The 121,896-nt window shown below is 43.4% G+C and overlaps 1 protein-coding gene, 1 long non-coding RNA gene and 2 pseudogenes across 2 annotated transcripts in view; 3 read left to right on the top strand and 1 right to left on the bottom strand.

The window, feature by feature from the left end:
• Nucleotides 1–2,062: 2,062 nt before the first annotated feature.
• JUP (junction plakoglobin) lies at nt 2,063–65,727 on the top strand. Its single transcript, XM_083147302.1, has 15 exons — nt 2,063–2,218; nt 32,200–32,414; nt 37,563–37,816; nt 39,121–39,359; nt 43,531–43,732; nt 45,647–45,791; nt 49,147–49,250; nt 50,606–50,944; nt 51,044–51,199; nt 52,297–52,416; nt 61,081–61,231; nt 62,014–62,135; nt 62,643–62,682; nt 62,873–63,024; nt 63,493–65,727. Exons 2-14 carry the CDS (start codon nt 32,207–32,209, stop codon nt 63,007–63,009), a joined length of 2,217 nt encoding a protein of 738 aa, XP_083003428.1. The 5' UTR covers nt 2,063–2,218; nt 32,200–32,206; the 3' UTR covers nt 63,010–63,024; nt 63,493–65,727.
• Nucleotides 56,930–57,049, bottom strand: LOC146011729 (5S ribosomal RNA; annotated as a pseudogene).
• On the top strand, nt 58,386–58,505 carry LOC146011726 (5S ribosomal RNA; annotated as a pseudogene).
• Nucleotides 65,728–97,543: 31,816 nt separating the features above from the next.
• Nucleotides 97,544–121,896, top strand: part of LOC146008226 (uncharacterized) — a 79,597-nt gene continuing 55,244 nt past the window's right edge. Inside the window, exons 1-2 of the long non-coding RNA XR_014444482.1 lie at nt 97,544–97,732; nt 116,058–116,307. This is a non-coding gene — a long non-coding RNA (uncharacterized LOC146008226). The remainder of the gene's footprint in view (nt 97,733–116,057; nt 116,308–121,896) is intronic.

Raw genomic sequence — 121,896 nt, 5'->3', positions numbered from 1 at the left:
GTGTGGTTAGGTTGACAAAGAGTCACACCTGTTAATAGGAAGGGTAAATCTGACCCAATATCCTAAGGTGTAGGCTTCTTAATCAGATTAAACGGCAAATATTATCAGATAGTAAATATGTATAAATACCGCATAACTGAAATGACGAATGTAGCCCAAATCAATAAACAATATCAGAATATTTGCAGGTATAAAGATAAATTGGTAATGGGCTGGACAAGAAGGAAAGGGGAGAACAGTGTTTAATTGCAGGGTTTAATTACCGCCGACCCGTCATCTATGAGCGGACGGGGGGTGATAGAAATGAAGCCGGCACACTGTAAAAAAAAGATAAGGAGCGGTGTGCGGGGACAGACGCTGTATGCAGCGTTAGGTCTGCCCTGATACCAAAGTAGAGCAGGACCGAGATGCGCCGCCAGCGTGTCCGTCGCACCCTAAGAAGGAAGCGGGGAGAGGGAGGATACCTGAGATACCAGCGGGTAACTGGAGCGATGTCAGACCTAGGGCCTTACTTTGGTTCATTCTTTCTGTCAAAATCCTTCTTAGATGGACAAAACCATGTGCACTGCAGGGGGGGCAGATGTAACATGTGCAGAGAGAATTAGATTTGGGTGAGTAATTTTGTTTCTGTGCAGGGAAAATACTGACTGCTTTATTTTTACACTGCAATATAGATCTCACTTTGAAGTAAAACCCCACCCAAATCTAATTCTCTCTGCACATGTTACATCTGCCCCACCTGCAGTGCACATGGTTTTGCCCATCTAAGAAGGATTTTGTCTGAAAGAATGAACCAAAATAAGGCCCCTAGTGACATTATCCCATAGCAAGTTAGGAATAGCCAGGGACTTACTTGGGGGCTGTGATGAATACAGGCATATCCGGCCTGGAGCTGACGTCACATACTCTCCCCTAAAATGATTGGAAACATTTGCGTTTTCCTAGGCACACACCTATAATTTTTTCGGGTGCCGGACGGCTCCCCGACAGTAGGGCATACCTCCCAACTGTCACGCTTACCGCGGGAACGTCCCGATATTCGGGGACATTCCCGCGTCCCGCCCGGGGCCGCCATTGTCCCGCGGTGGGGGGGACAGTTGGGAGCCCCCCCAGCTTGCCGAGAATAGACGCTGTGCGCATGCGCACAGCGTCTATTCAGCGCCGACGAGCGGCGAAAACGGGGCGTGGCCGGAGTTCGCGTCACATCCTGTGAGGCCACGCCCCCTTTTCTCAAGGCTGCGCCCCCTTTTCGGGAGCGCGCGCGGCTTTGCCGCGCAAACGTCCCGACCTCCCAACTTCAAAAGTTGGGAGGTATGGTAGGGATTCCGACAGTCATTACTCCGACGTCGGAATCCTGACTGCTCCTTTGTGGGGGTCCACGACCCCCATGTGCCCGCAGTGTGGCGAGCGCAGCGAGGGGCTTCATTGCGCTATATCTTGCCTCCGGGCAACTGTGACGAACTTACGCCACTGGCTGTGACAATGACATCCTTTGCCTTAAATTTTATTCCGTCATAATTTACACATCTAGTCCTGATTTCCCCACACTTTTTATAAGTGCAATAAAAAAAATTCACCCTAAGTGATTAAAAATGAGCACTGTAGTTTGTTTACACAAAAACATGGCCATGATTTTCCTGACTTGTCTTTCTGTATGGCAAGTGATCCCCCCTCCTGTGCTCACAAAGCAGCCTGGCTGGGCAGGGGGTGACTAATACTTGGCTCACACTCTCACTATTCTTACTCACCTGCCCAGGTGAAGACGAATACGTCATTCTAGGGCGTTGCCAGTCGGGAAAACACCCGTGGGCATCAGACGGCCCGCTATTGGCTGAGCGTTATATGACTGACATCAGTAGCTACAATCGCATTTAACTTTTGTGAACTTATGGCCAATGCTGGAGAAGCGTAGGATTCGACTCCGACGAGGGAACAGATTGACATGCGCCTCAGCCAATCACTTAGCGTCATGCGGAAGAGAGGCCGTGACTCCGTGAGACGCGGCCCTATGACGGATGGATGTAACGTCCAATAGCAAATGAAGGTTATGCGGGAGGCGGGCGGTGTTTGAGTAGGGGCGACTCGTCATTGGCTGGGTGGGGGGTGTCGCTGTCAGCTAGCTCGGTGTTGGGGTTAGTAGTCGAAGTGCCGAGGTCTGGGAGAGTACTGAGCAGAGTCTGGGGATAGATCCGCCGCTTCCAGCGACACACACCGCGGGGTAAGCAGCTTCGTGTATAGCAGCCACCTCCCCCGCCTCTCCTACTTTGTTCTTATCACGCGTATGTGCTGTGCAGCGAGGACTCGCTCCTGTACAACATACCTGTGCGGGGAAGGGAGGGGGCGCGATGCTCATTACTCATCTATCATGTAACGCTAACATTACTTATTTATGTGCCCCCCCCCCCCCCCCCTTTCTGTACAGCAGTGTACACATAAGTGGTATGTGGCTGTCCCCTGTGTCTCTGTTCTAACTTCTACGCGGCTCGTCTGCCTTGCACTACTATACAGCAATACACACAGCTGTGACATGTAAGGGTTGGGTGTTCCCATGTCATTGTGCTCCCTTAGGGCCAGATTTACTAAGCTTGAAAATTGATCAAATGGAGACTGATAAAGTACCAGCCATTCAGCCCCTAACTGTCATGTAACAGGCTGTTTGGATAATGACAGTTGTGAGCTGGTTGGTGGATTGTCACTCCATGTTATCACTTCGAGGCTTATTACATCTTACCTGTCTTTTCAGCTTGGGAGGGGGGGGGGGGGGGTGTTCATTTTGTCATCAACCTGCATAATAATTTTAAAGTGAAAACAATGTGGAATACAGGCTGTATTCCACATTGTTTTCGCTTTAAAAATCATATGCGACATGTTTGATTCCTCATGGAGAAAATATGTGGTTGACTGAACTATTTTTTTCAACTTTGTCAGTATGCATTTATTATTATATACTTATTGTCAGTATGTTTGGTAAATAGTGTATCCTATATGAGCTCTGCTTTGTTGAACTTTGTACATCATATTCAGATAGGGCCTCCGCCCACATCCACACTGCCATTAATTGGACTATTCTCTAAACTAAAAAAGGTTTTATTTGCTGATTGAGCAGGACAATGACTGCTTGTGTGGGTGCTATTCTGCCTTTGTCATCAGAAAGCGCATGATCTAGGTTGCTGCATGGCTTTGGGCAGTGTTTTGTTTGTGTGTGATGGAAATGTTTTATGCACATGGCAGGCTGTTTTTTGTAGGAAAATATACCCAAGAGTTGCTAAGCTTTAAGTTGAGCAACATGTGCGTTATGGCCTCCGTGTATGCTGCTTTCTGTTTTTAGGAGTTCCAATTTTTTTGACCATTGCTGTCAAAACAATCAATATGTCAGATTTTCTCTAATGTGAACATTTTCATGTAAGCAACCTTTCCCAAACCAGACTTCTAATATGCTAAACAAATATAGACTTCTCAGGAGTAGTTCAATAATTGATTCCCATAAAAGGATCCTCGACTGTTCTAACCCTTATATAAGTAGTGCCAAGCCCTAATTGTTAGGAAAACGTCACATGACTAACCACGGCATATCGTTCAACAATGATAACTTTATGGAATTACAAGGGTGTTGATCGGATGGGTTGTTTCTTCTTGCAGATGGGTTGAACACCTGAATGCATTGGTGCTCAGATTTCATTGTCTACATTTGTTATTTTGTTTTCTGTTTATCGTGGTCTTCAAAAGCTTATTTCAGATCTGGAAATTCCTGATTTGTGTTTGCAAATGAGGGACAAATCTTGCACTGATTAAGAAAGTGAAGTCATTAGTTCTGTAATTCATTTTTCTCTTCCTATAATGTGGAAATAATGATTACTACTGTAAAGATAATGAATGTGGGATTTAATAAACCAGTGTAAGGGTATTCATAAAAGGGCAAAGCTTTGCCTTCCTTTGTTTGGATTTTAATCTATTGGCATTGCGAGAGTTAACACTATACGCTTTTCCATATCTCATCCATGTGAGAAACTTCTGGTTTACTCCCTAGTTTAGTCATGGGAAGGTTTCGGACTACAAAGAGTACTCAGACAAGGGCAGGGCCTGGGGTGAGGCAGAGACGCTACCAGGTTATAGCAGCGCTGTAGGAAGCTGAAGGCATCTGGGCGTTGGTGGCTTCAAGAAGGCTGGTCCTGAATGACACTCCTGTAATCTCACAGTGCTTTTACCTGAAAGGAAAAGACATGAGTAAACATTTTTGACAAGTGTTTCTACTGCCATACGTCATTGCATTGGGAATCTAGTCCCTCTTTATATTGCTTCGATCGATATCCTGTCTTGGTGGAATTAATTATAATTTTTCCACATTCAATATGCCTTATGTTTAATCGAATATAAGCAGCTAAGTTTGTAGCTTTTAACTTGAGTCCATTAGATCTCACACTTCTTAAGTTTCTTTTGATTTCATAGTGATTTTCTGTAGAGAGGGAATGCTGCAATCTGCTATTTTACGAACATATTGTCACTGGTCCTAGGGGCTTATTTAGGAAGCATTGGAATAAAACCTGGCATTTCTGATTGTTTATGGCTTCATAGTTAAAAGAGAAACGCTTTGTGTTACATTTTCTTAGTAAAAGCATTGCCTTTTTAAATATTGGGCATGAATGCCTACAGAAGATCTGTTTTTCAATCTGATGCTTTGTAAAAAAAAATCGGTACTTGTGAGTTATCTGGACGCCCGATTTTTTGATTGTATGCCTTAAGTTAAGGCATACAATCAGATGCGATGCGATATCGCATCGCATGCGACCATCGAATGCGATGACCCGATTTTTCCATAGGAATAAATGTTAAAATGATTCCTATGGAAAAAGGGGTCCTTTTCATACCCCTACTATCCAAGTGGGCATGGAGTTGGATATAAACCTGTGGCGAGCGTAGCGAGCCACCGAGCCCGAAGCGTGGCGAGCGGACGGTATTCCGTGTCCCCTCGCGGGGCTCGCTACGCTCGCCACGCTTCGGGCTCGGTGGCTCGCTACGCTCGCCACAGGTTTATATCCAACTCCATGCCCACTTGGATAGTAGGGGTATGAAAAGGACCCCTTTTTCCCATTGAATTCCATGTTAAAATGGACTCAGTCCATTTTAACATTGATTCCTATGGAAAAATCGGGTCATCGCATCGCATCCGATGGTCGCATGCGATGCGATGCGATGTGCCCGATCCGACCCGATTTTGAAATCGGGCGTCCGGATAACTCACAAGTACCAAAAAATCCCCTAAAATGCATCATACCAATCCATATATAAGAAATGTCTATTCATAGATGCGCTGCAAACTACTCTGCACAGTTTAACATCTTTGTTAACTCGAATCCAAATGATCATTCTACATGGTTGACCGTGGGGCGAGGGAGGGGATTCAAGTGTGTTGCATGCTGGCAGACACTAGATGGCACCCAATCGAGCAGTTGTGTGTGTGTGTGTGTGTGTGTGTATATATATGTATGTGTGTGTGTGTGTGTATATATATATATATATATATATATATGTGTCTCTGTTTAGGCGCACACAGCAGTTGGCACTGATATTACTGCTCAGTCATTTTGGTGGGCTGGCAACTAACTTAAAAAGTACAGTTAATGTGTATTTATCAAATTAATCCCCATACTGGGCATATACTCTAGAAATCTATACCACTCTTTCTGTTTTCTTTGCTTATATCTTTTAGGTGTGCCCAATCAAAAGGAGATTTTTGCGGGAGCGGCGTTGTATTTAATTGCAGTCGGTTAATGTGTTTGTCGATAAATGGAGATGAATTTTTCCCAGTTGCGCATCTGTAGTGAATGGCTTCTTGTGCGCCGTTGGATGCATGATGGATTCCTCCAGATCAGAGCAAAGAGTGGTTATCCAGTTTGGCAAGTCCTTGATGCTTTTGCATCTCTCCTCATAACGCTGACACCACCGGAATATGGTGCACCGTGCAAGACCCTGCTCTCCGTACACATTCTTCATCCATTTCTGAGGCATACTCGCCATCTGCTCAAAGAAAATGGGTGATCGCTCTTTGCGCTGATCTGGAGGAATCCATTGTGCATCTGGCCGTGCAAAACAACTTTCCAGGAATGAAGAAAATGAGGTGAAACCGTTCACTAAACATGCGCAACTGGGGAAAATGCCACGCCATCTATCGGCAAACACATTAACCCACCGCGATTAGATACATCACTATAGCAAAAGTCTCCTTTTCATTTGGGCACACCATATAATAGTGTATGTGATTTTGCATAACTAAACTATGTGTTTTAGGTTAACCCTTTCACTAGTTATGATAGAAAGCAAGCACAACTCTCTCTCTTCATGATTAGTTGCACATTTTTGAGGAACCTGTACAATTCAGGCAATATTTGAGATACACATGGTGTAAAACCATATTGCAGTTTGTTTGTTTTGCTGTTACCCAGCCTGCTGTATACTTACAAGCTCCAGGTTTGGCAGATGTTGCTTCCCAAGGCAGTCTCGGAGTATTTGTGCTGGCTATTTTTGGCATCTCTATCCTGCCAGTTGGAATCTTTTTGTTTTGCTTTTCAAACAAATGGAAAATCTTTTCCTGGCAGCTTTTGCTTTGACTGAAATCTAATTTCATTGTGTTCAGCTTTATGGGCTTCCTGTGTAATTTTGATTTTTTTTTTTTATATATATATATTTATCTCTGCAAGGTTTTGCCTTGGAATGCCAATTTGTAGCTGGCCTTATTGGTCAGAGATCGCGAAAACCCCAAAAATTATGGGTCCCTGGGACCCTTCACTTACAAAATACGGGGTCCAACTTGACCTTTTTTGGGTCCCAACGGAATAAAGCCTCCTCTCCCCTTCCCCAGCATGGCACATACAGAAGCCTCCTCCTCTCTTCCATATGGCATTTACCCTGTTTTCTAAGTGATCTGTCCAGATTGATTAGAAATCGAGCACAAATCGCTCCGTGTGTACATGCAATGGTGATGCGCAGTCCCGGCCCTGGGAGATTGGATGATTGGTCTTCTGACGTGCTGCACGTAAAATCAATTGGGATTGGGGGCATATTGCATGTGTTTTTGAGCACATGCAATCTGCCTTTAGATGGCTCAACCAGAGTCATGTGACCACTCCCTCCCTGACTAACGGCGAAGAGAGGTGCAGCTTCCGGGTGGCCCGTGGCAGTGAAGATGCTGGGAGCAGCAGAAGTATCCAAGAGTCAGACAGGCGGGCGGCTGAAGAGAGCGGTGGACATCCTTTTGCACAATTCTGTCACTACTCTGAAAACAGTTTTCAGAGGATTGCTGCATTCGGGCTATTTAATCATGTCATAACACAGCAGATAGGTAGTTGCTGGCAACCTGTAGATTAAAAATAAAAATGGATATTTGGTACTCCTATCCTTTTGATCCTAGTAGGCCAGCCCCCTATTGAAATGAAGCTTCAATCATGCAGCAGATGGATTGTATGACAGATTGTGTGTCAAAAAACCACCAAGGACTGCCAGGGAGTTTAAGGGAAATTGGACACAATCATGAGCGCAATCTATCTTAAGATTGATCTTTCTGATGTATGGCCACCTTAAAACTTATACTTGTAAAATACATAGAATTTTACTCTGACGAAACAGAACACCTTTGCAGCTATTTGTTACCGGTCACCACATTCATAATGTTTCTATGGTTACAGAATTGTGTTCACTTTTGACCATACAATTTTTAGTAGGTGTAGTCACATAAAGCAAATTCACATTGATCTCACTTATTACTTCTTTACATGGCCACTTATTGTTCTCAGCAGCTTTAACGCCTTAAAACTTCCTTCCAGGGAGTCCCAAGTTCCGTAGACTTTCAGAATATCTGCCCTGTTTTGATTGCTGTTCAAGGTCATGGGAATTCATGACTTTGCATGTGTGAAAAATGCCTTCTCTCTAGTGTTTGACTTTCTCATCTATACACATGCCAATCTCAAATCATTTGTACATAAAATAATTAGTAGATGTATGTAATGTTTTACTTTGTAAAAGGAATGTATCCTCCATTAAATTGGCCAAAACTTGAAATTTTTTTGTAGCTTTCTTTTAATGTTAATTTTATTTATTTTATTAACAGGTTCTCAAGGGGACTACACACGGGGAGATTTGATGAGCGATCAGTCTGGGCCAGTGATCTCCGGTTAGAACACTGACCCTAACACCGGCGATTAAGTAGACTTATCCAGCATCCTGGATATTAACCCGTTCCCGACGAGGCCTTTTTTGTTAATTTTTTTTTTTTTTTCCTCGCGTTCAAATAAGCGTAACTTTTTTTAATTTTCCGGCTATATAGACACATGAGGGCTTTTTTTTTGCGGGACAAGTTGTACTTTTTAATGGTACCATTTACTATACCGTATAATATTCTGGGGAATCAGGAAATAATTCAATGTGGGGTAAAAAAGAAAAAAAACGCAATTCCACAATTTTGCGCTGGTTACGGTTTTTTTGGAGTTCATAGTTCGTTTAAAATGATTGGTTATCTTTATTCTATGGAAAAGAAAAAGGTTTCAGAGGCAGCGCTGATTCAATTAATCATTTAAAATTTATTATGGAACAATAAATACAATTATGTATTCAGATACCGGCCGGTACTTCAAATATATAAAAAATACACATATAAATCACAGAATAAAAAGAAATAATAGCAATATTACGCAATACAGTTAGTTAGTGGCTTGCTGCAATGAATAATAAAAATCCACTCTTTTTCACTCCAGTTTTAGTAGATGTAATTTGTTAGTGAATAATGAACAGCTCTCACAGCTTAGTCCAGATTAGTAAGTTATGGCATGCATGCTTTTATGGTTAGAATGGGTTAGATGGTAAGAAAACATGAAGGGAATGAATGGTGCTCAATTGAGCTATAACCTGCTCTCCTCCGATTCGGTCACTCAGTCAGTCTGTGGGGGGATTTTTGTATCCAGCTGTTGATTCCTTGCAGTAAATGCAAAACAGCTTCCAATATTGGGTCCACAGATGGGGGTGCGATAGCGGAGGTAGGGAATATGCAGGAAGGCACAATGCAGAAAGGCACAATGAAGTAGCGGTCAGCGTCTGGTCTCCTTAACGCGTTTCTCGGCCTGTCACGCTCGGCCGCTTCATCAGAAGGACGTTCATCCTTCTGATGAAGCGGCCGAGCGTGACAGGCCGAGAAACGCGTTAAGGAGACCAGACGCTGACCGCTACTTCATTGTGCCTTTCTGCATTGTGCCTTCCTGCATATTCCCTACCTCCGCTATCGCACCCCCATCTGTGGACCCAATATTGGAAGCTGTTTTGCATTTACTGCAAGGAATCAACAGCTGGATACAAAAATCCCCCCACAGACTGACTGAGTGACCGAATCGGAGGAGAGCAGGTTATAGCTCAATTGAGCACCATTCATTCCCTTCATGTTTTCTTACCATCTAACCCATTCTAACCATAAAAGCATGCATGCCATAACTTACTAATCTGGACTAAGCTGTGAGAGAGCTGTTCATTATTCACTAACAAATTACATCTACTAAAACTGGAGTGAAAAAGAGTGGATTTTTATTATTCATTGCAGCAAGCCACTAACTAACTGTATTGCGTAATATTGCTATTATTTCTTTTTATTCTGTGATTTATATGTGTATTTTTTTATATATTTGAAGTACCGGCCGGTATCTGAATACATAATTGTATTTATTGTTCCATAATAAATTTTAAATGATTAATTGAATCAGCGCTGCCTCTGAAACCTTTTTCTTTTCTGTACCTGTGTCTAAGGGGCTGGGGTGTCCCCTTATCAGAGACAGCAGCAGATTCAATTATATATAGATTAGCGCTCTGCCATTCCCCCTTTTCTTTATTCTATGGGTCGTTATGATTCCGGTGATACCAAACTTATATAGTTTTCGTTATGTTTTACCACTAAAAAAAAAAATAGAAACTTTTACGGTTTTTCTAATTTGCGTCGCGTCGCCATGTTCTGCGGCTTATAACTTTTTTATTTTTCCACCTACGGACCTGGGTGAGGGCTCATTTTTTGCGGGCTGAAGTGTACTTTTTAATTAATACCATTATGGGATATGGGCGACTTTCTGATCTCTTTTAGTTATTTTTTTTTGGGTAGGCGATGCGACCAAAAAACGTAGTTTTGGCGTTGGGAATTATTTTCCGTTTACGCCTTTAACCGTGCGGGATAACTAATGTTATATTTTAATAGATCGGACTTTTAGGAACGCGGCGATACCAAATATGTTTATTTTTTTTATTTATTTTTATTTGTGAAATGGGGAAAGGGGGGTGATTTGAACTTTTAATATTTTTTTATTTTTAAACTTTATTTTTTTTTTTTTACTTTTACTACAAGGCCCCCTAGTGTACTTGACCACTAGGGGGCGCGATCGCCTGTACTAGGTTCAGCCATAGAGCTCTATGGCTGAACATAGTGATTTTCAGCACTTCCTATTACATCCTGCCTCAGGCAGGATGTAATAGGAATGCTGACACGGCCAGCACAGGGGTCTACATTAGACCCCTGGCTGCCATGGCAACCGATCGGCACCCTCCGATCTCGCCGCGGGGGGCCCCGATCGGTGCCGGAGGGGGGCGCCCCCCCTCCGATCAGCTATTTAAGCACTGCGGGCGCTTTGCCCGCGGTGCTTAAAGGGTTAAACGGCCACGATCGGCGAACTCGTGGCCGTGAGAGCAGGTGCCTGGCTGTAATATACAGCCATTACCTGCTCTCTTTCAAGCCAGCTCACTCCGTGAGCTGGCTTGATTCCCCCGCAACCGACACATGACGTATATATACGTCATGTGTCGGGAAGGGGTTAATCAGTTCCATTATGCTTTACAAATGGAAACAGTGTTAACAACAAACTGGGTAGTTAGACAATCAAAACTGTAGAAAGGCCCTGCTCGCAAGCTTACGATCTATAGGGAAAATAAGCATGCGTGCTTGGCTATCTATTCGGAGAGTGGGGAGAGATTTACTTAAACAAATTTTTTTTCCATCCGTGTTTGTTAGTAAAATATATGCTTCTAGACATCTGTTAAATATCATTGAGGGATATTGTACCAGTTATTTCCAGCGCACTGTCAATTACTGCTGTAAGATGCTCCTGGAAAATGTAGCTTTGTGCAAATGAATGGTATCTTACCACTACCTGTCGCACAGTATAATTGCACTGTTAATCAGCATTTTGTTGCTTCTGATTTCTTTGTATGTTATATCTCAGGATTGCCTGCAAAACCTAAATCTCAGAGAAATGCATTTCCATGATTGGAGGCAATTGCAAATCACTCATGAAAATGTAGCCATGTTCTCCTTTGCAAAACACCTGTGTCAGTGAAAAGTACATGGCAAGAGAAGAAAATATTTGGACTAATCAATTGTGCTTTTCTACTTAATAACCGATATTAGAAAGTCTTCCACTGCCTTTGTTCTGGGAGTCCAGTGTATAATTGAAGAAGTAGCTGTGCAGGCGAGTGAGGAGTAAATGGGCCTACTACAATTGAAAAGCAAAAAATGATACTCTATACCAGTGGTGTCAAACTCATGGCCCTCCCAGCTGTTGTGGAACTACACATCCCAGCATGCCCTGCCACAGATTGTATATAATGTATTGCTAAAACTCTGGCAGGGCATGCTGGAATGTGTAGTTCCACAACAGCTGGAGGGCCATGAGTTTGACACCACTTCTCTATACTGTCCAGAAGGGAGAGTACCCAAGCATCCCCAGGTCTGTCAAGTGGGATAATCCTACTTGCAGAATATATTGCAGCAGTCTTCTAGAAGTTGGTTAAATCTTCTTCACACCCCCAGCACCAAGAGTCAAACACTTCCCTTAGTTCTGGGAGTGCTGTGTTCTTACAGCCCATGCTGGATTTGATTATGGTTGGTCATTGGTCCTTCTACAGACTTATTAGTTCCCACACCAGGGCACCATTGAAAGTTGAACAAAATTTTGGTGCCAGTTCCATATTTTGTGTGGAAGTGACCAGGGATTTGGATAGGGGTGGAACATGTTACCAATGCTTTCCCTGAGTTTAATGCACTCCAATGGCTATGGACAACAAAATGGCTTCCTCCACAATGTGATGATGGTGGATATATGTTAACAGCTGCAACTAAACATGGTACAAAAAAGACATACGGTATACCTATCTGTTATTGTAGCTTTAAATTAACTGTTGTGGGTTTTTTTTTTTAAATGTATAAATGGTGTGTGCGCTTGTAAAGGACTCCTAGCCCTTGCAGCTTGATAACTACACACCATTTGCTTACTTTGTTTTCTTGTGACTTGAAGTTCAAAAAAGGCAGTAATTCTCCCACATCAACCTGCTCTCTAGCTTTATTCACATTCTTTGCATTCTAGCAGCATGAGTTAGACCTCCCTTTACCCTCCAGTGTCCACGAGAAAATGTGCCTAGCCCAACCCGGACTGGAGTCTACTTGTTTCCAGCTAATTGTATAGTATTGTAGTACTTTTGTTTTTAAACTAAGCAGCAGTGGTAGGACAGTTTATTCTCTTCATCCTGAATATGCATTAACCATGCCCTAACTAGTGTACATATTAAGCTGTGTAGCGCATAATGTTACTCCAGGTATCCTAAAACTGTACATTGCTGTTACATTTATTTTTATCATTCCATTTGTCTCCACATGCAGTGCACATGATTTTGCGCATTTTGAGAACAAGTTTGCCCTGCAATTAAGTCTGAATCTGGCCCCATAGGTGAAAATTGGTTTGGTGCAGAATAACTAATTAAATTTTAATTTTCTAGACTACATTAGGAAAGACTGTTTAGTTGCAGCTGTTAACCTAAATCTACCACCATCACATTGTGGAGGAAGCCATTTTGTTGTCCATAGCCATTGGCGTGAATTAAACTCAGGGAAAGCATTGGTAACATGTTCCTTAAGGTGCCCACAGACGCATCAATTATCGAATGCGTTTTGTACTTTTTAAGCACAAATTGCATCTTATGTACAATTATTGAATGGTGTTTATGTTCCCGGGAGCCCGATATTGTATGTCTAAAAAAGTACGTGCTGCACGTACTTTTTAGACTACATCTGAAATTTAAAATTACAAACATGGGTTCATCACATGCATCCAAGTGCACATCTCATAGCAAGCTGGAAGAAAAATTGTATAGAACCATTGTACAGTCAAAAACGCATAGCACAGTACAATTGTAGCGTCTGTGGGCACCTTAATTACTTTGTGAAGGGCATCATTGATTCCTGTTACATGCTACATTTTGTGTAGGTGATAGACTTAATTTAGGCTTCCTATACTGTGGATTTTTTTTGTGGTTTTAGTGGAGTTATCCAAATGTTATTTTCTGACCCAACAGCTATCAGATTTTTGATCGTCTGTACCTGGAAGTTCTCAATAGCTTCCCACACAGCAGGATTTTGGGATGTGTCAGGTTTGCAGTTTATATTGGAGATTGCATATTCATCAAAATACCAGTTTTTAAACATGTCTAACCAGAGCGATCACGTGTCAAGGCTTGTTAGTTCATGTGTGATTGTCAAGCTGGGTGCATCTAAAGATTGTGTGTATTATTTATTCATGTAGACGTTCTAGAACTACACTAGCACAACATAATGAGGACCACCAATGTGACCTCTATTTCGAAGTAATCCACACTTGGCATATAGACTGATGCCATTTTTGCAGTCTGCAATATATTTTAATTCCAAAACAGGAACGGTTCGCTTTAGTTACCCCCTCCTCACACAAACAGAAAAGCTATAATTGCTGCTGCCCTGTTTACTGCTTTCCATGACTTGTTTGTTTGGGGGAAGTGCTACTAGGGTTAACATTACATTACATAATGCATTTGCTTCTACTACATAAGCAGTTGTCAGATACATTGTTTGTTAATGGATTGGAGATGGTATAAAGGTCTCAATCTCCAAGAGTAAAAAGCCCAACTCCAGTGTCCAATTAAATAGTCTTTCATACTGAAGTCTGTAATTCTTAGGATTTGCAAAGCAATTATTCAAATGTATGTGATTTTTTTTTTTTATTTATTTTTTATTATTTTCTTCCCACAATGTTTGCTTTGCCAAGGGGAGGGAGGGAGTTCCAACATGCTTGTTTTTGGTGTTTTAGTGTTCAGCTGGTTCATATCTTTTTACTTCTACATTTCTTTCTGATCTAAATACTCCAGGATGTGTACCTTCAGTTTAAAAGTATCTGTCAGCTGAAGTGGTATTTATTACCACTAGAGCATACCTCCCAACATGACCCATTCCATGACGGACACAACGCTCTGTTTCTGGACTATCTTCTTATTGCCATTACCTGTTCTAAACGGGTTCATTGGTAAGAAAGGTGTCTCCACACTGGTGATGGGAATCATAAATTAAGAAGGAAAGGCAGGAACAGAGCAGTGTCCCTCCTGGAGAGGGTCATGTTGGGAGGTATGCTATAGCAGTTAGTGTCGTTGGGCGATCCCTGGACAAGTGCAGTCATATATTACTTGTGATAATGGCACAGGTGGGAAAGGGTCCCATTGTATGTTGCAAATTAGAATATTTTACATTGTAAATTAAGTTGTAATAGTCAGGTTTTTCTATTTAATCTAAAAAGAATGCATAACAATACAGGGGAAAAAAGCATAGAGGTATAATTTCCTTTATATCATTTGCATATGTCAAATCTGGTCTTCCCATCTGCTTGACCACACTGCCCCATCTAAAGCTGTCATACACCAATCAAAGGAATCCATGGGATTGTCCACTGTTGCCTAATCAAACATGTCTGGCTTTGATTGTCAGGAACCACTGCACATCTCTAGGTACAAACACCAAATTTAGAATTTTGTCTATATTGAAACATCTGCAGCGTACCTGTATTATCTGTACTTCAATACCCTAATCCCCTTCAGGAGAGGAGATTGAACAATGGCTGCTGTTTATGGGTTATTCAGCTTTACAAGAACAGTGCAGAATACACCCGTTTTATAAGAATTCTCCCCAAATTCTACTTTGCAGAAGGCGAAAACCTTTCTAAAAATTGGCGCACACGAAAAATGTAACGTTGACTGTAGCAACTGGATTGTAATAATTTGGTAACTACTGCTGCTTTCCCACTGCAGACCAGTTTAAAGTACTGGTAATCTTAAATGGTATTTAAAACGGTATTCGCATTCCCACTGCAGCAGATTACCGTTTTAAATACCATTTAAGTACCATTCCCATTGCAGTGAACCGTGTAAAATGTAGAGTGCCTAACCACCCCTCCCCCAAGTGTAAAGAGTGCCTAACCCCTGTACCTGCCCTGTGCCCCCACCTCCCCTTCCCTTGTACTTACCTGCACAGGGATGCAGGGCAGTGGGGAGGCAGCGGGGGTCCATGCAGGGTACAGGCAGTCCCAGTGCCTGATGAGAACTAGTAGTTCTCACTTTGCGCATATGTAAAGAGTGCACGTGCATAATAATGAGCCGCTCATTACATATGCGCATATGTAATGATCGGCTCTTTATTATGCACGTGCACTCATTACACATGCACAAAGTGAGAACTACTAGGTCTCATCGGGCACTGGGATTGCCTGGAAGCTAAATAACGTTTAAGAGGCATTCCCACTGCCTCTTAAACGTTATTTTAACGTGTAGGACTCTGCTTTAAAAACGTGTTGAAATACCATTTGGAACGGTATTTCAACTCTGGCACTTTCCCACTGCAGCCTTAAAACGGTAAATTGCGCTGAAAATCTGCAATTTACTGTTTTTTAGCTGCAGTGGGAAAGGGCATACATTTAACAAATTTGTGTGGCTTATTATTATTATTATTATTATTATTATTATTATTATTATTATTATTATTATTATTATTATTATTATTTTCAATATTGACATTTATCCCAGAGATGCCATGCTTTATTAGTAGGTCACTAAAATGACTTCGATCTATATTCCAAAGCTGTAGTGGAGGACAGGAAGGACGCAAAGAAGAATTAGAGCTAGACAATTTGAAAGATTGTACTGTAGCCTGCGTAAGTGTTATGCTTGTCGAAACCATGGAAAAGCAGTTTCATTCTAGGTGGGGCTTTTTTATTTTATTTAAATCCTATAATTACAGTACAACTATGATCCTGTGACACATGACCTATAACACCTCTTAATCCCAAGTCACCCAATTTTTGAATTACTGCTACTAAAAAGGTTTGGCAAATAACAAAGATAATTTTCAACTGTGAATTCCAGCATTCCTTGGTAGACATAGGCTAGCAGGTCTCATTGATCCTTGTAGTTCAACGCCAAGTGTAAAGTCTGTAGGCAAAAGCTCTTTATAGATTGATATGGAGTGACATATCGCGGCAAAAATAGCCCTTTTCTAGTAATACAAATAAAATGCATTAAGTCTAGCTGGGCTGCATAGGTTTCATATACTACTGCTTTGGCTTGAAAAGGAACAAGAATAAGTAGATGACTAAAAAACCTTTAGGCAAAAATCAGCCCCAATTCTCTAGCATTCAAGCGGAGCATTACAATGCATATGTGCAGTTGGTTTTGTGCTTCATGTACACTGCCTTATCTGAAGGATACAGGAGAATTGTGTGCACATTCTGTCATCCTGTTAGAATTCCGCTTTCCTTGTTGTCTTAGGACATGGAAAAAAAACTACTAAACTCCTGATTTAACAGAACCTCTGCTGCACATACAAAGCAGCCCTACACACTGACCCGTGCCTTCCCCTCTGCTTGTTATAGCCAGTTAATTGCTCAGATAGCTGACTTCTAAGCAGTAACTGGGGCTTGAGCATGTAAGAACACAAGTAAACCCAGAGGACATGTCTGCAAAGCAGGTGATGAGCAGCCATTTTATAGGCAAAATTGTGGTATGACTTTGTGCTCAAATTAACCTTTGACAGCTGCATTCAGTTTAGGGAAAACTCTTTTTTTTTTTTTTTTCAATTATCTTTAAACTGAACTACAGCCTAGTAAAGGGTTAATAAGATGCCCCTTCCCCCTAAAAGGAGCTTGTTTTTATTAATTATTATTATTTTTGGTACTCTTTACCTAGAAGGGCGCCCATCACGGGCATCGCATGTTTATTATAATGGCATGCGATGCGACCGATGCGATGCCCACGATTTTACATAGAAATACATGTTAAAATGTAAATCGCGTCGGTCGCATCGCATGCAACCAAAAAATCGCATGCGATGCGACCGACGCGATTACCGTGATTTCCTATAGGGAACAATGTTAAATGGCCCAATTGACCCGATTTTCCATAGGGAACAATGTTAAATGGCCCACAGAGGCCAAATAGGCACCCTGAAGTGTGAAATGGCCCCCCCCAATTGTTAACGCCACCCCACGGTCAACGTGAACCCGAAGCGTGGCGAGCGGCAGCGGTACGCGTCCTACGACCTTTTCATACCCCCACTATCCACGTCGGCGTGGAGTTGAGAATAGAAAGTGTGGCGAGCGCAGCGAGCCACCGGGCCCGAAGCGTGGCGAGCCCCGCGAGGGGACGCGGATACCTTCACAGGTGGTCCGCGTCCCCTCGCGGGCTTCACAGGTCTCCGCGTCCCCTCGCGGTGCTCGCCACGCTTCGGGCTCGGTGGCTCGCTGCGCTCGCCACACTTTCTATTCTCAACTCCACGCCGACGTGGATAGTGGGGGTATGAAAAGGTCGTAGGACGCGTACCGCCGCCCCACGCCGGCTCGCTGCGCTCGCCACGCTTCGGGTTCACGTTGATCGTGGGGTGGTGTTAACAATTAGGGGGGTCATTTCACACTTCAGGGTGCCTATTTGGCCTCTGTGGGCCATTTAACATTGTTCCCTATGGAAAATCGGGTCAATTGGGACATTTAACATTGCTCCCTATGGGAAATCGCGGTAATCGCGTCGCTCACATCGCATGCGATGCGACCAACACGATTTTTTACCTTGCGATGCCCAAGATCAAAATCGTGGGCGCCCTTCTAGGTAAAGAGTACCTTATTTTTTTTATAAGCCCCGTTACAATTCATGTGTAGTTTAAACCACTGGTCAGCTAGGGTTGGTATGTTTGTTCTGTATTAGTGGGTGACCTAAATATAATATACAGTAGGTGGTAATGTAGCTTTAAGGGACCTTTGGTTCTATTGCTTTATCCAGTGTTGAAATGTTGGCCTCCCTTTTATTTGGTGTGCCTAGATTTGTATATTTGCTTAACGGTCTGTCTGCCAAGCACATATTAGGGTGGACAAAATAGTCTACATAAACTTCCGTGTATATGGAATATACATTTTTTTTTTTTTTTTTAGCCTATACATTAGAGACCTTTTAAGTTTCCACACGTCCAGATGATCACCTTTTTTTTTTTTTTTTTTTTTTTTTTAATTATAAAGCTTAACTGGTAATGACATGCATGATACCATTTTAAAGCTATAGCTAGTCTAGAATAGGCTACCAGTGACTCCTGATCTGGAACTTCAGATTACAGCATACTGGAAATCCACTAGTTTGCCCAATCTAGTGCAAAAAGCAGCAGATTTTGCTTGTCAACTCACTAGTAAAAATACTTGTCCGGGTCATTTAAGTGATTTCGCCTCATTTCCTTCCTGTCATTATTGAAGAGTGTCTTTTTTTTTTTTTTTTTTATCCCTCCTTGCAGTGCATTGTGCACGGTTTTGAACTTTACGCAGTGTGACCTAAAAAAGGTCTCCGGTCTTGCGGATAACTATATGGCAATTGGCTGTTTTGTTGGTCAGGGTACCCTATGTACAGGACCAGTGCGAGTTAAATTATGGACTGAGGTTATATTGTATTTGTCATATATATATATATATATATATATATATATATATATATATATATATATATATATATATATATATATATATATATATATATATATATATATATATATAATTTTTTTTTTTTTAAATCTGCTCAGGAATGTGGTATATTTCTTAGGACCTTTGTGGCCTTTTATGCACAATGTACTTGGAGGAAAGTTTTTGTGTGTGGTAATCTGTATAATCCATATTAGCAAAATGATCTCACGTTTTGTCTGTAGCTAAAGGGAAGTATGTTATATATCCTAGTCCACAAAATTGCTTGGTTCAAAAGTGTGCAGTTGGAAAGTTGCTTAATGTGTTTAGGATGAGGTTCCGACAGTCAAGATTCCAACTATCTTTACACAGACATCATAATCCTGAAGATATAAAGAAGCAGATGTGATAAAAACAAACTATAAATTTCTTCATTCTGCAAAGACAGCCATTTTATGTGCTATATCCATGGCAGTGCACCTCTGTGATGTTTAGTGTGGACGTGGAAGCTCCCAAATGCGGTCCTATGGTCTAGGCTTTAAGTATATCCATGGCTCAGCACAAATGGTTAAATCAATTTGAAGTACTAATTGTCACCTGTGGTCAAACATGCATTTTAAAACCTGGACGTTGGAGTTCCTTGAGGACCTCGTTTGTCAGTCTCCTAGTAAATGGATAGGTGACTCTATGGGCTTGCTTCAGTTCAGAGTGATATGAAGAGGGCTGTGAAGGAGGTCCCAGAGCTGTTAAATTGAATGTTGACGCCCTTATGAAGGTCTGAGCAGAAATCCGACTAAACCAGTGCCACAATACTGTACTGCCTTTAACGCTGCACAATGGTGTCAGTGTATGTACTTCATTGGGAGAATGCTGGTTACCTTGACTAAATACCCAGTCTAAGGCAAAGATTAAGTACAGTAGTGCAGTTCACTCAATTGGGGTAAATTGAAGCACTCCTGGACCACTATCTTGCGCTATTCATAGCGTGCTGAATTTACTTGAGCCCTTTATTTCCTATTTTTTTTCTGGCTAAAAAATTGTGGTCTGCATAATGAAAAGTGTGTTATCTGTGCCTCCATTTACTGATGGAAGGTGTTACTTGATTATACTAGCACTAAAATGGTTTCTTCAATATACATGGCTCCTAAAATCAGGATTGCCTAAATCAGTATCACTTAACAGTAGTATTTTAATGAGAACTCCTTGATGTTACAAGAAAAAAAATCTCTGGATTTAAAGCCCCAAGATGTGACCGGACAGCTAGGTTTGCATTTTAACAAAGTGTAAGCTGCCAAACAATGTCACTTCCTGTCTTTCTCAGGAAAGATCACTTCTTTCCATCTGGCTCTCCACAGGAACCTTTATCCTATTTTAATGCCAACCATTCCTTAACAGATAAACCATCTCTCTACAAATCTAAAAAAAAGTACTGGCCTATAGTTGTTCATGTGCAGAGCATGTGTTTATCCAAGAACTCGCATTGTAGTTTCTTAACTGTAATCTGGTTTTGATACACAATTAGATGTCTACATTTAGATTATTATTTTTATTATTTTATAACTGTTTAAACCACTCTTCACAAGTCTGACTAATGCCCCTTTCAGACCGTACTTTTTACCCAGCATTTTGCCGTTTTTTTACAGTTTCAAAACTGTAATTTGTGCAGAGTGAATTAACTGGTATTTCGGTACTTTATATTAGTTGGGCGCCCACTAAGCTATTTGCTTAGTTTCCTGCATCCCCTCGCGGGGCTCGCCATGCTTCGGCCTCGCCACACTATATAAAAGCAACTCCATGCCGACATGGAAAGTGGGGGTATGAGTGTACTAACATAGTGGGCACCCAACTAACATAAGTACCGGTATTTCTTAACGGTAATAAAGCAGGGTCCTAACCATTTCAGAAACTTTTTTTTACTCCACTATTTTCTATGGGTTTAAATGGGTTCAGTGTTGTAAAGGGACAAAAACTGCATTGAAATACCATTTAAAGATAAGCGGTGTGCAAGGGGTTTTAGCTGGCAAACCCGTTTTTAGAAACATTTTAAAATACCTGGTCAAAGCCAGTTTTGCAGTCTGAAAGCAGCATAATATAATCTGTCCATGCAAATGCAGCTAGATTGCCATTACTGTTAAACCATATCATCCAGCAGATATGTAAGATGCCTGTAGTGTTAGTATAGGTTACTGTGTGTTACAGACCAGTAATGAAATAATTTGATGTGATATTTTTGCTTCAAGCTAAAGATTTTTTTATTTTATTTTTTAATTTCTTATTCATTTTGTTATTGATTTCATTTCCATAGGCTTTTTAACGCGTACTGGATTCTGGTGTCTGATTTCCCACTGCAGAAAGGCAAATTTTGTCTCTATTAAAGAGATAATTGTAGCATTTCAGCAGAGGCAGTCAGGGCCTGATAACCAGACCTCTTTTGAGGTTTGCAGAATTACAAGCCAGTCACCATTATTGAAGTTGTCAGTAGTACTCTGTACCTTATCTGTAGTGTTGGTAACTCCTCAATTGCTGAGGTGCAGTTGTGAAATGTGTAGTGGGTTGTTTACTATGTCCGTGGTCTCCAAACTGAGGTTGCTGTGGCAATGAACCATGTTGCATCACTTCTGGTTCTGTCTACAGAGTAATCAGTGTCTCCTTGTGCTTTTGCCCGACCAGCAATCCACTGGGAGCTGCCCTCAGACATCAACGTTCGTATGCTGATACAGGTGGAGGAAGCAGCGACATTAATCCTACAGGCATTAGCGGGAACCCCAGAGACCGTACACAGCCAATGGCCACAGGGGTACTCAATTCCTGACCACACACTACTCAATATAAGGGCATGCCTAATGCTCACTTCCTCTCCACTTGTAACTACCAAGGAATATGGGAGAGAGAAAGTTGTTAACCACTGTCCTATATATTAAAAGGCCAACCCTGCATCTGCATCTTCAACTGTTGTGAGCAGCAGGGCCTCTAGATTGCGTCTGACACCAATTTGTGTTGCTCCATTCAAGTGCTTACATTACTGCTATGCTGTTCTGTCACTTTGAACGAGTTTCCAGCCCATCATGTATACCCTAGCTATGGAATTACTTTTGCTGAAATTGTTTCATGGCATTACACTGTGATTTTGTTGGTTTGTTTCCTATCTGTTAATTGCATTCCAGTTTTGCAAGCCTTAACATTGTTCACCTATTCCATTGTTTACTTAAACACACAGTAAGTACTTGGGCAAAGCTTACTCTGGTGGCATGTAGGCATCTGTTGCTTAACCTCCATAATATAGAGTTTGCGTGAGGATTTTCTCTCTGGGTATCCTCATGTGTTGACCTTTATAACCTCTTAGGTTTTTCTTACTTCGGTTTGCCCCTCTTGTTTTAGAAGACATAAGCTTTTCACATTTTGAAGTCTAAAGCATGTTGTCCAAGCACTGCTTAAAGGATAAGTTATGGCTCATGATTTTGTTAAATTTCCCAGTGTTGATTGTAAAAGGCCAGTCAAGTGCTGAATCTATGTAGCTACATTTGGATTCAAAAGCGGATGTAGTTGGCATTCTGGTGGATGAGATGCCAGTGGTCAGAAGACCAGCGCAAGAATCCTGAATGGAAGTATGCCAGGAAGCATAACAGTTAGGCTGTGGTATGGTAGGGTAAATTGCTCATAACGGTCTGGATTTTCGCAGTTGAGATGCCAGTGTCTGTATTCTGATCTAATCCCATATCCAAACTTCCAGAAGGATGTGGTGTGGTTTAATATTTTTTATTAAAAATGGAAATTGTCTTGCATGTTTAAAGATGAGTGTTCTGCGGAGTACTGCGGCAACCTGTATGGAGAATGATTAATCTGAATTTCATAGCACTGTATGTATTGTCATATCTGCATACATAATGTACATTTGCACTCAAACTCACACAAGGCCTAAGTAGGCTCTTTGCTTTATATAGCTATAGTGTTAACTTTAGGCTGTTTGAGGTCAGCCATGTCTGTCTTAGGGGGTGGGGCCATACTTAACAGTGACGACTGTGGTGCGGATAGGCCCACATTAATGACTATGATGTGCCCAGCCCTGCTGCATTCAAAGTGCCCCTTTCACTCTGCCCTCCAGTGATACTGGAGGAATCACTAGTAAAAGTTCTGGCTCCCAGTTAATAGGGAAAATGTAAAGTCACAAAATGGCTGCCTCCATGGGGTGAGTCCTGTTGGAGAAAGAAAGCTCTATATAATTTTTTTTTATTATTATTATTCACTTAACATGTAGTATACTTGGATGTCCACAGAATGAATTGCCTTTTGGGAGTAGTCATTATTCTTTGTCTACCTAATGATCATGGGTCAGCTGTGTGTCATTTGCTCTTTCCAGAGATCAATACCATTAAACGGGTCTATCATCCCCTCCTGGGATGACTACCACCATTTATATGACCACTTTCACTCAGGAATGGAATGGGAACATTAGTTTTTTCAGTCCAAAATAAACAATGCATAAAATCTGTACTGAAATTGCAGCTGTTTCAAGTGTAACCAGAAGCTACATCTATTGGAGTTATTCTGTATGGTGGAGAAACCATGTTAGAGGTAAATGCTATAGCCTGCAAACTGTATGCATCAGCGGGTTCCATTTGCATCTGCCCAGTATTTTAAAATAGCAATCGTTAAGACAAACCTAGATTGGCTTTGTCTGTCTTTTAATGATTGCTACTTACATTTATACAGACTCTCACGGAACCTGCTGATCACTGGCATATTTATAATTGGTGCAGGGTGTGCAGTTCACACAGGCCCGTGTTTCCAAATGGGCTCAAACACCCTGCACCAATTTAATTATACTCCACTCACTGAGAACATTTTCACATGTACATTAGATGTGTCCTATGGAATAAGGCAAAAGTGCCATGTTACCTGTAGACCTGTGCAGTTGCTGTGTCTGCAGCACCGCTACAGAGAAGGGGGCCCAGTCAGAGCATACACTTGGGCTCCCTCCTCTCTGCTGCTGATGCAGTTTGTAGCCTATTGCAATTATCACTTATCCTTTTTATTCGCTAGGAAAATCACAATGTCTGCCGGTAACTTGTGCACTTCATAGTTCATAGTTTGCAGATTAATGTTCGAACCATCCTACTTCAGCTGTCACCCTTCTCCAGATCTGTTGCAGAGCAATTGTTTGTTAGAGGGTATTACGTTTTATAATGCGACATCTAAACATCATTCAGTGGGGCGTGCGGCGGTGATCAGAAGCCGGACAGTCATTTGACTTGTTATTTTAAAGATGTAATAGCCGCCGCTGCCCGCCCGCTGCACAGTGACAGCATGCTGAATCTGATTATCACCGCCGCCCGCCCCACTGTCACCGGCACCCCCCCGCTGGGCACTCATTTCAGAGACGCTGCTGCCCGCTGCGGGAGGTTGGACGTCATCCTTACATGCTGAACGTCCGACCTCCTGATGCTGTCTGATGCGCATGGGACAGCGCGTCGGAACGGATCAAATTTCACACGCATGCAGTGTTGGGACGATTTCACGAGATTCCATCAAATCGCATGGAATCGGCCCAAAATCGCATAGTAAATGTATGTTAACCATTGGTGTCAAACTCACGGCCCTCCAGTTGTTGTGGAACTACACATCCCAGGATGCCCTGCCACAATTTTAGCAATCCATTATATAAGATATGTGGCAGGGAAGGTGGGATGTGTAGTTCCACAACAGCTGAAGGGCCATGAGTTTGACACAGTCAAGTTAGACAATAGTGATTGGACACTGACAGGGAATAGGGCAGCAAGATTGTATTGCTGTCAGTACTTTGTATGTCCATAATATGCAGTGATTACAGCAAGCTGTCCACAAGTTCCTGGACGACAGCAGTTGCTATCTTTGCCATTCCTTAATTACAGTGACCAGCTGAGACCTGAAGAAGGTAGTAGTCTGCCTAGAACACACCCATCGCTGCAATTTGTCCCAGAGGTACTCAGAAGGACTACAGTCCAGATTACCCCCACTGTGTTGCAGAATTTTCTTTAAAACCGCACCACAGCGTAACGCTACCTCCTCCATGCTTTACTGTACACTCTGGCATTAGATGTTCTCCTGGCAATTGCCAAACGTGTCTATGTAATCTGAAAAGTTTTTTTATACCTTCACGAACCAGTGTCTGCTGCCAGTGCACGCCATTTCACTTATATGGGGGTCGCTATCCAATGATTGGTCTGTTATTTATATATTAAACGATTCTTATATAGCGCACACATTCTGCAGCGCTTTATCACTCCATTTTATCACTTTTCAATGTTTAGTACATATAGCCCTGCAACTTATGTAGGCAAAGGTGTGGCCAGGGCATTTCTGGCATGTCTGGCTTGATGAAGTATGTCCTTGTGTTAACAAATGGCCTTCTCCCCATTTCTTATTTACTCCCCTTGATCAGCCTCGTTATTTTTCTTAATGAATCCTGCCATGCACTGCTGATTTTTTGGGATGCACATAATTATGCAATACAGGATCAATGTTACTACAGCATACTGTACTGTATGTTCATATGTAACTTCTTCCCTTTAACTGACACAGAGCCCTGCGCACAAGCTTCCCTTTTCCTGCTTTGCCTGTGAATCCCTTGGATGGTAAGTGAATGTGTCGGTGCATTATTTAGCACAGCGGAAGAGCATGCCTGGCAGTGCAGGATAATGTGCATGACAGGCAGCTCCGCTCTCCATGGCTATGAGAGACTTCAAAGCCCTATACGCTTTTGTGGACTGACAGCACAGGAACACATCTAAATGTTGCCGAGTGCTCTTGAAATATACAAAAAAGATAGAATTACAGTAAAACGAACTGGGCGCTCTTCAAATATAGTTAGACCTTTCCCCAGACAGTGGGTGATAAACCTGTTATGTATTCATGTAAATTGGCGTCTGCTTCTTCAGAAGTCGCACATACCATAATACCATAATGATTTGGGGAATATTGTTATAATACTTCTGTCAGTGAACTGGGCCTTGTGAGTTTCTAGCTTGCAGTCTTTTTCTTCACTGTTATCTAAAGAGGAATGCATGATTGATAAGAGATCTGTATGAACCTGTTATTTCTTTCACACCCCCCTATCATTGGATAGTGCTACATTCCTGGCTTGTGTGTAATGTAGAGGTTGGGGGAAGGGAATTGATAGTAAAATATGTCCACTGCCCCACCACACACACACACACACACACACACACACACACACACACACACACACACACACACACACACACACACACACACACACACACACACACACACACACACACACACACACACACTGGTGGCTGCTGTGCTGTAGGTTTCAGTATTGTTTGAGTTTCTGTTTGTGCATATATTGCTGATCTACAGTGTGTATGTGACTTTGAAGTTATTTCAGCTACCTGTGTTTTTGGAGTAATATTTTTGCTGCTTTGGTACTTTGCTATACCTATATTAGCATAAAATTGGTGTTTTTGTTTAGAGGAAACTATACATTATAGTAAGTGTTTTGTTCTGCTTGGTATGTATTGGTTCCACAACTGGTAGCTGTTCTTTGTTAGGACCAGCCTTAAGGTGCCCATACACACACCGATTTTGTGTGCTGTGCGTTTTGTACTTCAAGCTGCCATGCGATTTTGCCACTTGAGGTGGATGCGATGTACTGTACTTTGCGGATGAGATGCGATCTTAGGCTTTTTTTTATTATTATTTTTTAAAAGTTAATAGGTACTAATGGACATCGCATCGCATGTACTGATGCGATGCAATGAAGCACAAAAAGTACTGCCTGCAGACACTTTTTGTGCTTTACAATATTGTACCTGCGGGGATGCGCATCGCATCCCCGCAGGTACACGGTGCGATTATCACACATGCGATGCATTTTGTACTTTAATGGTACAAAACGCATGCGATAATCACAGCGTGTATGGGCACCTCTTACACAGTGGACAGTTTACAGATCGATATTCTGAAAAAACGAACTACTGTACATATGTATAGAAAAGCTGACCGAATATTTTTCTTATGCCGCTTTAGATGGAAGTCTGGAAATAGTGGGGTTATTTCTCTGCTGATAAGCATCTTGTTTGGTCTGAACTAAGGATGTCACTTTAGCCTTCTAGGAATTTTAACATCACTTGCCATTTTGTTTTTGTTTTTTAAATTGAGACTAAAAACGTACTATCCATGTTTTAATTAGCAGTGAAGTCACCTCAGAATATAAGAATATTTGCTTGTGATTAATAATATCTCCCACATTAGTAAGCTGTGTATACCCACTTAGTTACTTGTTCTTACAGGTCATTGCCTCTACATTGTCTCCAGGTTGCCATCATGATTGAAATGTGTATATTATGGTGTCCCTTGAATTTTTAGGATCAAATTTGTTACTTATTGATGTCTTGGCAGAGTATCTGATTGCGACACACACCCTCCCAGCCACTCACAAATACACTTCATTGTGTGACCTTTTCGGCCATGAAATTGTTTTGTTTTTGTTTACAGTCCCCATGTTTAGGCATAGAGGTAAGAAAACCATATAAATACATTCTCCATCTTATCCCTTTCCTGCTTCTCCGTTTCTAGGTAAACCAGCTTGGTAGCTTACTAGCGTCTCATAAACGCCAGAGGAATCCATTAGCAGTCACGGTGACAAGCTGACATTCCAGATCAGGGTGTGTCGGACCTTTGGAGGAGCAGCTGGCTTTGTCTCTGCTTGTTTATGGTCTCATGTATTTTTTATTTATTTTTCCCTCCTCCTAACCTTAGTTCGTTTTGGACAATATTTTGTAAGCAGAATATCTTGATTATCCTTCATTCTCATTTGAGACCTACAACCTTTATTTGATTTCCAGAAGTTAACTTTTTTTCTTGAAATATACAATAGATATATCAGGGTGGATTTTACTATATTGGGGTGATTTGAACTGCAGCAGAAATGACTCCCTCATCACCTTAACCTCATTCTCATAGCATGATCTTGCTGCAGTCTTCCAGGGATTATTACATTTTTGGGCTGTTAATAAAAAATCTCACTTGAAACTACTGTAAGTGCAGCAATGTACGTATGCCTGCACTTACTGGAAATGGTGAGCCACCTTGTGGCTAACTGAATGGATCCCTAGAGGTATAATTTATACTTTTCCTTTGTTGTATTCACTTACCATCAATTCAGTAGGAACACTAGCTGCATGTACACTAGCTGAGTAAATTGTCAGTTTCAGGGCACATTATTGAATATTGATCTATCAAATAATTTGAAGTAACTATCTTGGGTCCTTAGAGAATTGGTGGACTGCTTTCTCATGAATATTTTATTTGGGTTACAGAGTTATCACCTCTAGTGTGCATGCCATGGCATCTCCTTTTTCTATAATGAAACCTAGAGTTTCCATCCCGTTCATTGTAATTTTTATTTTCTTTTTTGGTCACAATTTTCTACATGTGTTTCAATTGCACCGACCCATCCATTGGTCAGAATTACGCTTGATCTCGGTCTGATGTATGACCCACATGAGATACAGTAGGAGAGCTATCCTCCCTTCTGTACTTGGTGTGTAGTAATAATAATAGTGATCTTTATTGTCCTCAAATGTCCACATTGGATATAAACAATTAACGAAATTCCAGTGTAAACAGCAGCATAGACAGAAACAAACATGAATAAGACAACATCCGGATATAGAACTGTACTTCATTACCACCAGTAATCTCACTAATTATTTAAATTGCGGGTTGTCACTGGGAAGAAACTCTTCTCAACTGTTGACCATTTAAAGCATGGGTCCTCAAACTGCGGCCCTCCAGATGCTGGGATTTGTAAACACTCCCTTATAGCAAAACTGTGGCAAGGCATGCTGGGATTTGTAGTTTCACAACATCTGGAGGGCCGCAGTTTGAGGACCCATGATTTAAAGAGTCGGGATTCCGATGTACTGACTATTGGATTCCCAACTGTTGGGCAGTCATTCGGCACCAGTGTAAACAAAAGGTGCTCAATGTGTGGCTCTCCAGCTGTTTTGTAACTATACATCCCAGCTGCCTTGATCGAGTTATATATTTTTTTCCTATTCGTAAACCTTTGGCAAGGCATACATGTAGTATCATAACTTTATTATTTTTATGATAGCAATACAATATCAAATTAAGTGGTTCCTTAATCCATTGCTAGGCTGAACACCCAAACCTTTAGGACTAATCTCGGATGGTGTTCTTGGGAGCAGTTATGAGGTCAAACACAGCAACCTAATTTATTCATCCCCCACTCCCACAGTTTGCAGTGTCCCTCCCATGGGGCTGTGCCCTATTATCATATTTCCTTTGAGTGGCTAAGTCTCCAAGAAGGCTGTATGAGATGTGTGGGTACACCCTGCCAAAGTTGCAAAAAGGTGCCATGGAGTCTGCCTGCTCTCTTCATGTAATCATGACTAATATTCATTAATGTGAGTGGGGAGGCCATACATCTGAACAACCTGATTGTATATAGGTCGTAAGTGCCATCCTATGTGCTTTAAAAGAATGTACAATTTGCTTACCACTGTAATGAAAGCTGACCGTCCATGCGTGAGGGCAGACCTCTCCACCAGCGGGACTACGCACCATACAGACATTTCTCAGGATGTGCACACCATCCATCGCACGACCGCCGATTTGTTCATTTGGGCCTGCTTTTGTTCAGTTGTATGGGCAGCTTAACTTATCTGGTCCTATACCACAGAATAGATACTAGCAAAACTTCTTGAAAGTTAATTGCTGTGTATATCTGCATTCTGACTTCTGTCCATTGCCACATGTACCTGTAATAGACACATGCCCATCAGAAGGTTTCCTGGTTATGAATCATGTTATATTTTACATCATGAGGATGGCCAAGTGCATGTACATCATTTTATCTGGGGAATAGATGACACCAGTGTTCACTGAAGAAGGCATGTAATTAGAGGTTGTGTGATGTCCTGGCATTAATGTGGATGTTGCTTTTACATGTTCCACATCAGTAAACCTTGTCGTAGACAGAGGTACACGCCTTCCTGGCAACAATATTCCTTTTCATAATGATGGACCCTGCCAAACTGCAGTTATTATTCAGGATTGGCTTGAAGAACATGACCGTTCAAGCTGTTGACATGGTCTCCAAACTTGCCTGACCTCAATCCGATTGAGCCTCTTTGGGATGTGCTGTAAAAACAAGAGCAAGTTATGGAGACCTCTGCCTTACAACATGTAGGCTTTAAAGCATATTTATTTATTTATTTGCAGTTTCTTATATAGCGCAGCAGATTCCGTTGCGCTTTACAATAGTAGACAGTGATAAAACAAACTGGGTGACAGACTTGGTGGTTAGAGGGCCCTGCTGCAAGCTTACAATCTATTAGGTAGATGACACCATATACAACGGCACTTTCAGAGGCCCTGTGGAGTGCAGTCCTGGATGGAAGCTGTCTTGTTGGCACAATGTGGACGTACACAGTGTTGGGCATGTGTTATAGCAGAGGATATGTAATTGCAGGATGGCACAGCTGAGATGATGGGCAAGTGAGGCACAGTTTGATTGGGTGCATTAGAGAGCCTAAAGGTGCCCATACACATCCCGATGCATGCGTTTTGAGCTTAAATAGCACGCATCGCAGCATTGGGACGTGTATGGGCACCTTAAGAGAAGTATAATAAGATCTGATAAAGAAATGGAATTTCAGAGAGTATTTGAAGACTGTGGAGGTAAATAAGCACACTTCATTAAGGTATCCCATGAGTGTATATTGGTCGGATGTGGTATAGGGGTCCGACGTCAGAATCCCGACTGCCGGTATTCCCACAGTGTAGCGAGTGCAAAGAAACCCCTTGCGGGCTCACAGCACTCGCCACCGGTTATATTCTCCCTCTATGGGGGCATGGACCTCAATGAAGGGGAATAGCCCATGTAAGTCAGGATTCCGACTGTCAGGCCATCCGGCACATAGCGGCACGCATGAACTTTGTTTGCATAAATGATGATAGATCTACTTCTGACCTGGGTCTCTCCTCTGGTAACCACCTTAGAGGGAGAATAAGTTGAGATGTGTTTAGGGGACGATTTAATGGCTGCTGTTGGTAATGTTGAGTACATTTGGAATAGTGCAGGGATTGCTACAGTGGTACAGCAGTTGTGAAACAATAAGAGGATTGGTCTTTCTGCAACACTTTAGGCGAGTGACCTAAAATGTTGTAGAATGACCAATCCTCTTATTTCACAACGCTGTACCATGGAAGCAATCCCTGCACTATTCAAGAATCAAAAGTTGTGACAGGTGGTTGGTACCCCTTTTTACATTGCAGCTTAAATCCAAGTTATTAAAGCACCAAACCAAATAAACTCTGTTTACCAACCCAGCAATTTGACTTGTGTTATAAGTTTAGACCCGGGTTGCCCTGTATATAATGGGCAGCCCGGGTTTAGTGTGAGAGGATCAGCCCATCCCCCCCAACCCCAAGAAAAGGTGTACAGAGAGAAAAGTAGTCAATGTTATAGCAACAAATATATCAGCGGGCTTACCAAGCTTGAAATTAGTTTGAACCTACTTGTATGTAGTCTTCAGACATTGTGGAGCCCAGCCTGTGAGTGTCTAGCAAGGTTTTTTCCAGACACCCTGCTACTTCCCCAGATATAACATTATTTAAAATTTTTGCAGTTGGGCATTATTTTAGATCAGGGATGGGGAACCTTTATTCATAGAAGGGCCATTCGTAATGTATGACATCCGTCCGGGGGCTGGACCAACATTATCACCTTTTTAAAAGTATCTCCTTTCTGGCTGCTGATCAATAACTGCGCCCTGCTGCTGCTGCAGTGCTGCTGGACGCCTTTCGTGTGATCGCACACCCGCCTGTGTCACTTACCACCTCACCTGAGACTCCCAGTGCCTTCCTTATCTCCGGTACAGACGATCGGGAGGGTGGGCCTCCCATATTTGGCTACCAGGTTCCCCACCCCTGTTTTATGTCATCCACTCTTTACTGAAAATTACGAATTATCACCCAATTAATTTTATTTATTTTGAAAAAAAAAACACGTGTTATGTTGAATGAATTTGTTATTCCTTATGTGAATATTGAATTTGACACACAGCACCAATTAGAATATGAATAGTGTATATTTAGCAAAAACCCTATCTTTGACCTACTGTTTTTTTACCAATAACTCTTTTTTTGCAGTTGTAGAATGAAAATAAACCACATTTCTATGTCAGTGTGTATTATAGACAGTCTGTTAACCTTGGCTGCCTGGTTTTCCCTCCAGCCTATGCCTGCATTCAGTGAAATTGTAGTTATTTTAGCAGACACAGAAGAGTTTTTATTCCTTGTGTGGAAGTGACCATAATGTGTTTCATATGTGGATTATTGCAGTTATCTGATACGGTCTGTCTTTATCTCTTCACAGAAGTAAAATGGAGTTGATCGATGTAGCAGATCGACCTATTAAGGTCACAGAGTGGCAAAAAACTTACACCTATGACTCTGGCGTAAACTCTGGAGTAAATACCTCTGCGCCTTCTCTGAATGGCAAGAATCTAATGATGGAGGATGATGATATGGGCTATTCGAAGCAGTACACAACAGTGAAAACCACCACCTACACACAGCAACAAGCCCCAGGTATGTTGAGTTGGAGTAAATGGCACAATGGATAGTTTTCTGTTCTTCCAAAATCCATGTGAGACTGGTCAGTTTATTTACTAAAGGTCAATTTTCATCTCTTTTTTTATTGACTTAAAATTGATCTATACTGATGAGATTCAGGGGCTGAAACGCCTTTTCTAAAACGTGAAAATTCATGTGAAGTAAAGTCTATTAAATGTTTTGGCCCTGAAACGCAACATTGATTTAGTTGGGTGTCTGGTTTTAAAAGTGACAATCTCTGGAAAATGCTCTTTAGTGACCAAGCACAAAGGTTGTTTTGGATGATTTAATGATTTTAATTTTGACTTTATGTGCTAACGCTAAAATAGACTGTTCTGGTCTAGGCTCTAAATCTGGTAAATGACTTCCAAAACCCTCGGCTTAAACTGGTTTGTTTTCATGCATAGTTTCTCAATGCATATTTCAGAACAAACCTGTGTTGTGGACGTGTTTCAGCACAAAATAACAAATGTTAAAGATAAGGCTTGGAGGTCACCTTGCCTTTGTCTAATGCTACTCTACATAGATATAAACCAGAATATGTTCCCCTTTATCAGCTCAATGAAGCTTTTGTTTTCTTTAATGCAGACATGTGATCCTCTCTCACCGCTGCCTAATCAACTGTTGCTACAAATTGCTTCACCACCACTATCTGTATATGAATACAAGGGCTTGTTAGACTTTAACACCTCTTCATGGGCCAAATGCACTAAGCTAAAAGAGTGATAGTGGAGAGAGATCAGGTACTAGCCTATAAGCTCTGAACAGTTATGATATAAACAGTTTTTTTTTTATTTTTAAATGGCATTTGGGGATTGGTAATTTGTCTCCGCTCTCACTTTTTGAGGGTTAGTGCATATAGGGGCACCCAAATTCACAATATGCAACACAGCAGCGGGTAACGGAGAGGCAGACAGTGACAGGGCCAGCAGTGGGTCCCTTGGTCCTCAGGGGCCATGGTGCACTGCACCTGCTGCGCCAATGGTAGATCTGCCTCTGGGCTTGTGTACATTGCGCCTGTAATTTTTCCTGTAATGCGTGGTTCTCTTGCCACTCCCACATATGTCCATACCACAGGTGACTTCTATTGCCTGCTTTGTAGCTTTTGTGAAGGTGTGTTTGCCCCCTATATGAAGGGGGAAGCAATTGCCTTACAATAATACAGAAGATAAGTGATTTTTGTGCGCTGGCACTGTTCCAGAAAACCCCGTGAGATAGAGATTTGGTGAGAAATAATGGTAAGAGAAATAATACTCTCCTTATTACTGAATTTCTTAGCCTCTCAAGAGGCTCTCCAATATTTGATATGGTGGAGATATGTGGAAGATACAAGGATGTTTGTTTAATATACACCCTGTTTCAGCCATGTGACTTTCCAGGGGAACTGTAAAATGTCTTCCTTTTACTGCAGCTGGCACCAGCAGTGCTTGTGGCAGGGATTCTGACCTTGGGCAGCTAAACAGAGACTTTTTGTTACTCTGCTCTTGTCTGTAGCATATTTAAATAAGCTCTTAGATGTTTGGGTCTTCCTGGCATATTCCCATGATAGCGGGTGTGACTGTGTGTAGCCCTGAACAGAATTGTAACCCAATTGTATTGGCACCCTTGTCAGGGTATTGATGGCATCTATAGTTTGTATGTAGAAATGGGTGTCAGCTTTTTCTCCTAATGAGGGTGACTTTGATGCAAATGTTTAGAAATCACAGAAACTTTCGCCCCATGTTTGCTTAGAGACATTAACAAATCCATAGGTTTTTTTTGCTTTGCAGGCATAGCGCTGCAATGAGAATGTTAATCAGCTTGTTCTGAAGACTCTTTATTTGTCTTGTTAGCCATTTTCTTTGTTTTCCCTGTTAATTAACTCAATGTGTAACCGTTCAGGATAATTAGCTAGCTTCACTGTAAATAGGCTGCTGGGATATGGTTGGAAATGGCTGCTTTGACAGTGCCAAGAGGCTTTCCTTCTTTTGCATGGCTGAGTACCGCAGGCTCATCCAATGACGGTTATATAGTATGTTTCTGGAAAATAAGAATTATAAGGGTCTACCGGACTGCTTGCCATCGATGTAGGGAAACCATCTGGTTCTCCTACATTGATGGCAGAAGTATTCGACATCGGCCATAAACAATAATTTCAAATTGTCGATTACCATCCCTAAGTAAAGGCCACCATACACCTGAAAGACTGTACCCAATCATACAATCTCGAGGGAATGTGTGATGGATTGTATGTGGATTGTGTGCACACATTCATGCAATGTTTGGAGGATTGGTCCTCTGATCTGAAGTGTTTCACGTCTAATCAGTTGGGGTTGGGAGCAGATCGCATGGGCTTTTAAGCACATTCAATCTGTCATTAGATGGCTCATACAACCGGGGTCATGTGACACACAATGTACTCAGTCATACAATCCAGCGGCTGCATGATTGTACGATTGAAGCTTCAATTAAATAGTGGGCTTGGCCTACTAGGATCAAAAGCATGGCAGTACCAAAAATCTTGTGGGGTTTTTTTTTTTTATATAGGTTGCCAGCAACTACCAATTGGAGGGACCCATTGGTAGTTGCTGGCAACCTATAAATTAAAAAATATATTAAAAAAAACAGGATTTTTGGTACTGCCATGCTTTTGATCCTAGTAGGCCAAGCCCACTATTTAATTGAAGCTTCAATAATCCAGCAGCTGGATTGTATGACTGAGTACATTGTCTGTCCAAAAACCACCAAGGACTTTCGGGCAGTTGAAGGGAAAGCTGGAACTCTAGTGATCACTGGTGGTATTTCACCTCAGAGGTGAGGCCTATTTAGCCATGTGTCCGTAGTTCCCAAACTTTTTTGAACTCTTTCTGGGTATCATTTTTTTCACGGCACAAGATTTTTTCATTGATAAAATAAGATAAAAATATGAAGTAAACGGTGTTGATCTCATCATAATGGTCCATAGTAATGTACAGGATTCCCTTCTGTTTGTTCACAATTTGCCTATTATATTTGTCATAAATTTGAATTGATCATGAACCACCAATCCAGGGTGCCACTGCTGTGTATTTTTGATATCCATCCTGGATAAGTGGGAGACCTCTATTACAGGAACTAATTGCGAGGTCCTGGCATTTATTGCACAAAAAAAAAGATTATTTTTAGGAATAATCATCTCTCTATAATTGAGACTCTTGATATTGGGAGTTTTTGTGAGAATAGAGAGGTTTATTAACCTCTCCAAAGACTGACTTTTAGAATCTCTGCAACTGGTTTAGTCAAGGTTTTGTATTTATACAATATGGGTTGGGAGTGGCACTGGAGAAGAGATACCTTTATTGACGATAACGTACATAGAATTGGACATCGGAAGAGGGGCCTTTGACATCCACCGATCTGTTCCTAAACACTCATTTTTCTGTGACTCTCATTTGTTCCGGTACACCTAATTCCCCCTACAATGCTAAATAACAACATGCCAAAAACAACCATGGTTTTACTGGTCAAAAAGCAGAAGCACACCAAGGGTTCCTACTAAGGACATTGTGGTACTCTCATCCTCGGTATAATACGGCCATACATCACTGGTCCGCCTGAACCCCATCCCGCACTCAGAAGCTAAGCAGGGAATGGTCTGGTTAGTACCTGTGTGGGAGACCAACTGGGAATACCAGTAGCTGTAAACAAACCAGGACTGCAGATACACCCGCCTGGCTGCGGGAGCACTCTATCTTTATATGAGACATACATGAACCACCGGGACCAATACCATACTTGGCAGGGGACAAGTGTCAAGCGTCCTTGATCTCCATGCTCCAATAATTAAGACATTATTTATATCAAAACGGATGCCAATTAATACCGATGTTTTTTAACTGTGGAGCATGTCTTTATTCAGATTATTTTGCACATATTATTGTGATAGCCTTTCGATTTTTGTGATTTTTTAAAAATAATTTTTTCCCCTCATTGATTTCTCTTGTTTTCATTTCGCAATTTATGCAAATATGCGTACCAACCTTTTAGCATAAATTACACAATAAGTTATGTTTTAAATCTTTCAACTATCATTTGTAAAGTGTGCCCCAAAAAAACTTTATTTGTTCTTCCTCTGTCACTATGTGACGTTTTTGTTTATAGTCAAGGTTTTGACAAGTCTCTACTTCTCATCAGTAATGTCAGAAGGGACACTGAAACCAAGCAAGGCCTATAAGTGAAACCTCTTTAAGTGAGACTTGAGGGACGACTTCAGCCCATTTTGTCGCCCCTTTAACATGCAATCCTTTGAGAACCCACTTAACCAGGTTTGACACTGTATGGCATGCTGGGCTGTGACTATTCAAAGCTGGCGATCGCTACATTAATTTGATTAGGAATTAATGGAGAGATTCCAAACTGCAAATAGTAATAGCGTATCCTACATACATGCATGCCTTTGTCAAGTAATGCACACTGTGTATGGTTCTTGTTATGGGTGCTTGCTTTTAATGAACATTATAGCATTCCTGTATTGCTATTAAAAAAAAAAAAAACATCATCAAATTGCAAGGGAAAATGTGTTCTCAGTTGAACAACGTCTGCAAAAATTAATCTGTCACATATCAAAGTGCAACATACAAATGAAGCTTAGATACTTTTCAAACATGGAGACCATGCTTCTCATGTCAGTAGCAGCATTTGGCTGGTTGGCCCTATATACAGATGGAGCTGCTCTAGTTGTTGCTGGCACGCACACTCACGCGTCCATTGCCTGGAGGGGGACATGCGAGTGTGGCATGGTGTGGCGCTTACCGCGGATGCTCTGATGAGAGCGACTCCCATCTGTATGTAGTTTATGACAAACCAATTCTTTCTAGAGAAGTCTAGTGCTTGAGTGTTTGCTTTTCTGCCTAATAACTTCTAAGGCAATTTAATTTTCATCCCAGAGCATATTGTGTGAGGAATAAAAGCATGCAAGGTGCTGGCTTTCGATTTTCCCTTGCACTTTGCAGTCATTGCTTCTTGTTGTATTGCATCCCTAGAGCATTTTGCCGGGATTTAGTCCAGGGAGTAGGATGAAACTGGTTGGTCCACACTTTATATACGATCTAAACTTAAGAATATTACTTTTATAATAGCTTTTTTTGTTTTGTTATCCCTTTGCAGAGGCAGAGTCTCAGCTTGCCATGACAAGAGCCCAGCGTGTCCGTGCAGCTATGTATCCAGAGACTGTTGAAGACCACTCTTCCTATCTGATAGCCACACAGATTGATGGGCAACAGACCAATGTGCAGAAACTGGCAGAGCCATCGCAGATGTTGAAATCTGCCATTGTCCATCTTATCAACTACCAGGATGATGCTGAATTGGCCATCCGTGCTATCCCTGAGTTAACCAAACTACTGAATGATGAGGATCCGGTATGGCTACCTTGTAATTTGAGACTGTGTATTTCTTTAGATTCTTAAGAGCTTGCATACAGATGTGGGTGTGGTAGTGCCATAGTTGTGCTAATGGCTACATGTGCGGTGTAGTATATTTTGTTAACATGCTCATAATGTTGAAATTGACCAAGTCATCATTCGTTAGGTCAACACTGATAGAATGTTTACATGACTGGAATGATCGCAAAAATGGTCCCTATATTATTGACGACTTTACCTTGTACCGTGGGTCCAGCGGCTCCAGCTAGGTCTTCCGGGTACCACTGTCCAATATATTCCCCCCCTTACACACACACACACACACACACACACACACACACACACACACACACACACACACACACACACACACACACACACACACAGTGCCTTAACCTCCCCTCCTGCAGCTTACAGCTTTTCCATAAAACTGCAGAATTTCAAAGTTTCACATGTCCACATTGTGAGTGACCTTTTGTAATTGGCAATATGTTAAATTTTGATGTTGTGGCAGACATTTTGATTACATTCCCTACATGTGCTGTGCTGCATGCCATATTGTCTATTGTATCTATCTACATTTAATACAGGACCTGTTAAGTGATCTTCCTTGAAAAGTACTCTATTGTATATTGTACTTGCAAGTTTGTGAAGGCTGAAGCCCCATACACACTAGGTGATTAATGTGAATAATATTACTCAGAAGGAGCCTAGTTCAGTGATAGCTAACCTTGACACTCCAGCTGTTGAACTACGCCTCCCAGCATGCCCTGCAGCAGTTTTGCCATGGCCAAATAGCAAAACTGTAGCAGGGCATGCTGGGATGTGTAGTTCAACAGCTGGAGTGTTAAGGTTAACCATCACTGGCCTAGTTTGTACGCTCCATACCCTTAACAATGCGCGCTCCCGCACATCACTAATGACCCACCCTTTTTTTTTTTTCCCCTGCATGCTCAGATGAGGGCAGATCTAGTTAACTATGGTTATGCTGCAGCAAACAAAGTCAATTGAAGAGTTCCATGCATCCAATGTTAATGCCGTATAGATTTTTTTTTGTTTGTTTAATCACAAACCTATATTTTACAAATCGTATATTTTATAAGCGAATACCCAGCTTACAGTCATTGTTTGTATTTGGAGGCCGAGATAAGTAAAGTTTTCAATAGGTTTGACAGCACTATGAAAATGTACAGTAAATGTGACCGGTAGGAAGGTGCTACTTTTCAAATACGAGGTAGAAGACTTTGTAGGTAATGTGGCAAGACATTGAGTGGTTTAACTAATTACATTTGTTCCATCAGGTGGTGGTAAACAAGGCTTCTATGATTGTGAACCAGCTCTCCAAAAAAGAAGCATCCCGCAGAGCACTGATGCAATCCCCTCAGATTGTGGCAGCAGTGGTGAGGACCATGCAGAACACAAGTGACATGGAAACTGCCCGTTGTACCACCAGCATCTTGCACAACCTGTCCCATCACCGTGAGGGACTTTTGTCCATTTTCAAGTCTGGAGGAATTCCCGCCCTTGTTCGTATGCTTAGGTAATCTCATGTGCCGAGTGATTTTCCCATAAAGTACTGTAGTTTAGGTGTCCTCACTCTATGATCCATAAATTTAAGGGGGCTCAAGTCTCAGAAATAAGTATCTGTTTATTGCTGTTCCATTAAATCAGGGGTCCTCAAACTATTTTGCTCTGGGACCCTATCAGTTACTGCAGAAGGCCATCACATCACATGTGTTGTCAGTAGACATGGCAGCATTGTGGAGGCACAAAATGATGGGAGGAGTCTAAAATAACAGACAATTCTCCAGATTTTTCCGACTCCTTCAATCACTGAGAGTAGAAAAGTCATCAGCCTGATGGTCCGTGACATGGAGTTGCGACCCCCATGCTGAGAAGGTCGGGACCCACCGTTTGAGAACCGCTGCATTAAATTAATCTAAATACTTTTTTGGGTACTTGTGAGTTATCCGGGCGCCCGATGTGGTCATCGCATGCCATTATAATAAGGCATACGATGCGATGCGATGCAACGCGTTTTACCATCGCGTCGCATGGCGTCTTATCGTATGCTTATTGTATGGTATGCGATGCGACGCGACGCGATGTTTACAGTTCCCGCCCATTTTTAAACCCGCCCTCTGGCACATCTGGCAGAAATTCAGTGTGAGGTAGTTTCCAGAGGAGAGAGCAAGTGATATTCAGAGAGAGAAAGTGTTGTACAGCGTTGGAGTATATTTGTGAGGTGAATTTGTGGACATTTGCCCTAATATTGCCCCATTTGGTCCCTTACACCTGCCCCATTTTGGCCCTTACCCCATTAGTCCCAAAATGGCTTTGGTTGATGGCATTTTCAGCCTCCCAAAAACCGAGGAAGAGACAGTCGTCTTCCTGCAGGAGAAAGGGCTGCTCCCATCGACTGCCACATGCCCAAATGGCCACCCTATGCGCCTGTCCCTGATAGAGCGCAAATGGCGCTGCTACATTAAAAGCTGCAGCAAAAAACAGAGTCTACGGGCCTCCCTATTCTATCCTGGGTGCAGGCTCCCCTTCATGACTATCCTGCGCTTCATCTGGTGCTGGTGCGATGAACTAACGTCAATCGAGTTCTGCGCTAAGAATTTGAAGCTCTGTAACAAAAGCACCATTTTCTATAACGCCTTGATGCGGGAGGCATGCCAATGTGACTTGCTGGCACAGCCTCAACGGCAGATTGGAGGCCCAGGGCAAATGGTGGAGGTCGATGAAACACTATTTGTGAAGCGGAAAGCCAATGTTGGCAGAATCCTCCCACAGCAGTGGGTGTTCGGAGGAGTGTGCCGGGAGACAGGGGACTGTTTCATGGTCGCGGTTGCCCAGCGAGATGCACCCACTCTCCTCGGTGCAATTGTGGAACACGTGGCACCTGGCAGCACCATCGTCAGTGATTGCTGGCGCGCCTACCAAACGACTGAACTGGAGCGGGCTGGGTACAGCCACTTGCGGGTGAATCACCGGTACAATTTTGTAGACCCGGACACGGGTGCACACACCCAGAACATTGAGAGACTGTGGGGTTGTGCAAAATGGCGCAACAAACGCCAGCGGGGCACAGCCCGCCATCACCTGGATTCATACATGCAGGAGTTCGTCTGGCGAAAGTGCCTGGCGGGAGACAGTGCATTTGAGCGCATTCTGCATGCGCTGACATTACTTGATAAATAATGATGTTGATTGATTATTGTGTGCTTTCTGATTGTTTGTTATTCTAATTTATTCCCTTAATATGTTAATTACACAGTTATTCCCTTTAATTCAGTTGTCCTTAATGTGTCAGATATGAATGATATTGATGAATGATATTGGATGCTCACAGCCACTCCACTATCAACGTGAACCCGAAGCGTGGCGAGCGCAGCGAGCCCGCGAGGGGCGGCGGTACGCGTCCTACGACCTTTTCATGCCCCCACTATCCACGTCGGCGTGGAGTTGAGAATAGAATAGTGTGGCGAGCCACCGAGCCCGAAGCGTGGCGAGCGCAGCGAGCCCCGCGAGGGGACACGGATACCTTCACAGGTAAGCGCGTCCCTTCGCGGGCTTCCCAGGTGTCCATGGCGACGTGGACACCTGGGAAGCCCGCGAAGGGACGCGCTTACCTGTGAAGGTATCCGTGTCCCCTCGCGGGGCTCGCTGCGCTCGCCACGCTTCGGGCTCGGTGGCTCGCTGCGCTCGCCACACTATTCTATTCTCAACTCCACGCCGACGTGGATAGTGGGGGCATGAAAAGGTCGTAGGACGCGTACCGCCGCCCCTCGCGGGCTCGCTGCGCTCGCCACGCTTCGGGTTCACGTTGATAGTGGAGTGGCGTTCACAATGGGGGTGGGACTGACATTGTGTCACTTTTTGTGACACTTTCTGGGGGTTTTGCACTGCTAAAATCGGGTGCGATCGCATCGCATGCCATGTGGTTAACATGCGATGCGACGTGATCACTTTACATGGTACCCGATGTAAAATCGGGTTCGGGTGGTCATCTCGTCGCGTCGCATCGCATGCCATTTGGTTAACATACGATGCGACGCGATGCGAAATCGGGTTCGGGTGGTCATCTCGTTGCGTCGCATCGCATGCCATTTGGTTAACATACGATGCCATGCGATGCGACGCGTATACGACCAAAAATCGGGCGCCCGGATAACTCACAAGTACCCTTTTTTGTTCTTTGTCTCTAAAATCTCTACTGAATGTTTCTCACACATTCATGTTTGTAATTATCACATAGTGGAACATGAGTTTTGTGCATCCAATATCAATGATGGCTCAATTTCATAATGAACTAGTCGCATGGGTCTTCAAACTGTGGCCCTCCAGATGTGAAACTACAAATCCCAGCATGCCTTGCCACAGTTTTAACACTCCCTTATAGCAAAACTGTGGCAAGGCATGCTGGCATTTGTAGTTTCACAACATCTGGTGGGCCACAGTTTGAAGACCCATGAACTAGTGGACCATTTTCTAAATATTTGTATAATTCTAGGTACACACCAGAATGATCATGATCGTGAGATGACCATACGATGGTCGAATGATCTGCTGGAGCACAAACTCTGCATCTGATCCGATTCCGATCTGTACCCAGTTGAAAGGCTCATTTTCTAATCCTGACTGCAGCATGTAGGATCTGCAAAATGACCAGCGGGGACGTGCATTGGATCGGAGTCAGATCTAAAACATGCCCAATTTACATACAATCGGTCAAGATTGTATTGAAATTGGGGGGGGATTGACTCCAAATCGTTCTGGTGTGTACCCAGCATTAGGGCCCCCATACATTAGTCCGACACACGATTTGGCACTTGATGTGCCAAGTTTTGCAAATGCTACATCGCATGCGATGTATCAGATGCAACTCCAAGGGAGCTGCAGGGGGGCGGGGGACATCGAGGTGGCGGCTGGGGGGGACGCTGCTAGTAGTGCAGAGGCAGCGGACGCTGCGGGGGACAGTGACAAAGAGGTGGCAGTAACATAGAGCCGGGCAGGGAGAGCCGGGAGCTGTCAGTACTGAAAAAAAAAGCCCATACAATGAATTGGGCAGCCTGTGATTGGCTGAGAGAGCGCTCAGCCAATCACAGGCTGCCCATTCATTGTATGGGCTTTCTTTTCCAGCGCTGACAGCTCCCAGCTCTGCCTGCCCCCCTCTACGTTACTGCCACCTCTGTGTCCCCCGCAGCGTCCGCTGCCTCTGCACTACTAGCAGTGTACCCCGCCCCCCTGCTCCCTCCACCTTCCCGGAGCTTGACAGCTCCCGTCTCCCTCGCCAGCGTCCGCCGCCTCTGTGTCCCCTGCCCGGCTGCACAGAAGATTTAGCAAATTTTCTGTGCAGCCGGTCCGACCTCCCGACTCTGACCCGAAGCACACGGGACTGCGCATTGGTCGGACCCGGTGTCTAAACCTGCAATTTGGCCCGATTTCACTGCCTGATCCATCTGAATCGGGTGAAATCGGGACCAAATCGCATAGTGTATGGGGGCCTTTAGACTCAATATGTCCTTTTCTGCTATGTGACAGGGACTGTTACACTTGAATGCTACGTTGCTTTCATTGTGAGTTGGGTTTAAAAAAAATTCAATTTACACTGGCCATCATATTTGAGGTCATTTACTTGAGAAATAGCTAACCTGTTAATGACCGTTTTAATGATCACTGACTCTTGACTCCTCCCATGTTCATAGTTCTCCTGTGGAATCGGTGCTATTTTATGCAATTACCACTTTGCACAATCTCCTTCTGTACCAAGAAGGTGCCAAGATGGCTGTGCGTCTAGCTGATGGCCTACAGAAAATGGTTCCCCTGCTCAACAAGAACAACCCCAAGTTCTTAGCCATTACAACAGATTGTCTGCAGCTTCTGGCATATGGAAATCAGGAGAGCAAGGTAAATTTTGAAGTTTCTAATAGCTTTCACTAGCCATCTTTTCATGCATATTTCCAAATTTCGAATTCAGAGTTGGAAGTCTTAAATAATAATGCACATTGAGACCTATTATAAGCAACATCTAGGGGTTGATTAACTAGAGTGATGAAAACAAGTTTGTGTTGCCCTTAGCAACCAATGAGATTCTTTCATTTTCTATTATACGGCAGAGGAATGATGGCTAGAATCTTATTGCTGTGGGCAATGTTATCGCTTAAGTTAATCTACTGCCTGTTGTCTGAATCATTAATTTGTATGCGTCTAAAAAGGCCACCCAACATTTATATTTGTAGAGTACTTGGTAATTATCTGTTTAATTTTTCTACCCTATTGAGAAAATGGTGTAAATTTTAGTTTTGTTTTTGTATTCTCGCTGGTGTCCTTTTGCAATTGAACTTGTATCCACATGAGACCTATTCATTAGTAATTTTGTTTATAAAGAGAAATGCAGACCTTTTAGGTGATAGAAATGTCAGCAAGACCAATCCTTCAATATAAAGAAGAACTTGGTGAACAGACTTGCTTATATAAAATGTGCAGTTTATGCCCCTTTCAGACCACACTTTTTACCCGTTATTTTGCCTTTTTTTTACGGTTTTTAAAACGGTAAGTAATTTGTGCAGTCTGAAAGGCGCAAAGTGAATTTACCAGTTCTATTGAACTAGTATTTCTAAACAGTAATAAAGCAGGGTCCTACCTGTTTCAGACCCATTTTTTTCATCCACTGTTTTCTATGGGTTAAAACGGGTTCAGTGTTGTGAAGGAACAAAAACTGCACTGAAATACTGTTTAAAGACATGCGGTGTGAAAGGGGTTTTAGCTGGCAGACCCGTTTTTAGAAACGGTTTAAAATACCTGGTCAAAGCCAGTTTTGCGGTCTGAAAGCAGCATTAGTAGTGGACACATTGTTTTATATTTTGCATCACTGATTGAAGGCTGATATTACAGGTTGAGTATCCTGTATCCGGGCATCCATTATCCGAATTATTCCAAAAACCGTGGTTTTTGGAATCATTCGAATATATATATTTTTTTTCCCTAAACCTCTTTTCATACTTACCAAGTCCCAGGGCGTCCACAGCAGGCCTCCGGCATCTTCTCCAGGGTCTCCAGCGGTCCCAGGAATGCATTGCGCGAGTGTGCGCGCGCGCCGGTGACGTCACCGGTGCGCGCGCACACCCCCGCAATGCATTCCTGGGACCGCTGGAGACCCAGAGAAGATGCCGGAGGCCTGCTGTGGACGCCGAGGGACCACCGGACACCATCAGGGGACAGGTAAGTATGGCAAAAAAAATGTATTCCAAAAAACGAAAAATCCCCCTATCCGGAATGCTCGTGGTCCCGAGCATTTTCGGATAGGGGATACTCAACCTGTATTATAATTTTTTTTTATTTTATTAAAGTTTGCGTTATCCTTTAGTGCAATAAACATGCATTGGGTATCTTGGTCATTATAACAAGCTACCATCCAATCCATGTCTGCTGTATAGGATGCCTAATAAAGTTTGAAAGGTTTTGAAATTAGTTTTATAGTTATTCCTTTGCCATTGTACCAGCCTTCACCAAACTACAGTGGAAAAATCCTTTTGTGGCTTCTCTAGAATTCCAGCGTTCTTCAGTGTATGCATGGACATAATGCCTAATGTCTGCCCTTAGCCTTTAACTTGCAATTGCAGAATCAGGAATGGCTGCAATCAAACTTTAAAGGGGCATACACACAGGGCGATTTCAGCCCCATTTATAAGCGGTCTGACTAGATCGACTGCCATCTATCTATGCTCTTATAAAAATAAACTTTTGGTTGTGACATGGGCCATTGAATAAAACTCTCATTGTAGAGAACAGTGGAATAAAACTTATGCTGCTTTTCTATAGCTCATTATCTTGGCCAATGGAGGACCACAGGGTCTTGTGCAAATCATGAGGACATACAACTATGAAAAGCTCTTATGGACCACAAGCAGAGTGCTGAAAGTGTTGTCTGTTTGCCCCAGCAATAAGCCAGCCATTGTTGAAGCAGGTAAGTAAATTCTGATAACCTATATGACTTGCTTCCTCCTGTGCAGGGCTTGACATTTTTTTTTAAATCTAGTAGCCAGGATGAAAATGTAGGAGCCAGACAAGCTAAAGGTGCGCACTGTGCGTTTTTTTTTTTATTTAGATCGCATCGCATTTAGTTCAAAATGTATGCCATGTGATACAGCAGTGTGCGTTATGAACTAGATTCGATGCGCTCTAGTTCAAAAACTACGTGCTACGCATACTTTTTGTACTGTGCGATGCGCAGGAGCGTGCATCGCCACGCATGGTATAAAACATACCATGTATGGGGGGGTTTGGTTACAGGTTCTGCGGTGCTAAAAGGGGTTAAGGCGACAGAACAGAGTAACTGGGTGAGGTGATGGGTGGGAGAAAGAGGTTGGGCTGAGGTGAGATGGGGTCACTTGACAGGAGGAGAGGTGATGGGGGTAAGGCGACAGGAGAGGTTACGGGAGGAGGTGAGATGAAAGGGTCTTGTGATATGTGGCAGGATGAGGGGCGACATGGAATGAGGTGGAAGAGGAGAGGGTGGGAGAGGACGTCCTGCGGGCCTCCTGCTCACTGGTGGAGAGTTCTCCCTCTCGCCAGGGTCGGCCACCGCTGCTTTGATCTCTCTAGCGCCGCCCGCCACTGCTCCCTAGCACAGGCCACCACTTCCCCTTGCTGGTGCCATTGGGTTGGATTTCACCTTGTTCATGCGGCTGCTGCTGCTAACGGGGGAAGAGTCCTCAAACTGAGCAAGGAGAGGGGTGGCTGTGCTGACTTCCAGCAGGAGGGGGGATCGGCTCCCGCTGCCCGCGCTGACTTCCAGCAGGAGGGGGGATTGGGTCCCGCTGCTGGCACTGACTTCCAATGGGAGGGGGAGAGGGGGTCGGGCACCACTGCCCGTGGTGACTTCCAGCAGAATGGCGAGATGGGGGGTGGGGTGGTTGGTGTCGGGGAAACGCTGCTGCTGGCCCTCCCTGCAAAAAAATCTGGTCGCCAGGAAGCAGAATCTGGTCGCCATGGCGACCTGGCCCCCGATATTTGTGGAGCCCTGCTCATGTGGATAGTAAAGCTTTGTTTTGGGATGACCGTTTAGTACTACAGATGATTGTTATGTCAGCGGTATGTACTATGTAGATATTGCTGCAGAAGAAATCTCCTGGATTTCTTATTTATGTCTGTTATAATTCTTCAGTTTAAACCTGCCTTGTTTATATCTAGATGACTTAAAAAGCCTTGTTTTTGCTAGTCCTGTAGAGATGAAATATATCCTTTAAAAAAAAAAATGATTTTACATAATACATACGCTTATGGCATCAGAGGTGAATAGGCAAGTGTTCCAACTTATTACAGACAAAGTAGCGATCACTATTGGTTTATTGTAACTGAATTCATTATCTTCTGAATTCCTCCAGAGGATGGGATATATGTTTTTTTCTTCCTATCTTAATCCCTCTACCACTAATTCTGCTGATTTCTACTGAGTCAGCTGCTAGTCTTTCTGTTGTAAGGGGACAGGCAGCTCTTTGTGATGTTCGCTGGCAAAGCTTAAAAGCACTGTGCGAGAAAGCTGCTTCGTAACCTGTCACATATGTCTGCGTGCAGTCCTGGCACACAAGGGAATCTTAGCCTTGTACTGCCTTTCCTCAAGACTGGAGATCGTTGCAGTGGTGTGGAAGTAATTGCCTGCCTTACCCAATCTGGCCTTGTTCAGGTTACCAGAGTTCCTCTCTCGTCTGCGAAAGTGGTACAGAATTCATTCTTCCAGACACTTTTTAGATTGTTTTAAATATGTTAAACTAAATAGTCAACTTACCTAAATGAAACTTAACCTTGCTATAAGTTTAATTATGGTACTATCCACAGACAAAGCTAAACATTAGAATAATAATAATAATCCTAGCTTACCTGCATTCTGCATTTGCAGTTTTTGAGCACCTATGTGACTTAGAATACGGGCAGCCCAATCTTTACTTGTGTCCTGAGTCCTGTTGGAGAAAGTGCGCTATATAAATTAAACTTACGAACTTACTTTTATGGAGACCTACGCCTCAGCAGAAACCTGTTTTTTTTTTTTTTTCTCCATTGCCCTTAAGCTGGCAGTACAGGCTGATTCTGCCAAGAGACTGCATTAGTTTCTAATCTGGCAAATATTTAGGGTGCCATATTAACCAGCTCCAGTACCTCAGCTTATACCCCTTTCACACCAGCCTAAATTCCCGGGTTGAGTCCAGGAACAACCCGGTACTAACGCTGGTGTGAAAGGTTCCCGGGACAGATTACCGGGCTAATTTGCCGGCAATCCAACCCTGCTAGGTAGCAGGGTTGTTCCCGGGTTCAACCCGGGGACCTGGCTGGTGTGAATGGGGTAGGGTATATTTATATTTATTTGGTCCTCCATGTCCTGTCCGGCCGGGAATCCACACAGGCGTCGGGCGCAAATGACGGGACAGCCGGTGGAGGATGATGCAGCTCTCCGGCGGCAGTGAGGGGTCTGTCCTGTCATTTGCGCCGCCGCCTGTGTGGATCCCCCGGCCTGCACAGAGGACAAGCAACCAGGGTGAGTATTCTCACCACCTCCGCCGCCGACTGCCCAGCTGCTGCCAGCCCCCTTCACACACCAGAAAATGCAGGGACTTTTCTGGTGTAAAAGGGTCCCAACCAGGGAATGTCCCTTCTTGTCTTTGTCTCTGCATTTCTGGTGTGAAAGGGGTATTCGTGTCACTAGGTCCTGGAAGATGACCATATACACATGCAGTTAGTGGTCACATGATAAACCTATTTTCGTATGTCGTTATGACTCCCAAAAATGGTCTGACAATTGGCTTCTATAATTTTTCAAGCATAGATTGTATAATGTAAGGAAGAAGCGGATTAGCTAGAACTTTCTATGTTAGAATTTTATCTCTCCAAGATTTATGAATAACCCCCAACTTAGGTAAGTTGCCATATGTATGACCAGCATTGGACAATGGGAGATTATAGTTCAGTAGAATTTAATGCACAGACCTGATCTGTGGAAAGACCTTTTTTTTTTTTTTTTTTAAATCTCTGCTATGGTTAACACCCTAAGGGCTGCTGTATGCTTTGGCCCTGGCTCAACATGAAAGGTTCAATTGAAATTTTTGCTGTGGAATGCTAATAGCAGCACCTTACTTATTACAGTGCCCAAAGGACTCTCTGTATGTTGAGTGCTTTTATTTATTGATAAATAATTGATCTGTAACCAGGCACATGTCATGTTATTACATGTGCTTTATTATTACCCCAGGACATGTAATCATCCCCATCATTCCCAGCCATCCCTCCATGCCACACAACTTCAAATTTTGAATTCTTCTAAATTTCAGGAGGAATGCAGGCTCTGGGGAAGCATCTCTCCAGCACCAGCCCTAGACTTGTACAGAACTGTTTGTGGACTCTACGGAATCTGTCTGATGTGGCCACTAAACAGGTGAGACTTGGTGGACGTTGCCGTGTTACTAATTCTAGTTGTTTATATCCTGCATACATTTACTAGGTGCAGTGTAGGTGTGCACACTTGTATTAAAAGCATACTTTATTATCTTAATATACTTTTTATATACACTATTGTTTACTTTATTATCTAAAGGAGATAAAGCATACACCAGATTTTTGAAAAGATCAGAACTTTTGCAGACAATTTTACAATTTTGTGTGTATACATGCATCCATCCCTAGTTACATAATTAGAGGAGACAATTGGCCAGTGAACTGTGCTCATGAGCATGTATTCTGTAATATTGGTAACAAAGAGCTATGGATCTCAGACACTTTATGCAGTAAATGATCTCGCTGGTCCAAAAGACGTATTTGTTCAGCCCACATATTGCATGTGCTGTACCTGTTCACAGACCAGCGCTTTTGATATAATTAAATGCTATTCTCTGAATATGTGGGTAAACAGGATTTTCTTTTTGAGATGCCCAGAATGTAGCATTGGGAGCAATCCACCTTTCACCTGCAACAGTTGGTACCACCCTGTTGTGTTAAAACTTACTTCACTTGTCTGGCAGGCTGACTGACAATATTATGCAACGCAATTAAACCAAACATGGGTGTGTACCCTTCAGAGATACTGCCCACACCTTGCATCTACTGGTCTATGAAGCACAGCAGAGGATTGTGGTTTTCCAATGAGCCACACCTCAGCATGTGTAAGAATACTTGGCCTTGTGTTTATCTCTTTATTACCACTTAATTTTTATTACTCTCTGCATAATCCGGAAGAGAGGATTTGCAGTGCTGACATTATTCATGATTCGAAAAAGAGAAATTTCTTAACTAGTGTAGACCGATACTTTCCATTTATTGCAGTGGCCACTCTTACCAATTCTTTATCCTCTTGTCCCACTTTTCAGAGGGCTCTTTTTTTTTCTCCATATTGGTAAAGTTTTGAGATATCCATTACCTTAATTTAAATAGAAAAAAATGCCCAATTTGGTACAATATCACACTTTTTTTAAGTGCCCAGTCTATGAAGAAAATAGGTGTGCGGTCTCCCCCAGGGCAATGTTAGAGCCACAGTATTGTGCATATGACAATTTAGAACGATGTTATAAAGAATTAAAAGCAACACTTTATTGTCACACATTCGAATTAAGAAGATAACTTTTAATGCTATTCTTATGCAAATGAATTCTACATGACATCAGTATGTTTATTGTGGTCTAAAGATCTGCTAACGAATCAAAATGTAGTTCACTTGGAGCTGCATAGTTTATTTTCTGTATGTTGCCAAATTGTTTTCACTAGAATGTTGTTAGAACAAATTGCTTTGAATTGTAGGAGGGCCTGGACAACGTGCTGAAAATCCTGGTCAACCAGTTGAGCTCAGATGATGTCAATGTTCTTACTTGTGCCACCGGTACCCTGTCCAACTTGACATGTAACAACAGCCGCAACAAAACCTTGGTGACCCAAAGCAATGGAGTTGAATCGCTGATCCATACTATCTTGCGAGCAAGTGATAAAGATGACATTGCCGAGCCTGCTGTCTGTGCTTTGCGCCATCTCACCAGTCGCCACCCAGATGCAGAAGTGGCACAGAATTCTGTACGACTTCACTATGGAATCCCAGCCATTGTCAAATTGATCAACCCACCTTACCAGTGGCCACTGGTCAAGGTATGTAAATTGTTGTAGGAGGCACCATGCCTATGCTTTACTATTGCATGTGTTACTAATGTAAATAGATGGTACTAAAGTCTATTTCTAAATGAACAGGCAACCATTGGCTTGATTAGAAACCTGGCTCTATGCCCTGCCAATCATGCTCCACTTCATGATGCTGGCGTCATCCCCCGTCTGGTTCAGCTGTTGGTTAAGGCGCATCAGGATGCACAAAGACATGCAGCATCAGGAACCCAGCAACCATACACGGTGAGATAGTTTAGGTGCAATAACTTTGATGTAACAGTTTGATTATTGTGGTTTTTTATTATTTAAGCTTTTACTCGGTCTGTAATAAACTGACTTCTTTTTTCAGATTTGAGAAGATTTAAAATATATTTGCAGAACTCATTCTCCCGCAGCTATCTGCTGTGGCTGTGGGGCCCTATTCAATGCCGTCTTCCCCTTCAGCATTGAACAGGGGATCTCTGCAGAACGAGCCCGGCTTTACAAGCAGTCAGGCTCGTTCTGCCGGGAATTGAGTTCCCGGCCGCAGCTCACGGCCACGCCCCCTTCACGTCCCGCTGCAGGCATTGAATGCCGCCTGCAAATTCTACGTCGAGCAGACCAAGAACGGGACAGGGTCACGACTGTCGGACCAGCTCAACAGCCGTGACCCAAGATTGAATACCTCCCTAAGTGTAGGGTTTTTAATACTATACAATGAAATTATAGTAGGTCTGAATCCACTAAAGTCACTCTTGGTACGGTAAACATGAAAGCTGTAAACTTAATGTTCAGAGGTTTGAGCATGCTGGCCTGCAATATCTTGTTGACAGTGCTGTGCTGGAAATAGAAAGATATTGTATGCAATCCAGTGCAGTGTGATGAAAGACAATAAGGGATCGCTGTTCTTTACATCGTCGTGGTGGGTACCACTGATAAAATGTCTACCAGTATATCAACCAGAGTGCACATCGTTTTCATGTGTACCCACCCTAAGGCAGCCTGTTGCTTTCCAGCTACAATGGAACCATATGTCCTAGCAATCTGACTGCTGCAAAGACATAGGGAGCCTGCCTCTAGTGGACATGAGTATGCATAATTAAACGTTTAAACAAAATAAAGTCCATAAGGATTAGGCAGTTTGTATTTTAAGTGTCTATATTCCCTCTAACAATGCCGTTTTACTGCTTTCGGTCACTGTTCCATAGATGTGACTATATATTTTTCATACCAAAACTGTTCTTCTTGGTTCAGACTGCTCTGTATCTTACTAAACCTAAAGTTCTGTGTGCTAAATAGTGGAAACCAGGCATGCTTAGATGGGCAAACTGGAACTCATCTGTCAAACTCTATTTCTCTAGGATGGTGTCAGAATGGAGGAAATAGTGGAAGGCTGCACTGGAGCCCTTCACATCCTGGCTAGAGAGCCCATGAACCGAATGGAAATCTACAGGCTCAACACAATCCCCTTGTTTGTACAGGTGAGTTTTAGTAGTTCACTGGAGACTGGATAATGCAGTGTATGTAGAGGAAGTATTTCTAGATTTTTCTGTGGGTGGAAGGGGAAGCTAAAGACAACAGGAAGCGAGAATTCTCATCTGCCTTTTAAACAAACCTGCTTTTTTTTTTTTTTCCTGTCGGAATTTACATTGTGCATTCTAACTTTATTATAACCCCAAAAAATTCTGCACAATTGCCCTTATTCTGGTTCAATTGCAAATACCAATTCCTTCTCAAATGGACAAAATCATGTGCACTGCAGGGGGAGTCAGATGTAACCTGTGCAGCCACTTTGTAATTTGTGAAGCCACCATTACTGTAGCAGTGATCCCTCAATACTATAGTTTCCTGCATCAAAACTACTATTCTCTGGTTTGTTTTGTTGAATTTAGGGGTCAGGCCACTCCTAGGCACAACATTTAGTCAACCCAATCGCGTCACTGACCCCCTTCATTTTGGGGTCAGTCTCATCGCCCCCAGACTGTCAAAGCAGCCCCAATTTCAAGCCCTCGCAAACTCCCACACCACAAATTTTCTGGTGATTGTATTCGACCAGAGCAAAGATTGAATCTAAACCGTCTGCGCCACAAGACTGCAGCACTGTAAACACCAGGGATTACCAGTCCCAAAAATACAAAGTCCCAATACAAAAGCGATGTGTACACTCGCGCTGTCTTGATATAAAGGAAGTCAATATTTTCACAGCCAGAAAGCAGAGTAACTTCATTCAATCATATGGAAACAGAGACAAGGCAGAACTGGTCAGTTTTTTGCTAATATATAACTAGCAACGAAAGGGGTTTTAAATCCTGCAACTGACCTGTCTGTCAAGCCCTATAGGCATATCAAGGTATCTTTAACAGAAATGTCAAGTTTCTTCACTCTAATTAGATCAGAGCTCACCTCATATGAATTCCCTATGTTCCTTAAAAGGTTTCTTTAATACCGATCTGTAGGGGGATGTCCCAATCACAGTAGTATACTCTGGATTATTGCTCATTGTACTCTGGAGCCTGCAGATGAGGTCATCTGTAAGCACCCTAAACAGCCAATTGGGTATTAGTGCAACCCTGGTTTAAAAACCTATTTTGCACCATTCACATTAAAAGCAACTAACCTGGAATTGGGTCTTTTCAAACACGCGGACCAAGCCGCAACAAATTGCATTATCCTAGGTCAACAGGCTATGGGGGTTATTGATTATTTGCTGATATCTACAAAAGTGGATTTTTGCCAAGTTTGTGTTCAATCCTGGCCAGGACTCTCCATACCAGCCAGGCATCATCTACTACAGACTCTCCTTCCTGTGGAAGCAAGTCTGTATTGTCGGAAAAGGCCATGGATTTTCCAATCCGCAGCCGTTTCACAACAAAACAGTGCAGTTTCTGTTGTTCAACGCAATTTCTGACACTAGACAGTCACAACATTTGAATACCGGCTGTCGATTATGTCGGGAGCGGATAACAATATCCGGGATTCCAACTGTCAGGATGTTCCGACAGTCGCAATTCAGGATTGAATGCCCCCCCCCGATATCTGAAAGTGTAATAAACCGTCTTTGTAAATATGGGGGAACAGACAACATTTATAAAAGGAGTAGGCAGTAGGAATATGCATGCCTAAATAGTAGGTACAATTTATTCAAAGTATATACATATCCTCTATATATTTGTCTAGTGTCTGTGAGTCTCCAAAACACTGCCATCTGCTGGCAGAGAGTGAAACTACATCTTCCTCACACATGGACAAACACAGAAGTTAGCAGACTAGCTTTTGTTTTGAGCGGTGTTACTAATATATAAAAAAAAAGTATCATTTTTTTTTTTTTTTTTTTTTAATTCAATTATAAATTTTGCATTGTACTTAATGTAGTGTGCTCTACTACTTGACCATAAGCTCTATGTTGTAATGTATAGCCGGGGCTATGTAACAAAATGCTTTCACACTGAATCACTTTAAACATTGTTTTAGTCAGCAGAATAACCTCAATGACTGACCTTTATGTAACCTTGACTATTAACCCATCATGAAGGTTTAACAGAAGACATGTTGTCTGTAATAAATGCTGACAAATGTAGTGTTGGGTGGATGCGGTCCCTGGATATTCCAGATCTATGCAAGGCACACCATAATTGATTGGAATGGAAGTACTGAGCTGAAAACACACCACCTCATTAATTAGTAATTTGTGTTGCTAATTGCTCCTTTTATGTGAGCCATATTTCCGGCACATGGATGGACACGGTGCTCTATTTAAAGCAAATGCTTTCTCAATAAAAGAAGGTAAATTAGATTAGTATATGGGGTATAGCTCCATATTATGTTTGTGTGCATGTAGCTCCGTTTCCTGTGCGTGTGGATTTGCGTCCTGTGCGTGCACACAGATTTTTAAACTGCAAAAATAAAATATTTTTTAATGATCATTTTTAACCCTTTAGAATGCCAACTTTGCTGTGAGATCCTCAAAATTTCTGCTAAAAATGCCAGCGCCGCTCACAGCAACTGTTCTTTTTTGGGTGCTATATTTAACTAAACTTCAATTCATTGACTGTATTTGTATTTTATTGCTACTAAAATAACATTCGCTGTAAGAAACGCTGGCATTTTTAGCGGCTATTTTGGGGATCTCTCACAGCAACGTTGGCACTCAAAGGGTTAAAGGAAGAGTTAATTTATTTAAGAAATCTAAATTGTGTAATACCGGTGGCGCGTAATCCAGGTCAGGGCCGGCGCTACCCACTCAGCAGCTCCTGCAAAGCAGGGAGGCGCCATGCTGAAAAGGCGCTGTCTCCCTCCCTGCTCTGCTAAAGCTGCCTCAGCCCTCACTGTCAGTGCCTCATTGCACGCCGCCCGCAGCGCCTGTCTGGCAGTGCGCAGGCTACAGTATAAAGAGCTGCTCCCTGCACCGCGAGTGCACACAGCCTGCACGCCGCCCACAGTGCCTGTCTGACAGCGGGCGGCAGTATGGAGAGGCTGAGCAGCTCCCTGCACAGTGCACACACTGTCCTCCTCCTGCGATCTGCCCCCTCTTCCTCACGGACACTGGCGCTGAGGTATGTAGCACTGTCTGTGAATGCCTGGATGACATGTCATGTCCGGATCCGCCCCCTACCAATTGCTCCCTGTGCCTGTCAGCTGTCAATCAAATGATGAACAGGCAGCAGCGCCACCTCCCCTTCCTTCCCTCTTCTCAGTGTGCTGTGCCAGTGCCACTGCCAGTCCTCAACACTCTGCCCCCTCTTCTTCCATCTCCTCCTTCTCTCCCTCAGTCACGAGAGGGGTGTAATGGCGTCCTCAGCCTCCTGAATATGCAGATAGAAGAGGAGGGACTGCACAAGAGTTAAACAGCATAATAATAATAATTGTAGATTTTTTTTATATTAATTTAGACACTTTTGAAATAATGTGCTGCACATACTTTTTGTACTGCTTTCGGATCGCATCGCACACACATTGCATGCATGCCGTGAGATGCGATCTAGCCCATAACGTATGCGATTCTCGCAGCGTGTATTGGCACCTTTTTGCCTGCAACATTTTACGGACACAGCACTGAGATGGTGTATGCATACATGTACATGCACCCGAGATCCTCCATAGGATCGCATGTTGCATACGCTCCCACAATCAGGCTGCAGCTTGTTGCAATGGCAATTTGAAAGGGCGCAAAATTTATGGTTTGCAGGAGGGCGCCGGACACCCTAGCACCGGCCCTGATCCAGGTGCTGGATGTGATAACCATGTCTGCTTCTGATGTGAGTACATCTCACAATCTGTACATCTCTATATATGGACTGAAATATGAAATCTGTCCATGAGCTTTTCTCATTTCTAGTAATTTACATGTATTTTACCAACATCTCTGCATCTGCCTCAGACCTTCATTTCCCATACATTTAAACTTCAGGTGAAGCCATTTTATAGCCTATATTTGTGTTTCTGTAACTGTTTACTTTAAAATTAATAGGTTCCTAAATCCTGGCTTTTATATTAGAATTATAGGCCTTATAATTCTGATATACATAAAAAGGAGTGTGGGTTTTTGTTTGCTCAAGGGAGGGCAAACGTAAGACAGAAAAAGAGCTTTGTGGGCGCACTCTTGTATTTTGTAGATATGGAATTAATTTAAAACTTAACTTTTATTACGATCTTTTTAATATATATTGACCAAGGTTAGCAATAGTAAGAGAGAGAGTATAAGGGGTTAGAAAAGGGTATCAATAGTATGACAATTATGAAAGATATAATAAAAATGTAGTGTGATGGCACCTTTCACTTTTCACACTTTACTCTCCATTCAGCGCACTACGTCCTTATCATCATTGACATATGGACAATGTGATTATGGGCGAAAATGAATGGTTTTTGTCACCTACAGGTTCAGCTCACCTGTAGGGGTATAGATTACCCCAGCAACAGTATGTTGGTATTATCACGGCTTGTATTGCTCATGCAGTAGGCGTGTCCAGTGCAATTATCTTAGGGATACCTCTATTTATACCACACCAGATGTTCTTCAGGGGTCCCCCACAAGAGTACTTTTCTGGCCCGTCACTGCTTTGCTTCCAAGTTCGGAACGTATTTGGGCATTTCCAGTGAGGTATGGTGGTATTTACTGAGGTTTTTATTTCCCAGAATAGAGATTGCCTGGTTAACTGCGGATTAGAGCATTGATAGCTGACTGGATACCGAAATTGTGTGGTCACAAATGGATTAGCAGCTAAATATGTATCTCTTCAATAAGTGCTGCAAAAATGACATTACAAGGGGAGAAAAAGAAACATACGGAGGGGAGGGAATGGGGGGAGAGAGATGGGAAGGGAGAGGTGGGGAGGGGAAGTAGTAGCAATTAGTGATACAAGAGGCAAAATTGCCTTATTTGGTATGGATGTTAATTATATTAAATTAAATTGTAGCTGCTATTCAAGTCTGCGGCGTTCAGGGGGTTAAATACCTAAGTACCAGGTATAGCCTGCCTGCTAATTTCTAGTGGTCAAATCCTCTTAACAAGAAAGGGAGTTTGTCCAGTGTCCACAGTTGTATATTACAATATTGCCGATCCCGGCGAAACACGTGTCTAATTGACACCCCAGCGACAGCAGCAGCGGCGTTACCCATACGGAGACCCTCCACTCTGCGACCCCCAACCAGCCGTACCTCAGACCTGCCCGGACACCAAGCGCTGACGCCCGGCGGCGTCCCAGGTACCAGTGTCCTCCAACTGCGTCTGGCAGAGGAGTGACACTTCTGTTCATTCAAAGGAACTGCTACAATTATACGTGTATACATAGTAACCAGTGTATAATCTAATACTGTTAGCCGGTTCCTGCAGTGGCCAGCATCGGAGCTGAGCTACCAGTGGGGCAGCATTGTAGTAATATTTGACTGTGGATACAGGATAACACAATTTCAGTGAATTACAATTGACCATCAATATATAAGCGGACAGGCTATATCTGGCACTGAGGTATTTAACCCTTTGTCGGAGCTGAAATACTTTGTGGGACAGCAATATTGTAATATACAACTGTGGACACTGGACAAACTCCCTTTCTTGTTAAGAGGATTTGACCACTAGAAATTAGCAGGCAGGCTATACCTGGTACTTAGGTATTTAACCCCCTGAACGCCGCAGACTTGAATAGCAGCTACAATTTAATTTAATATAATTAACATCCATACCAAATAAGGCAATTTTGCCTCTTGTATCACTAATTGCTACTACTTCCCCTCCCCACCTCTCCCTTCCCATCTCTCTCCCCCCATTCCCTCCCCTCCGTATGTTTCTTTTTCTCCCCTTGTAATGTCATTTTTGCAGCACTTATTGAAGAGATACATATTTAGCTGCTAATCCATTTGTGACCACACAATTTCAGTATCCAGTCAGCTATCAATGCTCTAATCCGCAGTTAACCAGGCAATCTCTATTCTGGGAAATAAAAACCTCAGTAAATACCACCATACCTCACTGGAAATGCCCAAATACGTTCCGAACTTGGAAGCAAAGCAGTGACGGGCCAGAAAAGTACTCTTGTGGGGGACCCCTGAAGAACATCTGGTGTGGTATAAATAGAGGTATCCCTAAGATAATTGCACTGGACACGCCTACTGCATGAGCAATACAAGCCGTGATAATACCAACATACTGTTGCTGGGGTAATCTATACCCCTACAGGTGAGCTGAACCTGTAGGTGACAAAAACCATTCATTTTCGCCCATAATCACATTGTCCATATGTCAATGATGATAAGGACGTAGTGCGCTGAATGGAGAGTAAAGTGTGAAAAGTGAAAGGTGCCATCACACTACATTTTTATTATATCTTTCATAATTGTCATACTATTGATACCCTTTTCTAACCCCTTATACTCTCTCTCTTACTATTGCTAACCTTGGTCAATATATATTAAAAAGATCGTAATAAAAGTTAAGTTTTAAATTAATTCCATATCTACAAAATACAAGAGTGCGCCCACAAAGCTCTTTTTCTGTCTTACGTTTGCCCTCCCTTGAGCAAACAAAAACCCACACTCAGTTGTTATACTGAAATCGTGGGCGCACCACCAATCTATGACTATCAAAATTTAATTAAAATAGTCCTCATGTTGGTCAACAAAATGAAATAATAATCAACTAATCCACGTCAGTGCGGCTCCAAACCCTACCCCACATACATAAAAAGGAATAAATGCATATTTACGCTAACACTATTAGCTTTGTATAAGTCACTAGTCTGGACCATATACAGTGGGAAAGGGTCACCAGTTCTGAAATGAAACTGTGTTTTTAGCATGATCATAGTATGGGGTTCTTAACTAGAACCTAAGGAATTCCTTAACATATAAGTGGTGGCAAGTTTATAAAGCGTTTCACCCAAAAGTGGGTATTTCAGGGAGTGGCTTATTGTACAATTTGTGAAATGTTAAGAGATAAATGATCTGAACATATTGTATGGAACTCTTGATATAATAATATATTGACTGTGAAGATTCAAGTACACGCACTATGCTTCCCATCACTTTCCTGAACAGGACATAGCCTACTTAATGCACAATTCTTTGGTCAAAAGGCAAAATTCAGTAGCAATGTTGCGGCTACCATATGTAGTGATATGAGCCGCTGACTACCGCAAAGATGTCAAGCGTCACATTACCTGTAATTGCATTAGCCGCTATATGGTCTGCACAAAGGAATTGCACTCATTCTACAAAATAAAAAAATCTTCCTCTTAAATTGATCTTTGTTGGCCTTCTCCACTTAACGACTTTCAAAATTTGCTGACTTTCTATATAAGATAAAATAATACGGTACTCTTTACCTAGAACGGCGCCCGTGATTGGCATCGCGGGCGTCGGGGGTAAAAAATCGTGGCCATCGCATGCACATAAAAAACGGGTGCGACGCGATGCCCGCGATTTTCCCATAGGGATCAATGTTAAAAGTGAGATTGGACGCGATTTTAGTGTTAAATGCCTCAATGCCCGCGATTTTTAGGAAACAATGTTAAATGGGCCACAGAGCCCTAATAGTCCCCCTGAAGTCTTAAATGGCCCCCACAATTTTTAACGCCACCCCAAGATCAACGTGAACCCAAAGCGTGGCGAGCGAGCCCGCGAGGGGCGGCGGTACGCGTCCTCCGACCTTTTCATACCCCCACTATCCACGTCGGCGTGGAGTTGAGAATAGAATAGTGTGGCGAGCCCGAAGCGTGGCGAGCGCAGCGGATACCTGTGAAGCCCGCGAAGGGACGCGTTTACCTGTGAAGGTATCCGCGTCCCCTCGCGGGGCTCGCCACGCTTCGGGCTCGGTGGCTCGCCACACTATTCTATTCTCAACTCCACGCCGACGTGGATAGTGGGGGTATGAAAAGGTCGGAGGACGCGTACCGCCGCCCCTCGCGGGCTCGCCACGATTCGGGTTGACGTTGATCGTGGGGTGGCGTTAACAATTGTGGGGGCCATTTCAGACTTTAGGGTGACTATTTGGGCTCTGTGGCCCATTTAACATTGTTTCTTATGGAAAAATCGCGGGCATTGAGGCATTGAACACTAAAATCGCGTCCAATCTCACTTTTAACATTGATCCCTATGGGAAATCGCGGGCATCGCATCGCACCCGTTTTTTAGTGCATTCGATGGTTGCCGTTCTTGGTAAAGAGTACCAATAATACAATGCAAAATTTTATAAAGTGAGTACTACTACTTCACTATAAGCTGTATGTGTTAATGTATAGCAGGAGCTATGTAACAAAATGCTTGCACACTGAATTGTTTTAAACCTTGTTTTAGTCAGAATAATCTCGATAACTGGCCTGTATCTAACCTTAACTATTAACCAGCATCCCATTTCCTATTCTTAAATTAGCTCCTATATAGTCTGCACAAAGGATTTGCACTCTTTTACGCTACAAATAAATTTTACTTTTTAATGTACTCTTTGGTTGTCTTCTCCGCTTTAGTTACGCTTTGCATACATTGAGGGGTACAGCTTTACCTTTTTTGAGAACTAAATCTGGGGTATGTTTTTACTTTTGGTATTTGCATGGTACTGTCTTATTATTAAATCCACATTACTAGACCTCTTCTGTTCTCACAAATTAATTTCAGCAAGGTTATTAACTGTATACTTTCCTGTCCTTTTACAGCTCCTGTACTCTCCTGTAGAGAACATACAGAGAGTTGCAGCTGGAGTGCTCTGTGAGCTTGCTCAGGACAAAGAGGCAGCTGACACCATTGATGCGGAGGGTGCATCTGCTCCACTTATGGAACTATTGCATTCCCGTAATGAGGGCACAGGTGAGCTGGAACACACTACTCGTATTATAAATGACCAATGCCTTGTACATGGAGGTGAGCGCTGTTTGGTATACACATTTAAATTTATTTTTTACGCGTTTGCACTGATGAGGTGCCAATAAACTAGTCTGATTTGGGCAGATTTTCATCCGATCCCGGTGGCTGGGGTTGAGAAATTGTCCCAAAACGGAGCACTCAGGTCCTGCGCATCGTTCCTGAGCCAGTGGTCGGACTTGCTGCCCGTCTGACCTCCTAGCGGGGGAGAATGTATACATACTCTTTCAGTGGTTCTTGCAGCTGGAACGGTATACTTAGTTTGTGCAATCCTGGAGAGCACCTGGTAAGATAAGACTATGAGGTCTTATGTATTAAGCTGTGGAAAGGTATAAGATGCCAACCCATCATTTCTGAAACACCCCCTGTAACATGGCAGTTAGGCTTGGCTGGTACTTTTATCTAACTGCCATGTTACAGGCTGTTTAAAAAATGACGGGTTGGTACTTTATATCGCTTCACATTTGGTATACAGCTCCCTATATTTATAAACACATACATTTTTCACTGCAGTATCCATACATACAAGTACAGCTCACATTGCAAAGTGAATAAATGTATTTATTATTTTTAATGCACAGTAATTTAGCACACCAGACTTGGTACAGTATTTTCAAAATCCATTGCCATCCATGTCCAGCTTATGGACCAGAACTGTAGTTAACTTTTACCTATATTAGATCCTGTATTCCTCTCTATATAATCTCTAATCCCATTTTATCACCCAGCCACCTATGCTGCTGCTGTCCTGTTCCGCATTTCTGAGGACAAGAACCCAGACTACAGAAAGAGGGTGTCAGTGGAGCTTACTAATGCCATTTTCCGCCAGGACCCTGCAGCCTGGGAAGCAGTAAGTGATCCAGTTTTAATGTGTGTAGAAGGATATACTATTTATTTTATTTAGATCTCCTCCTTTAGTGTTTAAAGATCAGTTTACTTAGTGTGCTTAGACTCAGGGGCGGATTTAGGGATGAGGATGCCCCTAGGCACAACAATAATGTTCGCAACCCCCTCCCTCCTAATTGTAGTATTTTTATTGATTACTTATAAGCCCTCATTTGATAATAGCCAATATAATGGATTTATAAAAAAAAAACACTAAATGTGACATGTTATTTTATTACGGAAACATATTTACGAAGTAGGACAGTTTACAGGGGCAGTATCTGCATGTCCTATCCATTTACACTCTATTTAAGATGGAATATAGTACAGTGGATATTTTGCAGTTATTGGTACATTTTGGGCTGACAGCACTATCACAGGCATCGAAGTGCCGCCCCTAGGCACATGCCTAATGGGATATTGGGCTCTGCTTAGACTGCCTAGTGAATATCTACTTTTCTTCATTTTCTAGGCACAGAGCATGATTCCCATCGGTGACCCTTATCCAGATGGTAAGTAAAATGAACTCCTTTTCACTGCACATACTCTTCATTCAGCTTACTCCTCAATATGCCTTTCCGTTATGTATTATCTTTGGTTGCTTTCTGCCATTATTGATACAAGGTTTTTTGATTAGCATTACTGTCAAATATTCTGATTTAAAATGCTTGTGTGCTAAATGTGCATTTTCTTGCTTTGCAGAAATTGAAAATTATCGTTCTATGTACCCAGAGGACATTCCCTTAGATCATATGGGCGATCTTGAGCCAGACTACGGAATGGAGGCTTACAGTGATCATGGAGGAAGAATAGGATACACCGATAACATGATGGCCTAATTCCACATGCACAAGGTAGTTTTCATCGATACATGCCCATAATCCAGTCATTCCCAGGCCGATTTTATAAAGTTTTAGTTCTAGGTACTAAACATCTACAGTCATTTTTCTTTGTAACATGGTGTTTGACATTCCTTTTAATATTTAAAAAAAATAATTGTACTATCCTATAGCTTTTCAGCGCTTACCAAAGGTGCTCATACCCTGTACAATTGCCGGGTGTGATAAGATGTGCACACATCCCATCGCACAGCTCAAAGTATGTGCTGCATATACTTTTTGTACTAGATTGCATTGCATCTCATTGCATTGCAAAATGTATGCAATGCGATCTAGTCTAAAATTGTATACAATAATTGTACCGGGTATGGGCACCTTAAGCCATGCGCACACATTGTATACTGCTCAGGCAAAGGTTTTGTCTTGCTAGTGAACAGATTTACACTTTGGTTCAGCTCAATTTATATGTTTTTATTTCTCCAGCCCATTACTGTGGAAGAGCATAATCAAGACAGAAGTGCCTACCAAGAACTTGTTCCTGCATCACCTTTACCCAACTTCTCCATTTAAAAAAAAAAAAAAAAGCAAGCTTTTATTTGATGGACTTTTGCATGGGGTCAATTTCTTATATATAACCTCTGCTCAGCCTGAGGGGTACTGCTTTTAGAATGCTGCATATTGGCCTCTCTTCTGGGCATTGAGGCTAATAACCATTCTTCTCCATGCCTCTTAAAATATACATTTTTATGCATTAGCCTTTTTTTTTTATTCTATAGATTTATAAATAGATATAAATGTATTTTTTTTTTTAATATATATAATTTTAACATGCAAAAGGCTTCTACTCAACTTTATTTTTACAAAGATGTGTTTTGTTTTTTTGTTTTTTTTAAGAGATTTCTTAAATGTTTAAAGTGTTTGGTTACCCAGTACTAAAGTGCTCTATTGCCTTGACAATGCCACATTTTAAAGACTTTACCTTTTACTCCTCCTTTGTTATATCTGCAATTCCACAGTAAATTTTCTTGTGACTGGGGTGAATCTCTGTTCAGTGGTAATCATTTTGTGAATAAATGCATTAATTCTTATTTTTGAAATGGTTTTGCAACAGTGTCAGATACATCCATTTCCTGTGCACAGTGGAGTAGTCAAACATATGTAGAAGAATCCAGACTTTCAAATGGCTACCTTCTTTGCATCTGTGATGGCTGTTCTCTGATGCTTATAGCAGTGACCTCATTGTTTTCTTATTGTTGTGCAGAAGAATACCAAAACATTTTACCATGTAGCAAGAGAATTCAACTGGGACATCAGTTTTTAGTTTAATAGATTGTTATTTTTACATTAGTTTTGTCTTAAATCCTGTTGGTTTTTTTTTTGTATGGTTAGGGATCCTATATTAAATACGATAATTACCTGAAATGTTAATGCAGTGTGATTTTCCTGTAGATAGTGGTATCCATATGTGTATGAAGCAGAACTCAAAAATAGTCAACATTTTAGGGTTGTTAGGATAGTCGTGTGTGTGTGTGTGTGGTTTGGTTTTTTCATATTTACCAAAATTTGTTGAGTTTGTTGTTGGTTCATGGTGAGCCTCTGAAACCAGTCACCTAGAGACATCTAAAAAAAATAAAAATGTACACCTTGCGATTTAATCTTTTATTCAGGTTCTTCCCAATTAATGTGGTTCTTTCATAGATGTTTTCTATATCTAGTGATGTCTACATGGTTTTTCTATAACTTTTAGGAGGTCACTGCATATACTACAATATCATTATAATTTTAATGTGGTTTTTTTTTTTTTTTTTTTATCCCTAATGTTTCTTTTAAATGGTTACCACTAAACCACAAGTGAAATGCTTTTTTTGTAGGGACGGGGTATATCTTTGTGCAAGTGCTACTGCTTTCATCCACATTGCTGGATTTTGAAAAATGTATATCAAATTCAGGTTGTTTTTTATAGCCTTGGTTTGTTTTCTTTGTTTTTCCATGCTCTGCCAACTTATTTTTCATAAAGGTTTTTTTTTCTCTTTAATTAAACCAAAGTATATATAAGCATTTAAATGTGCAAGTAATATTAATTCCCATGTTCTTAAGTTTTGGGAGGTTTTTTTTTTTAATAGAATTTAAGTTTTTTGTAAACAAAGTACAGTTAAATCTAATCATGCACGCACTAGACTGAGTGAAGACAGTGGACACAGCCATATTGTTCATTATCTCACTGTGTAGGCAAAATGTGCACTTTACAATATATTTTTTAAGAAATTTCAGGACTTTAAGATGTTAAAATCATCGTACAGAAGTGTTGAGCTGTTGGGGCATATTATAAAGTGGAGTTTTTTTTCTCCCCACTGCTGATATTTGATACGGTTGGGTGTCTATTCTGTGGCTGCTTTGGTTTAAAAACAAAAGAAAAAAACATTCCTCTTACATGAATATTCTAGTGGTAAAATTACTGAATACTTGTCATGTCTTGTATGTATATATATATTTTCCCTTTCCAGTTTCATATAAATCTGTTTTGGCAATAAATCTAACCTGCTTTGTGTTCAACTTTTATTTTGGTTTATTTTATTCCTTAACTTTTTTTCCATTCATATTTAAGAATGACTGAGACTTGGATTAAAACTTACCTTTTTTACTGTAAAATTTGTATACACACAAAGCAGCCAATAAAACAAATAAAACATTTTTTTTCTTCCTGCTAAATTTGTTACACTTTCGATTTTCATGTCGGATTCTTTCCTGAGTGCTACTAATTTTATATTTGTTTGATATACAGCCATTTTGTGGGTGGAAAGAAAAAAGCGTTCTCCTGCAGCAGTTTCAGCATGGTTCCATGACTATAATATGCAAAAAAGTTTCCAGGACACTTTCAAATTTGTTGGTGCCTGACGACAATTTAAAACATTTTCACTGTTGAGCTGCATATGTAAATTATTATACAGTGACTAGCCTGCACACTGGATTTCAGCAATCTTGGATTGTGAACTATAAAATTTATTTTTCTTTAGTTTCAACTCTACTGGAGTTGCCTATCCACCACCCAAATTAGAAACCTGCAAGATAAAAATATTTTATACACTTTAACCACTAATAAACTTGACTAAATCATGTACAGAGGGAGGATAAAAGAGGTTGAAAAATAGAACCTTGGGGGAAACCACTGTTAATGCAAGTAGTAGTAGTAGTAGTAGTAGCAGCAGAAGGAGAGGAAACAAAACCATTAAAATTTTATGTATGGTAAGACTGATTCTACAGAATATCATGTAAAACATAGTATCCTGTATTGAAGCAGGAATAGGAACTTGACATTAGAGTGGTTTTCTATGGTAACAAGGACACCTGAAATGGCCAATAAATTTTATATTTTTCTTCCTACATCTGGGGGGACACTTTATACATGGGATTAGAGTGATGTTAAGGAATTGGTACTTAATGAACTACACTTTTAGCTCAATGAATTCTACTACCCTCTACACCCCAAACAGCCCCTCTGTTTTTGATTAAGTGCTTGGTCTGTATTTTGTTAGGGGGAAGGAGTTTTTTTAGATTTCTCCTCTTGTCATGTGTGGATTTTATTTTGAGCTGCTCTCTATTCTCCCTTACTGCTGAACACTGTGCTTATGGTAGAAAATAGAGGGCATCTCCTTACTTTGGGGCATTTCTAGGTAGGCTGGGATGTGACCGGTAGAGCTGGACAGCTTATCCTCATCCACCATGACAAAATGTTTGAAGATTTTCAACTTGCTGTGACCAAGAAGACCGCGGTGATCCCATCACAGGATCAGCCACATTGATGTATGCGCTTCCCAATAACCAGCATAGCTTTTCCACATCTACCTATGGAACAGAAAAAAACTGCCACTCTTGTTACTTTTCAATCATCTCTCATAGCTTCACTCACCTGTTTACACGTCACACCTCTAGGCGTCGCCTGGTAAATAAAAAGGGGAACTTGCTGCACAGATAAGCGAGGGCAGGGGGGCTAGGCTGCTGTTCCGCTCCCAACAAGTGGTTCTTATAGGCACCTGCCTAGTGGTAAATCCACCACTCACTATTAGAAACTATCTTGTACTCCTGGTATAGTAGGGCAACATCCCAAACTGCTGGAAGAGACCACATCATCGCTCAAGTGCTGCAATGTGAAGTCCTGGTATCCTTCAGCATCAGAGGCAGAGTTTCCACAAAGAAACCTAGGCACCGGCATAGGGCCCAGGGGGTCTTAATGGGCCCCATAAAGATATCCTTGCCATCCAAAAAAAACATTCCCAGAAGAGCATTGCATAACTACCAGGCGACATTATATCACATGGATCTGCCCACACAAGTCCCTTTTTGATAGGACAAAAAAAAATGCATGGACACACAAAATGGTTTCATCCACAGTATGTGGGCAGTCAGTTTACTTTAAATGTGACAGTTATTAGGCCTACTTCCAAAAGCTCTAAAGTCTGATACAGCATATTTGTATCAGATGCACATTTATCGATACGGTGTACGTGCCAAAAAATGATGCGTGCTGGCTGAAAAAGTATATTGCAAAGGATTGTTGGAGAGGGGTGGGCCCCAAACCGGTCTGTTGATGAGGCGCCATGATGTCTAAGTTGGCACTGGATGCTGATCAATCTGTATAAGAGAAAATTAGAGTAAAGGGAGTAGTATGGTTTCTATATACATGCAACTAGCTTGATGATGATGTTTGTATGATTAGAATTTGTAGGATGTTAAAAACTGCTACTACTGTTGGTGAAAAGTCAATACATCCTAAACAGAACTGGTCTTTGTGCATTTAATGTACCATTATTTGTATTTAACAATTTAGAAAACGCATTTAAACCTGAAATAACCACCTTATTTAAAAGTTCAATGCAATCATGAGTTGCATATTACCGATAAATCCCTTTCTACGATGGTACAGGGGACACTGGAGTTAAAGATAGTGGTGTATAGATAGGTGGATGAGTGTAGCCCCTTTAATTTGTGTATGACTGGCTCCTCCTCCCCCTAGTTTTAGAACTAAGCCTGAAAGATGGCAGGCTAGAACAATTAGGAATACCACCAGAATAGAAATATATGAACCTTAAACATGTACGCAGTAAAGCAATACACAAGGCGGGAAAAGAAACCAGTGCTGGGTGGGAGAATGCACCTGCAAAACAGTACGGCCAAACTGAGTTTCTTAAGCTACAATGGTATGAAACTGGTAAAAATAAACAAAGGTGTTCTGGCCTGACCAAGTGGCTGGGTAACCAAAGCCCCCCTGGCAGCAGCCTAGAAAGAACCAGCTGAAAATGTGAAATGGAAAGTGCTGGAGGATGAGATTTAGCCAGTTAAGCATGCCTGTTTATCATTCTTTTCCAGCGCAGCATCATAAAGGACAAACAGAGCATCAGATTTTTGACACAAATTAGTTTGGTACACATAGATCTTCAGAACCCTACAACATACAAACAATGGGAGGATAAATCCGTCAAGGGAACAAGAACCACAATAGGTTGGTTTGTGTCAAATACCGAATGCACCTTCAGAAGAAAACAGACCTAGTGTGTGATTCTGCTCTGTCTTCATGAAACACTATATAAGGAAAATGGCAGGCTAAAGGCCCTTATTCATATCTGATCACAGTACAAATTTGTTCTCAAAATGGCCAAAACCATGTGCACTACAGGTGGGGCAGATGTAACAGGTATAGAGGGAGTTATTTTGTTTCTGTGCAGGGTAAATACTTGCTGCATTACGCTGCAATTTAAATTTCAGTTTCAACACACCCCACCAAATTTAACTCTCTCTGCACATGTTACATCTGCCCCACCTGCAGTGCACATGGTTTTGTCCATTTTAAGAATACATTTGTACTGCTATCAGATCTAAATAAGGGCCAAACTCCAAAACCTTCCATGCCAAGGCCATGTATAATTATTATTATTATTTTTTATTAAGAAAAAGTATTCCCAATTCGGGGCACTCACTGGACTAATATTTGTGTCATTTATCCTTTAGAGCAGGGCTGGGCAACACCGGCCCTCCAGATGTTGATGAACTACATATCCCAGCATGCCTTGCATCAGTTTCAGCATGGCCACATAGCAAAACGAATGCAAAGCATCCTGGGATGTGTAATTTATTAACATCTGGAGGGCCGGTGTTGCCCAGCCCTGCTTTAGAGTGTCCACCGCCAAATATGTCATTTAAAATGTAACTGATTAATATTGCCTTTAAAATTGCTAAGAGACGAGTATGCCATAGCCAGAAGAAGGACTGTCTTCCATATTAGAAATGTCATCCTTGTCTGATGATGTGGGAAACTGTTTTTGAGGGGAAACATTCTGAAGAAATGTGGGATACTAAAAAATGTACTCAAATCATTAACTATTAAATACATTCCTAAAGTCAAGAAGGGTAAATTCAATTAAAAAAAAGCCACCATAGTTGGACAAAAAAGTTAGGTCAGCAATCAACAATAAAACAAGCATTTAAATTCTTAAAAAAATAACTTAAATGAGGAGGTGTTCACCAATTACAAAGAATCAAACAAAATTTGCAAAGGGGCAATCAAAGTAGCTAAAAGGGATTATGAAGAGTGCATAGCCACTAACCCCAAGAAGTTTTTCAAATACATAAATAGTAAACTTATAATTAAGGACAACATAGGCCCAGTAACTGATATCACTGGAAAAGGTTATACCAGTGGTAGCCAACCCTAGCCCTCGAAAGCTACCAACAGTGCACATTTTCCAGACAACCTAGCTGCTGCACAGCTGCACTCATTAATCACTGACACATTTTAAAAGATACACAGATGGAGCTAATTAGCTCACTTGTGATTCTGTGAGGAGACCTGCAAAACATGCACTGTTGGTAGCTCTCGAGGACTAGGGTTGGCTACCCCAGGGTTATACGGAGGATAAGGGAAAAGCAGAAATGTTAAATTAGTTCTTCTCATCAGTGTTTACTAAGGGAGAGCAGACTGTGGAACACACACATACCACAAATGGGATAAACAAGCCGGACCTCAATATTGATTTCTCTACTGAGGAAATATTATTGAGGCTCCGCAAAATCAAAACAAATAAATCACCTGGGCCAGATGGGATTTATTCTAGGGTACTAATGGAATTAAGGGAGGAATTAGCTTCCACTCTACATTATACCTTTGATAATTCACTATCATCAGGAAAGGTACCAAAAGACTGGAGAATAGCAGAGGTAGTGCCATTATTCAAAAAAGGAGGATCCTGCTAATTACAGACCTGTTAGTTTAACATCAATAGGGGGTAAACTATTTGAAGGATTTTTAAGAGATGGTATTAAGGAATATTTAGACCTTCATAGTTTACTCAGTAATAACCAGCAGGGGTTCGTGAAAAATCGTTCATGACAAACTAATCTACTTGGTTTCTATGAAGAGCTTAGCTAAAACCTTGATAATGGAAACGCTGTAGATGTGATTTTCCTAGATTTTGCTAAAGCCTTCGACACTGTACCACACAAGAGGTTGATAAATAAAATGGAGGACCTGGGATTAGGGGCAAATATCTGGTAGATGGGTAGGGAACTGGCTGTGTAATAGAGAACAAAGGGCCTTATTTTGGTTCATTCTTTCTGACAAAATCCTTCTTAGATGGGCAAAACCATGTGCACTGCAGGTGGGGCAGATGTAACATGTGCAGAGAGAATTAGATTTGGGTGGGGTTTCACTTCAAAGTGAGATCTATATTGCAGTGTAAAAATAAAGCAGTCAGTATTTTCCCTGCACAGAAACAAAATTACTCACCCAAATCTAATTCTCTCTGCACATGTTACATCTGCCCCCCTGCAGTGCACATGGTTTTGCCCATCTAAGAAGGATTTTGTCAGAAAGAATGAACCAAAATAAGGCCCAAAGAGTGGCCATGAACAGTGCCGTTTCAAATATGATACCAGTACTAAGTGGAGTGCCACAGGGTTTGGTTCTGGGGCCCATTTTATTTAACATTTTTATTAACGATATTGGGATGGGGTAACTCAGCAATGTATCCATCTTTGTGGAAGATACAAAACTGAGCAGAGTTATTAAATCATCAGAAGATGTCACCACACTTCAAAATGATCTTGACAATCTAGATGAGTGTGAAAAAATGTGGAAGATGAGGTTCAATGCGGACAAATGCAGGGTCATGCACCTTGGGAGACATAACCAGTGTGCTATTTATAACCTAAGGGAGGATGAATTGGGTAGATTAAGCAATCTGGGACTATTTACACTAGAGAAGAGATGTTTAAGGGGGGGACATGCTCAATATGTATAAATACATTAGGCGCCAATATAAGGAACTGTCAAACACCCTTTTTTCTTCTAGACAGGAATCTAGGACACAAGGGCATGAGTATAGATAAGAAGAAAAAAAAAAAAAAAAGATTTTGTTCATCTAGAAGAAAATAAATTCTTTACAGTCCGAACAGTCAAACTTTGGAACTCTCTTCCTGAAGAAGCGGTGTCAGCAGACACTATAAATATGTTTAAAATAAGGTTGGATAAACATTTATTGGTTAAAAACATCCACGGTTACGAATAAGTAACAATCTGTCTTTAAAATATCGGAACATACTATACAACAAGGGATAAACTATTATAAACATACTGTAAGTTGAACTAGATGGATGCAAGTCTTTATTCAGCACCACCTACTATGTAACTATGTATGTTCCTTATCCTTTGCAGCAGGGCTCTCCTACCTCCAAGTCTGTCTGTTCTTACCCAGTTTGTTTTCATGTGATGCGATTTTTCATTGTAAAGACCCAATTTTTAATTGTATAGTCAGTCACCCATGGGTGATTTCATACCCCCACTATCCAACTACGCATGGAGTTGATTTTATATAGTGTGACGAGCGCAGCGAGCCCCCGAGCCTGAAGTGTGGTGAGCGCAGCGAGCCCCACTGGGGAAGCAAAATACATGTAAAGTAATCCGCATCCCCCCGCGGGGCGCGCTGCGCTCGCCACGCTTCGGGCTCGGTGGCTCGCTGCGCTCGCCACACTATATAAAATCAACTCCTTGCGTAGTTGGATAGTGGGGGTATGAAATCACCCATGGGTGACTATACAATTAAAAATCTGGTCTTTACAATGAAAAATTGCATCGCATGCCTTAAGTAGTGGCATGCAATGATAAAATCGGGCGCCCAGATAATACACAAGTACCCCTGACTAAAATAGAGTGGTGGCCTGGATCTACATCTAACACATCACGGTATGGGGAGCACATTATCCACATGCTCACCTTTTCCCTGAGTGTATGCAACGTGATACCATCCACACCTTCTCTGCCATAAGTACCTACAGCACTTTCCCACAACGGCATATCAAAACACATGAAAATTTTACCACTAATAGACACCAATGCATACAAATTAGAGTAATATTCTAAGAAGCAAACTAAGTTATATGAGACTATTCCAATTGATCTTCTCATTCAATCCCTTGGGGGATATTGTATCTAGACGGAAGATCCATTCTGATTCCTTAATCAATATTTTTTTTCTCTGTTGACACCTCTTAGTGACTCAGGTATCATTATCAATAATAAAATGCTTGAAACCAGAAATAGAGTAACCCATAGTTTTAAAATGACATGCCACCGGTTGATTGACCTCTCTCCCTTTCAACCAGAGATTAATTGCCGACCGGTGGAGCGCCATTCTTTCACGGAATGAATGGATCGTATGCCCCACGTAGAATAAACCACATGGGCAGACAATCACATAAACAACATGTGTGGTCTTGAATGTAAAAACTGATCTGATATAAAACATTTTTTGGGTGTGGGGCTGTTTAAATTCTTTACAGCTAATCATATGTTTGCACGTCTCACAGGACACGCAACTGTAACAGCCAGGCGGTTTAGTATAGGTATTCTATTCAGGGGCCTGGGAATACCCATCCCAGTAACATCAGTCTTGATAAGCCTATCCCTAAGGTTGGGACCTCTGCAAAAGAGTGGGCTGTTTGTGTCAGCAGTGCTGTGCTGTGGGCTGTTTGGGTCAGCTGGCAGCAGGATCAGCATGAGCATCTCACTGACAGCACGAAAGCTCATGCTGAGCCTGCTGTCAGCACAGCACATGCTGTAGGTATGTGCTGCTGCTGCTGCTGCTGCTGCTGCTGAGGGGGGGCGATAATAACACTTCCCCCTCGACTTTAAAGTGTGTTTTCATCCCCTAAATGTATTGGGGCCCTGGCCTAATCATGGTAGGTAGCCATGCCTACCACAATTAGGCCACATGCCAAAACTTTACCGGGGCCCTCTCCGCTGCCCTGATGTCGGCAGTTAGAGCAAGCTGTGCTGTGGACTACTACTCTGATGTGTGCTAAACCTTTTTAAGACCATTTTTGTTTCAATTTAAATATAACCATTTCACAGACAGTTCTAATACAGATAAACCCAATTTTGTATATATATATATAATTACTATTTATTTTGTGAATGACACACATGTACACCATGTCTTTGTGCTCACCATTTATTATATTAATGTAATCTAAAATGTGATCTGAACTTCTCCCAATCTGTAAGTTGCTATGTATATTACATTGCATTATCCTGTGCTATTGCTGCAGAAAATACACACTACTATACAGTCTTTAAGTATGAGGTCATCAAGGTGTGGCTCTGGGTGCGGTTATAGAATAGCATTATGAAAGCAATTGAACACACAGGACAGGTACTGTTAGCATTTTGTGAAAAACTGTTCCATACCCTTTAATTCACTTCTCTTTTTTTTTTAGTTTTCTAAATATACTTTTAATGGGAAATGCGATCTGGACAAATTTATTAAAAAACAAAGTGAAAAAAATCTCATCAAAAATCAGACTTCTGTCCGATGGACACACAAGCTGATCTCTATGTAAAAATATTTCATGAATAAATAAATGAATGAAATTTAAAAAAACAAAACTATACGGTACTTGTGTATTTGCAGGGCGCCCAATTAGCATATGTATGCTAGCGTAGGGAAATCGCATTGCACGGCCCGTTTTAGTGCCGTGTGATGCGATGCGATCTCAGTAGTTAATATGGTATGGACGTTAGGCAGTTAGCGTACCTGTGCTTTCAGAATCAGCATAGACTGCGCAAATAGCGTAGTCAGTCAGAACTTGCGTAGTGTTCCCGGTCCCTGTCAGATTCAGTCAGAGCTGACTGACAGTAATGGCTGCATCAGGGAGAGCAGAAAACGTGAAAGAAGTGACAGTAATGGCTGATTAACCTGTGAGCATGTTCACCTTGCCAAAGACAGAGGAGGAGGCAGTTACTTTTTTCCAGCAGCACAATTTGCTTTCAGTCATAAAAAATTGTGTGAACGGGCACCCTATGTGCCTATCGATGAAAGAATGCATGTGGCGCTGCCACATTAAAGCCTGTCGCAAGAAGGTGAGCCTCAGAGTGGCGCATTGGTTCCCGGGGTGCCGTTTACCCTTCCTGACCATTGTCCGCTTTATATATTTCTGGGCAGAGGAGCGGACAACTGTAACTTATTCTGAGCGTCAACTGCAGTTGTCTAATAAAACTACATTGCAGTATAATAGTTTAATGCGTGAGGCCTGCACTATGGACTTAATTACACAGCCCCATCGGCAAATTGGTGGTCCCGGCAAGATAGTCGGACGAAAGCCTGTTTGTGAAACTCAAAAGCCATGTGGGACGGATGCTGCCTCAGGAGTGGATCTTTGGAGGGATTTGCAGGGAGACTGGTGACTGCTTTGTGACTCCAGTCGAGAAGCGTGATGCCACTACATTGATGGCCGCCATCAATAAATTTGTAGAACCAGGAACAATGATTTATTCTGATTGCTGGCGGGCCTACAATATGGAGCAGCTTGTGCAGGCCAGATATGAACATGTTTGTGTGAAGCACAGATTTCACTTTGTCGACCCGGAGTCAGGTGTTCACACCCAGAACATTAAGCGGTTGTGGGGGGCATGTAAATCGCGCAACAAGCGCCAAAGAGGCACGTCACGCAAACATTTAGACTCCTACCTGCAGGAATTTATGTGGCGGAAGACTCTGGGCGCTAATAATGCGTTTTTCCGCATTCTGCATGCACTTGCGCTGCTTCCGCAGGCCAATGCACAGTGTGAAGAGTGACTGTTATTATTGTTTTTTTTTTCAGTATTCATGTTCTTTTACTTGATTTCTGGTTATAAATGTAATTAATTAATGTGATATTTTATTATTAATTATTAAGTAAATTTCAAGTTAATCGTTAACACATGTCGTCATTACTGTGTCAGATGTATGATATAGCAGGTGTGAATTGTCCCTAAAACACCCCCACTATCCACGCCACCCCGAAGCGTGGCGAGCGCAGTGAGCCCTGCGCGGGGTGGCGGAACGCATCCTCCCGACCTTTTCATATCTCCACTATTCACGTCGGCGTCGAGTTGATTTTATAAAGTGTGGCGAGCACAGCGAGCCACCGAGCCTGAAGCGTTGCGAGCCCCACGAGGGGACGCTGAATACATGTAAAGTAATCCGCATCCCCTCGCCACGCTTTGGGCTTGGTGACTCGCTGCGCTCGCCACACTATATAAAATCAGCTCCACGCCAACGTTAATAGTGGGGGTATGAAAAGGTCGGGAGGACGCGTTCCACCGCCCCTCACCACGCTTCGGGGTGGCGTGGATAGTGCGGGGGGGGGGGCCCAAAACCTCATTGCATGTCATAGAAGTATAGTGACTTGTGTATTTTCACAGCGCCCACTAAGCTATTTGATTAGTGGGCTATTCTGCGTAGGAAAATCACATCGCATCGCATGGGCCATTGTAAGTGCCGATGCCAATTGTATTTATATTGTATAGGGTGTACAATGCCATTAGGTATAAAATAATGACATACAATGAGGTTTTAGGCACCCCCCCACTATACACGCCACCCGAAGCGTGGCGAGCGCAGCGCGCCCCGTGAGGGGTGGCGGAAAGCGTCCTCTGACCTTTTCATACCCCTACTATCCACGACGGCGTGGAGTTGATTTTATATAGTGTGGTGCGCGCAGCAAGCCACCGAGCCGAAAGCGTGGCGAGCGCAGCGTGCCCCGCGAGGGGACGCGGAATACATGTAAAGTAACCCGCATCCCCGCACGCTGTGCTCGCCACACTATATAAAATCAACTCCACGCCGACAGTAGGGGTATGAAAAGGTCGGAGGACGCACTCCGCCGCCGCTCGCCACGCTTCGGGGTGGTGTGGATAATGGGGGAGGGGGGTGCCTAAAACCTCATTGTATGTCATTATTGTATACCTAATGGCATTGTAAACCTTTGTAAAACATTGTTCAGGTGCGATGCAATGCGATGCGATTCCCCGGGGCTAAGACAACAGTAAATATATTACATAGGAAAATCACATCGCACGGCCGTTACAATGGCCCATGCGATTCAATGCGATTTTCCTAAGGTACCGTAAGTAAGAAACTTGGGCGCCGTGATAATACACAAGTACCGAAGTATATTGTAAAGTTAATGGCATCTCACCCTATAAAATCGCGTGCGATTTTGCGTGCGGTGCGATCGCATGCGATGCGATGCGATCGGCCCATGGCAAGAGAGCAGTGAATAAATTACATAGGAAAATCGCATTGCATGCAACGCACGGCACTAAAACGGGACATGCAATGTGATTTTCTTACGCAGAATAGCCCACTAAGCAAATTGCTTAGTGGGCACCCTGCAAATACACAAGTACCAACTATACTATCCTCCTCAGGGTCTGCTGATTGGTTCATGAATTGGGAAGCAGGAGCAGGATAGGGCTGGCTGTACATAGCACACTTCTGCATCATCTTCTATGAAGTCATGGAAGGTGTCACTGGAACTATTTAAAGTATACGTTGCTTTAGAAAAATACTTTTTTACACAAATGTTTAATAGAAAAATTTTTGTCTACTTAACTAACATTCTTATATAAATCAGTACTGTATACATGCTATATAGGTACAGTCCTTAGCAGGCCACTGGAGGGCATACTTGCAACAATTTCTGAATTTTAATGCTAAAGACTGGGTTATTATTTGTGCGGATGAGCAACTAAATAGCTTGTTTAATATTTATATAAATTAGAATATTTTTTTTTTACACTTTATTCTAAAAAGATATTCATGTATGTTGTTCCCCTATAAATAAATAAAAAATACTATTGGTTTTAAATTTTAAAATCTGGTTCCTGCATTGCATATTGGTCATGTGTGTGACACATACGCTGATTTAAGTGCCCTCAGAAAATAATCCTTAACTTTTATCTAACCCCGTTTGTACTCAAATCATCTGTTTTTCAACAGTACCTTCCACATTTACCCTCCTTTTAGTATTTACTTTGCTGCATTTATATCATTGTACGTATAAAGTATATATGTGACTATAAACTCAATTATTTGCTTCTGAGAGTATATGTTGTGATTTATAAGATAAATCCACTTTTTATAGTTCTTATTGTTTTATAGTTAAGAAATTGCAGATTCACATAAAATCTTAACGGTGTTTGCCTTATGAAACACTTAATATTAGGATATAATGGAGAAGATGTACTAAGCCTTGAAAAGTGACAAATGGGACAGTTAAATGGGCCTGACTATACGCATGTGCAGGGCAGCTGTGTGAACATTCGCACAGAGGGGGGCAGGCAGTGAGTGGACAGGGGGATGGCGCATGGGGACACCCAGCGTTTCCTCGGTGTGCCCACAAAAATGGTTGTGGTGCTCAGTAAAACGCTGGGCGTTCCCATGAGCATGCAGGCATGGCGATGCCTGCAAGGGGTGGGCGGCTGACATCACATGACGTCAGGGCCCGCCCAGTTTTCGGACATTTCCGAGCCAAATAAAAAAAAGTATAGACTGATTTTATTTGCTTAAAAAAGGGAGAGATCATGTGTGAGCGTACATATCCATTTGCATGCCGCAGGGACCTTCATTGCACGGTGGGGTGCAGGCGTTGGTTTACCTGGCAGGCGGCATTAACCCGACCGCTGCTGAGCAAGTGAAGCTGAATCAGGCCCAAAGTACCAGTTACTGCCATGTCACAGGCTATTGTCAAATAATGGGTCTAATTCAGTCCTGAACACTAATCTGCAAAGCTGCAGATGACTGCAAATAGATAGCAGCCACCCAGACAACCCGCCCTATGTAAATTTGCAAGAGAAATGCGAATGGATCGCTATTACTTGCAAATCTATAGGCAATTTACAAACCTTCAAATGATTTGTCTGCCCAAATGTGACTAAGTCTGACCCTTCCACAGCTCTGAGACTGATAAAGGGTGATCTAGGCTGGCGCTGATGTCACAGACCCTGCCTTAAACCGCCTGAGCACCCCTGTGTTTTTTGGTCACACGCGCAAAATGGCAGGTTTCTACCCAAACACGCAGACTTCCTGTCAGTCAACCTCCAGACACCTAGTATTTACAATTTATTTCTGATGCTATTTGGGCTTGTGAATGCGCAATGTATACGGTATGCATGTGCAGTCATTCGATTATCACTCAATTTGTGAATTCGCTTATCAGCAATCAACTCTGAATCAAGCCCAATGACAGGAGTTGGTTGGATGTTACTATAAAAACAGAATTTCATGGCAGATTAGAACCACTCACCCCATCTAAGCTACCCCTTTTGTTTTTACCTCAAACCCTATTTGATCCTTATTTCTTTGTAAGGATATCATTATGTCTATTCCATGCATGTTTAAATTGCTCCACTGTATATGCCTCAAGCACCTCTGAAGGGAGGCTATTCCACTTGTCCACTACCCTTTCTGTGAAGTAATTTTTCCTCACGTTTCCTCTGAACCTACCTCCCTCCATTTTTAACACGTCATCCTGTTCTAATACTTTCCTTCATTTGAAGAATGCTTCCCTCCTGAACCTTGTAAAAACCCTTGATATATTTGAACATTTCTACCATGACAAGCTGAGAGGGGGCTGGAGGGACACAGAGAAGCTGTTGAAGGGAAACTAGCGGTGAGCTACTGAAGTGACAGAGACGTGTATAAGGGACACAACTGTGGGCACAATAAGGGGCCCTACAATTGTATAGATTGTATGCCTTAATTAAGGCATACAATCTTATGCGATGGGCGCCGTGCTAGGAAATAAGTACCAAATACTCATACTAGTAGGGCCCCTTACGGATGCATAAGATCCATGAGATCCATAAGATGAGATCCATAAGATGCGATATTGTACATACAATTAAAAATCTTTTCAATTGTATAGATTGTATATCTCGTCGATCTCGTCCATGCACAAACACATAAGATGCATGCAATGCTTGCGATATCGTCCTGACACATACAATCTAGATCGTGGGCGCCGTTTTAGGAAATAAGTACAGAGTATTTTGTGTAAAGGGGCATTACTGTGGGCATTATGTGCATAAGTGGCACTTTGTGGGCATTTTGTGAATAAGCAGCGCTACTGTGGGCATCATTATTTATTTTTGTTTTGTTTGTTTGGGAAAGTCAAATCTGCGCTCTTAGCTGCCTGTATTCCTTTCAAAAAGAAGGAGACCACCTAGTCTCCCTAGAATGTACAAAACGTAGAAAAGGAATTTTGAAATCAGAATATGGGCGCTAAATAGAAGTGAAGGAGAGGAAAAATAATAAAGAGAAGGAGTACTAGCTTCTCTTTATTATTTTTCCTCTCCTTCACTTCTATTTAGCGCCCATATTCTGATTTCAAAATTCCTTTTCTATGTTTTGTATCATTATTTATTTGTTGGCAGTTTTTAATATAGTGCAGTCAATTATGTTGCATTACAATTGGAAACAGTGGTACAACAACCTGGATATTTACTGACAGTTAAAAAGGTAGGAGGGCCCTGCTCACAAGCTTACAATCTATTATATCATTAAAAGGGGCACTACTATTGTGGGCATTATGTATAAGGGACACTTGTGTGGCATAACCGGTATAAAGTCTACTACTGTGTAGCTTTACAAAATGTGAATAAGGGGCACCATTGCGTGTTGTAACGTGAATAAGGGGCACTACAATTTAATGTTATATGAAACAGGGACACTACATGTGGTATAATGTGAATAAGATTGTGCTGTGTGGCATAATTTTAATAGGGATACTATTGTGTGACCACACCCCTTCCTTGTAAGCCCACTATTTCTTTTTATGGTATGGTAGGTAGGACACACATTTATAGTTTGCAGGGGATTCTAAAAACCCTACCACTGGCACTTCCTTCACCTAATGGGATTAAGGGCGTAGATGGCAGGGGAAATGAGTTCCTGGACCACTTTAAGCCCTGTACATGACCATTGCATGTTAAAGTCCCCTTCCACTTGTGCGATTTGGGACCTTTTCATCTGACTCCAAGGCACTGGGCTGAGTAATCAGATGAAAAGGGCCCAAATGTGGCCCCAAATCAGATGATAAGGGCCCACATGTTTGCATGTGTTTAACCTCAGACTCTGATCCGATGCGCAGTTCCATGCACATTGGATTGGAGTCGGAGATTGTCAGTGCTGCACCAAGGATCCATCGGATCCTGCAGCGGATTGCATGCGATATGACTTTTTCCCCTTTTGCAGATAAAAGTCAGTCTACACTTTTATCCTGGCTGGAGATGGCCAAATTCAGGACAGGGGCTGACGTCATGTGATGTCAGCTGCCTGCCCCAAGCAGCATTTCTATAGGCACACCCATAAAATGCAGGCTGTTTCCCTGCTTCCGCCCTCCCATAGTGGAGCGGACACCCAGTGTAGAAACTCATTGAAGGTGTTCGCTCAGGGGGTTTGTACATGCGCAGACCCCCACCATCAGCTAGGGGACCTAATTTGGCCCGTAACAAGCAGGTCTAAATCACCCCATAGTTTAATCCAATTCCTGATATATAATAATTTACCTTTACCACCTGGGCTTAATCTTTATTAGCGGTACTGCGCCCCCGGCTATCACTGCATGTGAAAAGCCTCCTCTTTTCTACCAGAAACTGTGGTCTGACCTGGGTACTTGAATACAGTTTTAAGCTGTGCCACCGTGGCCTGAGACCCTGTTCACACTCAAGTTAGTAGCCGGTCTTCACTCTGCCGGTGCTTGGAGAGGACATCAGGGGAATTATTTTTTAAGAACCCTTTTATGGACGCACCTAAGCTGCAACCTAAGTAGTCCTGGCAATAACCCGGGGTTTATGTGCAGTAAATAAGGGGTATGTTGCTGTTGATGATACACTCAGGATGGTATGTCGGGTGGCCACTGCCTTGGCACATTTTAGGTATTAAAAATTAAATATTTTATCTCTCACCATGAAAACATGTATTAGACAAATAGACCCCTCATTATCTGCCTACCTAGTTTAGATAGTATTGTCCACACTTATGATGTCTATGATTGACAACTCATTTATCTACATAGAGCACACTTGCTAAAATAAAATAAAAGAATAAATAATTCTCAGAGCTAATGCATCTAAGCTCATTTTGTGCATTTGCTGGACCTAAGTGAGTTACCCCCCATAAAGATATGTTAAATATAGGTTGAAAGTACATCCATAGAACAGACATAGTCAACAGATAGCAAAGATAATGGTTCATGTCACTCTTGCTTCTGTAGAAAGGTTGTTTAATGGATAGCTGGAATTACTCTTAAGCTTTATATAAGGCTCCAGATGTCACAGGAAACATACTTAATTAGCTACAGGCAACAGAATATTGTAAAGAATGATATTTTTAGCATCAAATATGACCCAACGTTCCTTAAAGTGAGCTAGATAATGTATGGTTTCCTTGTACTGTACATCACTAATCTATAGCAAATTCTTCCCTGACCAATTTAGTGTTCTTTTAGGCAGGGGCGTAAGGATCAATTTGTGGGTCCCATTGCAAAATCTTAAAAGCAACCCCCCCCCCCCTCCACACACACACACACACACACACACACACACACACACACACACACACACACACACACACACACACACACGTGTTACTACAATGCCCATTTAGGGGGCAGAAGAAAGAGTGAAGGGAGTGATAGACAAAGGGCCTGATTCAGGTTTGATAGGTCTGAATCAGGCCCAAATAGTGTTAAAATTGAAGGGAGAGAAAAAGAGAGGAGAGAGAGGGGTGGTCATGAAAAAAGAGAGAGAGGGGGCTTCATGGAAAAAAGGAATAATATAAAGAGAGGAGCGAGAGTGAGAAAGGGAGGGTGGCGAGGAGTGAGAGTGTCAGGGAGAGAAAGGAGGAGAGAGACAGTGTCATGGAGAGCGAAACAGAACCAGGTAGAGAGAGAGAGAGGAGGGTGGAGAAAGAGGCTGAGACTGTCAGATAGAGGCAGAGGGAGGAATGAAGGAGGGGAAGCATGTGGCAAGAGGTGGGGAGGGGAGAGATTGAGAAGAAAGAGAAACTAGGGACAAAGATAAAAATAGGTGAGATGGAGGGGGAGTGAGAGAATGTTGAGAGGGGGCAGGGGTGAGAGAAAAAGAGGAGAGACAGCAGGGGAGAGAAAAAAAGAACAGGGAGGGGAGAGAGAAAAGGGGATGAGGGCAAGCATTAAACAGCAAAGAAAAAAATGTGGTATAAGGGAGAGGGATATTATAAAGGGGGTGTGTCAGAGGGAGTGAGAGACACCGGGAGGGAGTGGGGAAAGAAGGGATGGAGGAAAGAAGAGAGGAAGTGGCAAGAGGTGAGGATAGGGGAAGGGGGAGGAGCAAGTAAGAAATGATGGAAGAGAGGGGGAAGAGGGGACTGGAGGAAACGGAGAGAGGAGCAGGCAAGAGGTGAGTGGATGGGTGGAGAGGAGAGGGAAAGAGGGATAAAGTAGAGGGGAAGAGAGGTGGAAAAGGAGAGGGGGAGGAGGAAAGGGGGTAAGAGAGGAGGTGGCGGGGAGAGGGGACTGGGGGAAAAGTCGACAGGGTGGGATGGGGGAAGAAATGAGGGTCAGAGAGGGAGGAGGTAGAGGGAGTGAGAAATTAGTGAAGGGGGAAGAGGAGAACGAAGGGGGGTAAGAGGGGATGGGGTAGAGGGGAAGAAAGGAAGGGAGAGGGGAAGAGGAGAGAGGAAGGGAGGTGGGAAGGGGGTTTTGGAATGAGGAATAGATCTCTCACTGTGGGGAAGATTTATTAAGCCTGGTGAAGTGATAAAGTGGCCGGTGATAATGCAGCAGTCATTTAGCTCCTGTCATTTTTCAAACCCAGCTTGCCAATTGACAGTTAGGAGCTGATTGGCTGGTGCGTGATCACCACCCACTTTATCACTTCACCAGGCTTAGTAGTAGTAGTACGTTTATTTATAAGGCGCCGCAAAGTGTCCGCAGCGCCGTACATAGCAAACAAAAAAAAACAAATTACAAGGTAACGTACAGGGTGTGTTGAAAAATACAGTATAAATAGGGGTATAGCTGGTAGAACTAAAATCAGCATCAGTTCAGAAGTAGGTGTGGAAATTGTTGAGGAGACTGAAGATGAAGTAGAGGAAGGGAAGAACAGGACAGGAGCACAGGTGAGGTAATGAGGTAGGGTGAGTATGTGAGGAAGGAGGATCCTACTTATAAGAGTTAACATACTAAAAATAGGTGGGTGGACAAACGAAATACAATAGGATAAGTACACAGGGGCTTAATAAATTTGCCCCTGTGTTTCCAGTCCTAGCTCATAGATGTCAGTGCCAAGCATCCTCTCTTGCCAGACTTCACCTGAACAACAAGTGTGCTATTATAAGCTCTTTCGCAAGAGCCTTCTTTCAACCGTAGCTTAGATGTCTTGAACTGGCATCTTCTTTATACTTAACACTACACTAGGAGGTGCTGTTCTCACCCTTCTTTTCAAATCTATCCATCTCTATGTATTGTGTAGCACATTAATATTTTAATATAACTTTAATTTGTGATTAATGTTTATCCTAAATCAGTGGATATAACTTGTAGTTTATCATTTTAATAATTTTGAAGACGTGCATACAAAAAAATAGCTGGAGTTTGTTTAAGGACTTGTTCATCCCATAACATATGCTGATTTGCTATCTCCCCAAAAGGCTGCCATAGTCTAAGCCAGGGGTGTCCAAACTTTTTGCGACAAGGTCCAGATTTGGTGAAGTGTAAATGTGTGGGGGCCGAACATTCAGCCTGACATTGTTTGAATCATTAATCACATCACAATGGTCCCCCCTCTGCCCCCATTCACTCTATGTCCCCCAGCCTGCCCCCATTCACTCTATGTCCCCCAGCCTGTCTCTCCTTCACTGTATGTCCCCTATTCACTGTATGTTCCCCACTCTGCACCCATTCACTGTGTCTCCAAGCCTGCCCCCCTTCTCTTAATGTCCATCAGTGCCTCCATTCATTATATGTCCCCAAGCCTGACCCTCCTTCACTGTATGACTCCCATTCACTGTATGACCCCCATTCACTATGTATCCCACTCTGCCCCCATTCACTGTATGTTTCACAGCCCCTTGTGTGAGCCAGAGGAAGGAGAGGCAAAGCAGGCACTGCAAGGGCAGTAGATGCTTGGGCTCCCACTGCTGCCCTCCTCTGCTCTGCATGTTATGGGAGCAAGCTTCCCGCTTCCCCCTTGCTGCCCCCCCCCCCCAAAACACTGCTGTCACTGTGATTGTGGAGTAGGGTGATATACGATTGCAGCAGCAGGGGTAGGACGCCAAACACATCTGACTGTGGTGGCCGGCACCTCCTCATTGCAGCAGACAGCAAGGTAAAGATGACAGCCCGGGCCACAATTGGCCCCCGGGCCTGACTTTGGGCATGCCTGGTCTAAGCATTAGATCCTCACCCCTGCTTTAGATGTTGTTCTTCTGTATTATGTTTTTCCCTATTGTGTAAGCTTCTCATTCACATGAATGCGTAATGGATAGTCTATTGGAGTTGTATGGGATACATAATATATCCCAGCAGTCAGGATGCCAGCGGCTAAGTGACCCGATATGGTGAATCTTGACAGGCGTTCCATAAGCAATCAAACTCCCCCCCCCCTCAACCCACCACCCTGCAGCCTGACCTTAACCTTCCCCACTAGTGCCTAAACCAGGGTGCCGGATGGGGTCCCGACAGTCAAAACACTGACAGCCTAGTTCCCGACGGCCACCTGCTATTTTCCCTCATGGGGTCCACAACCCCCATAGAGGGAGAATGGAATCGCCTGCAGCGTGGCGAGCGCAGCGAGCACGCAAGGGGCTTAGTTGAGCTCACCATGCTGTCTGAGTCTGGCCAGTCAGGATCCCGACGTCGGGCTAATGACTGTCGCGATCCCGACTGTCGGACCCCTGTACCACACCCCCTAAACCATAAGCGGTCCTTTTGCATACAATGTATCATACACAATTCCAGTCCTGGCTATGGGATCTGATGGATCTTTATTGCAACAGGCCCGATCTCCAGCTCTGATCCGATGTGCACAGGACCGTACATCGGAATGGAATCGGACACAAAACACATATGATTTGTAACTTTTCATATGATTTCTTGGTCCATTCCGTCGATTGGATGAAAAGTGTCCAAATTGGACTAGTGGATGGGCACCTTAAGTCTGCCCACTAGTACCTATAAACCTAACATCCCATTCCCCGGCTGCATGTCGGCTGTCAGTATTCCTGCGTTGACATCCTGATCCTTTTAGAAGTTTCAGCAGTGGTATTCTGATGGCATGTAGCCATGTTGGTATATTGAATGCCAGCATCCTGACCACCAGGGTTCTGGAGAAATCCCAAGTTTACAATCTTAGACAAGTCTCTTATGAAAAGGCCGCCAAGAGTGTTTATAAATATCTTCCACCCAAAACCACAAAAAACAGGCAATATTTCTATATGCTCTTTTTCCAATTGATAAAATGATGACATACTGTACAAATAATTGTTAAGGTACCCATAGACGGTCCGCTCCTGGACCGTCCGTTTTGTACTATGCGATGCGCGCTCCCGCGCATCACATAGTACGGTACAAAAAGTATGTGCTGCACATACTTTTTGTACTAGCTAAACATCGTATCGGATCGCATTGCATGCACTAGGCATGCACTAGGCATGCAATCCGATACGATGCATGCTAATTAAGACCCAAACGGATTCGTTTAACGGACCGTTTATGGGCCCCTTTAGTTTTGTTTCCACTACTTTCTGGTGCATATAAATCACAACTTTAAGTTGTTTTAAATCTATTTGTGTATTTTTATCTAGGTGTAACTAGGTGGGCTTATTACTCAACCCTCTTCTTGTTGATTTAGATGGTTTTTATCAACTACAGTAGTAGTTACTATTACTAATACTTCTGGCACAGCTTGACCAAGCCAGCCCACTCACCTTCTGTAACAACTGCACACCACTGTGGTGTCCACAGTTGTAGGAGGGTGATGTCAGACTGGGGCATGAAAGGCCCACTTGGGGAATGCAGTGGTAGGGGACATATTTATGGGTGTGGCCTGTTTCCAGAGGGTGTGTGGCCATTGGTAATGTAGAATTCAAGTTTGGAACATGATCTTTAGAAGTGGAGATTGGCCCCACCATAGGTTCCCTTGATCCCCTGTGGGCCACTTCAACCCACCCTGTTGGAGAGTAAACCCTGCCACACCAGAACCGGGAACCTGTCACAATTCTGCTTGACTTACTATGCAGCTGCTGGAGTACCTATTTGCTAATTGCTTTGAGTAAAATTTTTCTTCACCTTGCTAGGTAACTTCAGCAAGTACCTCTCTTTATTAGGCCTAGGGTGTTAAGATTAACCCCCCCCCCCCCCCCCCCCCAACAAAAAAAAAAAATCAGAAATCCACAAATCAAACAGATACAGGATGTTCAATGAAAACAGAAAATACAGAATAAAATTCTGGCAACAAGGAAGATGATAACAGGATCAGAGCTCACCAAGCATCATACTGGGAAGGGTAGTGCAAGGCACAGGCTGTAGTGCAAGGCATTGACAGGAGTACAGGGCATGGTCTGAAATGCAAGACAGAGGCTGGAAACACTTCCTCCAAAACCAGGAAATGATAAACAATGACCATCCCTGAGTGCTGTGCTCAGGCAGCTCAGGGCCGCCAACAGGGGGGTGCTGTGGGTACAGCTGTCCCGGGCTCATTCTGCCCACAGTGGAGGGTTGCTGTGGGCAGAATGACCTGCCCTGGCCCTCTGGAACCCTCCGCTGGATGCTGCCTGAGCTGCTCTCGGTCCTCATTCAGCAGGTCCCGAAGCACATGCTTCTTCAATGTAGGATGCTGGCGGCCAATTAAAATGCTGCACCGGCTTTTGAACCAATCAGAGCTTGTGTACTGTTAGCCAATCAGAGCAGCTGCCGGTACATGAGCTCTGATTGGCTCATAAGCCCGTGCTGCATTTTAATTGGCCGCTGCATTGAAGAAGCATGTGCTTCGGGACCTGCCGAGTCTTGTGGTAAGTTAAGGGAGGGGGGGGGGGGGGGAGATGGGAGCGCACTGACAGCTCGTGGGGGGGGGGGGGGTGGACTGGAAATCAGTCCCGGGCCCCAAAATTCCTAGTGGCAGCCCTGAGGCAGCTCACAGGTGTTCAAAGCTAGCTGATGACCTGAATCACCAGGCACCTGTTTCCCCAGAGTCTAGAGTCAGAACAGCAAGTCCAAAAGGTGCCTGAAGACCCCTAGTGGTGAGACAAGAACATACACAGGCAGGATAGTGTAGTCCAGGTGGGCCGGACGGGAATGATGTGCCAGGAGTCACATCACTGCAGCCCAACCCCTGGTGACATTTTGAAACTATTTGCTGTGCTGAGTTGATGCAATTCATAGCAAACTGCCTCATTATTCCATTTACCCCACCCATTTCACCTAAGAAGTAGTGGAGGCCAGCAGGTTGGTAAAATTTACCCGCATTTTCAGGAACCGAAGACTTACCCCAAATTTGGGAGTTTTGCAGGAGAGTGGGCAGGTACAGATGAAGCGCCTCTCAGCCAGCGCTTGGAATTGCCAGATTCTCTTAGCTGGCGATAGCCGGTGGAGAGGTGCTTCATCTAACGGGGATGGGTGAGCGTCTCACATGCACTCGCGTCTGCGTTAACATGGCGGCGGGGAGCACTTTCCCTGCCTGTCTCTGCTTCAGGGGGCAGGGATCGGGGGGAGCTGGGAGCATCGGGGGAGCTGCAGCGGGCGGAGGGGTCTGTTGGAACAGGGCGTTCCAGCATCTCGTGCGCGCCCCCTTCCGGAGGCGGCGTTTCGATCGTCAGGAGCAGCTCAGACGGGAACTACTCCATCTGTATGTGCTTACAGTACTCTGAAGCAAATCAGCTTAGAACAGTGATGCCTTCAGAAATGCTGGAATCAAAGCAGGACTGTTGGGGTGGATAAAATTGTTAGCTTTAATCTATTCACCGCTATTCATCATCTATCCATCACAGAAACTTAGCAGTGTAAGGAACAGACTTCTTTGCCTGAACACGTTTGATCTAATAGCATTTCATTAACTCAGTTAGCTCTTAGACATTCTGTTTCAAGTATGTAATGACTTTTATACAGTTTTATCTCAAGTCTGGGGGCTAGACCAGCCATGAACTTCCATATCCAAACTAGACTGACCCCCTTATCTAGCCATGGTTATCAATATTTAACATTAATACCATGTTTCCCCGATAATAAGCCCTACCCCGAAAATAAGCCCTACCCTTGCTTTTGGAAACTAGTACAAAATAAGCCCTACCTCGAAAAAAAGCCTTAGTGGAAAGCCTGAAAAACAGGAAAGAGCTGTAGGTGAGGAGCAGGACTGGGGGCGTGGTGTCTGTAAAAGCAGGACTGGGGGCATGGTGTCTGTAAAAGCAGGACTGGGGGCATGGTGTCTGTAAATGCAGGACTGGGGGCATGGTGTCTGTAAAAGCAGGACTGGGGGCATGGTATCTGTAAAAGCAGGATTGGGGGCATGGTATCTGTAAAAGCAGGATTGGGGGCATGGTGTCTGTAAAAGCAGGACTGGGGGCATGGTATCTGTAAAAGCAGGACTGGGGGCATGGTATCTGTAAAAGCAGGATTGGGGGCATGGTGTCTGTAAAAGCAGGACTGGGGGCATGGGATCTGTAAAAGCAGGACTGGTGGCATGGTGTCTGTAAAAGCAGGACTGGGGGCATGGTGTCTGTAAAAGCAGGACTGGGGCGTGGTGTCTGTAAAAGCAGGACTGGGGCGTGGTGTCTGTAAAAGCAGGACTGGGGGCATGGTATCTGTAAAAGCAGGATTTGGGGCATGGTGTCTGTAAAAGCAGGACTGGGGGCATGGGATCTGTAAAAGCAGGACTGGGGGCATGGTGTCTGTAAAAGCAGGACTGGGGGCATGGTGTCTGTAAAAGCAGGACTGGGGCGTGGTGTCTGTAAAAGCAGGACTGGGGCGTGGTGTCTGTAAAAGCAGGACTGGGGGCATGGTATCTGTAAAAGCTGGACTGGGGGCATGGTATCTGTAAAAGCAGGATTGGGGGCATGGTGTCTGTAAAAGCAGGACTTGGGGCATGGTGTCTGTAAAAGCTGGACTGGGGCATGGTGTCTGTAAAAGCTGGATTGGGGGCATGGTGTCTGTAGAAGCTGGACTGGGGCATGGTGTCTGTAAAAGCAGGACTGGGGGCATGGTGTCTGTAAATGCAGGATTGGGGGCATGGTGTCTGTAAAAGCAGGACTTGGGGCATGGTGTCTATGTTAATTAAAATAAGCCCTACCCCGAAAATAAGCCCTATGGTGCTTTTCAAGAAAAAAAAAAAGACAGTGTCTTATTATCGGGGAAACACGGTAGTTACAGCAGGTGTGCTATCTCTCTGTTCATGGGAACCAGAAAAACAGGGGGCTAAAGGCAGTATTACTTTTAATACTATTACTAAGGTTTAGGAACAGCTCCAGGAAACTTGCTAAATCAAATTCTTTGATTCTTAAGGGGTATTCAATTAGCTGCAGGATTCACGCCGCAGCTAATTTCAGCATCTGAGCAATTCTATCAGGGGATTGCTCCGCATGTAAATCCCTGAAATAAGACTGAGCCTTACAGCTAAAGTCATCATAAAAAGGCAAAATTGGATTTGGGCACAAGTAAAAACCCTAATGATTCTGCATTTTCCAAGAGATCGGTGGGTTTCTGTGCTCGAATAACAATTTTTAGGTTATGTGAAATTGCTATTTAATTGAATAGCTTTATTGGCTAGGTATACTTGCGTGTACTAGGAATTTGATTTGGATTGCTGTGCAACAGCCGTTTAGGTAACAGTTAAAGAGTGACAGTACAGATATACATAACACATAAGGTATACGCTAGATGTGCCCTGGGGATTGTAGACACAGGAAACATATATTTGCTGAGCTGCACAGCGCCAAGGCAGCCATCAGAGGTAACTGGTCGTTGCAGCAGCCAGGTAGGTAACAGTTAAGCAGGGACAGTCCAGTTTTAGGTTGCTATGCAGTGTGCGATACAGGGAAGACACAGGGGTACATATGGCTGAGTGGCACACTTCCTAGGCAGCCATTTGTGGCACAGAAGATAGAAAGATATGTCGCTGTGCGGTGCACCAAGGAGAATTGGTATTTAAAATGTAACCTTTATTATGATTGGTTAAAACATAGCGAAATAAAAGACACAAAACATGAAAATACACATGGACATTAGTTTTAAAAAAGGGTATTTGATTACCCTTACGACGTGGGACCCCTAACTCCTGGTATAAATAATACAATATTAGGTTCCTATAATCAGTCTAGTAGTGGATAATTTCCAACAGTAATCTAATATGCGGCGGTATGGTGAGCTCGTGGAGTTATGCACCAGTCACTTAAATCTCTTTCACACGCAGGGTGATTATAGAATGGATAGGTAGAAAAATCAATTACCCCACTGTGGGGGATCAATGCATTCGAGAATACCGCTATTTATTTAACAGTAATTCTCCGTGCAGGACTGTCATGTACTGCCCGGCGTATCACTACTGCCGCTCAATGCCGTATGTCCCGGAGTACGGTGCGCCTGTTAAGACGCGCCGTCTCGTAATACAGGACAAAACTGATGTCCCGTGGTAGCACACCCTCATCTTGATATGTGAATTAAAACACACCACAACATTTGAGGGGTCATTTATTGAAAAAAAACTTGATTTCCTGGGCGATTGCCTTTTCCTTCCCCCTGACCCCCCTCTTTTTGAGCCATTTGTGGCACCATCTTGATCATGCTGCTCACAGGCAGCAGTAATAATAATAATAATTTATATAGCACTTTTCTTCCAAAGCACTCAAAAGTCACTTAAAATACATCAAAAACATGGTACATTGAACAAAGGCATGTGTGTGCATTTATTTATGATATGTTTAACCTTTTCCTGTCCACTTATCTTATTTACATTTTTGAAACAACCTATACCATCTGTACTGTTAAATATTAATACAGTATTCCATACAGTATCCTGTGTATAAAAAGACCACTTTTCAGGGCTGTTACCACTCCCCCAGACTCCCGTAGTTACTCCTTATGAGCTGCAGAGTGGGAGATTTTGGATTACATTTTGAAACCACCTCTAAAAATCTTGCATTTGCCACTGCCAAGTAATGCAAAAAAAGAACTAGCAGGCAGGCTACAGCAAACGTTCATAGCAATGAGTAGTGGCCAGGTAGGTGGGAGCAGCAGGTGATCGCTAAAGATATGCTATCTGCATGTGAACACAATCTATTCAGTGCAGGTAGGGAGCCGGCCTGTTGGTCATGCCCCCGAAAATGCTGAAAATGGGGGTTGCGGTGTTCAGCTTGAGGACTTGCCCATCCTGCATGTAGCTCTGCCCCTTTTCAGCCTGTCCGCGGCTTTGGTGCCCATCATTACAGTACTGTTAACCTATATAAACTTTTTTAACACTTCTCCTAACCTCTATGGGGGGATTCAAGTGTTTTGCGTGCATGTAGTCATTAGATGGCATTCAGTGGAGTAGTTCAAGGATTGTTTTGCTCCATTTGGGCATGCACAGCTGCCAGCGCCGACATTACTGTTATGTTGTGCTAGTTACCCGTAATTACTGGTAACAGGGCCGTCTTTTCGTATGGGCTTAGTGGGCACTTGCCCAGGGGCCCCAGGTGTATAAGGGTCCTATACTGATGCTGAGGATCCCCTTTTTCCAGGAATACCAGAATTTTGAAAATCGGCCCTGGGGAACTGGAGATATCCAACTTCAAACCAGCAGCCCACATCCGACCTGTTAATTGCAATTTCCAGTCATATTTCTCAGGTTCTCTCTGACTTAGTTTTTCTGAAAGTATATTCCAAAAGCTGAGACTCTCCCCTTTTTGCTGACACTAGCGGCTTGTCTCTATCGTGCCCAGAACCAGAGATATCAGCCTTCCAGCAGCCGGTCCCTGCTCCAGCTCCAAACGTCTGGTGTACAGTTTTATATTTTTGTCAATGGATTGCTCTGGCTCCTGATCTCTGATCCCCAAGTTCTCAGCACCTCCTGAAAGTTGGGTCTCTAGGAGTGATATTTAATAGGATGAGAGATTCAAAAAGTGAGAGATTTGGTAAGAAATCTCCAGTTTTTTTTAAAGCTGCAACCATTTGCACTGCAAAACCAGTTTGATTTTGAAGTGTAAATGATTGCCGCTTTAAAAAAATATGGAGATTTCTTCCCAAATCTCTCACTTTCTGAATATCTCACCCTAGGTTTTCATACTATTGAAGGCTATGAAATCTTTTTCCAGATAATGGCGATAAGCTGCTGCCATACCTCCCAACTTTATCAATGTCAGACTAGGGACAGTCGCGGCAAAAGGAGTGTGGCTTATATAAATGAGGGCGTGGCTTATGCTAATTAGGGCACACCCTGTTTTCGGCCGCGAATAGACACTGTGCACAGCGTCTATTCTGTCAGATTGGGGGGGACTCCCAACTGCCCCCCGCAGTGGGACACTGCCGGCCGCAGGAACGTCCCCAAAAACCCGGGACATTCCCGCGTTTAGCGGGAAAGTTGGGAGGTATGTGCTGCTGATAGCACCCCCCACCTCTAGGAGGGGAGAATGGGTAAGGGCCCCATGGCATTGCTTTGCCCAGGGGCCCACACTCCTGTTAAGATGGCCCTGACTAGTGCCAGATTAAGCCTTCGGGGGGCCCGGGGTACTTTAGACAGGGGGGCCCCCTTGCACTTGTCATTACTGGCCGCAAACTGCATGGGAGAGTATTACACAGTCAAAACACAGAGTAAAGGCAGAATAAACTTGGTCAATGGGTAACTGCAGGGGATATATATATATATATATATACACAAGTGGATGGATTCTGAAAATTGTTTGCAGCAGTAGAATTTGTATAAAGTAATAGATTAGAGGTGGAAATTTTTAGAAAAATCCCAAAGTGTGACTTTTGCAGAGTCCAAAGTGTGCCAAATTGTGCCATACATGGCACAATAAAACCAAGATGCATGTGGACACATCTGTGTGTATATATACACAGATGTGTCCATATACATCACACACACACACACACATACAGGGCCGTTTCTAGAGGCGGACAAGCCGTGCAGCTGCCCCGGGCGCCGCACAGCTTGTCCGCCTCTGTTAAATAGCATGGGCGCCTGGCAGCTCCCCCCTTCCTCCTCTTGCCGTGCCCCGCCCCCGCCACAGCAGCTATCGTTCGGAGGGGAGCGCATCACGCGTCTCACTCTCTCCTTCCCCTGACTATTTCACTCACTGACACTCACTGACAGAACTCGCGGGCCGGCAGCCAATCAGGAGCCAGCCCGCGAGATATGATTGTCTGTCGGCACAATCACAGAGTGAAGTGAAGGGGAAGGAGAGACGCGCTGCGTGATGCGCTCCCCTCCCCTTTCCTCCCCTGGAAAGCAGCAGCGGCGATGGAGGCGGCGGGGGACCCGGAGACCTGAACTCTGCTCTCCCCGGCAGCAGCAGCAACAACAACAACGGTGAGTTGTGCTGCTGCTGGGATAATATGTTCTGGCACTGGGGGCGCATATATGTCTGGCACTGTGGGGGCATGTCTGTCACTGGGCATATAAGTGGCACTGTGGGGGCATATATGTGGCACTGTGGGGGCATATATGTGGCACTGTGGGCATATGTGGCACTGTTGGGGTATATATGTGTGGCACTGTGGGGGCATATCTGGCACTGGGGGGCATATATGTCTGACACTGTTGGGGTATATATGTCTGGCACTGTGGGGGCATGTTTGTCACTTGGCATATATGTGGCACTGTGGGGGCATATGTAGCACTGTTGGGGTATATATGTGTGGCACTGGGGGGGCATATATCTCTGGCACTGTTGGGGCATATATATCTGGCACTGTGGCGGCATGATTGTCACTGCACATATATGTGGCACTGTGGGGGCATATGTGTGGCACTGTGGGGGCATATATGTGGCACTGTGGGGGCATATATGTGGCACTGTGGGGGCATATGTGTGGCACTGTGGCGGCATGTTTGTCACTGCGCATATGTGTGGCACTGTGGGGGCATATGTGTGGCACTGTGGGGGCATATATGTGGCACTGTGGGGGCATATATGTGGCACTGTTGGGGCATATATGTCTGGCACTGTGGCGGCATGTTTGTCACTGCACATATCTGTGGCACTGTGGGGGCATATGTGTGGCACTGTGGGGGCATATATGTGGCACTGTGGGGGCATATATGTGGCACTGTGGGGGCATATATGTGTGGCATTGTGGGGGCATATATGTGGCACTGTGGGGGTATATATGTGTGGCACTGTGGGGGCATATATGTGGCACTGTGGGGGTATATATGTGTGGCACTGTGGGAGCATATCTGGCGCTGGGGGGCATACCTCGCACTATGGAGGCATATATGTGTGGCATATCTGACACTGTGGGGGCATATCTGGCACTAGTAATCGGCATCAGTTGTGTGGCAGCGGCGTGTGGGGCATAATGTGTAATGGGCATTACGGTGTGTGGGGAGTATTGTGTAATTGCCATCACGGTGTGGGGTCTAATGGGCATCATGGTGTGTGGTATAATGCGTAATTGTCATCACGGTGTGCAGCGTAATATGTAATTGTCATCACGGTGTGCAGCGTAATATGTAATTGTCATCACGGTGTGCAGCGTAATATGTAATTGTCATCACGGTGTGCGGCCTAATATGTAATTGTCATCACGGTGTGCAGCGTAATATGTCATTGTCATCACGGTGTGCAGCGTAATATGTATTTGTCATCACGCTGTGCGGCGTAATATGTAATTGTCATCATGGTGTGCGGCGTAATATGTATTTGTCATCACGCTGTGCGGCGTAATATGTAATTGTCATCACGGTGTGCAGCGTAATATGTAATTGTCATCACGGTGTGCAGCGTAATATGTATTTGTCATCACGCTGTGCGGCGTAATATGTAATTGTCATCACGCTGTGCGGCGTAATATGTAATTGTCATCATGGTGTGCGGCGTAATATGTAATTGTCATCATGGTGTGTGGCGTAATGTGTAATTGTCATCATGGTGTGCGGCGTAATATGTATTTGTCATCACGCTGTGCGGCGTAATATGTAATTGTCATCACGGTGTGCAGCGTAATATGTAATTGTCATCACGGTGTGCAGCGTAATATGTAATTGTCATCACGGTGTGCAGCGTAATATGTAATTGTCATCACGGTGTGCAGCGTAATATGTAATTGTCATCACGGTGTGCAGCGTAATATGTAATTGTCATCACGGTGTGCGGCCTAATATGTATTTGTCATCACGCTGTGCGGCGTAATATGTAATTGTCATCACGCTGTGCGGCGTAATATGTAATTGTCATCATGGTGTGTGGTGTAATATGTAATTGTCATCACGCTGTGCGGCGTAATATGTAATTGTCATCATGGTGTGCGGCGTAATATGTAATTGTCATCATGGTGTGTGGCGTAATGTGTAATTGGCATCATGGATAAACAGTGTATAATGATTTAAGTAGTCTGTCATTGTTTGGCCTTGATCTGTGAGGTGTACTAGGTCACTGTGTGGGCCTTTATATTTTCAGCCCGCCAACTTAAGTGCGGAAGGACAATGACAATTCCTGCAGTAACCAATGTCTGGTCATGCAGGTTGCAAATGTGTTACAAAGAGTGCCCCACAAAAAGAGTCTTCTTTTCTCTCCTTCCAATTCTGTATATTTTGGACTCAGGGGAGCACCGCCAACATATATACTAATACCCCATACAGGGACTTTACGCTGCATAAAAAGTTGGTATCAGGCAACCCAGGCCAAATCCTACCTTTAGGAGTGAAGGGGGTCTCTCTTGACCCAACTCACACCGGGTGGGCAAACCTTGTGCGACTCCCACAAACCTCTCTCTCCTGCAAATGTGAGATGTAAAGTGATTGTTTTCCTGCTAGACCACACCCCTTTTTAACATTAAGCCACGCCCGTTTTGTTAAGCCCCACCCCTATTTCACCGCGCGCAATTTATTCGCTGCCATTTTCTGGGGAGGGGGGGGGGCGCATTTTTTCTTCTTCGCCCTGGAAGCAAAATTGTCTAGAAACGGCCCTGCACACATACATAATTACCACATGCCCCTCTGCACCTTACTCTGTAGGAGACCTCACAGTCCTAGTGCTGCCTCTGATTAAAAACCCTCCCATGACTAAGCTGCTGCTGTTCTCCATGGGCCTGAGAAGCATGTAATGAGCTTCACCAATCACAGTTCAGCACAAACCTCTCAGCCTCTGCCCTCTGGTGCAAAGTGTCATGGGACTTAGTCAACTCCCAGTAATGCACAGCACACTTGTGCAATCAGTGTGCCTTGGCTCCTGATGCTCAGCACCATTAATCATTGTCACATTGGCAGATAGGTGAAGCTGCAGCACTACCCCACTCCCATGCACAAAACCTTAAGCTAAAAAAAAAAAATACATGCCAACACAGGGGGCCCCTAGCTAGAGGGGGGCCCAGGGGCACTGACCCCTTGTGCCTCCATTATAATCCGGCCCTGGCCCTGACTGGTAACTAGTATTAGCATCGGGCAGCATGGACGGTGTAATGGTAATGCAGCCCACACATGCACCGATTCCAGCGTGTGTTGTGGGCTTAACTAGCACACACAGCATCGCATCGTATGCCTTGTGCATACGATGTGCATGCGATGCGATGCTGTGCTAGAAAAAGCTAGTACAAAAAGTATGTGCAGCACATACTTTTTGTACTGTACGATGAGGTGCCGCGGGAGCGCGCACCCCATCGTACAGCATCGCACCGCCGGCATCGGCGCGTGTGTGAGCTGCATTAGTTGTAAAGCATTGCAGAATATGTGTGAACTATATATAAATAACTGGTAATAATCTTAAAACCACAATCCACTTAATAGAGTTGAGATAGCATCCGTTTTTCCCCTGTTCAAATTTATCCAATTTCAAAGACTTGAGTCAAAACGTCACATTAATTAAAGTCAATTCAATACTAAAGTATATGCAGCACTCCCTGCATCAGCCTTGTAAGGATCAGGAAACGAAGTATTCCTGTCATTATACTGTCGGTCACTCCCTAGGAGTTTTATTTCCATATTAGAACGAATGCAAGGGGCGCGCCTGCCCGCATGAGGAAGGCTGGGAGTTGCAGTCTTTATTGATTAGGTTTGCACTACCTGCAAGAGCCTTGAGGACTGCATCTCCCAACATGCACTTGGAGAGTACCTGCCTGGAAGTTAGTGCAGTAGTTAGCGTGCCCAGGATACTGTTCTATGCAGTGCGTTATAGAACAGAACACTAGTTAAGTAATAGTAGAGGGAGCTGCGATTTCGGGACGTGACACTGACAGCGACTGAGAGGTAACTGCTGCTTCACTTGCCATTATTGGCTGCTACTGAAACTGTATAGATCATTTTCAGATACATTTTGGTATTCTTCCAACTGAAAACAATAGTATGGGCTGGTAGATCCTCTGCTCTTGGCAGTTTGAGCATGTTGATTGGACCTATTTAGCTATTTTATAGTTTATTTGTTACTTCTGTGTCTCTAGGTAAATTATTATTCAACAATATATAATTTCATAACTATATTCTTCTTTATTTTTACTGTTAGCAGTAATTGTATGCATTCCCAACCATCTTGGTCACAGTGACTTGTTTTGCATGCTTATTTTTTTATTTTAAAATATCAGTTTAACTAGTGCATATATTTCTTCCTCACTTGGCAAATAATGGTAACATTGTAAACTCCCAGGAAAAAAAAATAACATTGTAAATAAAAAACAATGGAGTGTACACTGTACTGTGTGGATTGGAATAATTGCACTGATTTTGTATTGGTTTTCACATCATACAATGCATCAAGTGTTAACAAATGAAAAATAACCCATTAACCGTAGTGAAATATTATATTTGAAGGTGAATATAAGTAGCTGGAGAGATCACCTGTTATGTACATATGATAGTCACTGTAAATTATAGCAATTCAGTTTTTCTCTGGCTGATTATAATAGGTGATATCGCATCCGATATATCGGGCGCCGTGAAACTACACAAGTACTGATATTTTAGTTTTGTTTTTAGTTTCTGTGCCTTTGGGAATCCTATTCATTTATTACTAATGAAAGGTTAACATACTGTACTGCTGTTTATTGCATGTTTTCCTTATAAATTGCTGCAATCACAGAGGCAATCTGAAAGATGTTTTACAGTTGTACAGAATCTCTTTTCTAGACCCTGCTTCCTGATTCACATGTGGCAAAAAGCAACGGCACTTACGCTCTTTGCATATATAATGTCTTCTATATATAGACTGCCCATAATGTACCTTTTAATCCTGAGACACCTATGATGTACACAGACTCTGTGGCTGAGTAAAAGCAGGGGAAATTTAGACTTGAGTTTAGGCAGCCCCAGAACCTGTGTAAATAGTTGTCCTGTATTAAAGAGATTTTAATGCAAGCTAAAGACTATATATTTATAGTGTCCTCATATAGCGCAGGAAATTGTTGCACTTTACAATAGGAGACATTGATAAAACAAACTGGACATGAATCTACAAAATATATGAATAAAAATAATTGTGCTTACCCCTGAGTATCTTGCCAATTAGCTATTATCTCCTATATAAGGGATTTCGCAATAAGCTCTTATTTATAATTTGCGAACCTAGGAGAGCTGTACATTGAGGGGATTGTAACACATACACATTGGACCTTATTCTGGTTGATTCGCAAAGCTGCAAATTTCGCAGCTTTGCGAGTCATTGAAACGCCCCTCCCCCTTGCACGCTAAGTTCCCCCGCACGTGTGCGAACGAATGTTTAGCATAAACATCCATTCACAGCTTGCGTGTGGAAGGTAAATCATTTGATGGTCGCCTTACCATTAAATGATTTCTTCAGTGCACACAGACACCTCTGTGGTGCCTTACATCTGCGAGCGCCCTTTGCGGGAAGTGGGCAGGCAGCTGACATCAGCTGCCTGCCCCATCTGCAAGTGACCAAGGAAGGGGCTGCACATGCGCATAAAAGTATATGCCCATGTGCAGTCGCTCACCATTGCTCCCCTGCAGAAGCATGGTGATTAGAATCACCCCCATTATGTATAGGGACTTGATCCTAAACATAAAGAGAGCCCAAGTGTGCTCACACTTGATGGATAAGATTATGTGGCATACACACGGGGCAATTAAAGTCCCATTTCTAAGAAATCTGAATAGATTGCTTAGAAATGAAGCATGGATTACTCAGTGTGTATGGCCCCAGGCGATGTGTGCTCCCATGCATCGCCATCACCTGAGTAGATATACACTGCATGCAGTATATATCTAGTGATCGCTGGTGTTCTCTCTGTGGAGAACACTGGCTGTGACTGATTGTTCAGCAATCATCATTGATGCAGCACTGTGTGCTGAGCCCTCTGTGCTTCACTGCATCGCTAAGCCCAGATGCTCAGATGCCCCGTGTGTACGCGGCATAAGTGTGGAGGTTGCTGGGTTTCATAATACATATTTACTATTGTTGGGCAGCAGCATTGTGATCTTCAGTAACAAATAAGACAAATAGCATTTTTATGCAGTTAATGCTTGTATACTATGTTTTCATAGTATTTTCAAAACAGAAGCGCTTCCCGCGCCGCCGCATAGCACTAGTTATTTCTTATTCACTGCAGGGACCCCCCGCCGCCGCCAGCTTTATACACAGCGCTGCAGGTACCCGCGCGGCAAGGACACCACTGCAGGCTCCTGTCAGACGCCAGCATGGACCCCCCCTGCCCGCTGCCCAGACGGCGCAACAGGTACCCCCCGCCCCCGGCACCGGGGCGCCTCCACCCTGACTCGCCTGGGGCCCTGCACCGGCCCTGGGTAGATCACCCATAGACACGTAACGATGTGTGAAGAAGGCGATCTGTGATAACCAGTGTTCTCTGGTTAGAACACTGATGATTTGACTAGATCTTGACTACAATGTAGTCAAGATCTGAGCCGGCGATGGTGACACACAGACCGCGCATCGCCATCGCTATGGGGCATGCACATGTAGCGATCCGTACTTGACTTTTTAGCGATCTAGAAGGATTACTTAGAAAAAGGGTTATTATCGCCCCCGTGTTTATGCCCCTTGAGATTTGGGTGAGTTATTTTATTTCTGTGCAGGGTAAATAAATTTCAGTTTGAACACAACCCACCCAAATCTCTTTCTGTACATGGTACATTTGCCCCACCTGCAATGCACCTGGTTTTGCCCATTTTGAGAACAAATTTGCCTGAATTAGGCCCTAAGTAACACAACATCAAAAATAGATTCCATAGCATTCAAACTTACAAATATAAGCTGAAATGGAACTGGAAGTTTGTATTGCCTAACTACTGCAGCTCTGTAAAATGGCCTGTTCCACTGTGAGACTGTTTCCTGCTAAATTTAATATATTTCTGTCTCGCATCCAGCACAGGCATGGAGGAAAGCACCTGGCGAGCCATGCAAAGAGATGAGTTACACCAATTGGGGGTCCACATGTTGCCTTTGACACCAAAAAAAGTTGAAAACTTTTTCATGTGTTGACAGTTTCTGTGTCAACCTATTGCTTGTATCGACATTTTGGCAATGTTTACCCAGTGCATGTTGAGCTACACATTGGACCATATTGTGATTGACTTGCAAGGCTGCAAAAATCCGCAGTGCCAGCCGCCCCCCTCGCACGCACGACTCCCCACACGCCTGGGATTGGATGATTTACATAATCATCCATTCTCAGGTGGGGAGAAATCATTCCGACCATCGCACCGTGTGGCCTTAAATGAAGTTTTATGACCAAACATTTAATGCCACTGACTGGAAAGGGTGAAAAAAAACCCTTTGTCATTATTTAGAATAGCTCTTTATGATGCTGTAAATGTTGCTTTTAATTGTGTCTCATGACAACATGGAGGTCACGGGTACAGTGTCACCTTATTTATTTTTTAAACTTGAGTTTTACACTTGAATCCCTGAGTCAGGGTGACTGTCACTGTCACAGACTTTTCTCCATGTACCAGACAGACAGCGGGCACACGTGCACCTTATATTATAAAGGAGAAATGAAGCCTGGCTTGGAGCCATGTGTGTTGGGTGCTGGTTAAGGTTTGAGATGTTCATAAATAAAATGTATATATTTTTTTTTTCTTACCTGCAGGGTGATTGACACCCTGCGGACATTTGGGGGTGGAAATGGAGTGTTTTCTGGGAGTGTCTAGATAAAAACCTGTTCCCCGGGCCGCTGATGACGTCTCCCATGGCCATTGCAGCACTGAATAAGTCTAGAGTTACTTGGTGCTGCGAGCATGGCAAGGGATTTACCCCTTGCGTGCATGGCTGTGAACTCACGTGCAGCCGTGCACAGAGGTGGTGGCTGTGCGATTGGTGCAGCAGTGTTTACTTGATCACTGGGCTCTGAAATCCCACAGCCCAGCGATCAGGTCTGAATTGGGGCCATATTACAGAAGATCTAAGTAATGCAGCTATAGATAAGCTACACACACATAAAGAGAAAACCTTAGACACTCAGTAAGCATAATGCAGAATTCGTGTAGGCATAGGTTAGGTTTTCATTCCTCACCAGGTACCAGGTGAGGCAGTCCTCTTGGGGGGGGGATGCAGTTACGATCCCGGCGGTCGGGATCCCGGCGTTCAGAATCCCGACGCCGGAATCCCGACCGCCGAAATGCCGACACATTCTCCCTCCTGGGGTGTCCACGACACCCCTGGAGGGAGAATAAATTAGTGTGCCGAGCGTAGCGAGGCACTGGGCCCGCTGCGTGGCGAGCGCAGCGAGCCCGCAAGGGGGGGCGATCCACGTCCCCCCCTTGTTGGCATTTCGGCTGTCGGGATTCCGGCGTCGGGATCCCGACCGCCGGGATTCAATACTGAATCCCTTGGGGGCACTACCTAGGCCAGGCATGTCCAAACTATGGCCCTCCAGCTGTTGTGAAACTATAAGTCCCATCATGCCTTGCCCAGTTTTGTTATTAGGGAATGCTAAAACTATGGCAATGCATGCTGGGATGTGTAGTTTCATAAATAGCTGGATGGCCATAGTTTGGCCATGCCTGACGGATTACCATGGATGGCATAGTCTACCCCTAGAAGAGATGACACAAAATGGGGTGATTATGGCATCCTAACGCTGAGAGTAGGGTCGCAACAAAACAGGTGCATGTATTTACATCCCGCCCACAAGCATACTAGATGAGGCATTCATGTTGGGCAGCCCACAAAGATTACACTGTGTGAAGTGAGCCTTACAAGGGCTCAATGCATATATGGGAAAACTGACACTGGTGTAGGAGGAGGAATTGCCTGAGGCAATCATCTGTGGTGCACAAAAAAACATGGTAACACATTTGCAGGTAACCAAGGGGGAAATAGGCACAATATTATTTTGATACAATTATAAATTACCTGGTCTCGTGGGAACAGTACAAGTGGGTGTGAGAATGTGGGGAGTACACTCAAGGTCAATGGAATAGTGTTCATTCTAGCACCCTGCACCTTTCAAAACCGATTTATTTCCACTTACCTGCCAGGGGTGTTGCTGTCTGCTTTGGTGCCTCTAGTACAGACTGGCCTGTTTTGAGATACAGGCCACAAGGTGATAAAGACACCACAGCAGACATAGACACCTCAGGCAGGAAAGAGAATCTGCACAGTTCTTGAAAGGTGCAGGGTTCTATAGTGAACACTAATGGAATTTTTCCTGCAGAGCCTGATCCTGGTGCTCTCACCCCGAAGCTTTAGGTTTCCTTATATTTCTACCAAACAAAAGAAATCTAATTGCTTTGGATATGGGTTATTGCTGTTCTGTCCATTGTTAATAATTAACTCCTATTAGAGTTATACAGCATGCTTAGTTGGATGTGGTTCGTTTTATCGAATGACATTAGGTCGAATGTCATTTGGTCGACCCCACTAGGTCGAATGTGTAAAAAGGTCAACATGGGTTTATGTCGAACTTCCGACTATGTCGACTGCCATTAGGTCGACTGGGATTAGGTCGAATTGCTCTTTTTGGGGTTTTTTTGGCCGAAATGTCAAGTGTCGACATGGACACTGTTGACATAGTGAATCGGACCCTCGCAGCGCTCGCTTCGCTCGCGATGCTTCGGGCACGGTGTCTCGCTTCGCTCGCCACAGCTTTAATAACCTCCTCCACGCCCTAGTGGATGGTAGGGCATGAACCACCGCCTGTCGGCACATGTCGGCACCAAAAAAACCCCAAAAAGAGCAATTCGACCTAACCCCAGTCGACCTAATGGCAGTCGACATAGTCGGAAGTTCGACATAAACCCATGTCGACCTTTTTACACATTCGACCTAGTGGGGTCGACCAAATGACATTCGACCTAATGTCATTCGATAAAACGACCGTATCCCGCTTAGTTTATGTTTGAGTATGAGTAACGTTTAGAGCATGTCCTCCATCTGTCCGATATTGTTGTGATATTCCACATTTATGCCCTTTAGTTTGCCATTTTGATCTGGCATAGCCAGGTTAACTAATAATAAAACTAAAAACCTGATGGTGACTTGTGTACAATATGAGCAGTGGTGCAGCTAGGTGCCACGGTGCCTGGAGCAAGGGTGCCCTCGATTTGTAGTAGGCAGGCTCTTGCGCAGCGAAAAGGGCCTACATTATACCACAGGGCCTAACATTATACCACACACCATAATGCCCATTGCACATTTTAGTGAACTTTGTAATACCCATTACACATAAAGCCACATGACGTAATGCCAATTACACAGAAGGCCACACATGATACTATGGGGGAAATTTACTAAAGGAAATTTGTAAAAAATAGGTGTATTTGTATTTAGAAATACACTTATTTTTGACATTTACTATCCCGGAAATTAGGCAGTTCGTATTTGTATTGATAGCACATCAATACGAATACGAATTGCCGTATTTTCAGGATAGTAAATGTCAAAAATAAGTGTATTTCTAAATACAAATACACCTATTTTTTTACAAATTTCCTTTAGTAAATTTCCCCCCTATATAACAACCGTAATACCCATTACATACTATATAACAAACGTAATGCCCATTACACATTTGACACATAAGTTCCACTTGCCTTCATGCTCGATGCCAAGGGGGACTGAAACTACTCGTTGCCAAGGGGGAATGCAGCCTGCTCCCCGCCCGCCCAGCTGTTGTGCTGTGCCTGGCTGAGCCAGACCTCAAATCTCCCACTGGACCTCTAGCCAATAGACGCTCGCAATCCAGCAGCCAATGCTGCTTCTGATTGACTGCTGGACCGCAAGCATCTATTGGCTAGCAGTCCAGCGGGAGGCTTTAATTGAAAATAGCGGTGGACTTTGTCTCCAGCTGGGCACAATGGGGAACGGGAAGCGGCGAGCAGGGCGAGGCAGAGTGCATGGCTCCGGCACCCTGTGATATTTCGGCACCCGGGGCTCATGCTCCGCCCTAGCTACGCTGCTGAATATGAGCGAATTAATTGTCTTATAGACTTTTCTGGTTTTAATGGTTTCTGTCCATGGCTATCATTCCAAGAATTATATGAAGTCTTTATGCACAATTCAGTGATTTTGCTCACTCCCATCTTTTTTTTTAAGCATCCAGTACACTTGAAATGGCATCAAGCTTGTATGACTGGTCACAAGTTGTGGCGTACCTTGCTGTAAATGTATTATTGCTAAAGCAAAGTAGTAAATATACATTTTCTAAACTAGGCACTTTAAAAAAAAAATGTTTGCATAATTGGGTGGAGCTTGTTAAAATGTAATGTAGTGACAACTGTGTGAGAAAGTTACTGTAACCTAGTAAGCAGATTGTGTCCTTTTTTTAAGGACCACTTAGACAATAAAAGTAAATATCTACAGTTATAGACTTGCCCTCACTTTTCATAAATGTCTTTTATAAAACTAAATGTTTATCACTCATAATAAATTAATGAAAGCACAAGTGTAGGACAAATGTGTTCTTAAATTTCACTCAAATTGTTTTTGTGCAGTAAATCACATTGGTAAAAGTATAAAGTACATGGAAAAACAAAGGCAATGACTAGATTTATACTGCGGTATTAATCTAGCGCAGCCATAGCAATGTGTGGGACCACGCATCACCGTCGCTGGGGTGCCTACACACGGAGCGATCCGTGCATAATTTCTAAACGATCTAGTCAGATGGCTTAGAAATAGGGGTACATTCACCCGCATTAGACCTGATTGTAGGTCAAATTTGTTTTCAAAATGGGCAAAATCATGTGCATTGCAGGTAGGGCGAATGTAACGTGCAGAGAGAATAATGGGGCCTACACACGGGTTGATTTAAGCCCATTTTCTAAGCGATCTGACTAGATCGCTTAGAAAATGACCCTACATGGCTCCGTGTTTAGGGATGATAGCCATAGCGTGTCCACCAGGTGATTAAGATCCTGCAAGCAGGATAATTCTAAACCGATCGCTAGTCAGGGCCATTGTTGGTCCCGGAGACAAAGCTGCGAAGCGTGCACCGACCATACACACTGTGTGTGTGTGTTCCCCATGTCCCCTTCCCCATTGAATGCATTTTGATCTGTTTAGATAGTGGTGCTCTACAGCGGTCTCCCACACTTTGGAGTCCATCCGGTCAGAGGCGCATGTATGACGTCCATCACCGCGCACCTCTGAGTAACCGCGATCTCCCCCGCAGGCAGGCAAATCCCGGCTCCAGTCCGTACCTGTGCCCGCCTCTCGGTTAACATGCCGGTGACCAGACAGGTGTCTGTACCTGGTGTGCACCTGCAGCGGGACAGGAATAGGTCAGTGCAGCCGCGAGCCTGTCCGTTCAGATTGTTAACACGGACGCGGACGCGCTCACTGCCTATCACTGCACGACATCATATGAAATATTTAGGAACTTGCAGCCTGATTTTCCTTGAGTAAAATTATTTACTAGATTTAATTATCTGTTATATCCAGTGGGTTGTGTATGATACATATGATCCATACAGAGACACATGTATTGTCAGACAATTAGAAGTATTTACTCTTCCAAGAGATACCACTTAATTGTGGTGTATATACTGACATTCCAATTGGTGCCCACAGTGGTAGAAGGATCAGTTCTACATACTCGGTAACCCCTTTACAATTGTAGTAACAGAAGACACACTCAAGCAAAAACGCACCAATACAGTACTTGACTATACTAAACAAAATTTATTGAAGGCATACATGACATTGGGGGGCCCCAATAGGGATGCCAATCCTGGGGCATTTTTTCAATCCCGGGATTCGGGATTGAAAAATGCTCAATCCCGGGATTGGCTTCCCTATTTAAAAAAACTGCCCCGGCCGCCCGCATATTTACATACCTGGGCGGGTGCGGCCAGGATCCGGGAGGTGTGGCAGGACTTATGAGGCTGTAACAGCGGGGAACAAGCTGAGCGGTGCTGAGCGTAACAAGCTGAGCGGACTGAGGTAAATCCGTCCGTGTCCGAGAGCGGCGGTGCAGTTTTCTGGCCTGCGCAGCGTGACTGACATCACGCTATGCAGAGCCACGCTACGCAGAGCCATGCCGGTGGGGCAGGGCAGCATCTGAGTAGGAGTTCAGACGCTGCCCGGCCTTAGACGGCGCATGCGCCGTCTAATCTCGAAATCCCGGGGTTGGAACCTCCAATCCCGGCGATTTTGTAGCCAAATCCCGGGATCCCGCTGATCACGATCCCGGGGATTGGCCACCCTAGGCCCCACTTTGTGAGGCTAGAGATATCCTTTTTAACTCTCATGTCCATGTCCTTATATTGTCTGTCTTGTGTCTTTTATTTCGCAACCTTTTTTAACCAATAATTTAATAAAAGTTACATTTTATTTGTTAATTCTTTTGGTGCACCACACAGAGACATTCCTTTTGTATCCTCCTTCAAATTGTTACCGGAGAACACTGGCCATGACAGATCGCTCAGTACACAGCGCTGTGCATCACTGTGTGCTGAGTGATCTAGCACCTGCGCCTCTCCCTCCCCCAGTCCTCTCCCTCCCTATCACACCTGCACCTCCCAATCCTGCTGTCATCACTGCACCTCTCCATCCCAGTCACATCTGCACCATTCTGTCCCCCTGCACCCTGTCCCCCTGTCAGACCTGAACATCTCTGTCCCACTGCACCTCCATGTCCAGCTCTCACCGCTGCACCTCTCCATCCCCTTGTCACACCTACACCTCAAACATAAGAATGCTTGTCAAACAAGCACCATTTAAAAACTCTAGTCAGGCGTCAGGCATGCGGGCATGGCAGACAAAGGAGGGATAGTAGTATTCACCTCCTGCTTTCTTGGCAGCATCCCATCCTCTTCTGTCGCAGGCTGCAGCTCAGTGGACTCCACCTACACATAGTGCAGCAGAAGTCAGACATCACAGTCTGTTTTGGCTTTGCAGCACAAGCGGCTGTGATGGCTGCCACTTGGGGGAGCAGTGCCTTGGATCGGATCCATAACGGAGATCTGATCTGCCGCTGTTGGAGTGGGGCCCTTTCACAGAGGGGGCCCTATAGGTACTGACCCCCAGATCTCCCCCTTAATCCAGCTCTGCAGTGCACCATGGTTTTGCTCATTTTGAAAAAACAATTATTGTTATTGAGCTTTTTTGAAAAATAACTAATTTTTATTTCTTACTTTCTTGATATTTGTTATCAACAAAGCAAATATCTGAAATATTGACTGTATTTTTTTTTATTCATTTTCCCAGTACCTAAGTGTGAATAAACCTTAAATTACGTAATGTTTCCTGACTATGAAAAGCAAATCCTTGCTTCATTAAGTCAGGAAACTTTATAAAGGAGTGAGTTATTTTTCAAGCCTAGTCTTGCCTATTTGCTTATTATGCTGGCATCCATAGTGAAGGGCTGTCTCTTTTGACATAATCTGCTCTAAAACATTGGTAAAGATTCCAGCTTTCTGTTTTCTCTCTATGGGCCTTATTCTGGTCGGTGCGGACGGAGCCGAATATGCGGCCAGGACCGTGCGTCCTAAACCCCGCCTTTCGTACGGATCGCTCACGGTAAGCCGCTGACCGCACGGAGCACGAGTGGATTTCTCACGGATACACCTCCTCCATCTCTTGGAACCTCCCCCATCATTCGATGGTCGCAGACCATCGAATGCAGGACCGAGTGGTCCGCCAGCTCCCGCAACCTCAGACCACATGGGCATTTCTCCGTGCAAAAGCAGGGATCTGGGCGGGCAGCTGACATCCGGCAATGTCATATGTCCGCCCCCTACACGTGCGTCACGACCGCATTACCATACGTACATCCAGCGTTTGCATGGGAACGCCCATGAAACGCGGGGTGTAAACATATGGTAATGAGCCCAAACAGCCCTTCACGCCCCTCTCCACCCCCTGTTCGTAGTGTACACATTTCATGCGGAATTTGGACGTGCGTCCCGTTCGCACATGCGCAGAGACGCCTCTGCACATGCGCAGACACAAAACATCGGCGGCACAAACGCACGCGGACATTACCGAACCAACCAAAATAAGGGCCTATGTTTGGTAATATCCAAAGCAACTTTTTTTTTCTGATGTTATAGATGGTTTACATTGTTATCTCTGCTCAGTTTATAGGTTCTCCCGGTGTGTTTCTTTCCACTGTGCTCCTACAGTCTGACAAGTTTATTGGTCTCTGACTTCATTATCCATGTCTCTGTATTTTATAGGTCACAATTTCCCTGTGTTAGGTTATATGGAGATTAGATTGTAAAATTCACTAGGTCAGGTACTGATTTGTCTGGGGGAAAGAAAATACTCCAAAGCTGTATATTGTACATTGCTTTGACGAAGGACGGTTTTTGCTATTAGAAATAAGTTGTACACGTTCTAGTCAAAATTCAGCTGCCTGCAAGCTTCCTTGCGATATTAACCCTACGGTGGCACATCGCAAGCTGTATACACATGGTGCGATATGTACTATGTTTTCTTCCAATATTGACTATATAGTCCATATCGGTTGTTCATATCGCACCGTGTATATGCCAGTTACATCTGATCACAATGGGTTTGGGTCATAGGGTCGACAGTATGAAGGTCGACCACTGAAGTTCGATATGGCTAAGGTTGACAATGGGAAGGCCGACATGAGTTTTTCACTTTTTTTATGTCTACATAGTTGCAGGCTTTCAGCACACTGTTCTATTTTCCCTCCACTCCCTAGTCAGTGGATAGTAGGGTATGAAATACCGCCTGTTTTTGGGAGAAAAAAAACGGCAAAACTCATGGTGACCTTTTGACTTCCTATTGTCGACCTTCCAACCCTGTTGACCTATGTCATGTGTTGACCAAGCGACCGTATCCCATCATGTTTAGGGCAAATTAGACATAGCTTTTAATCTGCCAAAACCATACCATAAACCAACAGTGCATTGTTATATTACCATGTATTCATGCCATACATCTTTTTGTAGTGCATCATTTTTCAGCTTCTGAGAATTAGCACTGTCTCTTATATACTGTATGTATCAGGGTTATACAGTATATAAGAGACAGTGCTATGAAGTCTGCTTGAAGTCAGAATTTATTACTAGTGTCATCATGTCCTATCATTTCTATAATCTTAGTGCCTTCCCTTTTATACGCTTCATATGTCATCATCTGCTAGCAATAAAACAACCTAATGGCAAGGCATCGGTAAAGTATCACTAAGCACAGCATTGCTTTACAACCAGGGATATGAAGATACAGTATCAAAGACAAACAATCCTACAAAATGAACAACATGTCTGTCTTCCTTACCAGGTTCTATGACTATATATAGAAAAGCCTAAAATAGTGGTAAACAATGTTTTTTTTTCCTGCGATCAGATAACTCTAATAAAGATGAATTCCTACCAAAGAATTTTTCCCCATTGTATCACTCTCCAAGGCTTGAAACAACTTTCCTAAAGTGCCTTCCCATGTTCTAAAAGGAGTAATGTGGACTTAAGATGCATGTTTTATAAAATATATTCCACCTATGTACTATTCAGGAGGACCCATGCAATTGCCCCATACGGCTTTATTTAATTTAGCTGTATTTAATGTAATTCCCACCAAAACTATGAGTACTACTACTAAAACTACTTAACTCACTAAATTGTGGTACTTAGAACACACCGACTGCTTGGATTTATCACTGTGAAATGGAAAGACTAGAGCTGGGGTAGCCAACCCTAGTCCTCGAGAGCTACCAACAGTGCATGTTTTGCAGGTCTCCTCACAGAATCACAAGTAAGCTAATTAGCTCCATCAGTGTATCTTTTAAAATGTGTCAGTGATTAATGAGTGCAGCTGTGCAGCAGCTAGGTTGTCTGGAAAATGTGAACTGTTGGTAGCTCTCGGGGGCTAGGGTTGGCTACCACTGCACTAGAGTATTCTATGGAGTGTGGATTAGAGGGAAAAATGGGAGAATAACTTACACAGGCAATAACAGAAATAGCACTGCTGACTTGCTGTCATGTCATTACGCCACCAGTATGGAATGGAGGGACAAAAAAGTAGGCAAGTTTGATTTGTAGCACAGACAGAAGTTCTTTGTTTATAGAGGTTCAGCAATGAAATGTGAAGTTCCCCATACTGTCGGTACTGTATCACTACTAGTTTGGTTAATTGGTTTTCATGTAACTTTGTGCAAAGCAGCAGATACCTGTTCTACTTTTACCCCTAATAGCAACACAATCTCCTACTACAAGGTGTGTCTATTAAATTCCAGGACTGGGGCTAATACAACGGAATGAATAATAAAAAAACAAACATACGTTTAATAGTCGTCAAAATAATCACTTCCAACACTCACACACTTTTGTGCACGGCGGTACAAATTCTGGAAACACGCTTCGTAGTACTCTGAAGATATGCTTCGAAGTTGAGCGGTTGAAATCGATGCCCTTTCAGAGCAGTCTTAAGTTTTGGGAACAAGTAAAAGTCAGGAGGTGACAAATCAGGAGAATACAGAGGATGATTAACCTCTACGATGTCGTGTTTTGCCAAAAAGCACTTCACATTGAGAGCACAGTGGGGCCTCGCGTTGTCATGCAGTAGGAGCCAGCTGCCTTTATCCATATTCGGTCACACACGGTGTACTCGTTTAACTAACCGATGCAAAACAGCTTCATTTTGTGATGGGTCGCCCGTTGCGCTGCTCATCTTCCGTGCTTTCCCTGCCATCGCGAAAGCGTGCATACCATTCGAAAGTACGGGAGCAGGACATAGCAGCATCTCCATATGCAATTTTCAGTAACTCGTAGGTTTCAATCTGTGTTTTCCCAATTTTGAAACAAAACTTGATATTCACTCTTTGCTCCATCACCGACCGTGACACGCGTGACCTGCGTTTACCTTCTTCAAACCGGAAATGCTGACGCAATCACTGCGCATTTGTTCCACCTTCACACCTCATTGGTTACACTATCACATCCGCATAATGACGCGTTCCTACATATTTTCATTCATTAACTACACTCACAGTCCTGGAATTTAATAGACACACTTTGTAGTTGTCCCCATATAGTCTGACAGCCCTGCTTTGAGGCCACCCTCTATCCATTTCATTCAGGCCATAATGTAAGGAGGTATTTCCTGTTCCACTCTGCAGTGCATAGTAGAGCAGCAGTGAATATTATGTGTGCAGGTGAGGGAGAGGACTGCTTTGTCCATTCTCTCTCTACCTGCTGCCTCATATCCTGATCCTCCCTGCCATGCTCACTTCTTGCCTTCAGGTCTCCTTACCTGCACCTCATGTCACCTGTCTGTCTCCCCCTCCTTCTAGATTGTAAGCTCCTTAGAGCATGGCCCTCCTCCTTCCTGTTCTCACAGCAATCTTCAACTACAGCTCTATACTACTTTCAGACCGCAAATGCCGTGTCGCACACGGGATTAGGACACGGGTCCCATCCCCAGAGCAACACGGCAATGCGGTCTGAAAGTTCCGACACCGACACGGCATATTGCCGAGTCGGTGACGTCACATGGGGCGGTGCTGGGCGGCGGCACGTCATCGGGGGCTTGGGAGGAGACAGTACTTGGAGCTGACAGTGCTGCCTCCTCCATACTGTGAACGGGACACGGGTCGCTCGACCCAGGCACCCGTTCACACTGCAGTTGACACGGGTCATAGCCGTGTTCAACCCTGGTCAATACCAGGGTTGAACACCCGTGTTGCTCGACCCGTGGTGCCCTTTTCAGACCGCACCGTGACCCGTGTTTAGGCCCCGCGAACACGGCAATATGCCGTGTTCAGAGTGCGGTCTGAAAGCGGTACTCACCTACAATCTATACCTGCATCTATTCTCATTCACTTCCTTATATCTCAGCTGTATTGTGTACTAAGAATTGTGCTTTAATTGTGTTATGTCTAGCTCTGTGTACCCTGTACTGTTCTAATGTGTTCTATATGTACGGTGCTGGCTGGTGCAATCACCATGTGGCGCTGCTGATTGGCTGCCTGGGTGCTGCACAGCTCAGTAATTATATGTTCCCCATGTCCGTGTCCCTCATTACAGTACATATCTCAGTACTGTTACTGGCTACCTAGCTGGCTGTGCAATCACCATGTGGCGCCGCCACATGTGGTGTCCCTTATTAGAATGCATCTAGTGCATATCTGTACATGTGATGTATATGTGTGATGTATATCTGTAATGCCATTGTTACCTGTTCCTTGTACTGATAACCCTTTGTATTACAGTATGTGCATTGTTATTTTTAATGTCTGTAAAGCGCCTTGAGTCCTGTTGGAGAAAGTGCGCTCTATAAATAAAACTTACTTACAAGACATCAGAGGTGAGAAGTACAGCAACCCGGAAGTGTTTCCTTCTCACATGCATTTTTCTCATCCTCGAAAAAATTGATAGACATCTGGAAGGGTTAAACACTGAATCTTGCTCAGTGTCCCGTTTTCATCAGCGACCAGTAATGGTCGCTGGTGAAAGTAAGACACTGCCGGGGGAAGAGGCAAGGGAAGCCGCTGGTCGCTGGAGCATGCTCCGCCTCCTCCAACCACCCCAGGGCTCTCCCAATATCCCCAGCGATTTTGTCTGAAATCACACCGTGTGTACAGGGCATAACAGAATCAAGTGAAATAATTATCTCCGCCTGTGAATCTCTTAAAATGCATCAGTCAGTAAAGATTGCATCTGTCTGGTGACCAGGAAAATGTGAAGTGTTTGGGGTCCTGAGGACAGTTTGAGAACCACTGCACTAGCAGTATTTACTATAGATATTGATTAAGGGGCAAAGCCCATGCACTCTCTAATCATGGTTAGCCAAAACTCTGTGGCAGCTGGCTACAGCTCTAAACATGAACCCCTACCTTAGCATACCCCATGTGCAGGGCCGGCGACAGGGGGGGTCAAGGGGGACAAGTGTGACGGGCCCCAGCAATCTGAAGGGCCCCAGAGCTTCCATGCCCTGTAAAGGCCGCCGCTTGAACTACCTGGTTTTTCAGTGACCCTCCCGGCTTGGCCGTCTACTGCACACCATCTATGTGTGGCTGGGTCTGACTGACTCACTGTGTGCTACTGCAATGTACAGTGTGTACACCCTGCCGCTCGGTGCTTAGAGCAGGGGAGCAGGCTGTACCCGCCGCTGGTGCTATGGCCTCTGGCTCCTGTACTTTTACTGTGCATGCGCGGGTCATCTGTTCCACGCACTACGAACGACCTCCCTGCCTGATCGTAGTGCTTGCCATTCTTTTGTAAAAGTGACAGGCCAGCAGCAGCCGGGAGCCAGCAGGAAGCAGTAACCAGGAGCCAGCAGGAGTGAAAATGAGAGAAGTCCGCACCTGAAAGCAGGACCTGGAGCAGCGAAAGGTTAAATGAGGCTCATGCAGAAGAGGGTTGTGTGGATTTGGGATTAGGTGGGGGGCCCCCAGTAGGGTTACCACCTAGTCCCTTTAATTCTGGACACATATTAATTACACAGGTTCTGTGGCTGGCTGACTTCAAGACTCCACTTCACCTGATTTTAAACTGCCACAGAACCTGTGTAATTAACATGTGTCCGAAATTAAAGAATTGCCACACTGGCAATGTGCTATTCACAGTAGACAGAGGAAAGGGGAGAAGGCCAGAGAGCATCATTTTCACAAAATCACACCCCTTTTAGTCGAGGTCATAGTAGCCCTTTTTTTTTTTTTCTGACAAATGTCTCAGCTCACAAAAAGTCTATGTTCCGAAGTATGATATTGTATAAAATTATGGTACTTGTTTCCTAGCACGGCGCCACCGATTTTGATTGTATCCATCGGGTCGGAAAAATCGGGTCCATCGCATGCCAACCAAATCGCAACCCGATTTTTACATTGATTTCAATGTAAAAAGCCCCCAAACCCCCCCTCATGTTTCAAATGGCCCCCCCCCACCATTGTTAACGCCACCCCACTATTGACGCCAACCCAAAGCATGGCGAGCGGCGGTGGTACGCGTCCTCCGACCTTTTCATACCCCTACTATCCACGTCGGCGTGGAGTTGACTTTATATAGTGTGGCGAGCCCGAAGCGTGGCGAGCGGACGCGGATACCTTCACAGGTATCCGCGTCCCTTCGCGGGCTTCACAGGTATCAGCGTCCCCTCGCGGGGCTCGCCACACTATATAAAATCAACTCCACGCCGACGTGGATAGTAGGGGTATGAAAAGGTCGGAGGACGCGTACCGCCGCCCCTCGCGGGCTCGCTGCGCTCGCCACGCTTCGGGTTGGCGTCAATAGTGGGGTGGCGTTAACAATGGGGGGGGCATTAAACATACTTTTTAACCATATTCAATGTGAAATGGGCCATATTGGCCCATTTCACTTTGTCACCTATGTAAAATCGGGTTGATCGCGTTGATCGATGCGATCAACCCGATTTTCACTTTAAAAATTATTTTAAATTGTTCCCTATGGGAAAATCGCGTTGATCGCGTCGGTCGCATCGCGGCCCCTTATTAGGGGCCGCGATGGACGTGATCAACCCATCACAGGCAAATTAGCTGGTGATTGACACAAAATCGAGTCCATCGCGTTGATTGTATGCCTTAAGTTCCTTAAACTTAAGGCATACAATCAACGAGATGGGCGCCGTGCTAGGAAACAAGTACCAAAATTATCTTCAGGCACAGGGCCAGATTCTCTAAGCTTCAAAAGTGATAAAATGCAGAGTGATAAACATCCAGCCAATCAGCTCCTGCCTGACATTTTTCAAACACAGTCTGTGGCATGGCAGGTAGGAGCTGATTGGCTGGCTGTTTATCACTCTCCATTTTATCACTTTTGAAGCTTAGAGAATCTGTCCCACAGGGTGTATTAGTTGTATATGAAACATAAATGTGTTTTATGTATTAACACACATGTTGTTTCATGCACTGTTGAACTCAAGAATTCCCAGCTGTGAAGCAGTAATGCTAACCATGACACTACATATGCTGCCCAACTTATCTTTTTGAGTGTCTAATGATTTCATCAGCTGGACATTGCCTATATCCTAGTTACTTCCTCTGAGTGTGGACCAAAAGTACAGTTGAATTACACCAGTGTGCAATCTTTAGCAGCACCACTAATGCCTTACAAAAGTCTAAAAAATGCTTAGTGATCCGAACCAGTTTTTACAATAATAATAATATAACTGTTATTAATGGTTACCTTTTGTCATCTTTGTTGTTGCTTCAATCTATGCTTTTATTTATTCCAGGTGCTTCTATTGAAGTTATTCTTGCTAAATATTAAAGACCAGTTCATCACACAGCCCTCCTCTTCACAGCCATAATATGTTGTTTTAAATGTGAGTCCCCAAGCTTTATCTGGACAATTCATACCAGGCACCTATGAGTTAATGTGCTGGAAGGCTGGGACCAAAGAGGGAGCTTGGAAACCAACAGAGTGATCCAGCCCTCTCTGCAGAGACCTAACTACACAGTACTGCACAGAGTAAACCTCAAACCGTAAGTCCATTCTGTAATGTCTCACACAAAAGTCATGTTTTGCTGCCTTCTGAGGAGTTATTGTGTAACAGTATCTGCCTAAACTCTGCAGGTGTTTGGTTACTTTCACATAATCCATCTCAGCCCTGCAGACCTAATTCTAGCAGTGTCGGTAACATCTCTGCACACCAAGGCAGGAACATTTGAATATATTAAACTAGTTGAAATCGTGATTGTAGAATCTAATTAATGCTACAGGTACTAACTTCATTCATACATACATACATACATACATACATGTATGTGTGTTTATATACAGATATATATTGTTGTGTTCAAAAGCTATAAATGAAAATAAGGCCTGTTCAAACATTTCTACTGTTATACTATAACATCTGCACCTGTTGCTGTCTGCATTTTAGAGTATTTACATAGTTGCTGTTGTATTTTTGTTTGTTTGTTTGTAGCTAACATGATATTTAGATTTCCATATTTATTAAACAGCTATACCTACAATCTGTACCTCAGTTCCATTACTAATAAATGACCTAATCTAAAATAGCTTCCCTGTTTATGACCTTCAGTTTTCGAACTAAAGTATATAGTGCCATCTCTTGAGTCTTACACGCCTTATACATAATTAACATCTGAATGATAGATTTTACTGCAGGGTGTGGTGTATATACTGTATGGTCAATATTCATCAGTATGTCTAGACAATGTAGTACAGTGTGTGGACATGTTCATAGGATATAATGTTGACGGACTGTCCCTAGTGTTCTTCTTACCTGCTCCCGCCAGCAGCACCCTCTCCATTTGCAGCGATCCCGTGTGTGGCAGTTCTAGAGCAGACATCTGACAGAGTGGCGGTTCCATTGAGATATTTCCCAATCCAGAACCCTAACCCTCTCCAGTCTCCACCTAGTGACTAACTCTAACCATACCATCCTGCATCTTTACCGTTAGGTCGGTATTTTCAGAATGTTTGGTTTCAGATGTCAGCATTATGAGGATGTCAACATTGTGACTGTCGATCATATTACTGCAATCCATTTCCTTTTAATATGTTTTGCTGATGACCTAGTTCTGAACCCAATTCCGTGCCAATTCTCTTTCTGGCCCGGGGCGCCATAAAGTCTAGCTACAGCTCTGATCATATATACATTGTAGAGACTCCTCCATTAAAATATACAGTAAACCAACAAGAACCAGTGAGCTACTCTACCATTGTCTAAGAATTGGGGTACTTTGGCAAAGCAAATTGCATGTCGGTAGCATACCTCCCAACTACTTGCTTTCTGAAAATGGGACTCTTGAGGACTCAGAAAGTGGGTGTGATATTGGATAGGAGGGGTATTGGCTGTAGATGGGTATAGCCTCATGGCACAGCCTAGCTTGATTTTGGTGATGTGCCTAGCGCTCCCCGAGCAGCTGGACAACCCCCTGCTCACCTCGCTGCACTGTTTAGATGCCTTGCACATGACATCTATACAGGATATCACTTGCTGCTTTTCAGAGGAGAGCAGTGGGTGATCACACGGTCACCCAACCCCTCCTACCTGCCAGACACTGACCCATGGGTGGGACAGCATCTGCGTAGCCGGACATAGTTGGGGGGTATGCACTGGTGCTGCTCATACAGAAATTAGCTTTGTCATCATTTATTCCTTTTGTTTTTATTGTGGGGTTTGGTGCTTTGTATTATCTAAGTATTTGTTTCTGCTACACTATATTAAAACGGAATTGTCATTTACATTAATTTATTTACAGTGTTGTGCAGCACTGCGGAATATAATCTGCATCTTGGCTGTTTTGTATAATTTTATAATATTGCACTGCCAAATAAGGGTTAATTGGTCTGTCAGATTTTTGGCCAGAACATTACAACTGGCATCTATGTCTTGTCCCATAAGTTATGTGCATTCCTCTCAAGCACTCTGTTTAATTGGTTCAGACGTGCCCTGCATCCCTTTCCCATGATTACTGCAGGGAGAATTACCCTGGATAATAGCAAGGGACGAAGGGGGAAGGTGTTAAAGGGTGGATTTGCTCCTTTAAAATTAGGGTGGTTACACGTATATAAATCTCTACACAGTGTGCTGAAAACTACTTGAGCCAAGGGTAGGCAACTGGCGGACTGTGGTCCTCCGGACCGCAAAGGGCAAAAATGTGGACCGGCGAGATGTGGCCATTACGTCTCTCCTGGCCCAATTCACCTCCTGAAGCCTCTTCTGGCTTCAGCGGTCCCAGTAATGCATTGTGCCGGTGCTTCGGTGGTGTCACCGCGCACTGCAAGGGCTGAGAATCTCTGGCAGTCTGCCGGGAACACAAGCAGCAGAGGCAGGAACGGTGGTGGTGCAGAGAATACAGTGGCGGAGGTAGCGGGCAGAACACAGTGGTGGCGGCAGTGGGCAGAATACAGCTTCAGTCTTGAGGGGCACAGGGAATGAGGTTTTATGTGGCAGTTTGTTTTTTGTAATCAGAAGGTGACCCTTAATAACAATACAGATACTTGATTTTGTTGACTTCGATCAAAGTAATTGATTTGGGCATTTATTTATCTATGTTGGCAGATAAGGAGCATACATTGGGATATGGTCATTTTAAAATAACTATTTAAAAGCCTGTCAAAATGATGCCTCTGCAGTGTACTTTTTCTTTGAACTATGGAACGTTTTTAACCGACAAACTCTCCATCCCAACCCCATCCCCTGTCTGTTCCTACCTCCAATCTCTGTCTTCACAGCTCCCTCTCTCCATATCCAGCAAGATTGAAACAGATTAGTGTCCCTGCAAAAATTGCCTTAGATTTCAGACATCTTTTAGCACACCAAGGAGTAATTTGGTCAGTGGAGTGGCCTCTAGTGGTCAGTGGCAGTACTTCACCTCATGGAAATTAGATTAGTTAGCTTTTTAATATATATATATATATATATATATATATATATATATATATATATAATATGTGTGTGTCTAGTGTCCGTGAGTCTCCGAAACACTGTCATCTGCTGGCAGAGAGTGAAACTACATCTCTTTCTCACACATGCACAAACACAGAAGATATCCGAATAGCTTTCAAAGCTTTTGCTTCTAGCGGACTTACTATTATTTATTTATTTGCAGTTTCTTATATAGCGCAGAAGATTCCGTTGCGCTTTACAATACTAGTACATATATAACACATTTGTTGGCAAGCTGCTCAATCAGAGGTGATGTCACTCAGGTGCCAAAAGGGAGGGGTAATTCTGGTTAGGAAAAAAACATTTTGTATCCCAATTGCACACTGAGTGAGAAATATACACATAATAATCAGATAATACAGAGATCTTGGTTGCATATATCGGCAGATATAGGGCTAAGCCCCCAGGTTGTACGTCAAGGCGTCTCTGTGTCACTGGGGGTCCCTAATACTGGGTATGGGTCTGGGGTGTGGGCCCCCAACATGCCGGCACAGGCTGACTACTCCAGGGCAGCACACAAATGAAAGTTAGTATGGGTTAATAAGTAGCCCATAAGTGTTATTTAAGGAAGTGCAGGTGTGATTAAAATAATACATACAATGTGATCGGGAAAAACCTAAGTGTTAATAAAGTGTTAGGGTGTACTAACCTGGAGCAGACCAGCCATACCAACACAGGGGGAATCACACTCCCAAACCCATCCCATAAACAATAACATATAGTTATGAAAAAATCGATGACCTGTGCAATGTGTTTTTGATTTATTTATCTTTTTGTTTCATAGAATTTACAGGGGGGGTTCCATCTCCCTACATAGCCAGTATTCGAAAATGTCTGTACCAAGATGATATTAGACCAATTTACAAAACTTCTAATTACTAGATCTTATACCTATAGCTAAAACTGTGTGATCCTACCACTTATCCTGAATGACTGGAGCAACACATTTTGATTCATCTCCCTTGATCACAGAGAATCCTATGTGGAAGGTGGTCAAGATGGACAGTGATCATAACTGCATGTTGTAATAGGTGCCAACTCCCTATTTGTAACATGGCTAAAAGTAGACTTCTGGGTGAAAATAGTAATTGAAGTTTGGGATGTGGTCACATGATGGTCCTTGCCACATCCTCCAGACATAGGCATTACTGCTAGATCTAGGCCTTCCCCAACCTCCTTCCATATATAAATACTCTTGCATTGACTCACATCACAGCAGGTGCACATAGTAGCAGTGAGAAGCAGCACACAGGCCTCAGATCACCATGCATAATGCCATACATTGGTTGGAATGGTGCAAAGAACACTGGCATTGGAGTCATGGAAACATACTTCATACTATAAAGTTCATTGAGGAGGGATAATAGACTTCAATTGATGCCTTTAACCAGGTCTGGCCAACCTGTGGCTCTCCAAAAATGGTCTGCTGATAGGGGCGGCCATTTTGGAGGTCCCTTTTCATTAACAAAACTGATAGGAGGAGAGCCGGGACCGCAGACAAGTAGATCTGCGGTCCCGGCTGCGGCGGTGAACAACAGAGGGGCGAAGTCGGTTGCGTGTCCCATGGCAGCGAACAGAGCGGGGCAAGGTTGGTCAGCAGTGCAGCGCATGATATTCCCAAAGACCCCCAGCGCCCACACTTAATCAGCACCTCCCCACGACCGCGGGGTCTATGGGCTATTGGTACGCCACTGCCTGCAATCATTTTGCTATAAGGGTATGCGAAGACTTGTACAGGGCATGCTGGGATGTGTAGTTTTACAACTGCTGGAGAGACACAGGTTAACCAGACCTGCCCTAAGCTGAGCCCCTTTGCAGTCAACTTTTTGGCAACTGTTTGGGAAAGGCCCTTTTCTGTTTCAGCATTATCATGTCTCCCCCATCTGTGCACAGTGAGTTCATTAAATCATGGTTTGCTGAGTTACGTGTAGACCTAAAACCCCATCAAACACATTCTTGAAATGAATTAGAAACTGGACCGTTGAACCCAACATCCATGCCTTCTCTCACAAACGTTCGGCTCAGTGGATGTGTGTCCCTAACATAGTGTTTCAAAATATGGTGGAAAGCTTTCCCATACTACTGGGGGATCTCCATATTAATCCACATGTTTGTATATGAGAGAGAATCATTTTGACTTTTTACAGTGCTTTGATGTTACACATTCATTTACTCAATTTCTTTTTGCCCAAGACTATGCTTGGCAAACTATACTGCACCCACAGGGTTAGCGACACTTGGATACAGTGACTCACATTACCTCACTGCACCTACTGCACCTACTGTAGTTTCTCATTCAGTTTTTACAGTTCATATTCTCATTAATCCATTTGCTGTATGTTTCCGTGTCAGATTTCCGGGGATTGCATGCACAATGGTTTGATAACCTGTGAACAGGTGTCTCCTGGATAAGAAATTTATGGCTGTTCCTATCACTGTGCATGTAGTCAAACTGCACGTATTCCTATACAGTATGTAATATTTCTATTTATACAGCTAAGTGTAATATGTACTGTACATGCATTAAATGGCTGGATGCCCTATACTGGGGCTGCTCATTCATTATACCCTTCAGCCCAGTTATTCACCACATGCATGAACCTTGCAAAAATCATTTCTTGAATTGGGGTGTAAAGCTGAAAATTCTGAT

This window comes from Crinia signifera, chromosome 6 (assembly GCF_055691185.1).
Source record: "Crinia signifera chromosome 6, ASM5569118v1, whole genome shotgun sequence".
Lineage (NCBI taxonomy): Eukaryota > Metazoa > Chordata > Amphibia > Anura > Myobatrachidae > Crinia > Crinia signifera.
This window is presented reverse-complemented; position numbering and strand designations above follow the sequence as displayed.

What these genes read in the sequence shown, in the direction of transcription:
- JUP (XM_083147302.1), top strand. Translation starts at nt 32,207, where the DNA reads ATGGAGTTGATCGATGTAGCAGATCGACCTATTAAGGTCACAGAGTGG. An exon ending in ACCCTGCAGCCTGGGAAGCA is followed by an intron (nt 62,136 to 62,642) that starts GTAAGTGATCCA and finishes TTCATTTTCTAG; the next exon opens with GCACAGAGCATGATTCCCAT. An exon ending in CGGTGACCCTTATCCAGATG is followed by an intron (nt 62,683 to 62,872) that starts GTAAGTAAAATG and finishes CTTGCTTTGCAG; the next exon opens with AAATTGAAAATTATCGTTCT.